At 31.7% G+C, this 122662-nt stretch overlaps 9 protein-coding genes and 1 long non-coding RNA gene across 10 annotated transcripts; 5 read left to right on the top strand and 5 right to left on the bottom strand.

The window, feature by feature from the left end:
* Nucleotides 1–5891: 5891 nt before the first annotated feature.
* On the top strand, nucleotides 5892–6805 carry CBF3 (CBF-like transcription factor). Its single transcript, XM_002267925.4, has one exon. It carries the CDS (start codon nucleotides 5965–5967, stop codon nucleotides 6682–6684), a length of 720 nt encoding a protein of 239 aa, XP_002267961.1. The 5' UTR covers nucleotides 5892–5964; the 3' UTR covers nucleotides 6685–6805.
* A 36435-nt stretch (nucleotides 6806–43240) lies between these two features.
* Nucleotides 43241–44345, top strand: LOC100248181 (dehydration-responsive element-binding protein 1F). Its single transcript, XM_002270601.5, has one exon. It carries the CDS (start codon nucleotides 43293–43295, stop codon nucleotides 44052–44054), a length of 762 nt encoding a protein of 253 aa, XP_002270637.1. The 5' UTR covers nucleotides 43241–43292; the 3' UTR covers nucleotides 44055–44345.
* A 17839-nt stretch (nucleotides 44346–62184) lies between these two features.
* LOC100260258 (uncharacterized) lies at nucleotides 62185–62993 on the top strand. Its single transcript, XM_002268108.4, has 2 exons — nucleotides 62185–62426; nucleotides 62605–62993. Exons 1-2 carry the CDS (start codon nucleotides 62308–62310, stop codon nucleotides 62801–62803), a joined length of 318 nt encoding a protein of 105 aa, XP_002268144.1. The 5' UTR covers nucleotides 62185–62307; the 3' UTR covers nucleotides 62804–62993.
* Nucleotides 62994–63546: 553 nt separating this feature from the next.
* On the top strand, nucleotides 63547–64962 carry LOC100854742 (uncharacterized). The gene is made up of 2 exons (XM_003632217.4): nucleotides 63547–64541; nucleotides 64638–64962. Exons 1-2 carry the CDS (start codon nucleotides 63812–63814, stop codon nucleotides 64736–64738), a joined length of 831 nt encoding a protein of 276 aa, XP_003632265.2. The 5' UTR covers nucleotides 63547–63811; the 3' UTR covers nucleotides 64739–64962.
* Nucleotides 64963–70077: 5115 nt separating this feature from the next.
* Nucleotides 70078–74467, bottom strand: LOC100255180 (uncharacterized). The gene has a single exon (XM_002268194.4). It carries the CDS (start codon nucleotides 70992–70994, stop codon nucleotides 70095–70097), a length of 900 nt encoding a protein of 299 aa, XP_002268230.1. The 5' UTR covers nucleotides 70995–74467; the 3' UTR covers nucleotides 70078–70094.
* Nucleotides 74468–74569: 102 nt separating this feature from the next.
* LOC100852551 (uncharacterized) lies at nucleotides 74570–79719 on the bottom strand. Its single transcript, XM_003632221.4, has 3 exons — nucleotides 79283–79719; nucleotides 79092–79195; nucleotides 74570–75041 (listed from the first exon to the last, which is right to left on the bottom strand). The coding sequence occupies exons 1-3, from the start codon at nucleotides 79432–79434 to the stop codon at nucleotides 75010–75012; spliced, it is 288 nt and encodes a 95-aa protein (XP_003632269.1). The 5' UTR covers nucleotides 79435–79719; the 3' UTR covers nucleotides 74570–75009.
* An 894-nt stretch (nucleotides 79720–80613) lies between these two features.
* Nucleotides 80614–85768, bottom strand: LOC100255054 (probable 2-carboxy-D-arabinitol-1-phosphatase). The gene is made up of 9 exons (XM_059737642.1): nucleotides 85314–85768; nucleotides 84797–84902; nucleotides 84415–84631; nucleotides 84200–84318; nucleotides 82562–82657; nucleotides 82048–82101; nucleotides 81866–81964; nucleotides 81634–81745; nucleotides 80614–81217 (listed from the first exon to the last, which is right to left on the bottom strand). Exons 1-9 carry the CDS (start codon nucleotides 85667–85669, stop codon nucleotides 80847–80849), a joined length of 1530 nt encoding a protein of 509 aa, XP_059593625.1. The 5' UTR covers nucleotides 85670–85768; the 3' UTR covers nucleotides 80614–80846.
* A 1127-nt stretch (nucleotides 85769–86895) lies between these two features.
* On the bottom strand, nucleotides 86896–93617 carry LOC100250021 (probable ribosome biogenesis protein RLP24). Its single transcript, XM_002268453.5, has 5 exons — nucleotides 93466–93617; nucleotides 91436–91548; nucleotides 87679–87792; nucleotides 87417–87553; nucleotides 86896–87320 (listed from the first exon to the last, which is right to left on the bottom strand). Exons 2-5 carry the CDS (start codon nucleotides 91514–91516, stop codon nucleotides 87146–87148), a joined length of 507 nt encoding a protein of 168 aa, XP_002268489.1. The 5' UTR covers nucleotides 91517–91548; nucleotides 93466–93617; the 3' UTR covers nucleotides 86896–87145.
* A 10875-nt stretch (nucleotides 93618–104492) lies between these two features.
* LOC100244893 (nucleobase-ascorbate transporter 12) lies at nucleotides 104493–119715 on the top strand. The gene is made up of 10 exons (XM_002268501.5): nucleotides 104493–105343; nucleotides 105464–105561; nucleotides 105670–105840; nucleotides 111812–111912; nucleotides 113184–113319; nucleotides 113486–113536; nucleotides 113660–113947; nucleotides 116815–117049; nucleotides 118393–118679; nucleotides 119156–119715. Exons 1-10 carry the CDS (start codon nucleotides 104788–104790, stop codon nucleotides 119375–119377), a joined length of 2145 nt encoding a protein of 714 aa, XP_002268537.2. The 5' UTR covers nucleotides 104493–104787; the 3' UTR covers nucleotides 119378–119715.
* On the bottom strand, nucleotides 119676–120773 carry LOC132253965 (uncharacterized). Its single transcript, XR_009465907.1, has 2 exons — nucleotides 120478–120773; nucleotides 119676–119987 (listed from the first exon to the last, which is right to left on the bottom strand). It is a non-coding gene; the product is annotated as an uncharacterized LOC132253965 (long non-coding RNA).
* Nucleotides 120774–122662: the final 1889 nt, after the last annotated feature.

The raw sequence follows: 122662 nt of genomic DNA, 5'->3' as shown, positions 1-122662 counted from the left end.
AAAAATTACATTATTTTTTATTTTTAAATTATAAATAAACAAAAATTATATTAACGATTCAAAGATTATTTTGGAAAATATTTTCTAAAAAAATATTAATTTAAATAAATAAAAATTATCTTTTATATTTATTTTTATAGTTTACATTTTAGAAGTAAATAATTTCATGATTAAAATACCATTTAAAATAAATATATTCACTATTTTAATTTTTTTTATACTAAAAAGTATTTTAAAGTTTTTTTTTACTATTATAAAATAAAAAGTTCATTTTTTTTTTTTTTAATCTTCTTCCTTCCTTATTTTAATAACTTTTTGAACATGACTTTTAGTAATAAGTTATATGAAATGCTACAAATTTGTTTATTAAGGATTTTTTATATGATTTGAATTGATTGAAAATTTATTAAAATAAGAAAAAAAAATAAAGAAAGTGGATGGATTGAGAGTTTTTATTTTAAGTACTCGATTAAAATGATGATGGATTGAGAGTTTTTATTTTAAGTACTCAATTAAAATGTTTTCATATGACCTAATTTTAGAAGTGGATTATATCAATACATAGTAGAGATTTATTTATTTATTTTTATATAAAAAGGGTTGAAAGGTATATTTACTTGTTTTAGATGAAAACAAATAACTAAAAATTATATAGATTATATTTGAGTTTGATTTTAAAATATTTTTCTAGTTTTTATTTTTTTTTATTTTTATTTTCTATATTGTCTCTTTTTGAAAATACGTTTAAGTTATGACAAATATGAAATTTGTGTCATTGTACAAGGGTATTACACTAATTGTACAAGGGAAATGTGCTAAATGTACAAGGGTGTATAAGGCTCCTAATAGATTTTGTACGATTTTTAAACAACTTGAATTTGATATTAAGACGATTATTGATAATTTTTTTTTCTTTTTTTTACCAAACTATTTCATTAAGACATTCCCTACAAAAATTAACACATAAGAAATAAAATTTTGAGTTATTTGAGTTATTGTACAAGGGTATTACACTAAGAGAAAAATAAGAGAAAAATATAAATGAAAGGGTAATATAAATTTAAAATAAAAAATTAAAATTAAACTAAAAGATAAATACAAAAAGATAAAAAATATTTGAATGAAAAATCCCAAAATTTTTATCATTGCTTTTAATAAGAGCAAAAAGATTCAATATCTTTAAAAATGAAAAATAAAAAAATATTATTGCTTTTTATTTGACATAAAATAGAAATATATATTGGAATAAAAAGGAAAAAAAAAGTTAGAAATGAGTAATATTTAATAGGGAATAGAAAAGGAAAAAAAACATAAAAAAAAAAAATTAAAATTCACACTCAGTGCATATAAGGGATAAGGGTATTTTAGGAATTAATGAAAGACAATATCCTTCATCTTAATTTTCATACTTTGTTTGGGTCTTGGGCTTAAATATGGGTGGTTGGAGGACAAAATGTTAATTTTTCAGTCCAATTGGGCCCAAAACACAATTCTCCCCAAATAGTTAAAGGTAGTATTTAGGATGGTTAAAACCAATATTTATATAATTAAAAGGTAATATCTTTGACCGACCAAAAAAATGTATAAAATATTAATTATTTTAGAACAATTACTAAAAAACATGTTTATTGTGAAATCGTCTTTCTAAGAAACCATTTTTTTGAAATTTATTTTTTTAGGTTGAAAATTGAAATGGTCTCTCCTAGTGCTTTTGTGAAGTTTTTTAGGTCAAAATTGATCATTTTTGTTTTTCTAATTCAAATTACAATAATTAATAATATAGGATTCATTTTGTTATGTTTTTTGAAATTTGTTTTTAAAAACTATTTTTTATTTTTTAACTTAAAAACAATTTTTAATAATAAGTTTGAGAAAACATAATTAAGAGAGTTTTATATATATATTAAAAAAAAATTATTTTTAGAGAATAATCATCCAATAATATTAAAAAATTTTAAAAATAATATTTTATTTTTAAAAAACAGAAAAACTGGTTTTAAATCGACCAAATAGATCAAGTCATATTTTCTAGAAATCACATTTTTTAAAAAGAAAAAAAAATCCGACAACCACCAACCTTTTTAATATCAAATAAGGAGAATTGTGTTTTGGGCCCAACTGGGCCCAAAAATTAACATTTGGTCCGTATAACTTCCATAATTGATGGAAAAGATATAAGATGTTAAAAGACCAATATATCCTTCAAATTTCTATATATTACCTTTTAAGGATATAAAATAGTGATGGACTAAAATATCCAATGACATTTCATATAAGTTTTTTTTTTTATCTTTATTGCACCACTATTCATGCAACCATAATAATTCTATTTTAACAATTTGGATTTTTCATTGTTTTTAATTTTTTTTATAAATAATTGAAAATCAACATTATTTTCTATTTTAAATTATAAATAAAGAAAAATTATGTTAAAAAACTATTTTAAAAATTACTTTCTAAAAAAATGATAATATGATTTATATTTTTTATATTTTCTTTTTGAAAAAACATTTAATTAAAAAATGAAAACTATTTTAAAAAATAAAAATTGAAAACCTTGTTTAGTACTATTTTTTATATGAAAATAATAAAAAGAATTAAATTTCATTCATTGATTATCCATTTTTATTTTTTTCCATTAATTATTTTAATAATAAAATATAAAAAATATAGTATGTTTACAATTAAACAAAGAAATTGATCAATTATGTGTTTTTTGTGGGACTATCTTTTACATGAAAAATAATTAAATAACTAAATTATATATATATATATATATATATATATATATATATATATATATATATTACTCTTTTTAATTTTATTTTCTTTATTTATTTTTTGTCTAATAGAAAATTTTAATATATCCATAATTAACAAAGTAATAAATCAATTATGCACATTTTAATTTATTAAAATAAATTACTTTCTAATTTAGATAAATAAAATGAAATAAGTAAATAAATTTGAGGTTATTTATATTTTTTAACATATCTTATATCAATATTTTTTATGGTTAAATAATTTTTTTTCTTTAATTCCAAAAATAAAATGAAATAAATAAATAAATTTGATATTTTCTAACTGATCTTATATTCATATTTCTTATGGTTAAACAAATTTTTTATTCTTTTTTTTATTTCCAAAAATAAAAGGAAATAAATAAACAAATTTGGCTTAAATAATAGTTTTTAAGTAATTTCTTTGTCCTATTTTTAATTACATTTTGCATTAAAAATAAAATAAGGTTTTATTTGTTTTAATTATTTTAAATGTCAAACTATTGGGAACATAGTTTACACACTCATGTGGATATAATTTATATATATGTATGAAATTTATACCATTATACATGGTTATTACATTAATTGTACAAGGGGTGTACAAAATTGTACATTTTGAACAAATTTTTTTTTTTGTCATCTAAGGATTATATGTTCTCCTACCACAAATTCTTTTATTTCATATACTTTATTTAACTCGCATATAACAATTCAAATACTTACCTTAATAATGATGTTTAGAGAAAAATGTTGTTTTTCCGTTTGATATCATTTTTTAAATTAAATCATTGGAAACATGGTTCACACATCATATGTGGCACATAATATATGTATATGGATGAAATTTGCACAATTGTACAAGGGTGTTATACTAACCGTACAAGGTAAATGTTCAATTGGATAAGACAAATGTTCTAACTATACAAGACAAATGTTCTAATTATACAAAGAGGTATACAAGACTATCATTTGTGAAAGATTTTAATCAATTTTGGACAACTTTTTTTTTTTTGTCTTGTCATCTAAAGATTGCACACTCTTAAGGTACACATTCATCTATTACACACTCATCTTATGCTCTTTATTTAACTCGTACATGATAATTCGAATACTTATCCCACTAATGATGTTTGAGAAAAAATTTTGTTTTTCCATCTTTCACTATTTTTTGAAACAAACCAATGAAAACATGGTTAACCTACCTATGGTTACAAATTGAGTAGGGGGTATATGAAATTTGAGTCATTGTACCAAGGTAATTACACTAAGTGTATATGACAAATATACTAATTATATAAGGGCGTACAAGACTATTATTTGTGAAGGATTTTAAATGATTTTGAAAAACTTGTTTGTTTATTTCCCCTAACCGAGGATAAATGACATTTCTTACACACATTGACTAAACATACATTCATCTCATGCACTTTATCTAACTTGTATATAGTCATTTGAATAGGTACCTCACTTATGATGATTGTAAAACAAAATTATACAATTTTTTTTTTCTTTTTTAAAACCAAAACAATGCAAACATGGTTAACTGACCTATTGTCAGATATTCATGAGATGATGTATGAAATTTGAGTTATTGTACAAAAATATTACACTAACTATACAAGACAAATTTACTAATTGTACAAGGGTGTACAAGACTACTTTTTGTTAAGGATTTCAAGTGATTTTGAAAAACTTTCCCATTTTTTTCCACTCAAAGATTTTTTTCCCCACTCAAATTCTCCCACTCAAGAATTGTTTAGAATTTCAGTTTTAAATTTCATCATCAAAATTTTGTAATTGCATATTTTGTTTTTGTAGTTTTAACAATATTCTTTCTTTCCACTATTTTTTTTTTTTTGTGAAATTTTATCCAAATGAATCTATATTTAAAATTATAATAATATTTATCAAAAATTTTACTAAGATTATCTTTAATTCTTTTAATATATTTATACTCATTTATTTAAAAAATGAAAAACTAATTTTTTTATAAACATGTTCTATTACCTTTTAAGTAAAAAATTAGATAAGTTTGAAAGTCAATAAAAAAAATTAAATACTACTTTCAATTATTTTTAGATAAAATTTTATATAATATATTTTATTTAAAATTTAATTTCTAAAGTTTAACTAAAAAATTGTTTCGACAATTTTCTTCTTGTGAATCAAAATACTTTGCATTAGTCTATCTAGATAAGAAAAATTATTAATATAAGATTAGAACTTTATATCTTAGTTATTTTTTTCAATAAATTTATCTTTTTAAAAATTTTAAAATAAAAACATTAAAAATTAAAAAGCTAAAAGGATATATGTATATAATAAAGTGAAGTGATAGTCAATTTTTAAATAATATAAATTTAAAATAAAAAATAAAAAATAAACTAAAAGATAAATACAAAAAGATAAGAAATATTTGGATGAAAAATCCAAATTTTTTTTATCATTGCTTATAATAAGAGCAAAAAGATTCAATATCTTTAAAAATAAAAAACAAAAAAACAAAAAAATAAATTATTTTTTATTTGACATAAAATAGAAATATAGATTGGAAGAAAAAGAAAAAAAAAAAGTTAGAAATGAGTAATACTTAATAGAGAATAGAAAAAGAAAAAAAAACATAAAAAAATTGAAATTCACTCACTTGTACCTATATAAGGGTTAAAGGTATTTTAAGGATTGATGAAAGATATTATCTATCATCTTAGTTTTCATACTTTATGTGGATCTTGAAGTTAAATATACATGATATAATAAGAAACAAATATTAATTTTTGGGGCCAAATCTCAATTCTCCTCCTTTTTAATAGCAAATAAAAAGAAGACAGATTTTCGAACAAGTCAGACCGTAATGAAATAATGTGAAGTGACGCCGTATTGTCTCATATATTAAATGTAAAATGGAGTCCCTTTCAAAACGTGGTTTCACATCCGCTCCTCGTTTCGCGTGCTAATAACGTCGTTGGTCACCTGGCCCTCCTCCGCCTCTCTTACGTGTCTGTTTCTCCTTTGACTAGTATTATTCGACCTTTCCTCATTCTTAAACCAGCGCCTCACCCTGACCGCTTCTCGATCTCATCATCCCTCCATATATCCTTACTATATATATATATATACTCTCTCAATCTCTTTCTACTTGCTAGCTAGCTTTGCTGCTGCTCTTTCTCAGTCGCTCCCTGTAATGGAATCGGAGCGTGATCAGTCTTCACCCTCATCCTCCTCTTCCTCTTCTCAAACCAAATGCTCAATTTCTTCGTCCCCTGTGCATAAGCGGAAAGCAGGGAGGAAGAAGTTTCGGGAGACTCGCCACCCGGTATACAGGGGCGTGCGCCAAAGAAATGGCAATAGATGGGTATGCGAAGTGCGGGATCCCAAAACCAAGTCCAGGATATGGCTTGGGACTTTTTCCACTCCCGAAATGGCGGCTAGGGCGCATGATGTGGCCGCCCTAGCATTCAGAGGCAATTTTGCTGCGCTCAATTTCCCCGACTCCGCGTCTCGCCTGCCGCGCGCCAAGTCATCTTCAGCTGGGGACATACAGGTGGCGGCCCTTGCGGCTGCCATGGCTTTTCGTCCTGCTGCGCCGTCTTCATCCTCTTCTTATATTTCACATGTCACTCCCTGTAGCGAGGAATTAGAAACTTCATGCAGTGAAGACTCGCCTCAGTTAGAGAGCCGAAAAAAGGTTGTGGGAGTTGCATTGGAGGATTCTGAGAGCTCAGAGGGCGCTCCATATGGTTCGAGCACGGTGTTCATGGATGAGGAGGCATTGTTTAATATGCCAGGTTTGATTAACAGCATGGCAGAAGGTTTGCTCCTTGCGCCGCCAACTATGCTTGGAGGATTCAGTTGGGATGATACAACTTCCTACACGGACTTGTCTTTGTGGAATGATGATTAATAATTTAATGCATCTATTCTCATGTTTTAATTTAAGTTTCTTTTGTTGCCAAATCAAACAGTACACTGCCTAGTGTTCACATTTTCACTGCTTCATCAATTTTATTTTTTATTTCCGTCACTTTCTGATGACAGCGGCAAGGATTTCCATTGTGGTTGTAACAAGTTGAATATAAAAATATGAACATCTAGATTAAGGGATTCCAAATGGATCGTGGATGTAGTGATATAAAAAAATGAGATATTTATAGGAAAATTCCAGGACAAATGATTGTTGGAAGGGAAATAGTTGCTATAAATCATTTTTTAATTAATTAGTTAAAAGGATGAAATAATCCCAAAATCGTTAATTTAATATTTTTCATGTTTTTATTGGAAAAATAATTTTTTTTATTATAAATATTTTTTATCATTTTAAATATTTACATGTAATTTTTTTAAAGAATTATTACTTTTATAACAAAAAAATGTGAAGATATTTTTATCAAAATAAGGTAAGAAATGATGAAGGGTTACATTTTCAAATTTGGGTTTTTTATGACCCCTTTAATAAAATAACCCATCATTTTTTATAGTTGGGTAACATCCAATTGAAACTTGGTCATTGGATCACATTGGGAGGAAATCTAGCTATTAAATTAACCTTGCTAATAGTTGGTGATTCTTTAGAAAAACCAATGATTTATTTCATTTTTTTTAGAATTAATCGGTTAAAAGAAATAAAGTAATCCCAAAATTGTAATTTAATCCATGTTTTACTTGAAAAGTAACATATATATATATATATATATAATATAAATCATGTCATTTATTATTTCAAGTATTTATGTGCAAGTTTTTTTAAAAAATAATATTTTTATAAGAAAATAATGATGATGTTTTTGTCAAAATGAAGCAAAAAAAATAATAAAGGGTTAAATTTCTAAAATTTGGTTTTGAATGACCCTTTTAATCAAATTACCCTCCTTTTTTTTTTATTGGATCAACCAACAACCTTTCTAGTTGATTTATAGGCAATTTTCCTAGAAAATCACCTCCTTGGAGTTTCTCCCCATTTTATCATGACAACATCCCCAATATGGCAAAATTTCACCAGCATTTTGCATTTGGCAATATTTTAATCTTAGGATTGTAGATGTTAAGTCTCTTCAATGTCGAATTATAATAATTAGCAACATTATTTTTCATCCTCATGTGAGCATCATTGACGACTAATTCATAATTTTCTCCCTCTCATGGATGGTAGCTATAATGATTTGTTTGAAATATTATTTTAAATATACTCTTAAATCAAATCTAATTCACCATTTGTTTGGAATATTATTTTAACTACACTCTTAAATCAAATCCCATCTATGGAGATATTCATATTCTGTTTTCATTTCCTTTAAGAATAGAAATCCTAAGGAATGCACATATGACTAGAGAAGAGCCAAATCAACCTCTTAAAATTAGTAGAGAGAGTGAGAAAGAAAAGAAAAAATACGAGTAAAACTAAGTTTGGCTATGGTATCAAAGGGCTACTTAATTTTTCTTATTGTACCAAATGTAGTTATTAATCACAAAACCTCACGGGTTTAAGTAGGGTTCATTATTTTATATCTTGTGTCTTATTACTTTGTACCGTATAAATGATTCATCATTTTATACAAAGGTCCTATTATTTTGTATATTGATCGTATTTCTTTACATATTGAACTCATTTGATCGTATAGTCATACGTATTTTTATCTCATTAACCAATTCTAAATGATCATCATACACATTACCGACCTAGATTACAAGTTTAGTTTAATATACTATATCCATACCTTAACCTTTGCCCACAAAATTAAACAATATACACTACAAGTGTGTATATATATATATATATATCGATCAGGTTTTGGACAACTGCATGTCCTTTTCTACCCGCAGCTGGGTCTCTGTCAGAATTTTGTAATATTGAAAGATGCAAGGCAGCAAGAGTCACATGGTGCTTAACGGAATTTTCTTCTACCTTTGTCTGTGTTCAAACTAGGCGTCATGCATGGCAAAAGGACGTACGTTATCTTCGCTACTGGTGTAGGAATATTATCAATATAGATCCTATATCAAATTAAAAAGTTTGACGGTCCTGTGTATTTACTTGGCCGTCATGCAAGTTGAGAAAGCGCGTTACGCTTGTGTAGTTCATAGTACGTACGTATGGAAGACTCTAAATCCCACCTTTCAATGCCAAGATTCCTCATCAACCCGTCGACATCTCTGTAGCTGTAGTCCACCAAAATGGGCAGTAATATTTCTTGCATTCAGATGTACAAACCTCGTATTCACTGGCTATCAATTAGTCAATAGAGAAACTGTAAACTGCCCCAAAGGTCAGCCTAGCTAGGTCACCTCACGGCCCATCTACAACAATAATTGTTTCCTTTAATTAATTTGTGCCTCATTCTCACTGTTGATCAAGTTATGATATAATAATCAAAATTCATGCAGTTACATTATATATAGGTGGGGTTGAGGTGCTCAAACAGCTGATAAATGAAAACCCTAGCTAGGCTGGTGTTTTTGGGGCGTTAACAGTTTCTCTATTGAATTATTGATGGCCATTATTGAATATGGGATGGTGGATAATGGGCCACATGTTTGCATATAATATCTAAGTTAGGTAAACCCAATGACTGAAATGTGTTGCACGAGTGGATCCTGGATATGGTCTAAACCTAGTCCGTTAGTTGAAGCTTCAACTGCCTCTTCACACTTCTTTGAGACTTTTTCGGTGGAGAGATTTTTATTTCGACATGCATGTAGCATAAATAGTTCATCACATCTATGATATATCCATGTCAATCTGCAACGCGTACAAAGGTCGTCCTTAGGATGGTCATCGCCCGTGGCCCTCGTTGTCGTCATCGGCAACTTTGAAGAATTATTTTGCTGGACGTGGGATAAAGAATAGCCATTCATTGCCGCTTTGAATGTGGATGAAGAAGATATTTAATCAACATAAATTTTTGTTCTAGATAGAACATTGATGATCATTGAATGTGTAAAATAATGTGGGATTTGATTCACACATGACGCTTATATGTCTGATTATGGTTAGAGAACTACTAAAGCACACGTCCTTTTCCTCCCGACAACTGATCATTGTATTACTTACGCACCCTTTCTATGGTCTGAGGGATTGCTTCAATAGTGGACCTGGGTATGTGAGTTACCACTCCTTCACTCATTTAAGATGAAAATGTCATCAATCCTGCTAGGAGTACTACTGTTCATCAAGCTCAAAATCTATTCATTTCAATAGAAAATTCTTTGGAAATTTCCTGAATGCATTATAGCTCATCTTAACATGTGGTGCATATTGCTCAACCGAGCGTATTATGATTTGATACGCTTCGTATTGTGATTGCTGGAACAGGTGAGGGATTAAACCCTTGGGCAGCCGTGGGATGCTTCACAAGAAGTTGCAGCTATATAAACCCTCTACTGTGAACAAATAGTGGCCGCCACAATAGCTCTCGCAAACTATGGTTGCATTTTCACCTCTACTCACAGTTGTAAGCTTTAATTCATTAATTGCACCCCCTACAATCACGCTCCGCTGCAGTGACTTTTGTCCGCGCCCATATCTTATAGTAATGCCGTTTCTTTCTTCTAGCTGCGGTCTTTGGCCCAGCTATAAAAAAGTGGGATAAAATCATAATATCAAACCAAAAAAGACCAAATGAAATAAGAGTTCGAATTGATTGATTAAGCCTAATAAAAAATAGAATACATAAAGTAGCTAAATGATGTTTAGAAGGAAAACTAATATTCATTCAGTACATTTCTTAGTTAATTAAAAGGGTTTTTAAAATGTTTAATGAGCATGTCATAGCTAGTTCTCAAATTTTCGTAATTTGAAACTTACAAAAGGTCAGAAAATTTTAAAATTGGGTTCCTGCCCTCCAATGATCACATGAAAAATTTCAAATGGCTAGTTTGTGAGCGATGGATCACATTTTATCCATATCAAATCTTGACAGTCCAAACATGTTGATATGAAACTCGCATGTGATTTTGATCGTCAACGCCCTCGCTATCATGATGGGCAACTTGGAATAATTATTTCGATGGACGTGGATAAAGAAGAGCCCTTCCTCCATTGCTGCTTTGAATGAAGGTGAAGAAGACATTTGATACGAGTTTCATATTGTTTCCACTAAACATTTTTTTTGAAAGTATTTTTAAAAAAATTATTTATCAAATATTCCTCCAAAAAACAATACAAATAATTTTTCATTATTTATAAGTCTTCGGATTTTTATAAGTATTTCCTAAATTTTGTCAAACATCAAACTAAAATTGTTTCCTAAAATTACTGAAAGGACTCTTAATTTTCATAAATTTTTTTCCTAAAAAGAAATATAAAGATTGAATGTTTTAAGAATTTTGAGTTATACATCACATTAATATGTCATTTTTTTTTAAAAAAAATAGAGAATTGTGTTTTGGGCCTAGCTAGGCCCAAAAATTAACATTTGATCCATATATAATATGCATATTTAAGCCCAAGACCCAAGACCTAAACAAAGTATGAAAATTAACATGAATGATATTGTTTTTCATTAATCCCTAAAATACCCTTAATCCTTACATAGGCACAAGTGAGTGTGAATTTCAATTTTTTTTATGTTTTTTTTCCCTTTTCTATTCCCTATCAAGTATTACTCATTTCTAACTTTTTTTTTTTCTTCCGATTTATATTTCTATTTTATGTCAAATAAAAAGCAATAATGTTTTTTTTGTTTTTCATTTTTAAAGATATTGAATCTTTTTGCTCTAATTATAAGCAATGATAAAAATTTAATCTTATTAATTTTCAAAGATGGTCCCACAAAAAACACATAATTGATCAATTTCTTTGTTTAATTGTAAACATACTATTTTTTTTTATTATTAAAATAACTAATGGAAAAAAAATAAAAATGGATAATCAATTAATGAAATTTAATTTTTTTTATTATTTTCATATAAAAAATAGTACTAAACAAGGTTTTCAATTTTTATTTTTAAAAATAGTTTTCATTTTTTAATTAAATGTTTTTTCAAAAATAAAATATAAAAAAATATAAATCATATAACCATTTTTTTAGAAAGTATTTTTTAAAATAGTTTTTGAACATAAATTTTTTTATTTATAATTTAAAATAGAAAATAATGTTGATTTTCAATTATTTATAAAAAAAAATTAAAAACAATGAAAAATCCAAATTGTTAAAATATAATTATTATGGTTGCATGAATAGTGGTGCAATAAAGACAAAAAAAGCTTATGTGAAAGGTCATTAGGTATTTTAGTCCATCACTATTTTATATCCTTAAAAAGTAATATATAAAAATTTGAATGATATATTAGTCTTTTAATATCTTATATCTTCCATCAATTATGGAAGTTATATGGATCAAATGTTAATTTTTGGGTCCAATTAGGCCCAAAACACAATTTTCTAAAAAAAAAACACATTTAAAGGAAGAGGTAAAAAAGAATGGTTGGAGCATACACGTCAACAAGTGATTGATTAAATTAATAAAAAAATTAATCAATAAATATAAGTTAAATTTCATCATATCGAATCTCGAACAATGAGATTTTCCAAATTTGATTTAAACTTGGGAAAATTTCAAATAGAAGAAACTATTTTTACAACTCAATTAGAAATATTTTATATAAGGTGAATAACAGGTTGAAAATTAAATTATTGGTAAGTGGAAATAATTTTTTTATGTAGTTGAAAAATCAAAGGTGTAGGATTTATTTTATGAAAGGCTAAAAAAATTAGAATTATATATGGTGCATTATAAGGTTGAAAATTTTGTATATAAATGTATTCAAAATTCTAACACTTTACCTTTTAATGTACTGAAAAATAACATTTTGTCCTCTAAAGGTGAATGGGCAACTTGTTGAATAAGATTGAAATCCAAAGAAAAACACGTATTGTTCAAATTCAAAGTTAGATCACTTTCCATCTACATGTAAAAATCATCAATAGTTATGTGAACATTTCTTTAAAAGAAAAAATTAAAACTAATGGTTGTCATATTTTAAAGATGCTTAGAAAATTCAACTTTAAGGTTTTTAATTTAAAATTGATTTTATTTAAGTTTAAACTAGTGTTTAAATAAGAGTACAAAAAAAAAAAAAAAAAATCATTTTCTAATATGTGGAAGGTTTGAAAATGATATTGAAGTATTGTTTTTTAACAAGTTTAAATTACAGGACATTAGATTTTGAATGTGAAAAAGACAAATTGTAATTCGTAAATTTTGATGGAGAATTAAATGACAACAATGAATTCAATTAAAATAAAAAGGGAAATGGGTTAATAAGCTTTCAACCAACTAACCACTTTTTGTATGGGGGAATAAAAGGCAGCTTGCAGGGTTTGTTAGTAGAAATTCTATCATTGAAATGTTTATAGGGGAATCTAGAACACATAATAGTTTTAACTCCACGGTTGATGACACTCAAAATTATTATCAAGAAGAATATTTTAATACACTAACACAAAATGACCTTCCTCCTCATAAGTTAGTCTTAAAGAAGAATTGTTTTATCACACTCTTATAGAATTTAGATCCATCAAATGGACTTTGCAATGGGACGAGAATGGTATGCAAAAGTTTTGAGTCAAATGAAATATATGTAGAAATTACAATATGACACTATGTTGGAAACAAGTGTTATTCCCAAGAATGCCTCTTTCACCAGCACAAAATGAAGGATACTCTTTTCATTTTAGACAATCCCAATTGTCAATTCAACTTAGTTTTGCAATGACTATAAACAAAGTACAAGACCAAATAATCTCATATGTTGGTGTATATTTACCACAAAATGTCTTCTTACATGGTCAATAATATGTTGCATTATCACATGGTACTTCAATGACAACAATATAAATCCTCATTAAAGAAAGCACTTTGAAATGTACCATTGTTTTACAAGTAATTTGCTCTTCCAATAAATGACCTTCATTTCTTGCAAGATCTCCCTATAATGTTAATACAATTGTATCATGACTGTAATAAACATGAATAAACCAATAATTGGATTATTAAGAGCAAAGATCACAACATATGCAGGTATGTATTACACATTAGTTAATTTTTTTTTAAAACATTTTTATTTATTGGCATCACGCCTCCTTCTGTTGAGCTATAAACTTGACTGTCCATACAACCACAAAGGGGTAGTTAATGTGCATTAAGAGCATGTGTAGGTACTTATTAGAGTCCTAAGCAACCCACGTAACAGTTATTGTCGTTACTAGTGGCTTGAGAGCCCCATTTCACTCTAATGACCTCTAGGTCATGGGTGAGAGTTTCCGCTGGTGTCATTCTTGAATCACTTCAGGTCGAGGGCTCTGATACCATAATGCACCCAAGATTACCACATATGCCTCCTTTTGCTAGGCTCTAAGCCTGACTGCCTATACAACCATAAAGGGGTAGCCAACGTGCGTTAAGAGCATGTGCAGGTACCTATCAAAGTCCTAGGCAACCCATGTAACATGTATTGTCGTCACCAGTGGGCGGATAACACCATTTTGCTCCAATGACCTCTAGGTCATGGGTTAGAGTGCTAATAAGACATTCTTGTGTTTGTTTGTACTCTTTTCTTATGTTTCCATTTTGTTGATAAAAGACATTTTCTAGGAACAAGTTATCTAGAAAAGTGTTTATGCTAAGTTTCTTTTGAAGGAAAGTAGTTTTTGGAACGGATGTCGATATGTGATTTGTTTTCTAGTTGTAGAATCTTCCATGGCAATGAGGCTTGCCTTTTGTACACATCTTTTTGTGCTCAAGATTGTGACTTCTAGGACATTAGGTGAAGATGACATGATAAACTACTTTTAGGTGGATTTGGGTTATAGAAATCACTTTCTATGAAAGTTTGTAGACTAAAAGCCATGTCCCTATAGGTTCCCAAAAATAAGTTGTATGAGATTTACAAAATCCTCTCAAATTACGGTAAAATTGGGCTCTCTACTTGTAAGCATGTCTTTATCTTATAGTTTATTTAATATTTAGTTTCTGCTTATGCTACATGTTCTCTTTAAAGTGTGTAAAATACTTGTAGTGGATATAACTTGACAAGGATTTGAGTGTGGGATATGTATGATGTGCCAACTGTTAATATATGTATCCAACTCTTAAAATATTTGCTGCCATTTTTCTCTTGGTGAGCATGTTTTCTTAGTTTTCCTAATTTCAAAATAATTTCCGGATTTCAATAAATTTTGTTGCTATTTTCTCTTCCGCTAGCATTTTTCACTTTTTTTTCTTGATTTTAAATAAATATTTAGTTTTTTATATTTTGAAATAAACATGAATATGAATTTTTATAACTCAAAAAAATAGAATTTATGGAATTAATTCATGCAAAATTAATTGGGCTTTAGTGGGGGCCCAACATCCATAATATTTTCTTTGAAAATAATTCAAGTGAGCTATATGATTGATATTGTTTGATTTTGATTGGTTTTGTGTGAGATATTTTACGCTTATTGTTATGCACTAACCTTGTCTCTTAGACAACACTCAGCTTGCAACTAAGGTACATTTTTAAATTTCTCTTGCTTAGTCATTCTTTTATTTTCATAATTCTCATTTCTTGGTATCCAATTATTAACTAATCAATTGTCATATTCACCTCACCTTGATTAGTAGCGACCTCATTACGGGCTTAGAGGGGTGTTACAACTCACCATCATACCTTCCCAATAAGTAACCTAGGGTTTTCTTTTCCAAATAAAGAGTCGCATAGGGTTTTCTTTCTTATTTTGTTTTCACTTTAAAAAATAAAACAAAAATAAGTGACAATTCCAAGTCTTTTCTAAAAATCAATTTTTCACAAATAAAAAAATGAGTTACGTCATCGAGTGAGGACACACGTGAAAAATGTGGGTCCACATTTTGTTTATTATTTTTTATGGATATTATTAATTATTAATTTATGTTGTTTTGGATCTTTAAAATTTTCTAAAAAATTATTATATTTTATATTTAATGAGGTTATTAATTTAGTACATTAACCCAAGTTGAGATCAAGAGATTTTATTCTTTAATCAAGATTATTAATTTATTGAGGTTTTACCGCACATGGTTCATTATAAGAAAATAAGAAACAATGATAATTAAGTTTCATCAATGATTAATTTTATCAATAATACTTCTTCAAGCGTAATTTTTTATTAATGTTTATAATGGTGATTTTAGAAATGTCTTTGAAATTTTTTTTATGAAAATAAAATTTATGTTTTATTGAAAATAATGCATTTCCTATTGTTATAAAAAAAAAAATTAATTCTACCCAAATAAAAATAAAAATAAAAATTTCTAATTGAATCATTTCCAAAAATTGATAAACAACAACATATTAAAGGTCTGCATGAATCTGGCGGAATTCATGAATCAACTTTTCCTTTTAACTAAAAATAAAAAACATATTTATTTTTAACAATACACTTTTCCATACATTAAATGTTTTCCCACAAAAGGAATTAAATATAGTCTGTAAGTTTGTTTTGAATGCATAGAAATTCACATGATTGTTGAGGAAAGCGTTATTCACGCTCTTTTTTTATTTTGTATGTGCATGAAAGCAATTGTTTTGGAACCACACCTGTATCCTCATCAGTTCCTATGTCCTCTACTTTGTGCTTATCTATACTTTTCCAACAAGCTACATAATTGGTTGTGTTGAGTTTAAAACTTTTTCCTTTTTATTTCATGGGCTTTTTTTTTTCTTCTTAAATTGAATTATGATTATGTTTATTATTATTAAATGAAAATTACATTAATAGAACATAAAGATATAATGAATCTTTTGGAAAAAAAAAATTATATATTTGTCATATTATTTTAAATTAATGTAAAAAGTTGCAATTTTTTTCTTAGATAATTTTTCAATTTTATTATTTTTAATATTTTTTTTAAAATAATAAAAATTTATTTTATTTCCTAGTTTTGGATTGAATTTATGTACACCATGTTTCTAGTTAGTTTGGTGGGTTGTTTCCATGTTTACAAAACATTGACTAGTCAAAGGCCTTTTTTGAGCAATTCAATTGTGTTTCCTTTTAGATCTTATTTTTGGAATATTATACTTTGTGTTATAAATATAGAGTATGCTAGTTTTTAAAAATGGTTTTTAAGTTAAAGAATAAAAAATAGTATTTTAATATTTTATAAAATAAGAGTGTTTAATAAATTGTTTTTAAAAATGAAAAATAAAAACTTGTTTGGATAACTCATATTTACAAATAATTTTCTTGTTTTAATTTTATAAAAACATTGTAAATTTATATAATATTAATTAAATTAAATTTAGTTCTCATTAAAAATAAAAATAGTTTTGTAATTATAAATAAATTAAAAAAATAAACAGCTTTTAGTAAAATATGTACAGTTATATTATAATGAGAGATCATAAATTATATATTTTTATGAAAAATACACTATTTTGATGTGTTAGAAACATAAGGATATTATCATCTTCGTAATTTTATTTTATTTTTGTTAAAAATGGAGAATAATAATTTAAAAATAATAAGTGTTAATAGTATTTTATTTAAAATCAATAATGCTTTAACATCTTCATAAAGTTTTTTTTTTTGTTAAAAATGAATAATAATAATTTAAAAATAAAAATTTGAATAATATTTTTTTAAAATAAATAACAATGAAGTTTAACCTTTGCAACATGGAAATGAACTAATTTTTTTATTACATGCATATAGTTAATATTCAATTATATGCATAATATTCTAAAATGTTTTGATTTAATATACAATTAATTGGATTTTTTTTTAATTCCAAATGATTCTTAAAAACTAAAATATTCTTTAAAGAATTAAAATTATTAATTACACCTCACTAAATTTATAATTTATTTACCTAATGAGAAAGTTAAAAAAATATAGTTGTGTTTAGGAAAAGAAGTTAAGTCATGACTTATAATATATTGATTTTGATTTTTTTTTTTAGTGATTAAATCTATTTTTTAATTTTAAATTATTTTAAAAAATTGTTAAACTCATTAATAAATTCAATAAAAAGTAGTACTTGAATTTGAAGTTCATCTTTCTAGTGAGAAAAGTTATAAAAATATTATTATGTGTAGAAAAGAAATAATATTAAAGTTATTATTAACCAATATTTATCCATAAATTTATGGTATTTATGGGCTTATTATTTGAGTATCAAATTATTTTTAAAAATTACTAGAATTAGTAATGAATTTAACATATTAATTTTAGTTTAATTTGAAGTTTATTTGCTTAATGAAAAAAATTGAAAATAATTATTTTATGTAGAGAAGAAACAATAGAGTTGTTCTACACCAATTTTTATTCATAAATTATAGTATTAATTAGATTACTATGTTGGAAATCTTAGATTACTTCATTCCCAAGCCTTGAATCTCGTAAGGTGCATGCATCTATCCCTAAACATCTCTAAATCTATCACAACAGAATAAAATGACAATAAAAATAATTATTAGCCATAAATCTAGAGATATAACATTCATACCTGGATGTGGATCTTTCCAAATAAATTTCATGCGATAAGAACGTGTCTAGATAGCCTGGAGTATTTCGTCAAATGACTCGAACCATGATCTTAGTACTCCAAAATGTGGGTTTTTGAAAGAGGGAAACCTAGGCTTTCTATCTCTAGAGGTAGAAGACGATTGTCTAAAGTCATGCAAACCCTAACACTAACCCCTAAGGACTATTATAGGGTTCTCTTACTAAGCTTAAGTGACTTGAGACCACATGAACTTAGATAACTTAATTTAGCCTAAAGTATGTCCTAATTGATTAATTAATTCAATAGAGTTGTCTAATTAATCAATTAGCCCAATGCAGAGACCTTATTCATTATCCACTATGCAATCTAGCATAATTACCAAAATGCCCTTATACACAAAAGTAAATGTAGAGTCAATCCAACTCTCATAAACCATGTCATCATTGGGACCATTAGGACCCATAGGAGTACTAGCTCCTTCAAAATCCAATTCTGAAGTTAATTCAACATCCTACTATAAAGGATCAACTGCACTCCAATACTCTATACAAATACAAATGAGACGAAGCTCGGATCTATGACCTATTATCCACTACATGCAAACTTCTCATGAACTGATGTCCATAAACTAACCAGGTAATGTTATCACTTATCAAGATTACCTCTTCAATCCTTAAGTTACATATCTTATTATATGATCAACTAACGTACTCTAATTCCAAGGAGCATATGCTAAATTCTACTCAAAGAATTGCTACTATCTCTATTGAGAATACTTATTACTGCGAACCTTCATCAATAGTGATACAATCCTTAGGGATATATGACCACTTTAGGATCTCACACATAGGTCAAAACTTCCTATTGATTTTGACACAAATTCAATATCCTCTCAAGATTGAAAGTCCATGCGGTATAGTAGCTTGGTGAATCATGACAATCAATAGTCTTACGTCAAAATTCACCATATTCTATCGAGAATGCATCACATACGCTAGTGCACTCACCATGAAAAACTCATCCCGATGACTAAAACAAGTCATCCCTTCAATTAGAATGTAGTGCACTATAATTATTGTCTTGTTTCATGGAAACATGTAATAATGTAACACTTACGTGGATTTCTTAGTCAAACATTATGCAACTTTATTTCTTGTTGAAATCCCTTTAAGGAATTAAAAATAGTGTGCTTGAAATCAATCTACCATAATTGGTGAAATCCATCACTATATCTTCAATAATGAGAATATGATGTGTATCTTCCTTTTCCTTAGATAAATTGGGCATTCTTTTTCCAGTCCTGTAGGCCACAAAAGAATCCATTGCCCTAGAGCTTACTTTTCCATTCATTAGCTTAAACTTTCCTTATTTGGTATTGTTCTTCTCATTCTTGGTAGAATAATTTGAAGAATCCTTGACTCTCATATAAACACTCTTATGATATTTAAGAATCGTCTTATCTATCTTAAAGAAATTTGAGAAGGTCTCTAAGATCATATAAACCTTGGTGTTCATAACAGTTATAAGGGTAGCATGTCTAGCTTATCTACCCTTATCACCAAAGATTTGTTGTGGACTAAATCAAATATCATAGACCATAGCAATAGACATGTGTTGCTATTGTAGCACATTTTCCAAAGACCTAAGTATGAGAATATCATAATAGTTAAGCTTATTTTAGGTAGGTCATGACTTATTATTAGGTACAGACCCTTTCATATTAATCTATTTGCCTTAAACTTGGAATGTTCCTTAAGCAAGATAAACATACCTATTAAGTTTAGCCCTCAAACTATGAAACAGGACCACGAGGATTCTACCACTTTATATTTAAGTTAAGTGTATAACCAGTATCTTTAACTTTAATGTTATTAAGTTAAGAGTTATATCTTTATGATGGACCACTCCTACTACTAACATATCTAGTCTTGTTCTTAAAAAAATCCACATTACTTAATTCCTTAGCCCAACCCACTATTTAGGGATGACCAAAAATCAAGATAAGCATTAAGCTGATGATGAAAGTTTATATCCTTAATTCCTTAGACCAAGCCATCTTTAGGATGGTGATGACTCAAATCAAGATGGACTTGATCTTGGAGGCTATAGGATTACTTAGAGTCCTTTCCAACTTAATCTTTTAAGTTAATTAAGAGCTTTAAAACTTTAGTAATTGCCTTAATGAATAAGTTATCTTGTATGAAAATTTTAAAAGATATTTGTTTCCTAAATTGAAAATCTAGTGTAATAGAAAAATATAACCTTGAAAAATTTAAATTTCTATGAGTGTATATTATCCAAAAAATACTTTAATAAGAAAATTACTCTCAAATTTTAAAACTTATTTTCATAAAATTCTCCATTTTTACACAATCCCAATTTAATATATATCTTATCTTATAAGTATTTTCAAATAAATTTATTTCTATCAAATTACTTAATTTCCTCAAACCTTTTTAGTAATGTCTTTTAAAATAAATTTTCTCCTACCAAAATTTCCAAAATAAATATTCTCCTAATTGGAAACTCTAGTGTAATATAAGGAAACTTTCAAAAAAATTTGAAAATTTGAGAGTACCTTATCGAATAAGGAAATATTTAATTCTCAAAGATTCTAAAAAATTATTGTAAAGAACCTTAAAATCATTAAAAATGATTTAAAATAAGAAACTTAGCTCTCACAATTCAAGATTCCTCATAAAATTTACTTATTTCTATATCTTTCCAATTTAATAAATAATCTTAGAATTGGAATTTTATTTTCATAATACTTTATTATACTAAAAAAAAATACTAAAACCATAACTTAATATCTTTAATGATAAATTATCTATCTTGAAAATTTCAAAAAAATATTTATTATTCTGATTGAAGATCATTGTAATAAGGAAATTTAAAAAAAAAATGAAAAATACAAAATCTAGAGTGCTCTTTATCCAAAAAGAAAATGTTTTATTCTACAAGAATTCTCATAAAATAATTTTTTTTTAAATATTTTAAAATACTTTAGAGTAATTTTTCAAAAGAAAACTTTACTCTCTTAATTTTATTTGCACAAAATTTATTTTTTAAATTTACACTATTCCAAATTCTAAAGAGTAATATCTCTTGGTATTCGATTTTCAATAAAAATTATTTTCATTAAAAATTACTAAAAATTCCATATATATATACAAAATATTGAAACGAGAATTAAAATAAATTTTCATGCCCTTAGGGATTCTATCACAAATTTTGTAACCAAATATTTGGAATAAAAGATTTCAAATTTTACCAAAGTAACCCTGTAACCATAAATTAGGGTTAGAAAGAATTAAAAAAAAAAGAAAAAAAAAACTTTAGAATTATAAAATCCCTAAGTTGCCACTGTTTGGAGATTTTTTCACTCTACCATTGTACATTAGAAGTGCTTGAGCGCTCGAGGAGCGCTTCAGCACTACAGGCTGCTCAAGCTAGTAATCTTAGTGCTTGAATGCTACTAATTGTAGTTTTGCACGTTTTTTCGAGTTTTGCTGAGCTCTCCACCCAAAACTCACAAGCATAAAAAATTCAAACGAAAATTAAAATAATTTTCCATGCACTTAGGAATCTTATCATTGATTTGGTAACCAAATATTTTGAATAAAAGATTTCAAAATTTACCAAAATACCATAAATTAGGGTTATAAAGAACAAAAAAAAACAAATTTATAATTTACAAAGTCCCTAAGCTACCACCATTTGGAGCTTTGTAACTTTTCCATAGTAGTGCTTGAGTTAACTAGAAGTGCTTAAGCACTTGATGATTGCTTAAGTGCTAATCTTCGTACTTAAATGCTACCTCTTCTAGTTTCAGACGTTTCTATGAGTTTTACCGCATTCTATACCCAAAACTCACATCTTTGGCACTTGGTTAATTTTTATTAAGATCTTGTTTTGATGTTGGTTATTGGGACCTTATATCTTTAGGCTTTGGAGTTTATACATCCAAGATACTAAGTGAAGCATAAGCCAAAAAAATAAAAACTTCAGCTTCATAGGGTGTACGTGTTACAAATCATACTTAGGTTTGATTATTCCAAAACCTAATTTTTTTTTTTTTCATATAAAAGATCTCAAAACCTTACGATCTTCCACTCGATGCTCTATCATCGATCCATAGAACTTGTTTAAAGTGGTTTCACACCTTGAGAGGAGAGAGATAAAGGCCAGAGCTCTCTCTTTGGAAGAATAAAATGAATGAATTAGTTAATCTTAAATCCTAAGGAGGTTTACATAGTCACTCTTATAGGCTTAAGTGACTTTGGCCCAACTTAGGCTTAAGTCACTTAATCTAGTTCATTGAGTTCTAATTAATTTTTTAGCTTAATCTAGAAAAAAACCCAAAATAATTATTAATCATTAATTCTTGTTCAACCTTTCACCTTTACGAAAAGGCCCTTATATATATAAGTGATTAATTCTCCATAAAACCTTAAAATAAATAACCATAAGTTCTTGTGCAATTTTTCACTTTTACCAAAATATCGATATGCATATATGTGATTTAAACTCCAATTTTCCTCAAACCTTTATGCTATTAAAAACTATGAGCTCAAGTGGGGACCATTGGGACCCATAAGAATATATTGGCTTCCTTAAAATTAAATTTTGAAGTTAACTTAATACTCCATTAAAAAGAGTCAATTACACTCTAGTACCCTATGAAATTACATTAAGGTGAAAATTAATTAAATCTAATTTAATCGATTTCTCAGCTTTGTGACCAACTATTTGAACTAGTGTTTATAATCTAACAAAGTAGAAGTTACTAGCCTCTCAAGATTACCCCTATCACTTTTTTAGTCTTAGATCCTCTTATTATGTGATTAATTGACATATTCCAGTCCATAAAGGGCATATGTCAATTCCCACTTAAGGAATTACAACAATGTTACAAATTTCATTATTGTAAATCCTTAGGATCACCAAATGGGATACACAATCCCAACCTTATAAGATATCATGATGTCTATATTGGAAATACTTATTATCACCTATCTTAATCAATAGCAACTCAATCTATTAGAAACAGATGACCACCTTAGGGTTTCATCCATAGGTCAAAGTCATTGACAACTTCAATACTATTTTCATATCTTCTTAAGGTTGAGAACTCATGTAACATAATAACTTGACGAAGTCATGACTACCTAATAACCAATGTCATAACTTACCATAAGTTCTATCTAATGTGTAACATATATACTAGTGCACTCAATATGGAAAACTCATCCCAATGATTAAGACAAATCATCCCTTTAACTAGTAAGTAGTGCATTATAACCTCAAATAGATTGTCTAAGTCTCTAAACTAACTATGTATCACTTATTAACTAGCAAGAAACTTATGACTTAGACTTCCATATAATTCTAATGTACCCAAGTCATATACAATGCAAGTGATACAAACTTGAATGCTCAATAAATCTCACTTTGTTAAATCATGTTACGTCTTAAGGGCTTTATCCTAACATTTTGACCAATAAAATATGTTCAACATTGTTGTCAACTAGAATTGATTCCTCAATTTGAAGTTGAAGTCAACAAACTTGTCAAAGGTAACTTCATATGGGAAGTAAAATACAAACTTGGGTATGGAACATTGTTCCTATAAAAAAAAAAAAGATTTAGTTGATTTCTTAACGAGCTATGTAATGACAAACTTTAGTTGATTTCTTAGATGATAATCCTATCACAATCGATTAAAAACTCTCTAAATATTTTCTTAATGAACAAGTGCTTTTGGTTGAAGCTCTATCCCGTGGCAAATGTTCTTCAATGGAGCATTTCATCGTGAGAGGCAATCGTTGGAACAGTATTTGTTACCCACAAAGGAGATATTCTCCCAAAGTCATTCACTTTCATAGAAAATTACTCAAACAATATGGCAAACTACCAATCTCTTATAATTAGGTTGAAGATAACTATTGATGCATAGAGAACGTTAATTAAATTGTTTGGTGATTCAAAATTGATCATAAATCAACTTCTTGGCCTTTATAACACAAAGAAACTTGAGTTAATCTCATACTTTTGCTATATAATTCACTTGTTAGGATGGTTTTTGGATATCACTAGTGAACATATTCTAAGAAAAGAAAACAAAAAGGTTGTTGGTTAAGAAAAATTTACATATACTCTTGCTTTGCCAAAACAAGCTAAAATCCTAATTTGTCAAATTTGGGTGATGTCTTCAACTTTTGAAGATAAAACTAACGAAGAAAGGATCAATCCTATATCTATCATTAAAATTGAAAAAGAAGACTAGTGACAACCACCACTTATTGAAGAATTGGAAAATGAAAAACTTTCATATTACTCATATCATAAAATTGACATACACGATGAGTTCCTCGATTTATTTACTACTATAATTAATATACTTTAAAAGTGATCATTCGATGGAAATTTTCTCTATTGCTTAGAAGAAAATGAAACAACTAAGGCTGTAGAGGAAATAAAATTACGAGTTTGTGATGCCTATTAATCAGGTCTAAAAGTGTACTTTCAAATGAAAAGAATAAGGTATTATTGACCAATAATGGTTGAAGACTCCATAAACTATGCAAAAAGATGTTAGGTTTATCAACTTTATGTAAACCTCATTCATTAACCACTAGAATCTTTTCATTCTTTCACTTTCCTTATATATGATTAATAAATTGAAAAGAAAGAGATTGGCATTTGTAATTACTTGGGCCATAACTTTAAAACTCATTCAATTTTATTAAAAAAAAAAAACAAGAAATAATACAAGTAAATTTTTATATAAATGAAATTTGGGAGAATTATGTTTTGGGCCCAACTGGATCCAAAAATTAACATTTGGTCCTTCAACCACCCATATTTAAGCCCAAGACTCAAACAAAGTATGAAAATTAAGATGAAGAATATTATATTTCATTAATTCCTAAAATACCCTTATCCCTTATATGCTGAGTGTGAATTTTAATTTTTTTTGTGTTTTTTTTCCTTTTCTATTCCCTATTAAATATTACACATTTCTAAATTTTTTTTTCCTTTTTATTCCAATATATATTTCTATTTTATGTCAAATAAAAAACAATAATATTTTTTTATTTTTCATTTTTAAAGATATTGAATCTTTTTGCTCTTATTAAAAGCAATGATAAAAATTTTAGGATTTTTCATCCAAATATTTTTTATCTTTTTGTATTTATATTTTAGTTTAATTTTCATTTTTTATTTTAAATTTATATTACCTTTTCATCTATATTTTTCTCTTATTTTTAATTATTTTTTATATTTTCTACATTAACCATATTTTAAAAAATTTTAAAATTAACTATTACTTCACTTTATTATATATATATATATATATATATATATATATCTTTTTAGCTTTCTAATTTTTAATGTTTTTATTTTAAAATTTTTAAAAAGATAAATTTGTTGAAAAAAAATAACTAAGATATGAAGTTCTAATATTATATTAATAATTTTTCTTATCTAGATAGACTGGTGCAAAGTATTTTGACTCACAACAAGAAAATTGTCAATACAATTTTTTAGTTAAACTTTAAAAATTAAGTTTCAAATAAAATATATTATATAAAATTTTATCTAAAAATTATTGAAAGTGGTATTTAATTTTTTTATTTATTGACTTTGAAACTTATCTAATTTTTTACTTGAAAGGTAATAGAACATGTTTACAAAAAAAAAAAAAAAAAATTAGTTTTTCATTTTTTAAATAAATGAGTATAAATATATTAAAAGAATTAAAGATAATCTTAGTAAAATTTTTGATAAATATGATTATAATTTTAAATATAGATTCATTTGGATAAAATTTCACAAAAAAAAAATATATATAGTGAAAAGAAATCATATTGCTAAAACTACAAAAACAAAATATGCAATTACAAATTTTTGATGATGAAATTTAAAAATAAAATTCGAAACAATTCTTGAGTGAGAGAATTTGAGTGGGGGAAAAATCTTTGAGTGGAAAAAAATAGGAAATTTTTTCAAAATCACTTGAAATCCTTAACAAAAAGTAGTCTTGTACACCCTTGTACAATTAGTAAATTTGTCTTGTACAGTTAGTATAATACCTTGTATAATAACTCAAATAACTCAAAATTTTATTTCTTATGTGTTAATTTTTGTAGGGAATGTCTTAATGAAATCGTTTGGTAAAAAAAAGAAAAAAAAACTATCAATAATCATCTTAATATCAAATTCAAGTTGTTTAAAAATCGTACAAAACCTATTAGTAGCCTTGTACACCCTTGTACGCTTAGCACATTTCCCTTATACAATTAGTATAATACCCTTGTAAAATGACATAAATTTCATATTTGTCATAACTTAAACGTATTTTCAAAAAGAGGCAATATAGAAAATAAAAATAAAAACTAGAAAAATATTTTAAAACCAAACTCAAATATAATCTATATAATTTTTAGTTACTTGTTTTCATCTAAAACAAGTAAATATACATTTCAACCCTTTTATATATATATATATATAAATCAATCTCTACTATGTATTGATATAATCCACTTCTAAAATTAGGTCCTATGAAAACATTTTAATTAAGTACTTAAAATAAAAACTCTCCATCCATCCTCATTTTAATCGAGTACTTAAAATAAAAACTCTCAATCCATCCCCTTTCTTTATTTTTCTTTTTCTTATTTTAATAAATTTTCAATTAATTCAAATCATTAAAAAAAATCATTAATAAACAAATTTGTAGCATTTCATATAACTTATTACTAAAAGTCATGTTCAAAAAGTTGTTAAAATAAGAAAGGAAGAAGATTAAAAAAAAAATTGAACTTTTTATTTTATAATAGTAAAAAAAAACTTTAAAATACTTTTTAGTATAAAAAAAATAAAATAGTGAATATATTTATTTTAAATGGTATTTTAATCATTAAATTATTTACTTCTAAAATGTAAACGATAAAAATAAATATAAAAGATAATTTTTATTTATTTAAATTAATATTTTTTTAAAAGTATTTTTTTTAAAAGTATTTTCTAAAATAGTCTTTGAATCATCAATATAATTTTTGTTTATTTATAATTTAAAAATAAAAAATAATGTAATTTTTCAATTATTTATAAAAGAGTTTTAAAAAAATGAAAAATCCAAAAATGGTTAAATAAGAAAGAAGAGTGGCAAGTAGTAGAATAAAGACAAAAATGAGTCAAGTGAGTATTTTTGTCAATTACTATTTCATATCATTGGACTTAAATATGGGTGGTTAGAGGATCAAATGTTAATTTTTGGGCCCAAAACACAATTCGCCCGTGAAATTTTGAATAGCTCCCATTTGTGGAGACAAATGAGAATTAGTTAATATAGTTAAGTTACATTTCATTAACCATATTCATAAAAAATTACTCTCCCTGACAAAAGAAAAAATAATATGTCATTATTATATAGACAAAAGGACAGTGGTGGTCCTAATGTCCTATTGCCTTGTGGAGGAGGAAACACCCCTCTCAATTGTCTTATGTTACATGTTCCATTGGTTGACTGGAAAAACAATTTTCTCCCACGTGAGAGACATCTCAATTGGCAATTTGTTTACTTCAAAGCCAACCCAAAGTCACTAAGTCGCGTGCATTCATGTGGCTGACATGCATGCATTTTAAAAATGTCACTATGTTCAAATCTGGTAGTAAGTAGAAAATGATATCTCCATGTCTTTTCAATTTTTTTTTCTTCCAAAGACAAGATACTTCTCAACTTGTGTTCATACATGCACCAATGCATTTTTCATATTTATCTTTTAAATTTTTAATTTAATTCAAACATGGGAGGTACTCAAAATTAATCGTAGTGAAAGAACTTGACTTGTTAATTTCCCTCTAATAATTTTTTATTCAAGTTTACACTTATGGCCATGCCAATTACATTAAAGAGAATTATTCCTTTTTCTTGAATTTTAGTGTTAATTTAAGTATTGAAATCAAGGGAGATTTAGATCTCATATCACTTGATTTTGAAGTAACCCATCCTCCATTGACAAAACTCAATCTTTTTCCTCCATGGATGAAAGTTCTATCCCTGCATGAAAGAAAATAGTGCAAGAAAGCTCTAGCTAAATTGTTCACATTATGTGAAATTGATATAATGATGTATTTAATTATTCTAAAGTTGAACATTAATTGATACAATAACATTAAAATTAATAATAGAGAAATAAAAAATAATAGCATAACGACATATTAAATGCATACTTTAGTTTTGTTTTTTTTTGGTGCAATAAATTTTTGTTAAAGAACATTTATGCAAACATTTTAGTAAAATATTTTTTAATGAATTAAGGAAATTTATACATTAAATAATATTAAATTAATAACATTCTTAGACATGGGAGGTAAATTAATAACTAATATTTTTATATTTATTTTATTTTATTTAAATAAATATTAATAATTATTTATCAAGTTTGAAGATTGTGAAGAAGATAAAGAATGTTGATGTATTAGTTTAATTTATCAATTTTGTTCCATTTATACAAAGAGTCCAATGTATCTTACTTTTAAAGGTTTTATTGGTGTCATTCAACTTTAGACAATTCTAGAATCGATTCTAACTCTACCTCCATAACTCCTTGCCAAAGATATGCATTCATATCGCTTACTATTTCATCTTAACTTGTAGGATTGATCTCATATTCCTTTGGAATTGTCTCAAATGACTCTCCCAAATATATGAATCAGTCTAGTTATATAGTAAATCTCCCACTGTGACAAGGAATCGATGTACTAGAAATAGCAATGGTTGGTACTTGAGCTATAATATTCTATGCTATTGTGGGAGGAGTATCATCTAGTTTTCTCCGATTGATCTTACTCCTAGACTTATTACTTATCATATAGTCATCTCATAGAAATCTGACATTTGTATTGGCAAACACCTTCTAGTCAAAACCTAACTATAAAAGTAACAACCCCTTATTTCGTTTGAGTAACCTATAGACCTTGATTTTAACTTATCTATCTTTTGTTTCAACATGTGTTTTGGATATCCCCATATGCGAACATGATGTAAACTAAGTTTATAACCTATCCACATCTCCAAAGGAGTTGAAGGTACCTGTTTAGATGGAACTAAATTAAGAAGATACCTTATAGTTTCTAAAGCATATCCCTAAAGGAGTGTTAAAAAGCTCATCATAGATCTTGCCATGTCCATTAGAGTTTGATTTACTTTTTTTGCCACTTCATTTTGCCTAATTAAGAGTTCTAAGGGCACTCAATTGGAATATAATCCCATGTTCCTTAAAGAAAGAATCAAACTCGTCTAACATCTACTTTCCATCTCAATCAAATCAAAGTGTATTGAGGTACTCACCTAATTGCCATATTGATTCCGTTTTAATTAAGTTCCTTGAATTTATCCAAGGCATAAGATTTCCTACACATCAGGTAAACATAACCATACGTAGAGTAATAATCGGTAAAGGTAATGGAATACTCATACCCTCCGTGTGCATGGATATTAAAGGGCTCATACACATCAATATGCACTAACTCTAAACATTCTTTAGGTCTAAACACTTTAGCAATAAAGGGACTCTTGGTCATTTTACCTTATACATAGGATTTTTAGACTGAAAGTTCTTTTGGAACCAATGAGTGTAATGTTTTAGACTTACCAGTTTTTAAATCCTATTTAGATTTATATGACCTAGGCTTAGATGTCATAAGTACATTTGATTAGTTCTAGGTACTTTCCTCTTTAGTGAGATATGACTATTTTCAACACAAGGCAAGATATAACTAGGAATAGTATGATAAAGATTGTCAACCAATGGGTCTAAGAAAATGAATGAATTATTCTTTTTAATAAAAATACTTTTATTGAAATAAACTAAATAAATGCATTTATTTGAACTAGAAATTCAAACAAGATTCTTTCTCGATTGAGGTACAAAAAGACAATCCTTTAGTTCTAAATAAAAATTATTTTCTAATACTAGGGTAACATCTCCCATGGCCTGCATAACTATTATCACATCAAAAGTTAGAGTTGGATATATATTCCTTTTATCCAACCTTCTCCTTATTTGAAATTCATGTAAAGAATTATAGATATGATCAGTGGCTTTAGAATCTATCCACCATGAGTTGGTGGAATCCACAACTAAAGATGACTTAGCAATAAGTGAATGAAACATACCTTCTTTTTTTCTTTAGTTAGTGAAGGCATTTCTTCTTCTAATGACCCTTTTTGCCATAAAGGAATCACTTGCCCTTTCATTTGTTCTTCCTTTCTCACCCTTGGACTTTCTTTATATGATGTTATCTAAATTGTTCTTCTTCCTTATGGTAGAAGAACTTAAAGAACCTATTACTACCATATGAACACCTCTTTGATCCTTGAGGATCCCATCAGGCATATGGAGCTCCTTTTAGGATGAAGCCCTTAAAAGTATGACATGGTACAATAATTTTTTATTAATAAATTTTCAGTTCACTTTTATTTATCTTTATTCCATACATTATAATTTGTAAGCATTTTAGCCCACACTCTTACATTGTATATGATTTGGGTGTATTAAGAGTTACACAAAACATTCAAGTCATGGATTCTTTGCAAGTAAATGATTTGTTCAAAACCAGTTCGCGAGGGCCTAGGCAACCTATTATAGATTGTAGTGCACTACCTCCTAATTAGATAAATGACTAGTCTTATACAATATAATGCAATTTAAGAGAGATCACAAAGATATGAATGAATATCACTCAATGTACCTTTAGTTCTATAGAGAATTATATTAAATTTAACTTTGAACAATTTCTTAATCAGACAATGGTAAAAAAAATCCAACTTTCCTATTTTTTATCCTTTAAGCAAAACTATCTGCTCAAAATTATTATCTCTCTCACTTATATATTTGTCTAAATTACATTTGCCATCATAGGAGTTTGAGGTTGAAATGGTAATTAGATCTATAACTATATTGTATTTCAATATATAAATATCATTAATTTTTCATCATCCCTTCACAATAAGAGCATCTTTTGGTATTTTCATAACTTTGCATTTAATTTTATATTTGTACCTATTTTAACATACATACCCAAGAAAATTCTTCTTCTTTTTTTCTTTTTCAACCCTAGACCATGTCATACTTGAATTCATGTCCTTGTAAGATCATTAGGCCTCTTAATTTGAACTATTTATATCCTGACAACCTTGTTTGTTCTCATAAGAATCTTCCCACCATCCATAGATTGTGAAGTATGAAGCCATCCTGCACTAGGAGACATGATAAGAGCACCTCGGAACAAATATGCATTTATCAATTTCGCTAGTAACAGTAAATGGAAGGATATATATAATATCTAAACATTCCTCTACAATTATTACAGAAGCATAGGAATTGGAAGCTTTCTATTTTTTCTTTTCTTTACACTTTGGATCATTCCACACATGGTGCCCTTATTGCAGTAGAAACACTTGTTCTTTGTCCTATGATTTAATTTATATTTAAATCGTTCTCTCCTATGATGAATTTTCTTTTATGTCTCACTCTCTAATAACTAAACCTTCACTTAAGTCCTTTTCTCTACTTTTAGATATCATTTTCTTTAAATCCTTTGAATTTAGGTTGTTACAACATCCTTTATGGAAAGAATGTCTCTACCATACTTATGGTATTCACAAAGCACCAATTAGAATTTGATATGGAACATGTCAAAACTATGATTTGGTCCTCATTGATTTTTACATCAATATTCCCCAATTCATAATAGTTCTATTGAATTTATCAAGATGGTTTTTAATGAATATACCTTTATTTATATGAAGAGTAAACAATTGTTTCTTTAAATATAAGCAAGCTGTAATAACCTTCATCATACCCAAGCTATTCAGCTTCAAGCAAAATTTGGCACCTCATTATCCAAACATAAAGAATAATATCATGCACTTCTTCTATAAGTTCATATTCTCTTCCATAGACATCATTGCTTGTAAAGCCTTCCTACCTTCTATTATAGTCTAGACAACCCTTGTTGAACTAATAGGGGATGCACTTAATGTTTTATAGACTAAAATAATTTCTTCCATCAAACTTCTAAACCTCAAACATGCAATTCTATATTTAAAATTAAAATGATATCAATTTATTGAGAGAATTGGCTCAATTACATCTAAAAGAATCGGCTTAGTCCTACATATTTTTCCAATAAAATTTTTTATTTGTATGTTGGTTGAAAAATTCAAATGCAAGAAAATGAACTTAGTCCTACATATCCTGGATTTGAGTATTTTTCCACGTTCAACAACCTTTTCAATAGTTCTTAGTCCAATCTTTGAACAGAAAATTGATCCAAAGAAACCAAGATAATAACAGTCTTCTAAAGAAGGAATTAGGGCGTTAAGGGTGGAAGAATTTTTTATTCTTAGAGTGAGATGGGGAGAAAATGTGATAAAGCTTCATTGACTTATGTAGATCAAGTATAAATACAAGATCTATGACATGGAAAATGAAGGAGTGAAATCAACCACTGTGTTGTTGACTTTCTTGATTTTCCAAAATCATTGAGATTATCTAAGCAATTTGCTCCATGATTGTGGGAGAGTAAACGATGGGCCATTACAAAGAGACTGGGTCCATGACTTTAGATTATTCAATGTCTTGAATCCATGCTTTGTAGGCAACCAAACGTGTTCCTTAACAATAGTGAATAATTATAGACTAAATTAAATTATTCAAAATTTTCATTAATTAATTTAGTATTTATCTCATTTTGTACTAAAGTTATTTTAAATTCACTTAATATATTTATATTTAATTACTTAAAATATTAAAATATATATATCAATAAAATCATTAATTTTATCGAAACATTTTTATTACATTTCGAATAAAAAAAATTCAATCATTCAAAAATTTTCAACAAGATTTTATATAAAATATTTTATTTCAAAGTCTCATTAAAAAAATATGTATATTTGACAATTTTATCTATTAGTTTATTTAAATTTATAGTTTTATCTTATCAAATTAATTTTTATTTTAAACTTTTTTTTATTACTTATTTTCCGATAACTTTATCTTTTTTTAAATAAGTATTTAAAAGTGAAATGCTCCATAATTTTTTCTGCAATTTTTTAAAATAAAAATTAATGTGATAAATATGAAAAACTTGAAATTAAAAGGATAATATCCCCATATTTTAATATAAAATTTTAATTGAGTATAGAAATTTATATAAAAAAAAAAAAGAAAATGATGATTCAAATTTATGAAGTTTAAATTTAACATATCTACCTAAAATTAATTAATATTTTATATATTTTTGGTTGAAAAGGTAATATCTTTGGGTTACCATTTTAACGACCCACAAAAATGTCAATACATCAATCAGACCGTCATTTGAATAAAAATAAGCTAGGTTTTTGAAAAGATAGAATTGGGTCAAAAATTTAAAATTTGAACAAATTTATTTAAATTAATTTTTTAAAAATTGTACAAACGCTCAAGCCTCCATCAAAACGCGTCAAGCGCTTTGGCCATCAAATCCAATTCCCTCATATCCATTAAATTCAATTCTCTCATGCTTAACAAATTGAAGATTCTGCAGGCAAGAACGTCAACTTTAAAATAGAAAAATGAATTAATTAGTGCCTTATAATTAATTTTAGAAATTAAAATATATTTTAAAAGGTTAAAATTTATTTTCAAGATATATAATATAGCTTAATATGAAAATTGCACAATCAGTTTTGTTGAAATAATATGTTGCTAATTTGAAGCTATTATGTTGTGGTTTACCATGTCTTTTTTTTCAAACTAGACACCTAGTTGGATTTGAATTTCTTATTCCACATGTCTAAGTACTCAACTAGCATGTCTAGGCACAATTCTCAACTTGGTCAATATGTGTGGCTACTAGAAATTCTCTTTAATTTGTAATTGAAATATATTTCTTTTACAAAAATGAATATTATATATAATATTTTTTAAGTATATATATTATAGAATAACGAAAACTAGTAGAAATACCTTTATAGGTATTTTAAGTTATAAGTAAAAAAAGTGAGAAGGAAATGAGTTTGTGAAAACTATATGTGATGAATAAAAATGTAAGAAAAAATGAGACACTTGGTGGAGTAAGAGGGAAAGAGTAAAAAACACCCGATGAAGTAAGAAGACATGATTCAAGGTGGAGATACAAAAAATGAGAAGATGTGAAATGTTTTAAAACTCAGTTGTATCTATTATTGTTCTTATAATATTCCCTATCAACAATAACCTTACTACTAGTTCAATTCATAATACAAAGTAATACTATAACTCAACTACTTTGATCAACAACGTATATTATTTCAACATTTCTCTCATTAATGTGGTGCTCCTAAAGACTCTAGAGATCCTTTAGATACTAGACACACAATTTGAGTTGGGAGGTCACTAGGTATGCTGGTTTGAATTACATGTATGAAAGAAAATTGAAACTTGACTAGGTAATCTCAATATTTCTAAATCTAGGCGGTAGGATTAAGAGGTTTAATGTGAATGAATGGTAAAAGTTTGGAAATATTGAAAAAAGGAAGTCGACTTGAGAGCTCACTAGATATGCTAGTTTGAATTACATGTATGAAAGAAAATTGAAACTTGACTAGGTAATCCTATATTTCTAAATCTAGGTGGTGGGATTAAGAGGTTTTAATGAGGATGAATAGTAAAAATTTGGAAATATTGAAAAAAAGGAAAATAAGTGGGAAAAGGATAAGGGAATGAAAAAATAGATGAATGACTCCATGTGATACTTGAAGAAAAGAGAATGGGGGAAGAGGAAGTGTGCAAGGAAAGAAAAAGAGAATAAGAAGAACGGTCGTGGATTTCTCTATGGATAAAACCCCTATTCTGAAGGGTAAAATATATTCAAATTTGTATAAAATTTTGAAAGGTGTTCAATTAGTTGAGGTAAATGCAGTTGTAGAGTTTGATTTTGAATCCAATGGTTGAATTCTTATATTTTTGTAGGATGGTTTGTCCTCACAATTTTTATTTTATTTTTTGAAAGGAAAATTAGTGATTGTTGTTCTCTTAAGATGGATAATCTACATATTGTATAATACCTAGAGCTCAGACTTTTTAATAACTTCATCCATCAATCTTGGGAGCATTTTATACTTAAATTGCATTTGAACTTAATTTTTTTCTTTTTTGTTACATCTTCTCTAAGCTAAATATATCCAGGACTTTCTTGAGCATGTTAACTTATCTGATTGTAAACCTATTGCTACCCCTCTAGCTAAGTCCTACTATGTCCAACTAATAAAGAACTCTTATCAAATGGAACTTCATATCAAAGTGCTCTTCAATACCATACCAATGTAACTTGCCCAGATATTATCTATCCAATCAGTAAACTAAGTGAATCTATGCATGCTCTAACAATTATCTCTCAACAAATTGTTGAAAGGGTTCTTTAGTACCTAAAGGTACTCTTCATTATGGCATATCATTTCAACCATCCTCTTCTCTCAATCTTGTAGCCTTTATTGATGTTGATTGGACAAGCTACTAATATGATTGTCAAAGTATGTTGTTAAACATAAGCTTGATTCTGGATTAAGCAATGAATCAAAGCATTGAGGTTTAGCCGATGCAATGGCTGAATTGACATAGATACTATATCTTCTTTGGGAATGATTTGTTTCTTTGATTCAGCTTCTTCTTCTTTATTTGTTCATTTGAGCACTCATATACTTGGTGTCATACCCTCGAAAATCACCCTAAAATTTTCGCCAGGTGCGCGGTGCTAAGGACCCTTCCTTCCCAGCCTCCTCAAAACGCACACAAACAATAGCAAACCAAAGGAAATAGGGACACAATGAGGTTACAGGAAATCCTTCCCAACTTGTATTAATCTCAACTATAAGATACAAAATTGCTTCCCTAAGTCAGAGAGCAATGCTTATATCCCAAGCATTCAGAGACTACTTTCCCTCTTTTCTCTCTCTCTCTCTCTCAAGGTTGCAGGAGTCTTATTTAAAAGACTTGCCCTGCAGTTTCTCCCCTGGTGGTTATGCAACCGCCCTGAACTGCTTGCACAACCACCCACCACCCAGATGGTGGCCTGTTGAGAAACCACCCACTTGCATCAGCATCAGCATCAGCAGTGCCTCAGCCCACTACCAGTCCATGCAGCTGACTGACTTGATCACTAGTTGTCCTAGCTAGTGCTCTAACTAGCTGCCATCTCCTCAAGCCTGCCTCATCAAGTTGTCGAAGAGCCCTCCCCTAACAAGCTGCCTCCTTCCCCGTAAGGTGCCTCTTGTGACCGGGTGTCCACCAACGCGTCTCTGATCAAGGCTCTTGGAACCAAGCAACATGCACCACTAGTTGACCAGGCTGCATCAGTGTGCCTCCCCCACACTGATGTGTGAGCCCAAGCCATGTCGAAGTGCCCATGGTCTGGGCCTGTTGCTCCCACTCGTCAGGTTCAGCTTCAACGAGCCATGGCATTGCGCCCATGGTTGTTCCCTCTTGGTGCACAGGGCATTGCGCCCCTGTGCTGTGCATAGGCGTCATGGTGTGAACCAACTGCTTGTCTGATGCCCCATCTGGCCATGACATTGCGCCCATGGTCTTCTTGGCTGGCTCGCTTGCACAAGGTTTAGGCGCCCTCGTGCCTGTGCGAGGAGGAGATAGGCCGCACCATGCCCCGTGCTGTTGCAGCCACGGGGTGCATGCCACACATGTCGTGGAGCCCATGTGTGCATGCTCAAGTGCCATCCGTGTCCTAGGCACGCCCAAGGCCGTGCCAGGGTGCCTTCTTGGTGTGGTCAAGGCTTACCCTTGGTGCTCATCCCCCTTGAGTCACCTACCCCCCCCCCCCCCCCATTAAAGAGCAATACGAACCGTTTTCAAAGTTTCTGGAGAAGACATCAATATGTCTGAAGAGACATAATGGAATATTTAAATAAATACAAAATAATTTAAATTCCTAAAATATCCCTCTGCACCACTCCATGGCCCAAGTGCATTCACGATGCGCGCACGGTGCGTGTCTGGCTTGCCCACGATGCGCATCTGACTCGTTCGTGGTGCGCGTCTGGCTCGCTCGCGGTGTGCGCGCGATGCACGCTTGGCTCGCTCGCGATGCGCGTCTGGCTTGCCCGCGGTGCGCGCGCGATGCATGCCTGACTCGCTCACGATCCCCACACTTAGCTCCTAGGGTTTGAACCACCAAACCTCCAGGCTTTCCTTGCTTTCCGCCTAGGCTCTCATGGGTGCAAGGCCTACCCATGAGGCCTATTTCTCCGGATCTGAATCAAGTGGCTAAGGGGCTGACACTTGGCTACTAACCCAATTCTTCACTCTCATACCACAAACATGTGGAGAAAGACTATAATTTTGTATGAGAACGAGTACAATAGTTTTTTTCCATAGTGTTTGAGCTTCTCTATATGTTATTTTCCCTCAATCAAGTTCGTCTTAGTGCTCATCTGCTAATCCATACCTAGAATCTGGAGAGTGAAATGATAAAATAATGGACAATTGCGTTTTGAATTCAGTTGGGCTCCAAAAATTAAGATTTGATCCATAAAAGTTTTATAATTGATGAGAATGATATAAAATATGAAGAGACCAATATACCCTTCAAAATTATTTTGAGTATTTTTCTACCACAATGTTTAACAAACTTTTTGTTCTTAATTTTTTTTTAATAATTATTCTAAAAATTTATTATTTTTAGAAAACTAATTTAAATATATATATATATATATATATTCTAAAAATATATCATTTTAAAAAAATAATTTTAACATATTTTTAGTTATTTTTTACGGACATAATTTTAAATACATATATTTTCCAAGATGTTTGATTTTAAAATAATAATAATGATAATAATAATTTATTTTTATTTTTTTTGGAAAATGGTGTATTTTTTTCCAAATCACTAAATTAAATTAAATTTTATTGAGGTTTAAAAAAAGAATAAAATTTAAATTAATGTTTTTTTACTCATTATTTTTTTTCATAATCAATAAAGGTCATTTTTGGAAAGATAAAAAATTCATATGTTTATTTTCAATTTTCACACTTTCTTTAGGTTTTGGGCTTAAATGGTAAACTTATATGGACCAAAACTTAATTTTTGAACCCAACTAGATTCAAAACACAATTGTCTCAAAAAATAAAGCTACTAGAGATTAGAGACCAACAATTAAATATTGTAATTCAACGCTTTATTTTTTATCATACACAACTAAAGTTTTCAAAAACCAATGAAATGCTTCTTTATCCAAACACAAAACTAGGTGAAAGTCACATTAGATTATGGAATTTTTGTCTCAAGATATGTCAGTGGCCTTCAAAATGCGTTCACCAGTTACATGTCGATCTAAATATAACATAGTGTGAGTCCTAAATTTTTATTTTATTTTATTTTATGTTACCAAAATTGGAATGTAATATATGGCATAAGAAACTTTGATGCCTTGTTTGGTCCTGAAAACTAATAAGAAAAATAATTTTACCATATTTGATTTCATAATTAAGAATATAAAAAAAATTAAATATGATTAAAATTAGTTAAAAAATTATATATTTTTAAATTATGTAACCTTTATATAAAAGAAGAGGTGATATATACAAATAATTTATTTTTAATTTTTAAATTCATTTTATTTTCATCATATTTCATGGAATTAAACATAAGTGGAGGTGTTGAAAGAGACCTTTGCCTTGGGTAACAAACAAACAAACAATCGGCAGCTTTATATCTTGTCATGTTTGGTATCATCACGCAGCCTCTGCCTTCTCCATCGTATCAATAGTATTCAAAGTCCCTTTCTTATCTTCAAATGAGCGTGATTGCATGAATTGTATGGTGTGAATTTAAACCAAAATCTTCTAGGTATGATGTTGCTTTCCACTGTAGATAGAGCAGCTCTCCCTTCAACTTGTGGTCAGAATTTGCAGCCTATGGCGTCCTAAACGCGCAGCATTCCTAAAATAACACAGAGAAAGAAGCAGTTATTCATATGAAAGCACTTCTTCTGGGATGATGCATTTAATCAAATGGAATGCCCTAATTTCCACTTTCCTTTACTTTTCTATAAACCCACATATGTAATAGTTCGTTGCACAGGTGTGGATGATGTCTCAATCTGCTTTAACACTAATAAGTGTGGCTTTGCAATACAAAAGATAATTCAAGAGAGAGAAAATGACTGTTTAATAATAGTCATACTATTCTTAATTATGATAATGTCAAGTACATCAATAATTGTAATTAAACATTAAAATTTGCAATAATTTAGCCCTTTTGTATTTAATTAGAATGAGATGGCGAGTTATTTTGTTTTTAAAAAAAAAATCCTAGTTACGTACACCACAATCCTTGGTAATAATTTCACTTGAAAATTAAATACTAGTCCCATCATGAAGTAATCTTTAAAAATTAGTTAGGATGTTACAATTTAAGCTTAAAGGAGATATTAGAGTCACGTGTTGATTTTAGTTGTTTGGATTAATTTACATGGGTAAATGTTCCATGTTTGCTTCATTGCATATTTGGTAATCTCTATTTATTTATTTAGGAAAATTATGTTTCAGATCCAATTTGGTCAAAAAAATTGGTCATAGTTCCTGTTCAAGACTCAATGAAAGTATGAAAATTGAGAAGAAAGAAATAGAACTTAAATGTTTCTCGAAATGTCCTTTGCTGGTTGTGAAAAAACAAAAGCATAAGGTCCAAGCTAAAATCATATTAGAAATTTAAAAATAAAAATAAAACTCTTCAAAATAAAAAGTGAAAAATGGTTTTTTTTTTTAATAAAAGTAGGGAAAAAATAGTTTTAGAATAAAATTGAAAAGCAAAATAATAATAATAATAGGGTTTTGGATTTAGTTAGGTCCAAAAATTAAAATTTGATCCACATAAGTTCACCATTTAAGCTCAAGACTTAAAGAAAGTGTGAAAATTGAGAAAAATAATATAAATTCTTTATCTTTTTAAAAATGACATTTATTGACTATGAAAAAAAAAGTAGTAGAAAAACACTTATTTAAATTTTATTCTTTTTGGGAACCTCCATAAAATTTAATTTAATTTAGTGATTTGGAAAAAAAAATACACCATTTTCCAAAAAAAATAAAAATAATTTATTATTATTATTATTATTTAAAAATCAAACATCTTGGAAAATATATATTTTAAAATTATGTATGTAAAAAATAACTAAAAATATGTCAAAATTATTATTTTTTTAAATGATATATTTTTAAAAAAAAATTAGTTTTCTTAAAATAATTAATTTTTAAAATAATTATTAAAAAAATTAAGATAAAAAAGTTTATCAAACATTGTGATAGAAAATACTTAAAATAATTTTATATTTTTCCATCAATTATGTAATTTTTATGGGTCAAATCTTAATTTTTAGGCCCAATTGGATCCAAAACATAATTGTCTCATAATAATAATAATAATAATAATAATAATAATAATAATAATAATAAAATTGAATTTCCCATTTTAATAAATTGAGTTTTTCTTTTAATAAATTATTTTTTAAAAATATTTTTTAAGAATTTGAAAGCACGTTCTTTTAATAAATTTGAAATTTTTTTCTCTCTTAATTTTTTATAAACTTAAGTCATTAAAGATTGAGTTGTCCAAGTCATTTCTAGTTCAGTTCATCCTAAACTCAATTCCATCTAAATATGAACCTTTCAAAATTTCCTAAACACACATAAAGAGAAATAGTTAATCAATGAACTTCCGACCATGTGTGTGTTGAGGAAGGGAGTGAATCACGAAATGATTGAAAGTACTTATTTTATGACTCATGAAAATAAATTAGCTAAGAAGGGGAAAGTTAAAGTGTCTCTTGATCAAGTTAATAAGAGTGGTGTCAAGTGTTTCTTTTGCAAGAATAAAGGTGTAAGGAATTTTGGATTACTTTGTTTGTTAACCTTGGATTTGATTAGGTGTATGCAATCTTCCTAAGGCTACTAAATCATAGCACATAGAAACATACAAAGCAACAAAAACCATAAGGATCTAGATTTGAAAGTTCAAATGTGTTTACCAAGATTTAGATGTTTTCAGATCGATCACTGTCAATAAAGAATATAACAAACATCACAAACGGTTTTGTAGATATAAGAGTCTTTTGCTCAATGACTCCTCCTTAAAGGTTGACAATGAGACTGTGGAGATTTCAAAAGGGTTGATGCTAAAGTTCTCTTTTTCTCTCTCTATTTATAAGTTTCTCATTAACTTAACTTACTTGAGTCCACTATAGGTTTAAGTTACTTAATTTAGTCCAAATAATTCTAGTTGATTAATTAGACCAATTGGATGTACTTGAACCCACCATAAACTTAGATCACTTAATTTAACTCAAAAAGGATCCTAATTGAGTAATTAGACCAATTGAGCCTTAATTAACTAATTAGCTCAATCCAAATAGATTGTTCACTAACTCTTGTACTTAATAAAATGTTTTTATGCATATATATATATATATAGAAGAAGAAGAAGAAAATCTTTCTTCCTTAATTTTCCTATCTCTGTGCATTTTTGTAAACTTCTTCTTTCTCCCTCTCTCTCTCTATCTCTTTCTTTCTTTGGTAAGTGGTTTTCATCCTTCCTTTTCTTTTTTTCTTTTTTTGTTTTTTGTAAAATTTTCCAAGAGAGGCTTTCACGCCACTTTCATCCTTTTTTTTTTTTTTCTTTTTTCCTTTATACTATTTATTATTATCATTATTATAATTATTTGTCAACTTTTCCATGTTAGTTTTTATACACCATCCCTAAACATATTTTAATTTCTCAATAAATATAATTCCTTAAAATAAATTCTCATTTCTCAATAAAATAAAACTTCTAATAATATACTAAAACATAGAGCTATATTTTTACTAATATAATTAATTTTTTAAAATCAAAATTATTAATTCTAATAATAGATAAAATTTATCTAACTCTCTAATAAATTCTTTACAATAAAGCCCACGTGAAATCAATTCAACTCACTTATTTAACCATTAAGATTATTTGAATTTTTCAATCCAAATTTTACACGTGTTTTAAATTTTTCCGATTTAAGATTTAAATAGCAACTTTACTAGAAAATGTTTCAATCACACTTCCCAGTTCCCACCGACCTAAAATACCATATGTTACACTGATAGAGCATCATATTTTTATTAATATGTCACATGTGCCTCCAAAAATGTGTCAAATCGGAGTGATGAAAGGATGGAAGTCACTAATAATTTGCAATATGAACATATGACCAAATTGACCCACTCTAAAGTCCAATATGCCGCCACTTGTCCCTCCAACAGCTTCCACAGATGGATAATGAAAGGAGCAATTTCAAACAAGAATCATTCTAATTTATTATTTTAATATAATGTTCAACATTCCATGCATGGAACATGATTACATATACATGTGATTTTTAAAAAAAAATATTATATAATATTGTTAAGCTGCGACAATACCATCTCTAAATTTGAGAATGCATCTCCCAAATTATGATCATAGAGTAAATATCAATTAATAGTCAAAGCTTCAAAGCTCCGTTCAGTAATTGATATAGAATCAATGGTGATGGAGATGACTTACCAACTGATGGCTGGGCGATCAAAATCAATAAGTGAAAAGTCCCACCTAAACACTAATTTTTAAATGAGATGATGAAAATCAAAACCCAACAAGTGGTCAGCCATCCATGGAGGCATGGAACTGTTGTTTCAAGGAAGCAGGGGAAATGACGCAATGATACCATGTCTAATTTCCAAGCGGTGATTAAGGTTGGACTCTGAATTTTTTTGTTTTTTTTTCCAAAAAAAAAAAAGCACGTGCATTTTACTTGAAATACTTGGTTCACATTACGCAAGCCCCACCCTCATTTCACGTGCACAAATACCTTATCCTATTCTCCGTGTCCAATTCGCGGACAATATTCTACCTTTCCTACCCTTAAAAACGTTCGTCCTTTCTCGTTCAGGTACTTCTCACTGTGTCTCTCTCTACTCAATGGACTTGGACCGTGAGTCTTCAGCTTCATCATCTTCACCAACATCCTCTCCTTCTCGGGCAAACCCTGTTTCTTCCGACTCTCGGTGCCCTTCAAGGTGCATTCCGCACAAACGGAAAACTGGAAGAAAGAAGTTCCGGAAGACGCGACACCCGATATACAGGGGCGTGCGCCAAAGAAATGAGAACAAATGGGTGAGTGAAGTGCGCGAGCCCAGTAAGAAGTCCAGGATATGGCTAGGCACCTTTCCTACTCCGGAAATGGCGGCTAGGGCGCATGATGCGGCTGCCCTAGCGCTCAGAGGCCACTTTGCTTCCCTCAATTTTCCCGATTCGGCTTGGCGCCTTCCACGCGCCAGGTCATCCTCCGCAGGAGACGTACAGTTCGCGGCGATTCAGGCCGCTAAGGCTTTTCAGCAACCTCCATCATCGTCATCTTCCACACCTTTTGTAATGGATAATATGTCAGCAGGGTCGAGGAAGATACTAGAAACTTCTTCTGTCGTAGACACACCTCAGTTAAAAAGCCAAAAGAAGGTTGTGGGAGTTTCATCGATGGATAGTAAGAGAAGGGAGAAAGCCGGAGATGGTTTCCGGACAGCGTTCGTGGATGAGGAGGCAATGTTTAATATGCCAGGTTTAATTGACAGCATGGCCGAGGGTCTGCTTCTTACTCCACCTGCTATGTGTGAAGGCTTCAGTTGGGACGATGCAGTTTCACACATTGACTTGTCTTTGTGGAATCATGATTTCCTGTCTTAACTCTTAAGTTTCTTCTCTTGACATTTCTGGTCAATCAAGTACAGCCCACTGCTGTCCACAATTTCACTCCCATACACACTTTTAGCTTGATCAATACCACTCATAGTTTCAAAGTAAAACTTGGATGGACTTCAGGTGAGGATTTCCATGGATATAATAGTTTTTATAAATTAAGAACATCTCTAGATTGTACATCAAACTAGCTTTTTTCTAAATGTATGGCTTTGCCACTCGAACCCATTCAAAGAATTTACACTTGGGGCCTTCATGGGTTCCACTAAATTTAAACTAGAATTCGGGATTTTGTGTTGGGCACTTCAAGTTGAGACTAAAGGGTTATGGTAGCAAGAATCATCAATTATTTGTTTTTGATACTCTTTATACTATATGGTCCTAATGAAATCAAATGCCCTTTAGAGGCCAGGATTGTTTTTCATTTCCTCTAAGAATCCCCATATTAAATCACAAAAGAAATTATATAAAAAGAAACCTAAACTAACTAGGAAAAATAAATTATAGTCATGACTAAATAAAACTTAAGGCTATTAAATTTTATCAAACACCACTTAAAATTTAGGAGAATCAAGACAAGTTCTAAAAGAAAAAAACTACATATGAAATAGTTTATTATTCCTTACTATAATGTTTTTTTCCTTTCAAATTAATCTTTTTCTTATTATTAATTATTTTACTCATTGATTTGTAATTTGATTCCAATAATAAATAACAAAATATTTATTATCCATTGTGTTTAATATATATTTTTTTTGTAAATAATAATCATTATTTTCATTTATAAATTTTGTTCTATTTTCAAAAATTATAATTAAAATATATTTATAACTTTTTGTAAAACACCTTGTTTCTATATTTTTTTTTTTAAAATAACATATATATTATTCTAATGGCATAATGTTGTATTTACTAGTTATATATGTTTGACAACCAAAGATCAGACAACAAAATGTTTTTTAAGAATATATTTTGATTATTTTCATTTATTTTTCAAATATTATTTTAAATAATAAGTATGTAAATATATAAAATGATTAAAATTAAAACATTATATATAAAAAATTATTTTTAAAATATATTTAAAAATATAAAAATAACTTTTAAAAACTACTCTAAAAACTATTTTTTCAGAATCATTTTTAAAAACAGTGTCAAAATATAGCTATATTTATTGTTTTGTAATTGTTAAATTCATGGAAAACAAGGCATGATTCTCCTATCCAGAAAACAATCGATTTCCTGATGGGTGACAACCCCAACTCATAGTCGCCAAAACTCTGAAAGCATTTTTGGGATTGCATCAGAATTTTCCAGCAAGGGCAAAGGGGACATAGGACTGGAATTTTCATTTTCTAATGCTGGCGCCGGAATTTCTGCACCCTTTGCATCTATGTTCAGACCATAGGTAGGAAAATGGATGCATGTCATCTTTGGCTGCCGTCTATAATGGGGAAACTGCTCAAAATATCAGCTAGACTTTTTAGATCAGAGTTTGAGCATCTATAACGGGGAAACGTACTGCTCAAAATATCTGCTAGAGTTTTTAAAATTAAATCAGAGTTTGAGCATGTATTCCCGATTTACAACAACACTAAGGTTATATTTGATTCTCGAAATTCCTGATCTTTATTTTATTATAAAAAAATATTAAAAATATGAACATAAAAAAAATGATATATTGATTTAAATTACTTTTTTTCTCATTTTTCTTCACACTTTCCCAGTCTTCTTTTCTCACTGTTCATTAAGTTATGATATAATAATGAAAATTTATGCATGAGTAACACAATAGGCCAATATATATATATATATATATATATATATATATATATATATATATATATATATATATATATATATATATATGTATATATTATATGTGGTAGATAATGTACCACAGATTGCCTTTGTTTGGCTCTTAGCTTACATGGGGCATTCTCATTAATTGAAATGTGTTCCACGAGTGAACCAATCAATGTGGCCTAAAAATGGTCCACCTTAGTTAGTACGCTTTAACCATCTCTTTCCTACCTAATTTGATGCATGTGAAGGTCTCATGTTTTCACCTGGTTGAATGTACAATGCGCATGTGACATCAAAGAATGAATGGCTGCTACATATATTTATTACATTTATCTATATAACCTCCAATCATCGGAAAAAGCATTTTTCTGCTTTTGTAAAAATTGAAAACTGTTTAAACTTCCCAGCTTTAAGCGCTTCCGGTGGAGCCAAAGTAGACCTGACCAAGTTGAGCCTAATGATGCATGGTTGAAAATTTTAAAGGCAAACAATTCTCTTCTTCCCAAAGTACTGATTTTGTCGAGGTAAAAGTAGCAGACAGCCAGTGCAATCAAAGTGGTTGCCACTTGTCCTGATGTGACTCAACAGCCAACGGAACACCCATCACCGGCCCCATTCTTACACTTTGCCCACATACCTCTTATCCTAGGAAGAGCTTTTAATTTTTGGGAAAATTATGTTTTGGGCCCAATTGGGTCCCAAAAATTAAGCTATGATCCATATATGTTTCATATTTAAGCCCAATACCCAATAAAAGAGTAGAAATTGAGAGTAAGAATATTATCTTTAAAAAATCCCTAAAATACCATTAACCATTAAGTTAAAAAACTAACAAATCACCTCACTTTTCTCATTCTCTCTTTGACTTTTTTATTCTTCTCTCACTTATTTAATAGTGGAACCAACTTGAATCATTTTTCTTTATCAAATATGAAAGATGGTTAAAAACTTTTAAATACCTCATCAAATATTATCCTTTTTTTCAAACTTATATAATATATAATAAATATTTTTAAAATATATTGAAAACTTACATAATATATAATAAATATTATTATTTATTTCAAACTTATATTATTTCTCATATATATTAAATAATTTTTAAACACCTCATAAAATATTAATATTATTTGTTTGTTCTAACTTGTAAATTAGATATCATCAAATATTATATTTTTTCAAATTTATAGAACATATAATAAATACTTTTTAAATACCTCATAAAATATTATTAATTTTTTTTTCTAACTTGCAAATTAAACACATGGTGTTTATTATTTTTCCGTAAATAATGTAAACACTCACATATATATATATATATATATATATTAATCGAGAAAACAATATTTCTAAGACTAATTTACTAACCTTCCAATAATTTTGAAAGTGTAAATAGGGCAATTGGCCAAATTAAGGTCTTCAAAATATTCAAAATTTCTCAATTCCAAAATTGCCTAATTGCTCTCCACACTAATCTTAAATATTTTTCAATAAAGATTTAAATATTTAAAACCATTAAAATAAATACTTTCTTATTAAAGCAATTTTTTCAAAGTAATAAGATAAAAATCATGAAATCTTCAAAACTATAATTACAACAAATATTTTTAACTTTAAAACTGATTTCATAATTTAAATTAATGATTTTAAAAAATAAAAATGTTATAAAAATAATTTTATTTTATTTTTAATGTCATTTAAATATGATTTTTTTAATCTCTATTGATAACAATGAAATTATATTTATAAAGATAAAATAGTAAAAATATATATTTCATTTAGTTTACTTATAATGAACAATTCAAACATGATTGATTTTAATTTTATTTCCTATGTGTTAATTTTTGTAGAAAATGTCTTAATGACATAGTTTGGTAAAAAAAAAAAAAAAACAAAACTATCAATAATCATCTTAATGTCAAATTCAAGTTGTTTAAAAATCGTACAAAATCTATTAGAAGTCTTATACACTCTTGTACACTCAACACATTTCTCTTGTACAGTTAGTGTAATATCCTTGTACAGTTAGTGTAATACCCTTGTACAATGACACAAATTTCATATTTCTCCTAATTTATATGTCCATATAGGTGTATTAATCATATTTTTAATGGTTTGGTTGAGAAAATGGTGGATGACTTAGGGTCAATTTTTTTTCCCCAAATATCATTATTGGGAAAAATATTGGAATTTTCATGTGAGAGTTAAATAAAGTGCATGACATAGGTGTACAATCATTGGGTGACAAGGAAAATAAAAAAGTAGTTTAGAATCAATTAAAATCATTCACAAAGGGTAATCTTGTACACCTTTGTACAATTAGTACATTTGCCTTGTACAGTTAGTGTAATACCCTTGTATAATGACACAAATTTTATATTCCTCCTAAGTTATGTGTCCACGTAGGAGTGTTTAACCATATTTCCAATTATTTAGTTGAGAAGATGGTAGATGATTTAAGGTCAAAATTTTTTTTCTCCAAATATTATTATTAGGAAAAATATTAGAATTTTCATGCGAGAATTAAATAAAGTGCATGACATATGTATACAATTCATGAGTGATAAACAAAATAAAGGAATGACTCATAATCGATTATAATATTTCACAAAGGGTAGTCTTGTACATCTTTGTACACTTAGTACATTTCCATTGTACAGTTAGTGTAATACAATTGTACAGTGGCGCAATAAATGAATAAATAAAATTTATTATTTTTTTATTTTCATATAAAAAAAATAGTACTAAACAAGGTTTTCAATTTTCATTTTAAAAAATAGTTTTCATTTTTTAATTAAAAATATTTTCAAAAAGAGACAATATAGAAAATAAAAATTATTTTTAAAAATAAAAAATAAAAACTAGAAAAATATTTTAAAACCAAACTCAAATATAATCTATACCATTTTTAACTACTTGTTTTCATCTAAAATAAGTAAATATACCTTTCAACTCTTTTATATAAGAAAAATTCAATCTCTACTATGTATTGATATAATCCACTTCTAAAGTTAGGTCATATGAAAACATTTTAATTGAGTACTTAAAATAAAAACTTTTTATCCATCCTCTTTCTTTCTTTTTCTTTTTCTTATTTTAATAAATTTTCAATTAATTCAAATCATTAAAAAAAAAGCCTTAATAAACAAATTTGTAACATTTCATATAACTTATTACTAAAAGTCATGTTCAAAAAGTTATTAATAAGGAAGAAAGAAGATTAAAAAAAATTAAACTTTTTATTTTATAATAGTAAAAAAAAACTTTAAAATACTTTTTAATATAAAAAAATTAAAATAGTGAATATATTTATTTTAAATAGTATTTTAATAATTAAATTATTTACTTCTAAAATGTAAAAGATAAAAATAAATGTAAAATATAATTTTTATTTATTTAAATTAATATTTTTTTAGAAAGTATTTTCCAAAATAGTCTTTGAATCATTAATATAATTTTTGTTTATTTATAATTTAAAAATAAAAAATAATGTTGATTCTTCAATTATTTATAAAAGAGTTTAAAAAAATAATGAAAAATCCAAAAATGGTTAAATAAGAAAGAATAGTGGCATATGAAGGGTGGTAGAATAAAGACAAAAATGAGTCAAGTGGGTATTTTTGTCTATTCCTATCTCATATCCTTGTAATCAATTATGGGTGTTTGAAGGACTCTTTATTAATTATCAAAGCCAAATGGGTCTAAAGCCTAATTCTCCCTTAATTTTTCTAGTTCTACGCAATAATTATTTTGATAAAACATTATAGATTAGAAGTATTTTATAAAATTATTATTAAATGTATTTTTATGTATATTTTTTATTCTTAAATTTTATTTTGTAAAAAATTATTAAAAAAATGAAATTATTACAATTTTTTATGATTATTTGATTCTTTATTCAAAAGTTATGATTGAAGAAGCACAAAAATATCTCAAATAAAAGTTTACTCAAAATTTGATTTGATATATTTAGGTTTACTAGAGTCTTGACTTGATTATGTCTTTGATCAATTTAGTTTAGTTTTAATCTGGCCTCGAGTTTTGAAGATTTGAGACTTAATTTAAGTCTTTTATGTAAATTTGGGCATTGGCTTTGGTTTGCTGGAGAGGAAAGTTGATCCTCCAATTTACCATTGGGAGAGTGTTGATAATCAAAATAGTAAATGTGATGTTATTAAAAGACTTCACAAAAACAAGGAATTTGAAGGATCATTGGTTTTAAATTTTTACACCAATCACCTATTCCCTCATTAGTCACCATTCATTTCCTTCTATTTGTTATACGGGATATTGAAGATATCTTTTTTAGATACAATTCACATATACTATTAATGAATTATTCCTTCACTTTTTTATTAACTTAGAACCTTTTTTTATCCATACATAATATTGGATGATACATTAGACTATCAAGTAACTTTTGTTTCAAGATAGGCTGATGTGTTTAGCCTATCTCTAAAATGTGCACATGGTACATGAGCTTTTTCCATCTCTGCATCAATCTAAGAGTAAACTATGTTATGAAAATATTGATTTTAATAGATATTTAATCATTCGATTTTACAAACATATTGGGATGTATTAGGAAATATCAATAGAAATTTTGACACAAATAGTGGTGAAATAAAAATTGATCAAAATTCAAGTAAATGTTCAAAAAAAACTTTAAGAAATGGTATAAGAAGTAATAACAAACATATTGAGATTGTTTTGTTGAAAAAAATGATGTATGTATGACATAATTTGACATATTCAATAATGATATCATGTGCACAAGTAAAAAAATTTGTTTTTGTAAGTGTACATTCATTATTATGGTACATTAAATGTTTGATTTCATTAAAAGTTAATAATTTGTACATATTACATTATAACGGTCCTTTAGTATCAAATGAAAACCAATATGGTTTAATGAAATTATTAGATGAAATAATCTCATTTTATTAGAGACAATATTGGTAACAACTCATGAAGTTTCGATAATACATTATAAATATGAACATGTCATGCATAGGGCCTACCATCTCTCCATCAATGGGGAACTTGAGGTTTTCCAATTTGCTTGTTTTAGATCTTTCTTGCATCTTACATGAACTGTGGTATAATATTTGTGTAGGAGGAGAATAGTTAAAGATGTCATAATTTTCATCAATTAAACTTTAAACCATTGCATAATTTTGAGGAAGTTGACCATATAATGATGATAAACATTAGCCTCATTTGACAAGTCACTAATTGAATTTCTATACTCATAAACTCAAAATTGGCTAAAAATGAGTCATCATTAAATGGTGTCATCCTTCATTCTATTCCTATATATGACTTTCCAATAACTCCAATGCTTGAACCAACCCATCTAGAGCCATGGTCTTCATATTGTGTACAATATGTGAAATTATCTTTACAATTGAATGAACTTAATGGATGTTAACTTTGTTGTTGTTGTCCAAAATCCCCTCCATCATTTTCATCATTAGTTCCCTTTACTCTTAAAGCATCAAAATTCACACTCCTCTCCTTGTAAAGTATCATAATCCACATTGGAAGTATCGACAGCACTAAGTCTATCACTTTATCCAACACTTATGGAGTTAACCAAAGGTTAAGAATTGAATGCCTACTAAAGTGAATCTCCTATGTCTTTGCTAAAACTCTCATTATGAACTTCCTTGGTCAACACTTTTTCAATATCAGCACCTAATTCTTGAGCATGTGAAACAATCCATGGATCGAGATTTTTGACATCATCATCTAAGTATAAAATCTAACCCATTGGAACTATTAATTCTTCTTTTTTTTCACCCGTCTCAGTCAAAAATGTTAACTAGATCAAGGTAGTCTTTTTTAGTAACTTTATTATTCTCCGTCTCTATATCTCATTACTTTAGTTTTATGTTATAATAACAAACAAGTAGTTGAAGTTTAGGATAAGTGAGACGATTTCGTTGTTTTAGATAAATTATAAAGCAAATGTACTCCAATTTCTCTCATAGACTAAATATGATGTAGTTTATGATAGAACCTTGATAATTAGCTTTCTCAATGTAGGTGTATGGTTTCCATACATGAACTATCATTCTACTACAACGAAATTCATAAGTGTATGAATCTACAATGATAATAATGAAATTAGTTTTTTATCCACAATCACAAATAGTACTCATTGGGAACTATTTGTGACCTCACAACGATTATCACTCAATTGTCGAATCCTCTATTTGCATCTTGAAAGAGTACAAGTTATGTATTCAACATTCAATATGTCTTGATGACTCCTTTAGTCTAGGCATGCATTGATTTGGTGGAGATCTCCAAGCTGAAAGCTAGGGTTTCCTCTCTATGCGCTAAAGGGAGAGGCAACAAGATTGAAGCCTTAACCCCTAAGAGGATATTTATAAGTTTCTTACTGAGCTTAAGTAACTTAAATTCACTATGGGCTTGGGTCACTTTAAGGATCTTGTACCATTTTTAATTCTCCTTTTCCCGAGGCCTTTCTTTTTCAGCATTTTTACTCCATTTCACATAACTTTTTATCATTATAGTGTTTTTTTTCCTTCATGCAGGCATGATGTAAATACAATGTACAATAGCATCATATTAAAAATATTATTTCTAGAATAAATTTTTACTTTTTAAATACACTCCAATAGTCTCAAAATTTAATACAAATATTTGTTTTCTTTGATTCTCATGAACAATTTGGAGCCACATAATGCCTACGAGGGCAAATACCCCTCTTGAAATTTGGAAAAAAAAATGTTAGCATATAGAAGATTTGTATAATAATTTTTTAAAAACAATTCTCAAAAAATAAGTAAAAACAATTGAAAACAACTAAAAGATATTTTTTTTAAACACCTTTTTTTCCTTTTATTTAAGAACAAAAAATAGAAAACAGTTTATAGTTATCAAACATATTTTCTAATTTTTTTGTTCTAAAAAACATAAAACTATTCTTGAAAATAATTGTCGAATAAACTTTTATTTTCTTGCATTGTTTTCATAGCACTTTATTTTTTTATTTTCTCTTTTCCTTTTTTTACTATTATTGTTATTGTTATTTACAGCTATATGATATTAATTCTTATACATTATCCTTAAACATATTTTGGTTTCTCAAAAATTAAAGTTATATATATATATATATATATATAATTTCTCATTTTTTAATAAAATTTAACTTCTAATAATTCTAAACCATATACCTCTATTTTTACCAACAAAATTAAAACAAAAATTATGAATCTTAATAATAGGTCAAATCTGACTAACTTCCTAAGAAATTCTCCTTACTAAGGGTGACATGACACCAATTCAATTCACTAATTTGTGTACTAAAGTTTTTCAAAATTTTCAAACTAAATTCGACACATTTTATTTAACCTTTTTGACTTTTCAACGGTCACATTTCAAGAAAATTTTTATGTGGCCTAAAATACTCAATATTATACAAAAGAAACTAAAATTAGGTTAAAAAGGAAAAAAAAAAAAAAAAGAAAAGAGAACATAAAAACACAGTACACTTCTTGAATAAAAAAATCCGACCAACCTATAAAATGAATTCTACTCATGAATAAATCAAGCCATCTTTCAAAATTTTCTTTTTAACATCTAGAAAAATAAATTTTACTCATCAAAATCAAATAGTATGCAAATTTCCAAACTTTGGATATTAAAAAACATAAAGATTAAATGTCTTTTGCTACACAAATTTCCTACTCATAACTATTAATTAGAATTTTCTAATTGGTGCCCGCGATAAGAGCCATTGTTAGTGCTGGAATTTTCCTCCATCTCTGCACCATACTCGAACTATAGCTGCATGTCAACTTGGAAACTGCATGGATGTATGTCATCTGTGGTGGTCGTATAAGATTTTCAATGTAAAATTCTAACAACATAGAGGTTCAGGGTTATGTGTGTTTAATTAATTCATGCCATGTATAGACATATGTAGGAAATCCGTATGTGAAGGGGGATACTGGCTAGCTAGCTAGCATTCCGGCCTTCACGTCACTCTTTGTATAGGCATATAAACTTCTTGTATTCAGACATAGACCTAACACTCAAACTCAATGGCAATGAATTAATCAGTAGACAAGCTTCCCATACCGTCAACTTGGTTTTTGATATCCCAGTTGAATCAGTCTACCCAATCGATCCCTAACACCATCGTTTTCGCCTTTTTGCCTTTTCGGTCTGTGCTTCGGTGTCACTGTCAATCATTTATTGTATTGATGAAACTGATGCAATTATAGAGTGGTCCAACTAGTCGGATTGATGTATCTATGGTAGATAATGGACCACATATTAAAATATGATATGGTTGGTATACTAATTCATTCAAATGTGATTCACGACTGATTTACGGATATGGCCTAAAGCTGGTCCACCCTCGTTCATTTCCTCCATCTATTCGCACTCGTTGCATATTTTTCAATCGACATCTTTCAGGTGGATGTCATGTTGTCACCTCTTCAAATGTACACCCGACATATGACATCAATAGTCAATGGACGCTACAGAACTTAGAAAAGGATGTTGGACACGAGGAATAAAAAGATAGCCTTTATTGTTGCCACTATCGTTTTTTCTTAATTAATTCGGCTTCACACACAGATCTTCAGAAGTCAGAAGATGTCAACTGCTCGATTCCCACTAAACTACTGTTCCAGAAACTGATTCAAATAGCGTTCAGTTTTCAAGACCAAGAACTTCGAGACATTTCATGGTCCTTTCTTCTACTTTGGTGTCGAGGAAAAGAATTGCAGGATGTTAGGTTATATCCAGGTTGAGCAAAAGTAGAGCTTGATTGGCAAAGTTTAGACTTAGACCACTTTACAACCTGTAAAACCACTGTGCTGTGGTCAAAGACTTGGGGTCCTAAAGCATGCACTTGCCGGTATACCACCAGTACTACGAGGTAGCTGTCTTGTTTCCCACACGAACTTGTCTGCATGTGACTCAGCACCATTAATTAAGGTGGAACTTAATTTACTAAAAGCATCTAGCAAAGAAAATTAGCCAGCTATAAAGGGGCCACCATATACAGAAGCTATAATTCCTACTAACAAAACCCTTTGTTTTCCTTGAAAGCGACCTGTGTACATACCATGCAACCGAATCAGGCTAAAATTATCCATGGAATGAATCGAGTTACTTTCACACCCCTTCAATAACCGGCTTTTACAAGTATCATACTTAAGAAACATGGCCGGATGGTAATTGGATTCAAGTTGGCTTCCTTGCTCTAAATCAAAGGAAGAAATAAGCTTGAGTGTGAAAGAAAGATGGAAGAGTCAAAATAAAGAGAAAGGATAATTCAAAACCAAATTAGAATGATGGCGTAATTGTTTATGTCAAACAAAAGCAAGATTAGTGTGAAAGGAATTCATACATAAAGTATAAGTCATGAGGTCTTCACCAATTAAGATTGACATCTCTATTTTATTTTAAGAATAATTATTTATTTTTAAATTTTGGTTTTATTGACTTATTTTGACGTCATCACTAGTTTAAAACAAAAATTAAAATAATAAATAAAGCCCTACGTAATTGAATTAGAACAACTTATTATTTTTGTTCCCAAAGTATTTTTTTTTTTTAAAAAACCCCAATTATTAAAATGCCACGTAATTCTTAAAAAAAAAATTAAATCTCAATTATTTATTATGAAAGAATGTTAAAAAATCAATTACTTTATTTCCAAAAATATTTTATTCCTAGATTATTTTCAGAAAAACCTCAGTTATTTATTTTAAAAAGTGCTAGAAATAACCATCTTTGCCCCAAATATTTTCAAAAAAAAAAAAAAAAAACTTATTGTAACCATTTTATGCTCAAATTATTTTCAGAATTAAAACAGAAACTTATGATAGTGACAATTTTATCCCTAAAACTATTCTCAGAAGAACATGAGTCATTTTTTTATCAATTTATTCTTCAAAATATGTCTAGAAAATGTTTAGAAAAATTCAGTTTATTAGCAAAATATGTTTAGAAAAAATTCTTAGACATTTATTATCAAAACATTTTCATATACTAAGATTAGATTCATGTATATATATAGTGCAATCCTAAAAATAGAGCAAACCAAAAATGATTTTATAACAGGCCCAAATCCAAGGTCCAAATTCAATCAAGCCCAAAAGAAATAAACTTAGGCCACAGGTCGAGTCCAAATGAAATAATGAAACAAATCTAAGCCCAAAGATATTAAAATTAGGCCCAAATTAAAGTTCAAGTTATATTAAAATAAAAGTGGACTGAAATTCCGAATTAAACATTAAATTATGAAAGTCCAAAGCCTAAAGAGTAAACAGGATCCAATTATAATATCGAAGCCCAAGATCTAAAATACCTAAAGTACTAAAAACAAGCCCAAATTCAAATTGAAAACAACCCAAAGCCTAAAGCCCAAATCCATAAATCAATTAAAACCAATAGGAAGGGAACAAATTAATTATTCTAACCCAAATCTATCACCAATTCATCCAAACTTAAAAAATAAATAAATAAATAAAACAAAACCATAGTCTAACAATCCAAGCCAAGGCTCTAATCTAAATCAATATCCAAAGATAGTATGCATCATAAGCCCAATATCATGCCCAAATCCAAATCAATTGTTAAATTGAAAATCAACTAGGCCCAAACCCAAAACCAACTTGAAATATATCCCAAGCCCTAATTAGTAATATGAAGCCTAAATCATAGCCCAAATCGAGCACATGCCCAAATTGAACCAAAGTCAAGCCTTAACCCATAACCAGAACCATTCAGCAAATCAAGAATTGGAAATGATATACCTTAAAAAAAAAAAAAAAAAATCCTAGAATGAAAGAAAGGGGTGGTAGTAAGGTGAATCAGTAGCCATGGTGATGATTGTAAGGCATGCAGAGTGGTGGTGATGAAAGCCCTGATGGACTGCAAGCAGCATGCAGTTGCCAGTAGGTGGAGAAGACAGTGGGAGAGAGATCATGCTTTGGCGATGGCATCACAGGGTGGTGAGATCATAATGTGGCATAGGCATGACGATATCGTGGAGCACAGAGTCACAACTATGGATCTAAAGGAAATAGGTGCAACAACTAATTCTGAGAATCCACAAAGAAATTGTCTTCTTTATAACTATTATGAAGAGAGAATTTAAAATAAATAGAGCAATTAAAAACTTTGGATAAGAAGCAAAAAATCTAATTGAATTGGACTAATTTTTTTAGTCATCAATTTGCACTAAATAGACAATCAAATTCTAACAAATTCCTAAATAAATCAACCACTAGCCCACTAATACTAACCATTAATACACATAAGAAGTATTTGACTCAATTTAAAATTGTAACTAACCAATAACATATCAGCATTAATTTCAACACTTCCCTTTAGGCTTTAACATTGAAAATTCATAACTCTTAACATATCCTTGAAATACTCAAACTAAACCAAAAATAGAGATTTCATAAATATATCTCCAAATTGTTCATTGGTGCTACAATATATCATCTTGATGGTTCCTTTGGCTACAAACTCTCTAATAAAATGATAACATATCTCTATGTGTCTTGTGCACCCATCAAACACAGTCCTTTATCATAGGAATTGTGGATTGATTATCACAATGGATAACTGCGGGCTTTTCTCGATGTTGTTTCATATTTTTTTAACATTCTTCTTTACTAAACACCCTGACAAGCTGAAGAAATTGTTGCAATATATTCTAACTTTTAAGAAGATAGTGCAGTTAATGGCTACTTCTTTGAACTCCTTGAAATGGCACCTAAACCAAAATTGAAATCATAGCCTATAGCATCTCTTCGATCTTCAATTGAACCTACCCAATCACTATTAAAAAAACCACATTGTTGAAGATTGTTAACATTAGTGTACCAAATACCATATATCTTTATACTCTCTTGGTTTCACCATAATGAAGTTTGCTTGGACTTCGCGTAAACATTGACAATAGACTTATTTCTTGTATAATATTTGGCCTACTATTGGTGATACAATAAGCTACCAATCAAACTTCAATATTCTTGAACATGTATCTTTTCTTCCTTATTGTTCAAGCAAAATTTCTTATTGGTGTTCATAGGAGTTTTCATTGGATTGCAATTTTTCAATTTGAACTTCTTAAGAAGATCATTTGCATACCTCTCTTAAGAAATAAAAATTCCAACATCACACTACTTTACTTCCAACCTAAAAAAATAACTCATCAGCTTGAGATCAATCATCTCAAATTCACTAAGCATCATTTTTTTAAATTCCTCCATTGAAACAATATTGTTATCAATATAAATCAACTCATCAACATAAAGGCAAATAATAAAAATCTCATCCATACCACTTGTCTTTATTGGGAACCCCAAATTATTTTGTTCCCTAGCTCCGAATCTCATAAGTTGTGTGCATTCTATTCTAAGCTTTTCTTGATCTAATATATTAATGGAAATATGGTATTCAAAAACCAATACATATATTAGATCTAGAGATTAAAAGAACCATACATGTGATCTAGATTGAATCTAATTCAAAGGAGATAACGTGGATTTGATAGAACTCATTGACCCAAAGGTTATCCACTCGATCTCTCTTCATGAATCCTAGTACAAGAGAAGAGTGAGTTTCTCTTCTTCTCTTACAGGTGGCTATGGTTTCTATCGATCTCTGTTTAGAAGATAATGATGAAAATGTAAAAAAAACCTAAACCCCTAAGGAGGTTTATATAAGGTTCCTTGTTGGTTTAAATGACTCGAGTCAATTGGGCTTGATTCACCTAATCTAGCCCACATGAGTCTTAATTAATTAATTAGCCCTAATGGGTTCCAATTAATTAATTTATCTAACCCATCAATCCAGAAAGACCATTCATAAGATCTAGTACAACCTTGCACTTTTACCAAAACGCCCTTATGCACACTTGTGAAATAAAAACTCAAATCCCTCAAATAAAACATACTATCATGAACTAAGAGCTCGAGTGGGAACCATTGGAACCCATAAAAAAATATTAGCTCCCTCATAGTCCAATTCTAAGTTAACTCAACATTCCACTAAAAAGAGTCAACTGCACTCCAATGTCCTTTGAAATTATAACAAGTTAAAGCTTGAGTTTATGATCTACCATTCATTGCACACAAACTCCCTATGAAATGGTATCCATAATCTAATAGGGTAATGTTATCAACCATCAAGATTTCTTCTTCAATCCTTAAGTTACAGATCCTCATATTATATTATCAACTGACATACTTTAGTTCATAAAAAGCATATGTTAATTTCCACTTAAGAAGTCGCTACGGTCACAATGTTCATGATCACATGTCTTTTGAATCAACATCTTCCTCTATTCTTTAGGCTTTGCTTAGTCTATCAATTTTCGACTACAAATACAAGATTTCCTCTTTAGTGAAAGCTTACCTGAAATTCTTCAATAATGTGCATGGTAGGAGGACTTCATGAATTCAATTTTAAATAAATACATTCTTGATGTTGTCCACTCAACTTCCATAGATGATTTGTTTATTGTTCATAGATTTTTGGATATCAAATTCAATCCTAGACTACTCAGAATCCCACACATATTAATAGATAATGTCACCATCCATGTCTTACTGAATTCTATTTCTTTCGAGTAATGTTACCATCACTCCCTACACATCACATGTTATGATGCTTCCATAGGTTGCCTCATGCACATCCCTGGTGATGCTTGTGTTCTTGTTTACCACAAAATTCTTCTGAATTACTTTGGAATTGACAAGTAAATGACTTGATTCATCAATGATATAATAAAGAAATTGGGGATATGATTTTAGGATCAACAATCTATTAGAAAAGTTTGAGAATGTAAATGAGTGTTATAAAAACAATTGGAATGTGCAATGTTTGGGGTTCAAGCACACTTAGAACCCATTTGATAGTAATTCTAAAAAGCATTTTTAACCTTTCTAACAATTGAAAATTTTTATTAAAGTATTAGAAATTTTAGAAACTTTTCCTAAAATCATTATCAAATACACTTTTAGTTTAATACCTCATGGTCATTCATATCGATCTCAGCTACCCTTTATACTTCTTTTTGCTCACTACCATACAAGCCTTCTTTGTCATCTCTGCATATGTTCGTCCCCTTTATACTGCCTATATATTTGTATCAATCTCACCTTGTTTTTAGAATATGTTCATCAACGTTATAAGACATCTTTGTCCTATCTTTACCCACTAAAAGGACAGACCATGCTCCTTAGCTCCTACACCATCCTCCTCAACACATCAACGACAAAAACAAAAAAAGAAAAAAAAAGAAAAGGGCAAAAAAGGAGGGAGAGGATCACCTTTTCTTAACCCACCGGATGTTTTAGCCCAACATTTTGACACACCCATTCACTGAAATACCAAAATAACTTCATATTTCACTATTGTCTACCATTTCAATCTCTTTTCTCTTCCAGCAATTAATCTTTACTTTGAACACTCCATTCCCATATAATCTAACTGCAATAGTTTTAAACACTAGCATTTTCAATTAATCGCAATATTTCTCTAGTTATAACTTAATACGATTTGATTAATTTAACTCCCCTAGTTCAGACAAAACAAACATTGGTAGATACATACATTAAACTACTTTTTCAACTTTAAAACAGGCATCCAGCCCTCCTGGCCATACTCATTTATTTCCCATTCTGAACCATTTTCATAAGCACTTTAAACCCACCCGGAACTTGATCAAAACTAATCCATCTAAAAGCACCACGACAAACAAAATCTCCATCATACTTATCCTCAGCATAATGAAATCAATGAATAAACCAGCCGTTGTGTTGAAAACTTGTTTTCTTTCGTGCCAAGATGTTTACACATGAGTGGCTAACATTAACCCATTGCGGGGCGGGGCGGGGCTTGTAGATTTACCTGTCGTCTTGCACATTGTCTTTAGTGTATCAAAATCAGATGATGCAGCAGCGGCAGCAGCAAAGACGGTAGCAGTGCACTGATTCAACTTTGAATGGACTGTGTGGTGCTCATGCTGTTCTCTTGATCATTTGATTCATTTCACAGTTTTACACACCCACTTCACTCTAGTTCTCTTCCGCACCCTTCCCTGCCTATTATTTTGTCGGTAGATCGCTGCTTTTGTGTGAAAATAATTTTTCAAACTAAAGTGTTGACCCTTAATTTGGTAACTCTGGTAAACTAGGGGGAAAAAATTAATTGTACTCATGCAGCTCTTTGGTTGCACCCTGTTGTTATGTAATCTCAAGTTTCACCTTACCTTCTTTGATTTTCTTTTTTTAATGAAAAATAATAATAATAATTAGAACATAGATCCAAATTATATTTCTTTGACCAACTGGGACGACAAAAATCCCATTTACTGGTATTTTATTCTTTTTGCCTGAGGTAAGTTTGACAATCACACTGTGCTTAACTCTTTTGTACTGTCATGCCACTGTACAAGTAAAATAGAAGTCAGTTAAAAGTTGAGGGAAATTCTCAAATGAAGAGGGGAAAGAAAGTCAGATATGAACAGTTTCTCCAACTTGCTTTTTCATTTCATTCAATGAAATTCCGCAGAAGAAAGGATAGTTTCACTGTTCATATGTAGACAAGGATTTCAGAGAAGGTGCTTAAGGTTAATAGCATAATTAATTAAACGAAAAATGTAAAGGGAGTAAATCAACTACTTGACGAAATTGAGATTAAAAAAAATGGTGATTGAGTGAAAGTGTGGGTGCAAGTCCAAAAGTTGAAACCATACATCACAATGTACAAACCAGAATTTGAGCCTAGGATGAATATCCATATGGCCTTGCAGCATAATAATTACAAGTTGCTTTTAGAGACAAACCCTAGCTCAGATTCCTTAAAGATAAGTGACGATATGTCATCCATGTATCAAACGACAATTATATACCTTGGAGCACATGGGGAAGGACAGGGCGAAAAATCCAGCAATAAGCATTGCATTTCAGGTTTCTGAAGGAAAAGGTACAGAGAGGAGGAAAAGTCCCTTCCATATTATTCCACACCCAGGAAAGAAAATGGTCGTTCATGTGATGATAGTGCGCTTGGAAATTGAAGTCACCCCCAAAAACCCAGACCCCAGAAGAGCGACACCAAGGACCCCATTCATGTGAAAAGGCTAAGGTTACGACAACGGCGCTGGACAGTTTTCCATAGAGCGGAGCGTCGAAAGCTCCTGATGGGTGGGTCTCCACCACACACATAGCCCTACTGTCACAAATATTTCGTGGCAGATGCTGTCCAATAAAGGAGAGACTTCTTATTGTTGATTGCCGCCATCACGAGCAACGAGATGGTCTTGGTATGACAGTGACCAGAAGTGACTGTGGAGGTTGACATGCAAATAATGTGTATATAGTTATGGCTTTGGTAGCTCATTTGCTTCATCAGGGCAGTGACCATGGGGGATTTCAAGCATTTGGTGGTAGCCAAGTTCAAGGAAGGAGTGGCGGTGGAAGAGATTGTGAAGGGGATGGAGAAGTTGGTTGCAGACATTGATGCTGTCAAGTCCTTTGAATGGTCAGTTTTGCCACACTCTTTATAATCCTGGAATTGCAAAAGTTTCTTTTCATGGATACTTCAGCAGATCTTCTGGCGTTGCTTATGCTATGTATCATGTATTTGAAAAATATCATTTGATATCTGAACAACATCTCTTTTGTGCGTGTGTACCAATTTAACATGAGTTTCATTGCAGGGGACAGGACCTTGAAAGCCAGGAGATGCTTAGACAAGGCTTCACCCATGCCTTCTTGATGACATTCAATAACCAGGGGGACTTCACTGCATTTCTGAGCCATCCCAATCATGTTGAGTTTTCTACTACCTTTTCAGCAGCCATTGAGAAGATTGTTCTGCTTGATTTCCCAGCAGTTCCTGTCAAGGCACCAAAATGATCAAGATTTTTAAACAATAAGAAGCTACCTCAGATCGTAGTAACTGTAATGTGTGCTTGTGTGTGCATCTTCTATGTGTTTGCCTGCATTATTTTCTTATGAAGGCAATTGGACAAGTTTCTACGGAAATATTGTCGTACTCTTATCTTTTATGTTTTTTGCAACCATCAACAAATCAGTCATTCTTCTATTATGGGTGTTCATAATATCACATAACCAGTCTAGTAACTCTTCCTGTGCTCAAAAATGATAGATATAGGTTTTGCCAAGTTTCACCTGATTTATGTAGTGAATGATCGAAGAAATATTGATTAGCTATAAACATAAGAGTCCCCATGTTATCCAGCCTGCTACTTCTCCAAATACAGCAAGTTTGCTGCTTCAAAAATGCAGAAACTTAGGCTGAAGATGCTGCTTCAAAGCTCTGCCAAAATGGGTAAATGTTGTAAATCTGACCAAATAGGATCAGAAATTTTACTCTTCGTCTCACCAGCAGAGTAGCGACATGCAGGCACATGCACAGCTGCAGGAGTTGGTGCGGTGGTTGCCAAGCATGTGAGCTGAAGGCCCACCAGTCGGTGAGAAATTAAAAACTAATAAAAAGTTGGAAAAATGGGGGAACACATACTGAAACAGCTTAGATTAAGGGAGGGACGGGAAAAGGTGGAATTCTTCTGAAAAGATAAAGAAAGGAAATGGTAGAGGATTTAAAAGTCCACATGAAATGTCAAATTAGAAAGGAAAGGATAAAAATAAAAAGAAAGAGAGAATGGCATTCGGAAAAGCAAATATTCTTTAATTTGTGTCCCAAAGAGCATAAAGAACCCACCCAAAGGATAAGAAGTCTAGACAGAAAGTAGCATTCATCATCAAAACAGATTGAAAGTAAATTCTCTCTGGTTTTTTCTTTATTCTTTAAACCTTTACCTCTTTTATCTTCTCTTGATCACCAAAAACAGCCCCCTTGGCGATTGTCTTCATCTTTGGAAGATCAAATCGACAAGAAGGATGGAAATGAAGTCATTTAAGAAATTCTGCCTTCTACCTCCCCTACTTCTTACACTCCATTTCTTCACTACTTCCACAGCAAAACCAACTCAGCCAAGTTTTTGTGGTAATATTAGAATTCAAACAGCTTTCTCTCTTCAAAATTCAATGGAATCATCCATGTTAAACCGTATGACTGTCTGCAAATCTCAGAAGTTATACTTTAGAACCACTCTTGGTCTTTTTCCAATCTCTTCCATTGACTACACAAGTAAAATACTAACTATATCCCATCCAGCTTCTTGCTCTTCTTCACTCCAATTCGTCTCTCCTTCACTTCTCTCAGCTGGTTTCCCCACTCCAACACCCAACTCACTTCTTCTCTTCAACTGCTCCGACCAAAGACACCCAATATCACTGTTTATCCGTAACTGCACTAAGCGCTTTCATGGTTGCAGAGTTTCTTCTCAAGTTCATGAAAAAGAACTTGGACTAGCTTCTTCATGTTTACTCATCGATGATCTTGAAAAATTAAACATGGGTTTTGAGCCAAAAGAGTTGAATTGCTCTCACTACAGTAGAGTCTATAGAGATTCTTCTGGTGATGATGATGGTGATGGAGGATTTGAGTTGGGGACAAGGATATCTTTTGAAGTTCCTGGCCATGTCCCAGATATCTGTAAAGAGTGTGAAAAGTCGAATGGCAATTGTGGGGTTGGTTTGAGGTGCATTTGCCACCCAAAAGAGTGTAGTAAGTGCTCTGATCATCTTGTAAGAATTTAAAGTAAGTTGTAATTTCTCTTTTGCAGTTGATGACTTGTGGTGATGTTAATGGTTTTTTCTGCAGAAGATAAGGTCCTCTCAATGGGTGGATCCAAGAGCCCTTTAGGTACTATCCTCTTCTCTTTGATTTCCTTTACCATGATGCTTTCCTTCATTGTCTCTTGATGAAAAGAAAGGGATTAGAACCATTGGAAAAAGGCATTTTCCTTTACCCTCTTTTCTTCTTTCATGGTTGTTGCACCAAACATTCAAGGGAACTTTTAGCTGGGTTGCTTGCTCCTACATCTCTCATCATCTATTCATTGCTGTTTAAAATCTACCTTGAGTTTGTATTTTGTGGAGATAGCTACTATTTTGGAACCTAATTGAGCTTCTTTCCTTTGACTGCACCAATTAGTGAGATGGCTGATGGGAAGGAAGGCACTAGTATAAAACGAGAAGAAACATGATAGAGCCCACACTTTAACAGAAAATATGGCCCTAGAAAGTGAGTGACACATGAGTACGTGGCTGAACATCTACCACTATGAATAACGTAGCAAAGAAAAGCCACCAGTCACATACTTCGGATCACAATTTTGTCACCGAATCTACTACTTTGAATTCCATAAGCTATGCACATCTAGCTCCAAACATGAAAAGGGTCCACTGTGAAAATAGAAGCCTATCCCATTAGTAATACCCTATAGCATAATTGCCATCTATTGCATAATAAATCATTCATTGATGTTATTCTGCAACTAAAAACTCTGAATGAACACATGGATATAATCCCCCAGGAATATGTTGACATAACAGCCCCTGAATTATTTAAACATAGTTTCTCAGTAAGGACCCTCATCTTCTGCCCATCCCCGACCACATTGACACCTTAAATTCAGGGAACCCCACTCTAGTCTCAGGAATACACATTCTTGGGATTTGTATGAAATCTAGGCATGAAGAAGACCCTAGTCATATAGCATTCAAGGACCAGAAGATAGAGGAAAAATCCGTCAATAAATGAATAACCCTGTGGTAGTCTAGGTTTTAACATGACCGAAGTATGCAAAAGCTTTCTTTCCCCCAAAAAGGAAAAAACAAATTGCAGTTTTTTTCAAAAAACAACAAAGGTCTTTCAAAAAATCACCCATAAAGATAAAGCTATTCAATGATCTCTTCAGAGACATCATTATATAATTGGAGCATTATAGAAAAGATTATTCCAAACCAAAAAAAAAAAAAGCAACTTGATTTTTTCCACAAGCTCATTGGCCATGGCAAACATTGTCATGTAGGTAAGTTTTACACTAGCCAACATGAGAATGAAACTATAAATACATTCTTAAAACAGATTATTATTTTTTAAAAACGAAAAAGAATGATTTTCAAAAACCATTTTTTAGTAATGATTTTAAAAAATATTTCTAAACATGCCCTTATTCTTTTTTTCATATAAATGTAATTAAGTAACACCGTATAAAAAGCCGTAATGTTATGGAAGAAGGGTCGTAAAAAATGAAATCCGGTTTCATTTTTACATTGTATCAATTCCTATATAAACTCATATTTTGTGAATGGGAGCAATTACAAAAAGATGTGGGCCTAAAGCTGATTCTGTAAAATTAATTATGATGATGGTAGTCAATTCCTCTAATAGCAACACCCTACTATGGTTACCTTAAAGCACCATGTAGACCCAATAGGCCTATTCAAATTTCCAGGAAACGTCCATATGTGCCCTACAATAATGCAATCACTTGAAAGTATTAGAATTCAAACAAATCTCTTACAGAAGAAAGATATGGCAGGTTGGAATGTCAAAAAGTTGGAAAAAGCAGACAATGAGAGTCATGATAGGATTGATACCCCACATCCAGTGCAACAGGCTGAACACGTCAGTAAGCTCACGGAATAATGCCAGATACCACAAGTTCAGGGAGGTCATCATAAAAAGACAGAAAATAAAACATACCACCAAAGTTCTTAGGAAAATGCTTAAGGTACTGTAGTGGTGTCTACCGAATAAAAGATCTTGACCATTGATATATATGGTTAGATTTAAGCTAATATCAAATGAGGATACAAGCAATATACGTACCTTTTTGGTGGATACCTGAAAAAATATATTTCTGTATTGTAACCAGACCCAAAAACCCTGCCAAAGATGATCTTTCCATTCCTCTCCTTACCATCAAAATAAAAACTCCCAAAAATTCATCGGTACTTGTATCCTTCACATTAAGACTCCCTGAACTCTGAAGCATCATCCTCTCCTAGAGCAGCGTCTTCCTTGTAGACACCCAAAGTTGCTTACAAATTGGTCTTGGACCTTTTAAGGAAATGGCCCATGTCTACCACACTCTTTCCAGCCCATGTTTAGGGAGTGCTATGCCCGAGAGCCTCTCCAGAAAAGAATGACAACCAAAGCTTATGACCGAGGATTCTTGCTCCTGAATTTTATTTGAACTCAGAGTAGCCTTCCCCTCACTCTGACCGCCTGAAGAAAAAGCAAAACAGCACAGCAGCAGGTACAATTACATGCAGGATCCTAAATGTATAATAAGCTACAACTTTGGGTGAAGGCTTGTTGAAATCAGAACCTGAGTCTCTGATTTGGGCTTCAAGAAGGATGCTGTGTTTACTTAGTGCTATGCAGTGAACTAGAAGAACACGCTTGATCAAGTCATGAGGATTGAGGACCATCTATCAAAATCTCCAGCTCCACCATAGGGTATCAGAGTCATCCCCCTCACAAATGATGGCACAACAAGCCAATCCATTTGCATTCTGGTTAACAGTGAGCTGGGGATTTCTCAGTTGGGCTAGATCATACCATCAGTTTCAGTTTCAGTTTCAAGGCAAGTAATGGCATGACAGCCCAATCCATTATCATTTTCTACATTCTTGCCAATTGTGCCATTTGATTCCTCTGCTGTGACTGAGAATCCCCTTACCCTGATGCAGGCAGCATCGGAAATCATGAATTAGTCCCAGGCATTTTTATAATGAGATTGAAAATGGTATAACATACGATGATAAATGACAATATTATATTTTCATCAAAGAAAACCATTTCAGCCAAAACTATAATTACTAACCACAATTTTACTATAGAAAAAGCCAAAATAAATCATGTTATGCAAGTGGACTGGGAGAATTTGGCTTTAGCCCACCTATTGTCTCTTACAAGCTTCCATTAGTCACGCAGGCCCATACTTGACATCTTGAGTTCGGTCCATACGCCTTAAAAGCAAAGTCGGAAAAAGTGTGTTCCATATGCACTACACTTGATCATTCAGACGCTACATTTTAATGATATAGTTCCGGTTACGGTACTATAAAACTTGAAAAGTGTTCTTTTTATCTTATTATTTTTACACGAGTTCTTGGGAAAACACTTTTTCTGCTCTGTTTGTGCATCAGCATGACTCATTCCATCACGCTGTCCTTTGCTGTTTGTAAACTTGAACCAAAAATCTCATCAATTTTGAATTGTTTTCAATTATTAAACGACTGGGATTTCATAAAATACAAACAATATTTTGACATTTTCTAAAACCCATGAAAGAAACTATCTCTTCTTCATCAAAAGTAACATCAAACGTAACCTTTCGAAATTTGATCCCCCCCTGAATGCCAAGAACAAACCCTTTGTCATTGTCAACCACAAACAGTTGAACAAAATGAACAACAAAGTGGAAGAAAAATTCTAAACTCCATTTTCAAAGGCTTGGTACAAGTAAAAGTCTTGGAGGGATTGCGAAACAAAGTGGGTAGACTTGAGGCCAACAGTCTTCATCTAACAAAAGTTTGTCTCTATACACATCTCCTAATGGTCGCCATCAAGATGGAAGAAAATGAAAGGTAAGAAAAAAAAAATGGAGGATCTTCCAACTTACTGTGCTAAAATAACGACACAAAAGGGAAAATGTGCCAGACAGTAAAGGAATTAGGCACTTGGGTCTGTCCTAATAAAACAAAGAAACACCCATGAAAGTAAATCCTCTGCATCAAACAAATGAAGATTCTATGACCTCATTCACCATTACATACCACCCCAATTATGATGCAAGAAAGTAAAGCAAGTCTCAATCTGATAAAGCTTTACCCACAAACAGTTTTGGTTCAAACATGAAGATGGGTTTTGTAACCACCACCTGTTCAACTTTCCTCAGCTGTTTGTTCCCCCCTAATACAGTTATCCAAGTACTATAAATGAAGTTAGTATCAGGGAGACTGGTCTTGAGAAAGAGACCAATGGTGCCTTCTGGTGCCGGTAAGAGTACCATTAAAAAAGCCAAATACAGTACCTGACCATCAAGCTTCAAGCCAAGTGACAAGTTTAACGCTCCACAAGTTGAACAGAGATTGTCTGTCCGGAACTTGGTGTTTCAGTGCTCTGGCAAATAAAACCAAAGCCAGCAAAGACAACGTGTTCTAGAGGTTGTGGACCACATAACCATTATACTGGGGCTGCTTCAACAGTAGCCAATGTGACTCCGGGTTGGATCCCGGATGGGGCCAATGAGAAAGACTTGAGAAGAAAAGAAGTATGGAATCTTACCACTTCACCATCAAACAATAGAGAGGACATGAGTACCCTCAATTCCCAAAAGAAAGAAACAGGAACTGGTAAGAGAGTTGAAATCTGATTACTAACATTCATCTGGGAAAACAAATTTTGCCTACTGTGATGACAAACTTGAAGCTTAACTGTTACAGTTATACAAGCTTTCCACATTCAAAAGAAAAAGTTGCAATACAAATTAAAGAAAAATTACGTTGGACATAAATTTTAGAAAGCAGCTTCCAGATTTGAGAACTACTTGTCACTTTTAGGCATAGTACTTTTTCCTGAATAAAAAAGATGCTTTTGTTTTTGAATTTTTAGTTCAAATTCCCATTTCTTTTCCTCAACTTGTATGGAGGATCCATGAATTTAATGATGTGATGTGAGAAATCACCAGTTACCCCAAATATATGTTTATTGCAGTGGGAAGATTTCTAACAAACACAAAAAGGAACAGAAACAAAATAAATAAATAAATAGATAAATGAGAGTTGTGAGGTCTAAATGCATTGATCATAATCAAGAGATTCTCCAACTTTATTGTGTCCCAAGGCTTAAAGCAATCCTCATTGAAATCTTTCAAAATCCATAAAAGCACATTTGGAAATCTCCATTGTCTGTCAAAATCCAGAAAAGCTCATATGGGCTTTTGTTCATCTTTTTGGGTGTTTTCAACCTTATAACCATCATCTTTATTCACATATTTGCAAGCACTCTAAAATCAGAGACCCCTTTATTTGGAAACTTTCAGTTCCATTCTGGGTCAAAGAGAAAGCAACCAGTGTTCTATTTATTGATCACATTTCTGCAAACTGGAAAGTCTCCACCCCCCATGTTATTTTTCTTTTATTTATGATTAAAAAAAATTAAGTGTTTCCTTTCAAGAAATAAGGGGAAAATTTTGAAAGATAGAATTGGAGGAGAGAGTGAGAAGGAATCCAAAAAACAAACATGAATAAGTCAGTTTCTTTATAAGCTCTTACAGGCATAGATCAACAAAGAGAATTCAAGTCTGTCCTGGTCTTTCTGCAACAACTTCTCCTCTAACCACAACCTGCTGTCCATCCCACTTCTCGTCCGAAACATGAATACGGCGTAACCGGATGCTGGATTGAAGAACCAGCCATGAACATCCCACATTAGATCAACCAGCAAGCCATCAACAAAAATTGTCTGGTTGCCCCGGAAATTCCACTGCAGCCTCTTTACCCGAATTACCACCTTCTTATCAATACTAACGGATAGAACTGGATGCTTTAGTCCTTCATTTTCTCCGCTACACTTGATCAGAATGTCATGCGCAGTCCCTGTATCGCAGAATTGGGCCTTGGTTGAATAAAGGGTGTTGCCAGAGCAATGCTCTCGCCGTGAAACTAGGGAGGCTTTGGCAACTGGGGTGCCACTTTTGAGCTTCCTGGTTGCAGCTTCTTCAGCGATGTCACCAAGGAGGAGGCCTATTTCTGAATCAACCACGACCAGGACATAGAAACCTTCAACAGGTTCAGGCCCAGTGTTATATTTGGCTATAGAGAGATCCCAGAAGACTTCAATCTTCAAATTATCAGATTCCAACAATTTGTTGCCCTTTTTCTTTCTAAATAAGCGAGAATTTGTGTTGAGTTTGAAAGCAGCAGATGGGTCATCCCCCAAGTTTATACTTAGGCCTTGACCCAGCTGGTTCTTGCACCAGGTGACTGAGATCAGGAGCTTTTTCTTAGTAGAGAGGTTGATTTTGTAGACACTGGTGACTGCATTTTGGATTGAAGGAATCAAGCTTGGAGAGAGGCAAGCATTGTTTGAATAGCTGGAACAAGAAGAATCTGATACATTTACTGAGTATTCGCCAAAACAAGAAGCTATGTCTCTCATTCTGGACAACAATCCAAGGAGAGAGATATGAGAATTTGCAGATGATAAAGGGAGAGAGAGAGAGAGCGAGAGAGAGATCTGAAGACCAGAGAATTGGGTGCTTCTCTTTAGGCCTCTGCTTAGAGGAAATGAAGAAATTGAATTAGGCAAGGCTCAAGATGGGCACTTTGAACTGCCTTTCCTCCTTCACATCTCTCTAAGGTAGAAATTCAGATGGAATTAAATGGAAGGAAGGCAATGAAATCCAGGTTCCTGGCAGGCCCATGTGTATTAAATATGGTTTCTCTCTCTACTTAAAACCTGCATCTTATAAGCAAACAATAGAATGGAAGACTGAAACAGAAAGCTCGAAGGTTTCTTTCTTTACTCTTTCTGCCAGTTCATCTGAGATATTAAAAGCTAAGAGAAGATAAAAACAAAATAATAATAATAATAATATTAAAACATATATAAAATGAAGTTGGACCTGGGCTGATTTTAGCAAATGGTTGTGACATGAGAGCATTGACCTTAGTTTATCAATCAAAAATTGTACCCATCAGAGGCAAAACCACTTCAAGGTCTTCTAATGGGTTGTATTTCTTAAGGAAATTTGTTGGTTAAATGACCCTTTCAACAAATCTGACTTCCTTATTTTTTCACACCTAAAATGACAGAATTCTTAAACTAGATTAATGAGCATGGTGAAATTCTTGCTTGATAACAGTCAACTAGAGAAATATGAGTGGATTTTTGGGGGATATGTGGATGAGAAGTACCTGCAGGGTGATTTTATGCAAAAGACTATCAAAATAAAATAGGCATATTGAGATGATTTTGATAGTGAATGTTGACCCCACAAATTAAAAACCCAATCTGTAGACACACCAACTGCTCCCAACACACCTATGATTAAAAGCAAGGAATAATGTGAGCTATAAACTTTCCTTTGTTTGCCCTTTTTTATCTCCTTTATATGTTAAATAATATCAAAAAAGATTGAAAAAAAAAAAAGGAAATAACAAAGAGGTTGACTATTAAATTCAGTAGTGATGTATTTGTTACATCCTGCAATATACAAATCATCATACGGTAACAGTTGGGAAGAAGGCACATTAAATTCAATGAAAACCTCCCCATGAGCCTTTTCAAGCTTTAGGTCAGTTGGGTCCCTCCTTTCTTTGCCCCACTGCAATAAACCATAAATGAATTATATACATAGCTATAGATACAGTAAATTAAAGGAGAGGAAAGTGAGAGCCAACAGTGGCATGGATTAAAGCTGCATGAAGAGGAGAGAGAAAGAAAAAAGAACTGGCTGGGATTTGAAGTCTATAAAGCTAAAAGGGAAGGATGAAAAGAAAGGAGAGAAAGAAAAGCTCTGTGACTCAGATGATGAAGGTGTTATGTTATCATTTAAAGTTAAATGTGCAGATACCCATAGATGTAATGAGAGAGAGAAGGGAAGTTTGAATGAGGAATGGATAGAGGGGGGTGGGGTGGAGAATCTGCCATAAAAGCATATAACAATTCAATAGGTATTCAATAGGAATTATTACCGGTGTTTGGGCATAAGTGCTTTTAGGGTATATGGACCCCAGAAGGTCGGGTCCAAGGGCATGTTCTTCCTTTATAATGGCCAAATAGATAGTACTGAATATGGTGAACAAATCTGGTTATGGGAGAAAAAAGGTGAAGGGTTATGATTGTCTCCAACTACGACTCTTGGATTCAGTCTCTTGATTCATGACCCACCAAAAATATTTGTTCCATGATCGAGCCCTCGTCAAGTTTACCAGCCTCCAGGTTAGGCATCCATCCATTGAACCCTGCTCACATTCCCATCACTGGGACCGTATTCTCACCACATTTCTGAATGAGTCCTGACTGATTGTATAGATTCCAATTAAATAATCCATGTACCATTAAGATTTTCCTACCATGATGTTATTCCAGTAATAGCTTTTGTGCACTGTTAGGTTGCAGAAAAAGATGGATTCCAAACTTCTCTTTTCCAGCATCAGGGTATTGGTTAAGTCCTCTGTTCAACTAGCACTAGTTGGCAAGTACCTAAACCAACAAGAAACGTGTAGGCAACAATCCAAAGGAAAAACGGAATCCCACAAAGGAAAATCCACTCTTTTGGCCTCACATAATACCTAGAAATTCCTACCAACCCACAAGAACTTGAAGCATCTTTTATTGACCAGAAAGAGAGTGCCCAGAAACGATTTTCCAGTCACAGATGTATTAGATTCCATGGAACACTTTTCACATGCCCAGAAAGTAAAATCATGAAAATGACCCACTTAGTTTACAACTTCAGAGAATGCCTATGAAGTGGAAGAGAACATCAGACAGCTCATGTACTACCCCTTAACCTGTCTGTAAGGCCTTCCAGGGTAAGAATCTATTCTTGGTTGGCAAGCAATAGTAGTATGACATCCATCACTGCAACCTGTGGTGATATCACCTCCATGACCTGGTAAAAAGAGTCATAGCCCACTGTTTCATAGATATAGATGGCAGTTGCTGCACACCAACCTATAAATTGCAGGCTGGAGAGAATAAAAGTGTATGATATAAACAAATGAAAAACTGACAGGAGAAGATGTGCATGTTGTGCTGACCTCAACAGATATATATATATCAAAGATCTATATAGCTTGTGGATTCTCTAATTCTCAGAGTATGGTAGTTTTAGAATTAGTCAACAAATATTGCTCTGGATGTATGGTTGTTAGGAAAGATAAACAATTTTCCAAGATGATCAAGAGGCACATAACTCTGCTGTGTTAAGAATCTATGATACTAAATGATTCAAGAAACTAACTAATCTTCATTATTCCAAGTCACATACATGCTAATTAGAAGTATTAATAAAAATTCCTAATTGCCCTTTAAGTTTAAACAATTTCTAGTATTTTAAGACATATCTAGCGTGCACTTTAAGACAACTCTGAGGATGACTTGTAAGCAATTCACTTGAAGATGGCGACAAAAATGTACTATGAAAATTAAAAATCATATCAAAAGGCATAACCAAGTAACCTCATTAAAGATTTGATCAGCTTGAAATATTGGTAAATGTAAAATCACAAGACATCTCATCCACTAATAACATGTGCAATCTCAGTTTTCTTCAAGCCAATCCGATTTAAAAAAGACAAAACTCCCTACATCACCATAAATGAATTACCCCTAAGTCAAAGATATTAAATTATACAGCAACTAGGACTTTTATAGCTTTGTTGCTTCTTGCAAGCTGTTAGCAGAAGCCATGAGATTATGAAAGTGACTCTTTAAATTCCCTTGAGTTTTCTGTCTATGCTCCTTCTTATGTCATCTCAGAGTTAGCTTGCACGTCTAGCATCAAATACCATATATCATACCATATAAACAACAGGAAATGTTGTCGTCCATGAGAATGCTTTCATAATACCATACATTGAAATGTCTGTGTCCTAACAAAAAAGTTATCAAAAAGGATGCACTGTTAATCATACATATTAAAAACCATGTGAAACAATTGCAAATAAAAGAAAGATGTATTTTGTTAGACATTATGTGTCAAGAAGCATGTGAAAATAGAAGGCTTTTTGGTAATTCTTGTTTCCTGAAAACCAAGTGAAAATTCACACATTTACACAATCTAATCTCATTCTACATTGTAATCATCACAATATCATATTTGGCCCATTACAGCCTCTCATGTTTAATTTTAGTTGTCAACCAGAAGCAAGGCCTCAACAAAGACTTGCTTTCACATGATATTCCTGGGGAACAAAGGGATGACATTATTTCATTCATATCAAAATTAAACAAATTCCTATTTAGAGGAGGAGAAATATTCAAGGTATACCATAAGCTTGACACTAAATTGCAGATGGGAAAACAAAATTGAGCAATACACCTTGAAGAGCTGAATTCTCATTTTTCATAAAGAACTAATCACAATTTAATAAAAGAGCCCTCTCGATCTGTTCACAGTGAAAGCACTAATGTGAAGGAGGAGCCCGTTGAGAGCACCCCACTGCTAGATGGGACTGAGATAGTTCGCAAATCTACCTGTAATCAAGTGAAAACCAAATTAACATCAGAATCTCATTTCTCCCAGTAACAACAATGAATTTCTTGAGGAGCATAAGATGCCTCCAAACATAAAGAAAGGATATAGCTAGTTTTTTTTTTTTTTTCCTGGTGAAGAAATGCTACTTTTTGTGGCATGTAGTTCTATTCCAGATGGCAAAAATAACTATAACCTAAAAGTTGTCCTGCCCAATACACCCAGAACTCTAGCTGTGTACCAATGGAAGTTGAAATGAAATTTGACAAAGTTAAGAGGAAAATCCCACCAATTAGGTTATGTTTTATCAACTTAATTTGAAAGAAAAATTACCCAGGCCCAACTTAAATCAATTCAATAATCATGGACACTGGATCTTATCAATGCTCATTGGAACAAATCTTAAGATGCAAAACCAGATATTTAATTTCTTGGAGGATAGACAGCAGTAGTACATGCCCGCAGCACCCTGTGAGGTCAGAATATAGTCCAGAGAAAAAAGGCCTGTTTGGCAAGGGAAAACTCTGACATACAAGAAGTATATATTAAGTACCCAAAGAACTCAACTCCACCATGTTGATGAAATCCATACAAGGTGAATTTCATCCCCATATAATCCCTAGACGAAGAGGACAAGGACTTTAGGACAAAATCTCTCAGCTCTGACAGCTACATCTTCTAAGAAAAGTTTACAGTTCTATTTCTTCTATATTCACCAAAATAAGCTCAGTGAGACAGTTTTCCACGCTTTTCCACTTCCACTTGCCTACAGATCCTATATGCATGGCAATGTCTCCTTAACTGGAAAAGGCAACATCCATGAAATATCTAATATGAAAAACAACAAAGTCCAGAAGATTCCAGCTCCTTAACTGGAAAAGGCAACACCTATGAAATATCAGATATGGTAAATAACAAGTCCAGGGGATTCTAGCCACCTTACTATGGATAAGGATGTTGTTAATCATTTCCTCCCATTGACTGCACAAACTACAATTTTTCTTTTTTTCTTGATAGGCAACTTACACAAACTACATCAAATAACCTAGATTCTCCTCCCTTTCATCAGCTGATCAATAGCAAGAATCATCTCCCTTTTATAGAATGGTTGTGCTCCAAGTTCTAGAGTGGGGTTGTGGCTGCTGTAGATTGCATCTTTTGTTTTCTCACATGCATACTTCCAATTTACTGTGTTTGCCACTTGGTCATCTCCTTTTAAGGATTTGCATTCAGAGGAGGGCACACAAGAATATCAAACCATTGAAGCATACCTAAACCCTATCCAATTTCATCTGGCTCAGACACCTAATTTCTTGACCACTTGGCCACTTGGCCACTTGGCCACTTGGCCACTTGGCCACCTCCATATACCAACTAACCTACAGACTTGCTGGTAAACAGATTTTAAAGAATGGACTCTTGTGCATGTTTTATATGGTTTTTGTCAATACTCAACTAATCCATTTTGGAAGATTAAGTCTCCATGGCTACCATGGATGTAGTACTGTGAATGCTATAGAAAAAAAAATGAAACAAGTTCATACCCACAAGACATTTAAAAAACTTATATAGAATTCAAAACACATATAGCCACTCCCTTTATGTCTGATCAATCACCAGCAATTAAGAGATCTAAGTGGATCCAATTTCCAGCTTCAGAACAATATTCCTAAATAACATTACCCTACTTTCTAGAAGCAAGCATTGTTGGATATTTCCAGGACACTGAATTGTTTAGGCAAGCATAATGGCATTTCCATGAATAAAATATCAGATGATTTATGTTGAAAAAATACCAATAACAGAATCTAAACTTTGAAATTGAGATTAGATATTGACACATTACCAGGACACTAGGAAAATAAAAACACAAAACTAAAAAATGATGAACCTTTTGAAGGTGATACAGCTTTAAGAATTTAATGAAAAAATATCAAAAGCTAACACTCATGATGATAGTGGATACTTAAAACCCAATTAATTAGTTAAGTTTGAGAATACAAAAACAGGAAGAAAAAAAAAAGTGAGAACTTTGAAAACTTTTCTTAAAAGTTTAGACGAATGGATAACACGAAGTTGAAGAAGCATGAAAATGCTAAAAGATTATATATTGGAAATCAATTAAAACTTCTGCAAGTGTTAGACAATTAAGAATATTAAGAAAATGGTAAAACAAGGGAGCTGAAAAGGTCATGAAAATTAAGTATAACACAGAAATTATACACTTGCAAAAACTTGAGAAAATGGTGGTAACAAAGAAGTCCCAAGACACTGCACTGTCTACTATCACTGCTAATGACTGAAAATACCGATATAACCACAACTAGAAGAGGATCATATGTTGAAAGTGGATGTCCCCCTCCTCCCTGGAAGGCAAGCACAGGCAAATTGGGTTGAATTCCCCCTCAGAAATCAAGGCAGGGCCTTTTGGGAATAAGTAGGAACCCTGTTTTAAACATAACTCTAACTCGCTACATGAATAGACATCTAGTAAGATAGAGATTCCTACTATTTGACGAGAACTTGAAGAAAATTAGACTTTGGGGCTCAGAGAACATCATAATTAAGGGATATTTCATGAATATGATGTAATTCAACCAACCATGAATGTCACATATAGCTATTAGAGATAGTCACATCATTAGGTAGAATAGTGTTTCATGCAGTGATTGCACATTTTCCTGGAATCATGCATCCTGCAGCCATGCCATCATACTCAGTTTTTTTCTCCGATAGAAAGCATTCCTTGTCATTGAAGGGGGGAAAAACAAATTAAAAAATGAAAAAATAGATCATAGCAATAACTGCCTGTTTAGTCAAATATAAGCTTGGATTCACCCTGTCCATCCAGCAAATACTTGAAGGCAAGAACAAAAAAATTTTAACAGAATGACCAGCATAAGAAAATCAGCCCCTGAAATTGAGAAATTCAACCCCCAAAACAGCAAAGAAAGAGACACAAACAGACAGAGTTGGACAAATCCACAAATATCAAATGATCGGATAGAAATGACCCATGAATGACTAAGAAAAAGAAAAAAAGGAAAACCTGAAAAGCAAGATAAATGGTATGGTGATTCAACTCTAAGAGAGTCTTTCCCCTCTTTATATTCCATAGCTTTGACAAAGGATGATTAGGTGATGGATGTTTTGGGATCAGCTGGGCAACAAAGGGTATAGGAACTCTCATTTTCAAGGAATCTGGATGATTGGGAGATGTAAAGAGATGGAGTCTTCCCCTTAAGGCTTCAAGGTAAGGCTGCGAGAAGGGCTAAGGAAGACAGACAGGTAAATTTTAGTCAAATCCTTCTATACTTTTCTGGGCAGGAAAGAGTGAAAGCATTCCTATGATGGCAATTTGGAACTCGATGGTCCCAACTAAAGTAGATTTTTTTTGCACGTGAAGCTTCTTGGGGAAAAATTTTGAATTTGGATCAGTTGCAAAGAAGAGGATGGTCTTTGGTGGACTGATGCTTTCTCTGTACGGAAGATGAAGAGACAATCCATCACATTCTTTTGCATTGTGCCTGAACTAGAGGCTCATGGAATTTGGTTTTCCTAGTTTGGGATTGCACTGGTAATGTCAAGTCTGGTAAGAGAAACCCTTTAAGGGTGGGCATTGTTCTTTTATGGATAACACTCATAGGAGAGTATGGAGGGTTATCCTAACGTGTGTGTTTTCGCCCTTCCAAAAGGAGAGGAACAGGAGATCTTTTGAAAACAAAAAAATGTCTGATCATGCACTAAAATTCAGATTTCTTCATAATCTTTTGTTAAGGGTTAGGATGTCTATAGATGGGGTTCCCTAACCAGGTTAGATTTTATAGATTGGTTAGGATATTCTTGAAGGAACGGTTGTTTTTATTGCCCTTTCTTTTGAGCTTTGTTTCTTGGCGCCCTTTCTATATGATGTACTTTGAAGCGCTGCTAATTTAATTATTTTGTTTGTCTATAAAAAAAAATCCTCAACTTACATTTACTCTATTTATTCATCTAATATCTATTGCATCCCTACCAATTAGCAAATGAATAGAGAGAGAAAAGGGGAGAACCTTGAATGGAAGTTGTGGGTTCGGCGGGGAGATTGGAGACAAGGCAAGCCGATGCGATTGCGCTGTGAACGGGAAGGAGAGAGCTCAATTGTCGTGGCAGCCACCTTACAAGAACCAAAAGGCTATGATGAGTTAAGATGATTAGAAAGATTCAGAATTGGTTAAAAAGAAAAAAAAGAAAGGAAGCAAACCTTGAAGAGGAGGAAGGGCGAGGTGAGGATACTGGAGTGTGACGAAGCATGAAATTGGGGGAAATGGAAGGGGACGAGGCAGTGGAGTTTCTACTGATTCTCCGTATGCTTCGCAGAAATGTGGATCTTCCACCACCGATTGACGCTGCCATCTCTCTCTTTTGCTCTTGCTCGCTTCCAAGCCCTAAAACCTCTGTAAAACCCTCCCTGAAGTCCTTTTGGGGGCCCAACAAAGCCTCCGTACGCCTTCAATGATTTACTGATTTAGCAGCCAATCCATTTTGTGGGTTCAAAGTATTTAGTAGTCTCCAGGCTCTCCTCATGACACTTGATTAGTTGCTACTTACTAATTAGAAATTTAGAAGTCATTGCAATGTGTCAAACATATGGTGCACTATCTTTGGGAGACAATTGATATAAATCTATCTTATCAAATATGTTTGAGATTCTTTAGTGAGACATTCATAACAAATCAAGATCATTTTGAAATTTACAAGAATTTTTTTTTTTTTTTCCTTTCATTAAGTTTTTCCCATAATTTTCTTTTCTAGCAAAGTTTTAACGAGGCATTTCCTTCCCGGTGTAGTGATCATCCAAAGGGAATGTTGCATATGTATTGTTAAGTGCATTCAAAGTAATGGTGGATGAACACCACTTTAACTCAATTTAAAGAGTTTTATTAAATGAAGACTACAGAATCTTCCTTACTTTCTTCAATCTAAGCCTTAAAAAAATGTTATTGAAAAACAAGGAAAAAGGTGAGGACTTGTTCGATATATGTTTTTTAGAATAGTTTTATGTTTTTCAAAACAAAAAATACAGAAAATACAGTTGATAATTAAAAACTGTTTTCTATTTTTTATTATCAAACGTGTTTTTTGTATTTTTATTCTTGATAATAAAAAATATAATATTTTCAAAGAATAAATTTTAATTATTTTTTATTGTTTTCACTTATTTTCTGAAAACTATTTTAAGAAATAATTATACAAACATATAAAATGATTAAAAATAAAACACTAGTTATAAAATTTAATTTAAAATATATTTAAAAATATTAAAAAACAATTAAGTTTTCAAATAAATTTTTGTTTTATAAAATTCAAAAAACAGTTTTCAAAAACTATTTTTAAAAATTATTTTTTAAAACAGTTACCGGACAAACCATAGACTTTGTGGGTAACTCTATGCATTTCTTTTCCTTCTTTCTCCACTTTCCTTTTTTAACTTCATATTTTATTTTCTAACACTTACATTTTATTATAAAATATCATTTCTAAAAGAGAACTCTCGCATGTACATGGCCCACAGATATTGACAAGAGACCATAATAAGAGGGAAAAAAAAAAGATTTGTATTTTTCCATTTAGGACGAACATTTCATTTCACAGCCCACTTGAAGATTCCTATTAATGGACGAAGAAGGTATATCTTCCGAACAGCTATATACATTGTTACAGTTTACAAACTTCTTACAGGTTTTTTTTTCTTTTTTTAATTTTGTAAGGAGAAAATAGCCATCTCCCCAATGGCAGTGTACTTTATGCAGTGGACCAGGTTGCAGCTAAAACTCTTCATCATCAGATGTTGATCTCGTGATGGGTATTGACCATCTTCCCAAATGGGCAGTGTAATTTATGCACCGGACCACGCCTTTACCGCCAGGCCCATCAGGGAAATCAAGGACACTGACGCTGCCTGCATCAAGATGAAATGACCCCATCCATTCCTTGGTCAGATTTAGACACCGCCCCATGAGTGCAATGTGAACTGCCGGATGGCCAACTACTACAACAACTTTTTGTTGCTCGGATTCATCAGAGAGTTCTTCCAATATAGATTCCCAGGTCTTCCCTGATTGATCCCACAATGCTGTCATTACTCCATCGTTGAATCCATTGATCCAACCAGGCTGATTTTGTGGGACCTTGGTGGCTTCCTGTGATGGAGAAATAATAGACACACTCAGGCAAACACTCAAGATAACAGAGTAGTTAGTTCAGCTAGCCCCATGAACTCATTTGTCATTGTAAATAGAGCAAAGTGGTAACAGGTATAGACACTTTCAAGATGCAATTCTCTAAAATCTAGCATGCAGGGTTCTAATCTTCCAGATGAACACAATTTTGGTCATTTTAAACTCAAGACTAGTCATGCCAAGAAAAAATTTAATTCATTTTCTTTTTGTTCATGCCCCATTTAGTTTCCAGAGAAACATGGAGAAAACTAATTGAAAATCATGACAATAATTATGTAAATTGTAATAAGATCCTAAGTTCTTTTATGTTGTATCTTTCCTCAGCAACTGAATAAGGCATGAGGAAAATCTCAAATATTTAATATTTAGATACTTGCCTGTTTTGATTGCCCAAGTATTTTTTCAAGATCAAGGTCCTGCATTTGCTTCATCTCAACATAGCGAGGCACACAATCAGCCCCCAAGCAATCTGCAGCTTCTTGCACCTATAAGCAAGTCAACCAGTTGGAATAAGTAGAGAGCTCTGCAGTGGAATTTGATACTCATTTCAACAGAAAGAATATGAATTGTTATATGATGATCAAGAACATTGAGGATGATCTTACTCTGGAGATGGTTGTGGCTGTCTCAACAGAGGCAATCTTAGGGCTGCTAATTATGCAGCTCACCTTCAAATCAAGAAGTAGCTCAGCAGTTTTTTGGGCCTGTTGTGTATGCGCACAAGAAAATCAGATCATATTCCTTTTTAACCAAACAATACAATATGCAAATGATATAGATGTTGTACCTGTATTAACCCAAGCATGTTCATTGGTTGGTCCCCTAAATTAGGAAAACTGACCTGTTGAACATTAACGATGATGTTTAAAGCACTGGGATTTGAAAAAATAAATAAACCAAAGGGCTGCAGAATAATTAAGGAGGCTGTCAAGCAGTTCAAATATGACTTTGTGAGAATTTCACTGTCTAGCAGGCATGTTGAACAGCTATTTTACTATATATGCTTGGCAGTTTTAAGGTAAATTAGGATTCCAGGAAAAATAAATAAAAATATTTGTATAAATCACCAGACCTGATAACACATGCATTCACACCCACATGCACATGCTTGGCATTTCCTTCTATAGGCATGTCTGTCAGATATGATGAGTCATACGAGTGTAAATAAGATTAACTGATCATTTCCAAAATTTCATACAACTATTCCATTGTTTATCAAGACTGCCTTAAGTCTTGGGCAGTTCCAAACTTCACTTGTACATACACTGGTAACTTTGGATGTTAAAAAACTTTGTCCATACCTCTGTATTAGCCTGTGATCCATGACAGACAAGTATGATACGCTTACTGGTTTTTCTGCCTGCAGAACTTCCACCAGCAACAGGTGAACTAGGGGTCTGCATCAATGGTTCAAAGCCAATTATATGACAACAAAATTACTCCACAAAATACACACAAGGAAAAAATGCAGAGCCACTTAAACAACTTAAAGACAATAAATGACATTCTTAATTACAAAGAAAAAATAACATGTTCTGGCGATTCACATGTTCAACTTATAGCTGGTACACTGATTGTGTTTAAACTGTAGAATATTTTAAATAAATCATTTGGTATATGAACATTTTAAATAAATGATTTGTTATACTCCAGAAAAATGATCTTCTTGGAAAATTGATCTCTAGCATGAGTCACCCAAATTATTATTTATTGGATTCTACTTGATGGTTAGAAAGATACAAAAACACACAAGATGAACTAGATCCTAATCCTTTCATTTTTTTTTATAGACTGATTGCAATAATAGACGTGAAGCTTATTTTTGTAAAACATGATTTAAGCAAGACACAATCGTGTGTCATAGATTTAAAGGTTCCTGATCTAGAGGCACCATTTTTAACTTGTTTCCTTGAAATATAAGTTTCTCATCTGGATAAAGCTCAATACAACGCCCAATGTATAGTGTTTAAGACTTAGATACTCTAAGACACACTACTGAAGCTTCCAATGATCAAATATTACATATCCCATAGACTTACAAGAAATTTCAAAATGTTTGAGGAAAAAATTGTATGCACTGAAAACTTAAAAGACCACCCACTCAAGACCAACTAACAGTTGATTTGGCCAATACAGTAGTCTGCCAATTAGCTTGGTTAAACTGCATGCTCTGAAATATCAACCTGGTTGGAATAAAATTAGGTGTTTAAAACCTTAATGAATCAATCTAATTTTCAAAGTAGAAACTTTAATAATGGTTCTGATATAAGGAACAATATGACCTTAGGTAAATCTGAATGATGAAAAAAGACTGACGTAATACAGCTCTTTTTGAACAATCAACAATATCAATTTAACAGACATATGTGATGTGGAAAAGAAAAAAACCTACCAATTAAGGGTGGAAAACATTTCAGATTTTTTCTCCTTTCTGTTTTGACGGTTGGAAATTGGACAAGGTTTTGTTTGAGTTGTTGTAAGTGTTTATGTGCAATTACATTCTCCATGCATTCTAAGCCAATAAGCCAGCTAAGAAAGAAAGGACCCTAAAGCGATTGCCAGGAATCACATTATCCCCAAATAAACACCCCACAAAAATAATGAAAATAAACCACAATTCAGCACAACTGTTTTGAGATGACTTCCATTCAATTGCTCTGGTCAAACTTGGACACAGTTTTTGGCACACAAGCAAAGAGAGACCCTGATGCAACTAAGGCATCAGAAATTCCAACTTTAAAACATAAAATAAAATAAAACAAAAAAGACAAACAAATAAATAAAGCAGACGTTGAATCATGTCATCCTTTTCTAGTTCATGCCCAGGAGAATTTATCCTAAAATCATTGACACGGCCCAGACATAAAGACAACCAAGCAACCAAGTAAAAATAGTGTAAAAATTTGCATATTAAATTTTCTATGCATTAAACCATATACCTGATTTAAACGATTAAGACAAATATATGGAGGCCCACCATCAGCTTGTGGAGTGAAATCCAGCACACTTGCACCGCAGTTGCTCTGGAGTAAAATCCTGAAATACTCTGTTCCTAGACCTAATCGCCAGAAAGAAAAGGGAAGAAAAAAACTACATTGAAAATGGCAATTTACATAATAAAGCACCAAGTTAACAATAAGATGGGAAACAGTACCAATTGCCGTTGCAACGAGAGCCTGATTAACGGCATTGTGAGCAACCACAAGAACAGACTTGCTTTCATGAGTGAGGATCTTAGTCCAGCAGCATCTAGCACGTGCCCACAACTCCCTCACTGGATAATGGTCATCAATATTGAAATTAGCAGCATCCATCTGCCATTGACGAAAAGCCGCACCAAATTTTGCTTTTCCCTCATGCTTTAAGAGGCCCTGAAGCCAATCAATAGTATCACAACCATTGGTCTAAGATATTATTTCCATCTATTTGTCTATTTAACATTGAAGCATATTAAAAAATAAAAATAAAAAGAGAGAAAGAAGAAGAGAAAATTGGCTTCCTATAAAACAAACACAACAGTAAGAAACCAAACTAACTTGAAATGAATAAAGATCGATTTCCCGCAGGTCAGAGTTTGTAATGATCCCCTCCTTGCGGGTACCCCATATAATTTCAGCTGTTCTCTTCGATCTAGTCAGGGGGCTGAAGCAAAAAAAAAAAACAAAAACAAAAACATTGCTGCTCTAGTTAAGAGACTAAGAATCTAAAAAAGGCCAACAACTGAGCTGCACTTGAGAAGCCATCAGGGATTAAATTTCATTGACAAAGAAAATATCTACTATCTATGGCATGTGTTTTGAACCTCCAAACGCAAATTCAGAGAAATTAAAATTAGATAAGCATTCCAAATTCCATCAAGAAAATTCAAATAAAATTAGAGACATAGACAGCCGGAAGCAACTTTTGACCTAACTACTCTTTTCAAGTTTTAAATAACAATTCCGAAATAGAATTTCAGAGAAACAGAACAAAAGGCGGGTTTAATTGGAACTTGTAGATTACTTTTCTTAATTTCAGAAAAGGAAATATTAGAAAATGGAAAGAAAAATAAACCTGGAGAAACACACGTCGAAGGCATCGTCAACGAGCATCTGGCGAGAGGTCTCGGCCTGAGCCTCACCTTTCTGAGTGAGGACAGAGAAATTGGAGCTCCCTTGGATCCTACCTTCCTCATTCCACGTGCTCTGCCCGTGCCTCACCAGCACCACCCTCTTCGCAACCTTGATTGGAGGGAAGGGAGTGGAGGCGTAGAGCTGCGAGCTCAGTCCTCCCTGTTCCTTGGATTCCGGCGTAGACTCGTGGATCTCTTGGAGGCTCGAAGAAGATCGGACTGTGATGGAGCTAGGGTGGGGTCTGGTGTATGTGGAGAAGCATCTGTGGAGAAGAAGATGGGGTGCTGCGCAAAACATTTGGGAGTGTTTTTTTTTTTTTTTTGTCTTCTCGTTGTTTTCGCGCTAAAATCAGGTTGGGGGTTTTTGTGTGGTGACCGTTGCTTCCGCTATCGTCTACCTGCTGTGCATGCTATTTCTGTTTCCAAAACGGAAGGGAAAATTTAAAGGCATAGTTAATTATTATGATTTTGAACTTGTTTTACTTGAAATATTTTAGTTTATTTTTTACAAAATAAATTTTTCTTATTTTATTTTAGCACAAATCTTTTTGGTTCTTCAAAAGAAATAGTTTGAGAAGGTTCAATAGTTCAAAATGAATTTCTAGATTTACGGATTTATCAACATCAAATTCTTATTGGCAATTATGTATGATAAAAAAATAATTATAAAAAGCCTTTTTCTTTTTTATATTCTCTTTCTATGGATGTCCATAATTAATTGTACTGTATTTCTATACATAGTATGTATATTGTGAAGAAGATTATTTGACTTTACCTCTTTTTTGTTATTCAATCTAAATTGGAGTGGTGTGACAGTTTTAAAATATAATTGTACAAATATGAAAAATCATATTATAATAAAAGTTATTTTGAAACAAATATTTATAAAATATAAAAAAAAATTGAAAATATTTTAGATTTTCAAACAAATTTTTACTTTAAAAAAACATTATTGTATATACCAAATTATCATATATATACTTCTTTAACAAAATAATCTTAATATATTTATTATTTCTTATATCACTTTTTAGAGTTTTTACTAACATTTTTATGAGTTTTGATCATTTTTCACCCCATGGATATTTGTTCAAAATTTCACTAATGCTTTCTGATATATTCTAATATATTTATAAAATCGAATAACCAATGTATTAGTCCAAATTTATATTTTCATCCTTGCAGTATAATTTACTTCTACATTGACATATAGATGGAGAAAGCCCGTGTGCCATTTGCACATTTTAAAGGTAGATTATAGGTATCAACCCATCCTGAAACAAAAGTTACCATATAATCTAATGTGTCATTTAGTTTTATATATGGATAAAGAAGCATATTTTTTATAGGTTCTAAGTTTATAAAAACGTGAAGGAATAATTTATCAATAGTACATGTTTATTGCCTACAGAAAAGACATCTCTGAGACTTTTGAATATAGGGTTCATCACGTCTACTATTTTGATTATCATCACTCTCCCAACAATACTCTGGAGGATCTACTCTCCTATCCGACAAGCCAAATTCAATTGCTACACGAGATTTGATTCAATATAATTTAAAATTACAATTCATGTTCAAACCACAGTTTTCCAATATTCCACAAACAGAAGAAATCAGTAGCTATCTCATCATCAACTATGAAAAGAAAACAAGATCATGAGCTTTTGTAGACACCAATAACACTATTCCAGTTCCTCCCATTACGATCTTGGAGCTCCAAAACCATCCAAACACAAAAATATAAACGCAACAAAATTGCCCAGTAGTGAAATCACTCTTCCATGGCATGATTTTCCTCCGATTGTTGTTGGGAAACCTTGACTTTGATCTTGGGCAAGGTGAGAGATGGCTCTTGCTGAAGCACAGCAGGAGCTTTGACCATGTGGATGCTCTGCTCCAACTCTTTTGCTGCTTCCCTTTGCTCCTTGGCCTTCTTGCCCTTCATTCTGCCGAAAAAATTCAATGAATGTTACTAGGATTTAAGGATACATACTACCTCATGATGCTTTCTGAAATAGACGACAAGGAGGAGAAAGAAAAACCTGAGTGCATGGTGTCTGGCCTCTCTATCAACTCTGACTTTATCGATCTTCTTAATAGCCTTCAGAGTATTCTCAGCAACATTCCTATCATATCTCTCTGGCCTATTTCGCTTTCTCTCAAACTCAAAGGTTGAATCCTTTAAAAAGGAATAAGACAGACCCAGAAAAAACATGAACTCGCATTAGTTTTTCTTGACTATAATTACAGGAATATAAATGGGACTGTTTCAGGAAAAGGTTAATTGAAGATTAGTTTGTGTACCTGAGTCATGTCTTTGCCGTGCAACCGCCGATAGGCCTTGGTCCATTTTACTTTACGAGGATTCCGCTTCATCTTGAAGTTCTTGTGGCATTTGGATCGACAGAACCGAAAAATCTGCAGATTGATTACCATCAGGAACTTGAGCTATGAGCAATAAAGAAACGATTGCAAGCAGTGATTAATGCATTCCTAACTTGATTTGATAACATGGGAGAGCAGAGCAATACTCCAATACCAGCTAATCTAATTCAATAGATATTAGGAACCTAAAATTTTTTTTTTTAAAAAAAACACACATTATAGATATTTTACAGTAACATAAGAAACAAAATGATTGTAAATTGATACTGTGGTGCATCCCTGTTGCTTAAATAAAGACCCTACCCGACTGACCCAACTAGAACTCGGATCATTTTAGCTTGGTCCTTTTTAATTACAATCCAAATGGAGATGGCAAGAACTTCCAACAAAATGATTCGGCTCAATCACCAACAAAGATGTCTTTACATCATGAATATTTATGCGGTACAAGGTACTTGATATTAGGCACTTATGGTACCATTTACCAAACTTTTAAAGAAAGGGAATCTGAATGAGAAGGATAGGGAATGGAAGAAATTAGAATCACGATCCGGAATTTTACTGATGTGTTTACAAAACTATTACGAAAGGAAATAAGAATGAAATTGATTCTTTTTAAGTGTTTACTAGCTGTGAAGGAAATGTATGATTTTACTATAATGTCCTTATATAAAAAAATTTCCGCTTTGTGATTTTAGAGAAAAGGACACTTTAAATGGATGTAAAAAGGAATAGAACTCATTTCTTAAACTTACTATGTTTTTCTTAAATGATTTTGTGTGATTAAATGGACTTTAGATAAATAAAAAATTAAAAAAAAAATAAAAACTTCTCTACTTGTTTTATAACTACTATCAAAATTAAAGATATTTAATTTATTTTTCTTTTTTATTGATAAAAAATTATTCAAGTCACAAAAAAATTATTAAAATATTTATAAAGTTCATCTTGCATTGAAAAATTTAAAACTTAGTGAACCTGATTAGTCCAGAAAATACTATATTTATTTCATCAAATCAACTTCAAAGGGAAGAAATTGCTTATTAAAACAAATTTATGCCAATAAATATTATCCTATCAAGAAAAAGTCAAAAAATTATGAGAAATGACTCGATAATCTTGATACTTTTAGAAAAATTTTCTAATTACTTTTTACTGTGGAACTCTTTTAAAATTTTAAGATATTCAATTTCTTTGTCTCTTTTTTTAAATATCTTAAATTAATAAAAATTATTGGAAGCAAAAAAAATTGCTCATTCCCCTAGCTATTTTAATTTTTAATTTTTTGAAAGGTTTAATAAAAATATCATAAAGGTATCATTTTTTATTGAAAATTATTTGATAGTTTAAGAAGCATTTTTTTTTATTGAAATATGTCTTTTTTTATAGGTCAAATTTTGACCCCATTGGGACTTGAACCTGAAACCTCCCACGATCCCTCCCCATCCCTATTACCAATTGAGCAAGGCCTCAAGGGCAATATGATATGTAATATTTTACAATTAATTAAACTGCATAATTTAGGATAAGCATAATTCAAAGAATATATGTACACATTTTTTTTTGATAGATATAATTCAAATAATATATGTACACATTAATTGATACAAGATAAAACAATAGGCTAAGGGCAAAAAAGGGCAACATTTAGCCCAATATTCATTTCCTAAAGAAAATGAATAAGTTTAGGGTTGAGATGAAGCAAATCCATCTCCCTCCTAAATTGGGTTAGACTGTATATTGAGGATGGTTCTTTATCGTTGTTAGACTTTGTGGATTGGGTAGGTCTTGGTAGGGCACAGTAGCAGGTTTTTGTGTCTTCACGCCTTCTTTTATTCTTTGTATAAGCATGTATACTTTCTTTGTTTTAATACAATTCTTATTTACCTATAAAAAAAAAATGAAGCAAATCCATTCTCCATTTTGGAGAAATGAGTTTTCTTAAAAGTAGGACCTACACTGAGGTTGATTCCAAGCAAGTTTCAAGGTATCATCGAGTTCAATATCCAATACCATCTTAAACAAAGACTCAGCCACGAATCAATTAAACTCAGTGGATTCGGTCGAGATTTCGAGTTGACTTGGGCAAATCATCTTAATTGCCAAAAAAATCTTGGGTTCAACTCAAAAATCAAGTTTTTCCTTTCCTTCCAAATCATAGCAAAAGAACACAATACAACAGTCAAAACTGAGAAATCTCTAAAAATCAGTGATTCTCTTTAAAAGGAAAAGTTTTTCATAATCCATGATTGAAGACCCATGATGAAAAAGACAACACCAATGAAGCTTTGAAAAAATTTTCACTTCCCATGACTGTTTTGCGGTGTATAAAAAGAGGAGATTGAGGGCCTTTCATCGCCAACCTTGCAATAAATGTACTACAGTGCCTTCTTGTCAACAGTGTCATTGTGGTGACAAGTGAGAAATATCAGGTCCCTTGTCCTCCATTGACGACAATCCTAAGTGTTGGTCTTTTATCTCTCTCCACTTCGTTGTGTGCTACAAAGGAAGCCGGTTTGAGAATTGGGGACTTGATTACAAGGGAGTAATCTCTCTCTCTCTTTGTGGTGTGGGTTAGAGAATTGGGGACTTGATTACAAGGGAGTAATGTATTCTCTTATTGTTTTAAATGCTAATATATGTGATATGAATTGTATGGTAATAATGTGTTATTTTATTGTTTTAAATATTAATGTGATATAAATTGTAACTTTTCAGTTTTTTGTATTTGAGTTTTATAATTAAACAGTTGGGTTTATTTTCAATTTCAATATTAAAAATTCTCGAAACAATTCTACTTTTCATAACATTTTATTTTATTAATTTTTTAAACTTATTTAATTGTTTTTTTCTTTGACAATTTTTATAATTTTTAAAATTTTTATTCATCTTATTTCACATATCGTCCAATATCAAATCAAGATATTGAGACCAATATCCCTCAAGACCCTCTAAGTCAATGACTGCAACCATGACTTTGAACCATGTTTCCAAGCGTAAACGCTTAGGCTATATTTGGTTCTTGGAAAATTTGAGGGGAAATGCGTGAGAAAGAAAATAAAGAAGCACAGTAAAAGCAAAAAAAAAAGTAAAGGAAAATAAAAAATAGATATAAAGTCAATAAATTATTTTTATAGACTACTTCAAACTCATTTCACTTATTTTAACTCTTCCATACAAATATTAAATAGTTTTAAAATACATAAGTTTATAACTAATTTTAATTACATTTAATTTTGTTTTGTATTTTCCATAGCAAAACCAAATATGAGAAAATAATTTTCCTTAGCACTTTTTTCCCTTAATACTTTCTTAGAATCAAACAGTATTAGAATCGCAGGAAAGGGAATGACTCCCTTTCCTCTTATTCCTCAAGAATGAAGTAAACATGCCATTAAAATAGGATTTAGGATGCAAGGATTCCTTGAGTCAGATTTGAGTTGGGATGCATTATGGACCAGTTGTAGACTTATGTTAAAATTGTTACCAAGCTAATTGTATGGACTCTCACTTCAGTTCAACTCCAGTCTCTGCTGTCTAACATGAACTGTGAACCCTAGATAAGAAACTTTTAATAGTACCAACACACAACATTTAGATAATAGTACACTAGTCTATGGCAATAAAATAGATCTTAGTACTCATGGAGAAACTAGAAAAGAAAGAGACAATTTACCTTTGCATCATTCCGAACAAACTGAATACCATGCCCTGGATATACGGTAGAGGAACAGAACCAGCATTTCTCCAATCTCATTATGCTTCTGTCTTAGAAGGAACCCCTATTTTCTGCCAATAAAGAAAAATTACATCATTCAGAAGGATAGCCAAAAAACAAAGTAAGAACACAGTTACCATAAAAATGTCCAAAGACAAGTATATTTCTTTAATCAACATTAATATCTAAATGTTTTTCCTAGTGTAAACAAAAATGCCCCAACCACAATTGCTACTCGAATCCAGTTAGCCAAATAAATTCAGGCATCATCAGTTGTAATAGAATTTCATCAGCAGTAACATTATGTTATCCATGTTCACCTAAACAAGATGTTTAATCCATATATGCATCAAAAAAGACACCACCCCTCAATGTACCCGGTAGACTTCATGCTTCTACTGCTTAAAAATTAACAAGATCATTTTAAGAGTACCTGCATGCAATGTGAAAGAGAACAAAAACAGACCAGTGCTTAACCAGTTTTTGTACTACTATAATTACATGACTGTTCACTATGCCAAAGAATACGCAGTTCATTAGAATATCCATGCTTTCTTCAAGCACTGCTGGACATCTTGCCACCCTCCAGCCTTTACATCTTCCTAAAGGCTTCCAAAAATTACTCATATCCCTCCCTTAGCTTCTACCTCTGATAGGTCTACTTCTTTTATTCTAGATGACGGTCATTAATGCACTATTATGAAAAGAAAAACCACTATACTGCCCAAATCCTTCACTTGTCCATTGAACATTATGTCCAAAATCTATTTTTGGCTGCTTATTTTAATTGACTCAATTCCTTCCTGTGACATTTTCTATACACTTTTTTGGGAACTCCCAATATTTCAACATGAGAAGATGATCAAAGGAGGGTGTGAACAAAATGAACTCTTATCATCTTGACTATGATCCAAGATGTGCTTTTGCAAGTCTCCATTCCAATGTCTCTGCAGAGCAATGACAATGGGATGGCACTATTGTCAGGACCATCCCTCTCAGCAATCCGTTGATTTGCTGGATCCAACAACAACAATTACATTCTCTGTTTTCAGTGCCAAGCATGCAAACTCAGCAATATCAGAAAGTTTACTTCTATCTAGGACGTAATTGTAAATCAAGTCCAAATGACTTTATTCCAGTATTTTGGGATCCAGGAAAAGATAAAGGTATGTTTAATTATTTTCAACCCATTACATCTGTTTTTTTTTTATGGGTAAAAAACACCGAAAACCTCTGCTTAATTTGTTTGTCTCTAAATCATTTCATGAAAAGAAATTTCTCTTGGCAGTTCTACTTATACTTCACATCCTGCCAATGCTCCTAACAATGTTAAAATTGAACTTGAAATATATTATGCTTCCCACAATAATATTCATCAAACTTCATGCTTTTGATAAAACATAATCAAATGGCTTCCCAGGCATAAAAAGCAACCTAAGATAATAGTTCCTGAAGCTGCTATGATTGACACTAAAATTGCCAATGATTTATAGGAAGACATTTGGAAAAACACAATAATGAAAGCCCTTACTAATTTTCTGCATTAAAGCAAAACCCATATCTTTTCTTCCCTAATTAATAAAAACACTAACAAGAACCTCTTTAAACCCCAATTTTCTTCTGTAGTAGTTGGTGAAGTTCTTCAAAACCAACAGAACGACCAACCGTAAAGGCATTCCTAATAATGGGCACGAGTAATCCTCACGAACACCATATATATACATATAGCTAACAGCAGATTTGACTAGTCAATTATAAAACCCAAAACAGATGGGATAAGAAAACATATGTATGAAGATTTTCATCCTATTCTGTAAAGAACCCACAAAGGGATGGAGTCACAGAATCATTGTAGTCATCAAAATATATGAATTTTTTTTCTGAAAGCAACAATACCCAAATCAATATTTGCTTTTCCCATATAAAAATCAAAGAAAATCTAATTAGAACATATAACTGCCACGAAAATCATAAACCCTGAGAGTTACCTGGCTTCCTCGATGCCTTCCCTATGCGGTGAATGGTGGCCAAAAGGGTTTAGCAGAGACAGCGTCTTAGACTCTTTTGAGTCTTGCTGCAGAACCAGGGCTACAACTGCTGGGCCGGGCCGGTTTGCATTTAAAGAAGCCCAATCAACCTCTAGCCACATTTTCCTTACACGTTTCCTTTATATCGTCTTTCCTCGTACTTTTTCTTTCTATTTTCTTTACCTGTATTTTCCCTTTCCTAAGAACCAAACATTAGCATTAGAAAATAATGATATTCTTATATTCGAAAGAAATATTTAAAAAATAAAACTTAAAAATAGGTACCGATTACTGGAGTAGCAGAGCTGAGTCTTTAATTGTGAGGCTGCTCTCACACCCACCCAAGGACTCTAAGGGTCATGTCTGCCATAACTCCCAGTATAGAAAAGCATCTCATATTCATAGTGGAAATCTCAAATTTGGTGATTGTTCATTAACAAAGATATATCAAATATTGTTAAGATATGTTTGGTTCTGAAAAATATTAATAAAAAAAAAAAAAAGTGTTAAAAAAATGATTTTTTTTTATTTTTATATCTGATTTCATTATAAAAAAACATAAAAATAAAAAAATTAAATATAATTAAAATTTATATATATTTAAAATATTTAATCTTATTATAATAAAGTAAAATAAGTAAAGTGAGTTTGAAAAAAATATACAAAAATAATTTATTTAATTTAACTTTTTTTTCATTCTATTTTTTTTTATTTTCTTTTTTTTATATTTTCCCTTAAATTTTTCAGACAGCTTAAAACTATTTTGTGCCTTTTCATTTTTGCTTTCAAAACAAAATCCGAGTGCAAGTCCAAATCAGCGGGCCCTGGAGTGGAGGAGGAGATGGAGAAAGGCAAAGGTCTAATAAGAAACACCGGTGAATCTCAGAAAATGTGTTTGAAAGTTGAGACACTTATTTATTCCACACACCGTCCCAGACTTTTTTTTATTATTGAAATGTTCATCGAAAATCTAATTTTAAAAATCTAAGCTCTTGTTTGGTTGCTCTAAAAATAGTTTTTAAGAATAGTTTGTTTTTTTTGTGTTTTTAGAAAAAAAAAAAAATTGTGTTTAGGAATTGAATTCTGAAAAATAGTTTTTGTTTAAAAAAAAACATGTTTAATTGAATTAATAAAAAAAATTAAAATAAGTGAAATAAAAAAAAATGATTGAAAGTTACTTTTTCATTAATAAAGTGTTTTTTTTCAATAATTTGTTATTATAAATATATAAATAATTTTCATATCTACAATTTATTTAAATTTAAAAAAATGATTTTATTTTGAAATTTTTATATTAATTATAATTTTCTTAAACAAATGATGATTTTGTTATCATATGTAAATATATTAATTTAAATAATTTAAGGAGGAAGAAATGGTTTATAGGTGAGGATCTGGTGGTTGGGTGAAGCTCACATTTGAAATACAAAAAAATAATTAAAAAAAATAATCTATTATTTAAACAATAAAAAAATAATATAAACATCTTTTTTGTTCTAAAAAATATAAAAAGTGATTTTTGACAACACAAAAAACGTAAAAAATAAAAATATATCCCCTCCCTAAATAAGTTTTTTTTTATGTTTTTTGTTTTTAAGAATAAAAAATATAAAAACAGGAAAAAAAAAAAGCCCTAAATATTTCTTCTTTTTTTATATTATTTTGATAAAAATAACTTCTTTAAAAAGTAACCCTTTCATGCATAAAAATGGGTTACTCCATGCCTCACTTGGGCCAACACTCTCACCCACACCCTCGACCTCTCACATCAGGTCGAGATTTGAGTTTGGTTATTATGATTTCTTAGTACCAAGGCCTTGTAATTTGTGCCCAACACAACCCAGTAGCCCTCCTTAGTCCTATCTTTATTGGCCTGGAATCAACATCAACATCTCCAACAAGGCAACAACTGTTATGGGCATTGGATTGGGGAAGGACGTTGTCACTTTCAGTCTCAGTCAGGGCTTCAAACGGCTACTTATTGTTTGTGTGTGAATGGGTGGGGCTGGGCACTGGGGCTGCCTTGCTACTGAAGCTAGGAAACGGGGGCCAGTTGCTTTCCAAATTGGGGTCGGGTGGCAGCTAGCAACCTTCTACTTTTTTGGTTTAATCTAGTTTAATCATTTGCTTTTGTGTGGCGGTGTGGCCATCATATCATGCCTTTTTGTCTGTTGTCCACCTCTTCCTTGGACTCCAAGTCCTAAGACTCCATTTTTTTTTTCTCTCTCTTTCCTTTTATCGGCCAAAGATATTCAAATGAGATAGTACTTTTTAAATATCCTCATCTCTTGTGTTATTTAACTTAATTAGGTTGATTCTAAAATAAAGTTTGTCCCATTTTATAAAAAAAGAAAAACTCATTATCATATTTGCTTATTAAGATACATACCAAACACTATATAAGACTTTCGACTAGAAAATTGACTTTTAATACTTTAAATTATGATAACTTTTCAAAATTCCCCTCAACTTTTCATGTTTATTGAACTTCTTCAAATATCTAAATAATAAATTTTAAAAAAATCACCTAAAAAGTTACCAATGAAGCTTTCATTGTTTAAATCAAATGATAGATAAAAATAATGAAAGAAAACCATTAGTTTGAGTAATAGTTGATAAGTTTATCTTAATGATTTGTGATATGATTGAAGATAACTAAAAATCACGGTCTTTATCAAAAGAGTTACTTCTAGCAAAGCAGTTAGAAGTTCAATGATTTGCTCATTTGAATCTTCATTGCAACTATTTATAATAAAATTTTAATCATAGTTTAGTTAATTTTGATTGGATTATCATGATGGAGTTTCCTCCGATTATTGTCAAAAGGTAATTGCTTATCATGTACATCTATAACGAGGATATGTTCAAAATTAATACTTTGTAAGGTTGATTTATACATTGTCTTTGCATATCAAGGTATTTTAGAGATTGCTTGGTTAGCTTTGAAGAGTTAGACTCATTTTTCTGATAACTTATTAGAATAACTCAATATCATTAGTCAATTGTATTTTCCTAATTTATCATACTAATATACCACATGCAACAAGCCTATTGTAATTAGGCATTTCAAAGGTGTCTAATGCATAAAAGGACTATGCATGAATATTTTGAAAAGTGCAAGCACCCAATGCCTATAATAATGGGGAAACTTATGTTTTGGAGCTGCTATTTGGGAATTATATGGTTTTCGGAACCCGACAATGGGGAATACGGGAATCAACTTTTAATATTAAAAGGATTATCGTTTTTGTACACTCTGAGCCAACTCCATCTTCTGTACCCAAATTGCCCATCCGTTTTTTTAGCTCAACATCCTTAGCATCATCCCAACCTCCATGTCACTACACAATCTGAATGTTTTCTTATCTCATTTGGAGATTTTCTCTCATCTCTCTTCATTGTTAACAACCCAAAATTTCTCTTATTTCAGTTCAGAAACCCAAATTCAAAACTCCAAGGTGGTGTCAAAATGCACCTTTTAGCGTGCCTCTAGCTGATATGCCTTAGCTGGGCACTTGTCCTGAGCCTTAGCCTCTCGTCTAGGAGCCATGAGAGTCCAAGAGAATCCGAGAAAAATGAAATGGAGCTTGAGTGGAGAGAGTAGGTACCCAAAAACCAAAACCCTAACCTCCAAATGCATCATAAACTCGCAAATTCGTGTCCAAGATAGCACTATCAGCAAGAAATAACACCAAACATCTCTCATAGACCACTGAATTGGCGAAGCCCTTGAAGAACCAAAATAAATGATGCAAAAAATGAAGCCCAAGATACTTTTACAGTATTGGGTCCCGACAAACCGATCGATCGATCCTCGAACAGGTCGTGCGACCAGGAAAAAAAGTCTACTGAAAGAAAGAGATTATTTGTTCATCTTTGGTATTTTGGTGACTATACCTTATGTATTGCCTTAATAGCCCTTAAGTACAACCTTAATCTACCTTAGGTACAACCTTAACTAACCTTGGGTACTATCTATTTGAAGTCTCGAAACTTCATTTGTGAATATCACTTACTTTATTTGTGACCCTTAGAGCATGTCATTATGTGATTAATTAGTATGGTTAATTGGTTCACCTTTAGTTTTTTGGTGACTATACCTTAGGTACTACCTTAGTTAAACTTGACATGTTATATTTTGAATTTTTTAATTAACAATCACTATTATTATCCTAAAATGTGGTATATATGTATGAATTATATACATTTTGCACTATATTTTGCAATAGTAATTCATAATAGCAATTATGGCAACTACAATGTTAGCTATTAACCCCATTTGCTCAAATTTGATCTCCTTCAACCTGAGTTATGCTTTAGAGATTCATGGAACTGAGCTGATAAAGTTAATCTGTCACTACAAGAAACTTCAACAGCTATGGGTACTAACTTTTAACCTAACTATTATCTTTAAAAATCAATGCTCTTTCTTTATTGAGATATATGACAAGATCCTATGATTTATGTAGATATTGGATTGCGCTAGAGACAAGGGACTAGGAGGTTATGTCTACTTATGTGGACTTTGAAGAAGCAACATGGCCCACCCAAATTTTTATTGTTATCAAGTAGTTGTACTTTGTTTAGGTGAATTGATTATTATATTTTTAGTTAATGCAGATTTAGGGTTTTGTTGTTTAATTTACCAAAGACCTCTTGTTTGTAATTCTCATATCATATATAGATCTTGGTTAAGATTTGCTTATTTCATCGGCAACAACAATATCAGTTACCAATAGAATGAATCTTGTGTAACCTGTAGCATCATTTTTGTGTAACCTTATAAATAATACTTTTGAGACCAAGAAAAATTATTATCTTAATAGGGTTATTGATTTATCGATAAATGAATATTTATTAATTTATAAAAAGTATTATATTTTTATTTTATAATATTTATACATGTATGACTTATAAATAAGGTATTTTAATTACAATAAAAAAATAGATACCTCAGAGATAGGTAGACTCATGAATGGACCCTCTATCCTCTTGTTTTCCATTTAATTTTTCATGTCAGTCATAAAATAATAAGATGGTTAAATATTCTTTATTTTTTCAATCCAATTGTTATTTTGATTTTGGAAAAAAATATCTTTATCAATATTAATTTGACCAGAAGGAAAACAAATTTACCCAAGCATAGCATTGCAACTAAAATATAAAAATAATAATTAAAATAAAAAACCTCATATGGTTTGAAGCATCTTGTTTTGGTAGTTACCCATTATTAAAACCCATGAAGTCTGGGTAGTAGATGAAAGAACTAAATCTTGCAGTAGAAATGATATTGATCACTCAAATGATTCACATACATTAATAAATGCGGGTTGGTGTAAGAAACAATAGTTGTTTCATCGTGGACACAATTTCTATTATTTGTCCTTCTATGTTTTCATGATTTAGCCACAAATGTCCTTTTCTCTTTGCTCCCCGATTTCAGTTTCAGCTTATTCAAATGTCTAGGAGCGGGTTGGTCTCCTTTTTAGTTTTAGACATAAAACCAATCGATCGGTTACCCCTACCCGATCGATGTCCGATCGAGAGATGCAAAGCATCTTATCTCTCCTCCAGTAGCATTTTATTCTCGATCGAGGTTCAATCAAGTATTGATCGAGGTTCGGTCAAGTACTGGTCAAGAGATGGAACAAACATTCTCTCTAAAGCTTTACACAAGTAGTACCTAAGGTCAGTTAAGGTTGTACCTAAGGTAGATTAAGGTCATACCTAAGGTAGATTAAGGTTGTACCTAATTAAGGTAGTACCTAAGGTACAATCACCAAAATATTAAAGGTGAACCAACTGACCACACTAATTAATCACAAAATGGCATGCTCTAAGGGTTACAAATGAAGTAAGTAATATCTACAATTGAAGTTCCTAGCCTTCACATAGGTAGTACACATGTTTAACTAAAGTAGTACCTAAGATCGGTTAAGGTAGTACCTAAGGTACAATCACCAAAATATCAAAGGTGAACCAACTAATCACACTAATTAATCACAAAATGACATGTTCTAAGGGTCACAAATGAAGTAAGTAATATCCACAAATAAAGTTCTGAGACTTCACACGGGTAGTACCCAAGTTTAACTAAGGTAGTACCTAAGATCAGTTAAGATAGTACTTAAGGTAGATTAAAGTCGTACCTAAGGATTGTTAAGGTAGTACCTAAAGTATAGTCACCAAAATACCAAATGTGAACTTTTTCTTCTAGTAGACTTTTCTTCTCAATCGCTCAACCAGTTCAAGGATCGGTTGACTGGTTTGTCGGGACCCAGTATTTTAAGAGTCTCTCGCGCTTCATTTTTTGCACCGTTTCCTTTGGTTCTTCAAGGGCTTCGCCGATTTAGTGGTCTGGAAGGGATGTTTGGTGTTATTTTTGCTGATAGAGATATCTTGGACATAGATTTGTGAGTCTATGATGCATTTGGAGGTTAGGGTTTCGGTTTTTGGGTGTCTACTCTCTCCACCCGAGCTCCATTTCGTTTTTCCAGGATTCTCTTGAACTCTCATGGCTCCTAGACGAGATTTAGCTGCAGCTAAGGCTCAAGGCAAGTGTCCAGCTGAGGCATCTCAGCTAGAGGCATGACGAAATGCTCGTTTTGACACCGCCTTGGAGTTTTGGATTTAAGTTTCTGAACTGAAATGAAAGAAATTTTGGGTTGTTGGCAAGGAAGAAAAATGATAGAAAACTTCCAAATGGGAGAAGAAAAGATTCAGATCGGGTGGTGACATGGAGGTTGGGATGATGCTGAGGATGTTGAACTAGAGAAACGGAAGAGCAATTTGGGTACAAAAGATGGAGTCGACTCAGAGTGCACAAAAGCGATAATACTTTTCATATTAAAAGTTGATTATCATATTTCTCATTGTTGTGTTCCGAAAATGATATAATTCCCAAATATCAGCTCCAAAGCACAAATTCCCCATAATAATATCTAAAAAGTATAAATTTGATTTCCAAACATGAAACACTTACAAACTATAGGTGTGTAAGGGTCATCCCACAATCCTCAAATAATATATCTTCAATATCTCATTTAAATTTTCTATTAACTTTTTTTTGGTTAACCTACCCAATACTTTAATTTTCTTCACCAAATATTAGAAATATTTTTTTTAATTAATAGTTTTAAAATTTTCATTATGTACATATAATTTTACTTGAAATACAACATTAGACATGTTATTAAAATGTTATTGACACGCTATTGGATTTCAAGTCATGTTGACCATGTAAAATATATTTTGTCATGGCAAATTATTGAAATGAGGTGGAACAATTTGGTACAAAGGAAATCACATGGATGAAATGGAATCATGCTCCTTGTCAACATAAGCATCACACCAACATGGCAACACCACATCGATGCCAAAGCGTCCATATTAGAAAAGTAAATAATTCCATAATGTCCAAAATCTAGGTCCATGGTCCAAGGGCACGACACCATGAAAGGTCCCTTTGGAAATTGGAACAATATTTTATTACTTAAATCTTATTCAACTTGGAAACCAATTGTCTAGAGTAAGGTTAAATTTATATTTAAGAAGAAATTTTAGGATTTGTTTGATAACTATTTTTAAAAATATATATTTTAAATTATTATTTGATTTTTATAAAATAGAAGTCTACTTGAAAATCTAAAATATTTTAAACTTATTTTTAATATATTTTAAAAATAATTTTTATATCTAATATTTTATTTTTAATTATGTTATATATTTATATAATTATTTCTTAAAATAGTCATAAAAAAATAAATGAAAATAATATAAAATAATCAAAAGGTATTTATTAAAAAATTTATATTTTTTATTAAAGTAAAACTGTTTTAAAAAACGGTTCCAACGTGCCCTTACGCTATTCAATCATATCGGAGTTGAATCTAATGATTCTAATCCCAACAAAAAACACAAGTGTTGTTGAATCGAAAGAGATGAAAGGAAGGGGAATTACAGATGGCAATAAGATATTGGTGAAAGAAAGGGCAGAATGCAAGAGGGAATTGGCCATGTGACATCACGTGATTTGGCCTCGTAACAAATGGAAGCATGATTGTGTTGTAGACAGCAGAGAAGAGTACCGTAAGGTCACAAGTGTCTTTTGAGGCATTTGTGGACTCTTCTGGGACACGTGTCTTCTTTTTTTTGGTTGAGATAGCCTCAGTGGGATGACAGATAGTAGCCCTGATTTTTTATTCTAAAATGCAACATGGAGGTGAGAGGTGATGTGGCCGTGTAAGCCTGCCAGCTGTAACCATCACATGTGTACACATCTGTTTCCCACTTCGAAATTATTTCACACCTCAGATATTTCTTACGTCCCGTTTGGCCTGAAAATTACGTTCAGCTTAGTTGACGGGGTATATTCACATGAAATAACACAAATGCCTAAAACGAATGAACTTAAATTAGAAAATAATAATATCTTTAATAAATATTTATATTAAAAAATAATGATTTTAAAAATATTTAAAACATTGACGTAACAAAATTTTTTATTATCTTGAATTTTAAAATTATTATTTTTAAATTGAAAAATCTATACTTTTTATATATAATTAAAAAAAGAAAATAAAATTTAGACAAAGAATTATCTATTTATTTAAATGCTTTAAAAATTATATATATATATATATATATATATATAATATGAAAAAGTTAAAAGTAAAATGAAATGTATATTTTATTTTATTTTCACTTCTCTAGTCCCTATTTTATTATATTTCTTATTTTTATTACGGATGTTTAACATTAAAAACAGAAAAATGATGTTTTTATAAAATATTTTTTATTATTATCTTTTTCTTAATACTATTTTAAGAAATTTAAAAATAAAATATTAAATATAGAAATTATTTTTAAAATATTAAAAACATTTTAAGCTTTTAAACAAATTTTTTATTTACAATATTAAAAAAACAAATTTTAAAATATTATTTTTAAAAAATAATTATTTTTAAATGGTTATTTAGTCTTAAAACCTATTTTTTGAAAGGAGTTATCAAAGAGGGTATTAACGACTCAGTGGGCAACGCATCTTTTCCTCTCTCTTTCGTTCTCTATTTTAATTTTTTAATTTTCTTCTTTTTATAATCTCCTCGGTCAAACTCCTTTATTTATCACAATTCACGAGGTGTCATTATGGTAGCCATAATTGGCAATTTTTAATTATTTATTTACTTGGAAAATGATGTTTAAATATAGGCTTTATATAATGATTTTTTTTTCTTTATATCTTTCATTCCCATTAATAAAAAAAATTTAATATTCCGTTTTTTCATCCATTCTTCCTTTTTTTTTTGTTTGTAAAATTTTATTTCTGAATAGGAAGAAGAAGGATAAGGGAAAAATAAAATGCAAGTTTAATTTCAAAAAATATTTTCTTCCTTTTTTCTTATTGGTCAAAATTTTTAACCATCTTCAGAAATTGTTTTATATTTTTCTTCAAATTTCCAAACTTCTTTCTTTTATATATATATATATATATAAAATAATGAAAGAAAAAGTAAAAATAAAAAATATTTCAAAAAATAAATTGAATAGACAGACCATATGAAGGATTTTCAATTACTTAATTTGATTAATATTATTATCTTTTTATTATTATTTTTTATAACTTTGGATGTCGGGGTCTTACATGCACATCGACTGATCCCATTAGGCCTTGAAATTAACGACTAGGTAAACCTCCCATGGTTTTTATGAGACTCGATATTATTACATTTTTATATTATATGATAGAACTTCAATCCAATAAATTTAATCATTTGTCATATACGTGGCTAAAGTGCAACAATGCAACTTGACCACTTGACCTTATTTAGTTAACACCATGACCTTTTCTTACGTGTGACAACATTTTAATTGAAGTAATTTATTTGTTAATTGCCATATAAATGGCCAAAGTGTGACCAATATTAATTGGTCACTTCTCCCTATGCCACAAGAGTAAGGTTACATAATATAATTAACTTCACGTTGGATAAAGATATTTGATTAGAGCACAAAGTCAACTAAGACAACTCTTACATCGTCCAAATCAATTCATTAGTCTAATAAAAATTGATGTTGATTCGAACATCTTTTTCTTTCCTTGTAACGAGCAAACATCTAATTAATCTTCTCTTAGAATGGACAAACATCTAATTAAATCCTAAACAATAAAGGAAAAACACTAATCAATCGAATGTAATATTATAAGTTACCGTTATTAACTAGCCAAAAATGACAAAAATAAATAAAACGTCATCTAATCGATAGGAGATTTGATTGAGAATTATTTTAGATTTGAGTCTCCATATGATATTTTTCTTTTGAAGTAAGGTAAAAATAGAGGATGCGGTGTAGGAATGAGAGTTTTCCCAAGAATGCTTAGATGTCTGCATATCCACTTACCTTAAAGTCTAAAGAATATTCTTCGCCGTCACATCACCGGAGGTTGCGTATGCAAGGTTTCAAATTTGTATGCCTCCCTGCATGTGCCTCTTGCCTGTGAGTGGTTGATGAGTGCCATCGTCCCACTATCAGCGCTTCCCTCTGCCAATTACAACTCTAAACTTGTGATTGGAAACTGTTTTTGTGAGAACTTGTTTTCAAAACAAGTTTGAAATATTTGAAGTGTTTTTTTATATGATTGATTTTGAAAACATTACATTAAGGAACAATGTTTGGTTGTTATAAGGGGGAAGAAAGGGGATGGAGTGAGGTCATGGGACATGATTTTGATGGTTGGAATAGTTTATTGATTTGGGTTGCGGTTGTTGCTCAAAATTCAAAGAGTGTGTCCAACAAGATAAGGGAAAAAGGTAAAATATGTTTATTTATTTGTATCAAGGCAAAAATTATAAACCTGGAAGAAAATAAATATGGTATTTAATTTAGTTTAAAAAAATAAAAAAGGGGAAAACGGGGTAATTAAAATAGAAATAATGGGGGCCCAGAAAGTTGAATCAAAGCCCAACCATTTTCAATCTTCCATTACATCATCCGATTACCAAGCAAGAGAAATAAACGCGGTTTCGCCTCTCCAGTCTTCAAGTCTCCACGCTCTGTCTCTCACTTTGCACTCATCACTCGCCAGACATCACCGCTAGTAGACTTGCAGTCACTCTACAAACTCTCTCTCTCTTTCTCTCTCTAGCCCTAGGTTTCCGCTTCCAGGACTCAGCACTCCATCGATTGTGGTTCGTTCAGAAATTTAGAAACCCTAGTCAGAGATCAGATCTACAAGCATTTCTTCGTTTCTTCGCTAGCGATGCATCTATAGTGGGAACCCAAATGGCGAACTCCGACCCCACCAAGCGGCCACGTCCTGGTCCATGGCCGCCGGCGCCAGACTCCACCGCAATGCCGCCGCCCTCCTGGGCCAAGAAAACTGGCTTCCGTCCCAAGTTCTCCGGCGAGACCAATGCAAGTGACTCCGGTCAGATTGTCGTCCCACCCAAGCCTAAAGAGCCTGATTCCAATGTGGATCTTGAATTGGGCCGGGTTAGGCCGCCTCCTGCGGCTCCTGCGGCTCCGGCGGCTCCAGCGGCTCCAGCGGTTCCAGCGGCTCCAGTGGCTAATGGCCTGCCGGAGGGAGAGAAGGTTCCGGTGCCGTCAGAGAAGACTCAGACGGTGAAAAAGAGGCGGAACTCAGATGGCGCTCCGGTGCCTAAGAGTTCGGCACTGGGTCCAAACGGGCAGGCTCCGGCGGCACCGGCCGAGCCGCAGCCTCGAAGACCGGCTCGAAGTGATGAAGCGGTCGATGTACTGCCACAAACAGTTGACGATGATGGGTTTGTGGCTCGGCACTCGCATATGAAGTATGAACTTAGGGATACACCTGGTTTAGGTGAGTTTCATGTAGTTATGCTTGATTATTTGATGTTTTTAGAGTAAGCAGAACTCTAATTTAGCATTAATTTGTCTATAATTTGAAATGGTTTACTGATACTTAGACAAAATGTTTCAGTTCCAATTGGTTTATATGGGTTCCAGCATTATGTTTCGATATTGGGTTCCTTGATTCTAATTCCACTAGTCATAGTTCCGGCAATGGGTGGTGATCATGTAAGTATTTCTAATATATTTCTTCTGACTGATTGTACTTCATATTTGTTTAGATTGAATGCTGTAAGTTGTAGATTTGCTTGATCTAATTGAAGATAGTGGGTGTAGGAGGATACTGCGATGGTGGTCTCCACTGTGCTCTTTGTGTCAGGAGTGACAACTCTCTTGCATACATCATTTGGCACGAGGTTGCCCTTGATACAGGGTCCTTCTTTTGTTTATTTGGCTCCAGCTCTTGCGATAATCAACTCTCCTGAGTTCCAAGGATTGAATGGAAATGTATGTTTCTAGTGATATATGTATTTATGTGGCTACATTCATGAGATAGTGTATTGTCCTTTTGCTGGTTGGTTACTATGTGATCCTATCCATTCCTTGAGTTATATGGCAAAAATGTAGTATTGTTATATCATGCAATATGGACTTTTAGCATTTGTTTCTATCTGGTGGACTGATATGAGATATGCCATTTGATAATATAAATTCATATATTTGTCTAGTTGTATCATGTACAATTTAGTGTACTTCAATGATATCTAGAGGCATGCTGCCTGCTATTGGCCTTTAATATCATGGACAGCAGTTTCTTGTTTGCCTCTTATTGTCTGGAAGGAATTCTGAAAAACTATGAGTTAAATGTGGCCATTTGTTTAATGATGCTGATCGATCGCCTAATTTGAAGTCTTACTAGTTCTGTTCTTCTAAAGATAAAAAATGGATTCTACCAGTGCCATTGGTAATTGTCAAGAATGATCATAAAGAGGAAAATATATTCCCTCTCTCCCTCTCCCTCCCTCTCCCTCTCTCTCTCTCTCTCTCTATCATATTGTGTGACTCTATAACATGATTATATATGAATTATTCTCTCCCTTTTGGTTCTATCTCCTTTTGGCATTCATTAGTCCTCTAGGTCATGGTTAAATGCTTAAAGTACAACTGCACTTAGGGAATCCTCATCGCTTCCTAGACTCTTCATTTGTCACTTCTCCAGTTAGAGCATAGGTACCAATCCTTCTTGATTCTTTGTAGCAATTGACCTTTACACAATGCATTAATAAAGAAAATGTCCTCTTATTGGTCTGTTAATTTAATATACTGGCTAGGCACTTATCTATCAAAAAATATACTGGTTAGGTACTTTTTTTTATATCTCATGAGCAATAAAATCAAATGTTTATGGGGCAAGGGGCAATAAGAAAACTATATATCCTCTTGTTTGTCTTTTAATTTAATATACTGGTTGAGTACTTTTTTTCATATCTCATAAGCAATAAAATAAAATGCTTATAGGACAAGGGCCAATAGGAAAACTTAGTTGGGAAAGAAAGATCCAATATATAGATTGGAACTCTAATCTGATAAGTTGCCACATGTATAAACATTTGAAAAGTAAAAAGAAAAACATTCAATGGATCAGACTTCTTTAGGAGAGCTAATGAGGCATTTAGAAGTTCATTTACTTATTAGGTTCAACACCAATAACAAATGTAATATTTGTTTGTTTGTTTTACTAATAGTTATATGGTATTTTGGAGGTAAACCTCATATGTCTTCATTTGGAACCCAAAAAAAAAAAAAAAAGAAAAAGAAGAAAGAAAAATGCAAAAAAATATTACCTAGTTCAGATTTAAACTTAAGCTTGGGATGCATAGAAAGTCTTGACATATTTGATTTCAATGCTTGTCAATTTTGTTTTGTGCTTAGTGTTTTTGGCCATTTCATTTGAATAAAATCTGTCAGTGCTGGACCTTTATGGTGTTCCATTTTGGGTTCAATCATCAATGTTACGAAAAAAGAATCACATTCTGGCTGTTTTTGTTGGTTCTGTTTTTTTTTTGGTTGATCTTATATTTCAAATATGTTTTATTAGGTGGGTCATGGATGCTACAAAATCTGGGGTGGAGCCATTGTTTTAGAATCATACCTGAAACTGCCATCAAATTTAACTAGGAACCCAAACTTGGAAATCTGATGTCAGCTCTCCTTCCTCCAGTTTCTGGGATTTGTTTAAGCTACCTTGTGGAGATGAGGAATCCCCTAACTTTATCCTTATACGTAATTGCCCTATGCCATATTGCAGCTAGTCTACAAATTTATTCGTCCCATTCTTCTAAGATACAGCTCTTTGCTTTGAAATTTGAAGAAGAAGATGAAGAAGCAAATTCCCTCTCCAATCTGTCCAAAAAAAAAGAGGAAAGAAATGAAAAGAAAAAATGAAAAAAAAAAAAACTAAAAAATTCCATGCACCCTCCACTTTTTCTGTGATATTGGAAAACTGAAATTTATCTCCTTTTTCCTCAAAGTAAGCGTGTTGGATACTCTGATTGGATCCTTGGAATCTCCCAAATATGAAATATGAATGATCCAAATCAGCTGAGGCTCACGCTGAATTTTTTTTAAACATATTATTGATACATTTCCTTCTGAGAAAGACAGCTAAAATCACGTTATGTTATTTAAATATTGAATGTTGGAATAGAAAATACGTAAGAATGAACAAATTATATGTCAAGAGCAATATTATTGTTCTCTGTTGACACCTTGGTTTGAGTTTTAGTAGGCTCAACTTAAGAGAAGCAAATAACTATCAACTTAAGAAAAGCAAAGCAAGAAAAAAAAAAAAAACCTTAAGAGAAGCAAAGAGCACCTCACACAGCCTTAAGGGATGATGCTTCTGACATGCCACCTGAGTCCTAAAAAACTATCAACCCAATATAAGCTATCATCCCAAAATATAGATGGATCGAGCCTACATATTTAGGCTGTAGCCTAGATCAGCTTCATGCCACCTTGAGAGCTTGATTTTAGAGGATTCTATAGTAAAGTTTTTAGTGCTTGTCAATGGGACCCTCTTTGGTTTTTTTAGCTCTCGAGGGGGTTGAGATAAGGGGAACCTCTTTCTACTTATTTGTTTTGGCTATGGAGGTGTTGAGTTGCCTTTTGGTGGGGGCTAGGGAGGGGAGCTACTTGTCGGGCTTTAGGGTGAGGGGGAGGGGGTGGAGGTGTCTCATCTTTTGTTTGTAGATGATATTTTGTTTTTCTGTGATGATTCTCAAGATCTAAGGTTCACTTAAGTTGGTTGCTCATGTGGTTTGAAGCAATTTTAGGGCTTAAAATGATAACCTTGAGAAAAGTGAATTGATCCCAATTAAGGAGGATTGTAGATGTATAAGATTTCATGATGGAGTTGGTAAGGTGGGGGAGATTCCATTGACTTACTTAGCTTTGCCATCAGGTGCCCCTTTTATATCAATTAGGTATGAGATGTAGTGGAGGAGAGGTTTTGTGGACGTGGAAAAGACAAGCTATTTCTAAAGGGGGAAGTCTTAGGTTGATTAGAAGTACGCTGTGTAGCCTTCCAACCCATTGCATGTCCTTGTTTGTAATTCCTAGAAAGATTTGACTGATAGTAGAGAAGATTCAAAGGGACTTTTTTTGGATGGGGGAGACATTGGAGAAAAGCCTCATTTAGTAAGATGGTTGGTTGTTTTCTTGGATAGAAGGAAGGAGGGATTCAACATTAGTAAGTCTCTCTCTTCCAAATTAGACTCTCATTGTTAAGTGAAGTTGGAGATATGTTTCTGAAGGGGAACTTTTTTTGGAAGTAGGTTATAGAGAGGAAGTGTGAGAAGTTGATATTCTTGTCAAGTGAGAGATGGTTATAATGTTGGAGTATGGAAAGCTATAAGGAAGGGATGGAATCTTTTATTTAATAGTGTCTCCTTTGAAGTAGGTAATGGTGGGAGAGTCAAGGTTTGGAAGAACAGATAATGTAGCAAGGAGCCTTTTTGCTTCCCCTCCTTGTATGCAATGGCTTTGTCTAAGGAGCTTTGGTGATAGGTTGATGGGAGGATCAATGCTTCTCTAGGCACTTAACAATTGGGAACTGGACATTGTCGAGACTTTTTTCTCTTGATTTCTGGTGAAGTCAATTAGGAGACAAGAGAACAACAGGGTGATCTGGAAGGATGCTAAGAAAGGTGTGTTTTCTAGTTACATTTTTCTATTCGGTTTTGGAACTAGTGAGGTCAATCCCCTTTCCGATGGACATCATTTGGAATACATGGATCCCACCCAAAGTGAGCTTTTTTGCTTGAAAAGCTAATTAGGGAAAATTTTTGACATCATATCAGCCCTAGAAAAGAGGATAGCAACTGGAAAATAGATGTTTTCTATGTAAACTTGAGGGAGACTCTATTAATCATATTCTAATTCACTATATCAAGATAAGGATTCTATGGCATATGTTGTTCTCCTTATTCGGTGTAGTTTGGGGGATCCCCTCTTCGGTTAAAGAAATTTTGTTAAGTTGGCATTACTCCTTTATAGGAAGGGAAAGAAGGTAGATGTGGAGAGCTGCTTCTCTTGGCATTTTTTGACAATTTGGCAGGAATGAAATTGAAGAGCATTTGAAAACGAGGAAAAAATTGACCAAAAGTTCTAACTTTCATTCCTTTTGCAGTCTTTTAGCTTGGATTAGCATGTGCATAAGAAGAGGCTTGATGCCTTCGATTGATTTTGTAGATTGGGTGGGCTCTCCTTGAGAGTGAGGGTGGTTTTTTGTGGCTTTGCTTTCGGGGCCTTCTTTTGTTTAGGTGCCTTGTGTACTCCTGTGTACTTTTTTTTTATATTACACTATACATACCTTTCTCTGCCTATTAGAAAAAAAAAAGGAAATTTGCTTACTCTCATCTTTGGCTTTTCTTTGGTTGTCGGTCATCTTAGATATTTCACTTACTGATTTTGCTGTAGTCAAGAGCAGCTGAAGATTATCAGCACTAAATGTTTCAATATGGTGGTTTGTCAGAAAATGGATTTCTTATTCTTTCAAATTTCAATAGTTCCATGTGGTACTTGAACAACATAAGTTTGGTAGAGTAGCTGTTTGCAACTGGAAATGGACTCTTATTGTGTGGTGGCATGGTGGGAAATGGTTTTGCCTGTGGGCCCCACTGTTTTTAATTTTTTTTTTAAACCTATATGCCTCCTTCACTGAAAATATTGTAATTTGAAAGATACACACTTGATATAATTTGTAGAGACTTGGTTGAGCCTTTGGAATATGTTATCAAAATTTATGTGCTCTTTGATATTGCATTTTTGCTACTCTATCTAGAAATTTAGGTATGTGCCTCAGCAATTGAATGTGATAGTGGTCTCAGTTGCACATGATTTCAATGGGAGGGGAAGTTAAACGTTTCTTAATATCTTTGTTATTGTGAGGAAGGATGAGGATGATGGTTAAGTCTGATGTCAACTCATGATGAAGATTTTAATTGTCCCTTTTTACTCACTGCTTCATCCCTCCAAGTGAACCTCCTTTCATAAAATGAAGTGTTTGATATTTTTTGGGGGGGACATCTCAACACCATCCTTAAATTGGTTGAGTCTTCTACACGTGTCTGTTGCTTCTTTGCATTTTTTGTTGCTTGAGTGTAACACTATTTCCTGAATATGCAACGCATGTTAATAAAAAAAGCAACCATTTTACCTAAAGCATTATGCAATGGCAGACAATAATTGGACTATAACTAATTTTTAGGTTTTTAGCTGTTAAATGGTTTGAAAGGATTAAGGTTTAAAACAAATGGCTTGCTGAAGTTTAACAGAAGATTTTGTTGGACTTATGAACAAAACAGAAACTTAGAAGGTCTTTCAGGTATAAAAAATGCTGGATTAGTTTAAAATGTAATTGCATGAAGATAGAAGAATCAAACAGGACAAAAAAATGGTAGGCCAGAGGAGGATACTTGTTGGAATCTTACCTTTCTTTTTGATGTTGGATTGGTTCCTCATCCATTAGGAGTATGGTTTAAATGGACTTGTACCATTGGATAAGTATGAAATTGTAACACAGTCAAGCAAGTTTGGGAAGAATACTTTTTACATGACAACTTTCTAATAATTTTTATGGTAAATTATATAAAAAAAGCTGTTAATTTTGTACTTTGTTATGTTTGCCTTTTTTGTTTTTTTCTTTGTTTTTTTCCTCTTTTGGTTGGAATTGAGGTTTCTTCTTTTTGGCAAGGAAGTGAATGTGATGGACGAGTGCGTCCAAAGTTTATTATTTTTGCTTTTCCTAATTCCTCTTTCCCCCCTCTCTCAAAAAAATAAATAAATAAAAAAATGCTATCCCCAATATAATTATCTAATGTATTAATAGGCAAAGATAGCTTTAATTTTTGGTGAAGTTGTTTATTATTGTGTTTTAATAGTTAATGAGATTTACAATACATCATTTGAATTTCAGAATTTCAAGCATATTATGAAGGAGCTACAGGGAGCAGTAATCATAGCTTCAGCTTTTCAAACAATATTGGGATATAGTGGACTGATGTCAGTACTCTTAAGGTATGGATTTCTGCGTCTTCAGTGATGTCCATGGTTGATTATTTATCATGTTATCATCAAATGCTTGTGATTCCATTGTCCAAGTGAAGGTTTAAAGACTAGAAAGCTTAAGTAGATTGGATGGGAAATTAACTTGCTTTAGTGCTTTATTACTGAAAAGTTGACTTTTAAAAATAAATACATACATACATACATACATGTACATATATATATATATATATATATATATATATATATTGTTGTAAGTTGTTTGCCGGTCTTTCCCATTAAAAAGTTGAAATATTCATACTCTTCATTTGAATAATTCAACCATATAAAAAAATTATACGAATTTTATTATTCCTTGGAATTGTGGTTCAAAACTTAGTAAGTCATGAGGTGCATCAATCTCGGTATCTAGGATTGGTATCAGGTGATACTCATAATATATTAGTTAAAAAACTCTAAAGGACTAATGGAAATTTTAGATAAAATAATATAAGTAGATGATCCTATCAAAAAAATAATATTAGTAGATGAACTTAAAAAATTGACATCACATTTAACATGATCTAAATAATTATAAAAGCTTCTTAGCATTAGTTTATGAATAATGTTACGAACTATGAAAATTTAAACACCACCATATTCCATATTCATTTTTAACACAAAGTGCTAATATTTAATAATGGAATATCTTCAAAATAAAAAATAAAAATGATAAAAGGTTGTTGGTGAAAATAATTATTTTGAAAATGAATCAATCTTTTTGTGTTGTATTTTTGAGTTGTATTGTGAGATTGGCAAGTGATTCATAATTGAATTGAAACTGTGTTATTGTTAAACCAAATGATACCAACTCAGGTATCAGACTTGTCGAGACCATGACCAAGATGAATATGACACCGCTGGTATGTATCGGTATCGGCTGATACTTTGAACCATGCTTGGAATGCTTTTGGTGACATTGTATAATTTAAATTTGTATCCTTGTTTATTTTTGGTCTTGGTTTGATTTCCCCCCACCCCCTGCGAGTAACATCTACCTTTTGAAGATTTGGGTGCTCCATTTCTGTTTTGGAATCCTTCATTGGTTGTCATAGTTGTGCATGCAGCAGACAAATGATGCTACACAGGAGTAAATATAAAAAGTATTGTTCTCAGAGTCAATTTAGAATATCTTAGCCGTCCATGGCCTTCAGTTGATTCTCTTTCATTTTATTGCACCAAGTGATATGCTTATGGTGCATATACCCATCATCTCATCTTCTGTTCATTTGCATCCTTTTCAGGTTGATTAATCCTGTGGTTGTGTCCCCAACTATTGCTGCTGTTGGACTTTCCTTTTATAGTTATGGTTTTCCACAAGTTGGTACTTGTCTTGAGATTGGTGCAGTGCAGATCTTATTGGTTATAATTTTTTCTCTTGTAAGCTCAAGCTTCCTCAGATTCAGTTTTCAATTTTTTGTTTTTCTTTCTTCTGTTATGTCATCATAGTTTATTTGTTATCACTGCTGAAAAGCTGCAATATTTCATATTTCTGTATGATTGTAACATAAAGTTTCTAATACATCCATCTCCATATTGCCTGCAGTACCTTCGCAAGATATCAGTTATGGGTCATCGTGTATTTCTAATTTATGCGGTATGTTTATTGTTTACAAATCCACATTTTATCATTGTGTCATTGTTGTTGATTTTTGAGCATATATCTTGTTATGCCAACTGTACCTTCTTTGAGTATAATTTGCCTATATTTTGGTGTCAGGTTCCTTTGGGTCTGGCAATCACGTGGGCCACTGCTTTCCTTCTGACTGAGGCAGGAGTTTATAACTACAAAGGTTGTGATGTAAATGTACCAGCCTCTAATATGATATCCGAGCACTGCAGAAAGCATGTTTCCAGGATGAAGCACTGTCGAGTTGACACTTCCCATGCTTTAAAATCTTCTCCGTGGTTTAGGTTTCCTTATCCATTACAATGGGGTACACCTGTCTTCCACTGGAAAATGGCCATTGTCATGTGTGTGGTTTCTGTAATCTCATCAGTGGACTCAGTAAGTTTGCTTCCATTTGTTATATTTAATCTCTTGAATGTTCATATCTTATTTGATTTACTGAAATGAGTTACAAATTATTAGATATTTGAAAGGTTGTAGGGTTTCTAAATTTCTATGGAGTGTAAGAACACTATATCATGTCTGTAGTGATGGAATAAGAGCTGAGGATTTCTCTGACACAGACATACACATGTAAAAGGAACTGAAGGATTTGTCTGGTTATCTGAAGTAGAAGTGATCTTATTATTTGACGGTTATTGTGCTTTTAATCAATTTACAGGTAAGAAACAGAAGGGAAAAAATATAAGATTGAAGAAGACTGGAGGAGGGAAAAATATGGAAGTTTAGAGGAACAAAGAACAGTCACTCGTGAGAAATGTTCTCTTGTATGAAGAATCTGAGAGACTCTAGTATCAAATGCTCTTACACTCTTAAAAGACTTTGTAGTCCTTGTTAAAAATGCTAGTGTAAATAGATACAATTCCTAGCCTATTAATTATTCTAGCATTCATCCTACACAACATCTCAGTGAGAGATCCTATCTATATTGACCTGTATACAAACTCAAACCTGGATTAAATCAATTTGAAACAAAAGCTTTTTTTCATTAGAAAATTAGTCATTTATAATATTCATAAAATTCTTAATTACCCCTAATGATCTCTAAGTTCTAATAAGTTTCTGGCTATCTAGATTAGTTAAAAAAATCACAAATAATATCTTTTCCTGAAGTTCCCCTAGAAGTGGCATGAAATTCATGATGAAATTCCCTTAGGACTTCCTTTCGGGGCCTCTTACAAGTCAGAAGCAGTTTGGGATGGAGTTGAGGAGTGGTTTCGCAAAAGATTCTCTTTATGGAAGAGACGGTATATTTCTAAAAGGGGAACAGATTATGCTAATCTGTAGTACTCTTTCTAGCTTACCAATTTACTTCATGTTTTTGTTCACCGTCCCAAGACCAATCAGAATGAGATTAGAGAAAATTCAAAGGACTTTCTTTGGGGAGGAGGAGCCTTAGAGAACAAGCCTCACTTAGTGAAGTGGTCATCCATTTGTAGGGCAAAGGAGAAAAGTGGGCTAGGTGTTTGTTTGCTCTCTTTGATGAATAAAGCTCTTCTTTGCAAATGGTGTCCATGTGGAAGTTTTGAGCAAATTTCTTGGAAACAGCAACCCAACTAGATGTACACACTTCAAGTAACAGTCACTTAAACATTCACAGTAAAAGCAGCTTGCTTCAGAAGACAAACAATTTCCTTTTGATTCTCATTGGATCTCTTTTACTGATTTTTAACACTAGCAACCTTTTCACTTCTAGTATTGTAACCTTAGTTTCCCATATTAGTATTCTTCTTCTCTTCTGAAACCAATTCTCTGTGAATGATGTTAAGTTTCTCCTTCCAGTTTTGCTTGGGTTATATTCTGTTCTTTTTTTCTTATATCTCTTCTTATGTGGCATCCTTCTTTTAATTACTTTAAAATCCTTACATATTTGATGTTTCTTCTGGTTGTTTCACTTTTGAAGGTCACTAGCTGTTTGTATGTTTTTTGAATTTTTGGTATTATAAGACCATATACATTTTCAGATTTTAAAATGGCATCTTTTGTCCCATTCCTTTCCTCAAAACTCATATCTCCTATATGCTTATCTTTTACTACCTTTACTTATGTGGCAGTTTAAACCCCTTCAATTAACCTTTTCAAATTAACACTGATTCTTTGGACTAATTCAATCAATCCTTTTTAGAATTCTCTAATGTTTCCATCTTGTCCTACTGGGCCAAAAATGAACTCACTTGTTGCTCATATCTTTTCAATGTTTATAACTTACTTCCTATAAATGTTTATTGGTAATTGTTCCTACCATCATGCTGAAAATTTTAATTAGCCCACCATTGCATCAGATTTAAATGGGTTTGACTTATATAACTGGTTGTTAATTTTTAACCTTTGAAGTTTAAGTGCCTTACGTGCACCATGGCTTGACTTACGTGCACCATGGCATGACCAGTTGCTTTCTATACACCCTTCATTCTTCTTGTTTTTTAAATTTTGTTCTGTGCATCAATGTGTGTATTAATGTTTCTTTTCACATGTTCAATCTTCTCCCATCATCACCCCCCCACCCCCCAGCCCCCCCAGGACGCACAATCCCATCTGCTTAGTTTCTTGGACAGATGCTATGCTGACTCTCTTTGTGGTATTGTATCTACCAACTTCATCGTCTCATCTCCACTTTTCTAAATTGTGAGTCATACTAGACCAACTTGTCCACTCTCATCCATGTTCTGGAAGCCATTGCCTACTAATTGCATTAGGACATTGACCTAGCAGTTTGCTTATCACGGACTCATTTGCCATATGAATGTGCCAAGTGCTTTGTTTTTTTTTTTTTTCCCTATAAAAGGACATTATTCTTAATTTTTTTTTTTATAGACATAATTGATTTTTTTTTTTGGATGGGCATTGACAGACATAAGTGTTAAAAAATTAGTAACTGTATGGCATTCTTTGGTATTTGCATATTGATTGTTTTTCTGCTGGGAGATCTATCAACAAGTGTGCAGCGTAAAGACTCCATTTCTTGAAACAAGTGAATTGAATGAGTTTGATGTTAATATTTCATGCAGTAGGTGTAAGAAATGTTGACTTTTTTCTTCAGATTTAATAGAACTATCATTTTCCTTTTAATCTTTTTTAGTTGCATTTTTTGCTGTATGAAGCTTTGTGATCGACTTATTAAGCAATCTTGTACAATTAATCAAATTCCCATTTGTTCTTATCAAATAGATAGTCAAGGAAAAAAAAATCCCTTCCTGATTGTTTCTTTTTCCATTTTTCTTTCTTTCTTTCTTTTTTTACCTTAGGTGGGCTCCTATCATGCATCATCGTTACTGGTGGCATCCAGGCCTCCAACCCCAGGTGTTCTTAGTCGTGGCATTGGTCTTGAAGGTATTTCTAGTGTCTTGGCTGGTCTCTGGGGTACAGGAACTGGGTCCACGACTCTAACTGAAAATGTGCACACTATTGCTGTGACTAAAATGGGAAGCCGCAGGGCAGTTGAGTTTGGTGCATGCGTTTTGATAGCGCTATCCCTTGTAGGTAAGTGTTTATAAAGCACCTATTTTCATATTCTATTGATGAGCATATAAAATATTAAATATAGAAATATTTTGGCTTTTTTTTGTTCATGAAGGGCAGGTTTTATTTTCTTTCTGTTCACCTGGGCATATGAATTATGATTTTGTATGCATAGGCCTAGTAATTTCCATGAATGATGTATTTTTTTGGTGAAGTTCTTGAAGAACTTTCCAAGAAAGAATTGTTTTGCAACCTGGATAGAGCCCATATCAAACACATCTTTTGAAATTACTGCTCTAAAATTCTTGAAATTGCCAGTCCCACAAGGCTGCAGTTCTTGGGACTGCATTTTATTGCCAGTGAAATGAACCTTCAGTATTACTTTGTTTTCTTTTCTTTTTAATTGAAAAAATTGCAGACAAAATGTCTAGGATGATTGTCCATTTGTGAGGAATCCTTAGTAGGAATAAATAGTCAGCATATGATGATAAGGACTTTCCTTTTCTGGAAATACACATTTTAATTGCTCTTAAAAAATTGATGTAAGGTTCACTGAGAAGATTTCAAGCCAAATTATATGGTGTAATAGCCTCTGGTTTGCCAAGAAGGTCTCAATCTGAACTATAATGGCAATGCTAAGTCATTCTTCCTTCATTTTGGCTCCAATAACACCCACATTCAAATAACATAATGTAAGGTTTTATATGAAAGTTACGAAAATATAAACAAACTTGTCAGACACTCAACAGCTAGTCAACCATTTATGATTAATAAGGTGGTTGTTAAAGGCACACCTTTGGCACACCTAGGCCCAAGGTGCAGTTACTCCCCAGCTGTGCCACCTCATTTGCCAAGGATTGCCTTGTTGAAGAGGTGTACCTTGTCTATCTCTCTTTCTCTCTCTTATTCACTCTCTCTTCTTTCTTCAAGTTCATGGCAAAGCAGTGTCATTTTGACTATTATTTTTCATTTTTAACTGAATATATTTGATGAGATGACTGTATGACAAATACATTCCACTTTCAGTTGGTTAGATGTTACTGTTGATATAACCTACAGTACCTACCAACATCCAGTCTTAGATTGATGCCAAAAATATGCAATCAAGTATTGTTTCACTCAGGTGGGGTGGACATCTAAAACCAGTATAGGTGCTAGGTAAATTGGGAAACAACAAAAATAGAAAAGAATCAACATATATTCTATAGGATTTTTAGCATGATGACATGAAATTGGACACTTTGATGCATACCATCTTAGTATGCCTTTCATTGACTTCATAAAGGTATGGAGGTCTCTACTTCTCTGCTATCCTTTAATTTATTGCCCTTCAAGGCCTAATCTCATTTCAATCATGTTCACAGGTAAAGTTGGAGGGTTTATTGCTTCAATTCCTGAAGTCATGGTTGCTGCTCTCCTGTGCTTCATGTGGGCAATGCTTGCAGCATTGGGGTTGTCAAATTTACGTTACAGTGAGGCCGGAAGCTCCAGGAATATTATCATAGTTGGCCTGTCTTTGTTTTTCTCCCTTTCAATCCCAGCCTACTTTCAGCAATATGGCATCTCTCCAAATTCCAATTTGTCGGTTCCAAGTTACTTTCAACCATACATTGTGGCTTCTCATGGACCTTTTCGCAGCAACTATGGAGGGGTAAACATCTCCTTGACCCTTCAATAATCAATAACTTGTCTTGGTTGCTTAATTTCATGCTATTTATCAAATGAGAACCAAAAATGATGTGACCAAACTAAAAGTTCTTATAAAGAATTTTTTTTAGTCAGCTTAGGTCGTTTTCTTTTGCTGCATTATTTCTAGATAGACTTTTGGGGATTTTATTTGATAATTATTACCTTATATATATATATATATACATATGGCTAGTAGATGGCTAGATTTGTGGAGCTGCCTGGGAAAAAATGGTTTAACAATAGATGGTTTTCGTTTGGCACTTCATATCTTTGAGCTACAAACAATTTAATTTTGGCCCTCTCCATTTTTACCAAAGTGCCACTCTAGCGGATCCCATGGTCCAACCGCTACAGGAGACTTGTATTTTTTTTCTGTGCAGGCAAGATAAGTTCTGCTAATGAAAATTCAAAATTTACTTTATTCTGTTTGCTTTGCAGGTAAACTATGTTATGAACACATTATTGTCATTTCACATGGTAATTGCATTCCTGGTAGCTGTGATCCTAGATAACACAGTGCCTGGCAGTCGGCAAGAACGTGGGGTTTATGTATGGTCTGAACCAGAGGCTGCAAGGAGGGAGCCAGCTGTTGCTAAAGATTACGAGTTGCCCTTCAGAGTTGGGCGAGTGTTCAGATGGGTGAAATGGGTTGGGCTTTGATAGACAGGGATTTTAGTAGGTATGATGGGCATCATGACATTGTGAGGACCATGGGACAGCTTTCTCCTGGGTGGGGAGATTGTCTTTTTTGTTGTGATCCAATATATATATATATATGTATTAAGTCCCAGGGGCTCAAATGGTAAAATAGGAGTTTGAAAAACTTGTGTTTCTTCTTACACAGGATGGGACGTTTTGGGACTAGATTTTACAGGGGATGAGTTATTTGTGTACATTGGGGGATCCGGGAGGGGATCTGCTTTGTGTTGTAATTTTAAATTATAAACAGTGTATCTAGTTTTGAGTTATTAAAAATGTCCAGCTGGATTTTTTTTTTACTTGCATTCTTTTTTTCCAAATACGTTGATTTTTATAGCCTTTTTTTTTTCTCCCTTAAAAAAAGGTTCATAATCCATTCATCATATTGACAGTTTCTTCACAGAAGTTGTCTGGGCCGGAATCCTGCCTAGTCCTGCTCTGTTGCATGTTGTTCATCTATTTCTCCCTTTGGTAAGCCAGAAAAATTGTTGCCTTTCCTGGGAAACAAACTGTTCGAAAATTTAAACCTTCTCTTTTGGGTGGGTTTATGAGCTTGATATCTGAAAATCACCTGGGAAGGGATATATGACAAATCAACCAGCCACTCTTCCTCATAAACATATATTATTTACACTATTCAACTTCCAAGTTGCGATTCTTTATTCACATCCATCATGCGAGTTGGACTTTCAGATACATTTATTTGTTTTATTTTCGTTTGTCAAAAACCACCCAACAAAACAAAATAACATTGAAGACATGACCTCAAGTCAAAACCCAAGAGAGCGTTTCCTTCCTCTCTTATTAGCCGTAGAATATGAGATGACATGCATGATGATTACCATCTACTTGTGAAGGTTTGAGACGTTAAGAAACAGAGTGTTTAAATTTTCATCATTAAGACAAAATGATGATTAAAAAATAAATGATTTTAGCCTTAAAACAAGCTGGTAGAGAAACAAATAATTTAATTCTTAATGCTATTAAATATTATTTAGACTTCAATTAAATTAAATTGAAGTGCATTTAGATTGAAGACAAAAATAAAAAATAAAAGCCACCTTGATAACATGTTCATGAGCAAGCTTCCATCATGGCAACACCATTTTGTTGGTTGGGTAAAGGGAGGTGCGGCACCTCCACCATCTCCTTCCTCCTCCTCCTTTCTCCATTCTAATAATCACAATTTGATATAAACATATAACGAGGAAAAGTCAATTCCCATCAACCAATGTCCCCATAATTATTGACCACCTCCATTCTGGCATCCTCTCCCTCCCTCCAAAGAGTCAGATATGCCAGCGGCCCTGCGGTAGGTGTGCCAACCTTGTGTCTTACCACCACTGCCTCTACTCAATCTGCCACTCTCTCTCTCTCTCTCTCTCTCTCTCAACTAACCATATTTGAATTGTCTAATCAAAACATGAATGTTTGTTTTTTTTGTGCATCTCCTAAAAAATTTATAAAATTTATATTAAATTTCAAAATAAGGTGATAGCTAACAGGCTCATGCTACACATGCTTGCTACTTGCTGCCTCCTCACTTAACAATCAAACAAATGACTTTATAACACAAATGATAGCCACACCAACCACACCCTCTCTCAACACCGTCACAAATCCATTTTCTGCAAAATGAAACGATGGTGTTTATTTTTTTACTTAATTCTAAATAGAACCTTAATACTTAATAATGCTAAATATTAGATTGTTTCTTTTTATAGTATTTTATTTTTATTAAGTATTAAAAAGTAAAAAAAAACCAATATATTATTTTTTATATTTAGAAAAAGCTACATATATTTTTTTTATTTAATAAAAAATTTATAATAAATTATGAAAATTTAGAAAAATAAACTACCTAAAATTTGAAAATAAATTGCTTCAACAAAAAATAAAAAAAACAAACATCACACCTAAGACTTTGTAATCCAAATGACATTAACACCAACCACACCCTCTCTCAACACCATCACAAACCCATTTCCTAATTAATACTATCTTCCAAATGGAGCATCACTAACACTAATTCATACCACCCTCGCTCTCCTCATTTTGCGTTCCTTTTGGTTTGGCTAGTTTGGATTCCCATGTGGACTCATCTCCCGGAATCCCTCCCATTTCCTAAGGTGTAGATGCCCTCCACGCTTATCTAATTCCCATAAAGGTTTTGTAGTTAATGGCTAACATTAAAAGGTTAAATGAACTCTGCCATATTATTTGGATTGCAGGGTTCCCAACCCACCCCATCCCCATGATCAGCCACACGTCTTTAATCTCCTCTTAATACAAGACCACAAGATCATGAATAGTATATATGTTGCACATGCCAGAGATTCTCGGAGGGATTTGTTAGATATTCATGGAGCAATTGGAAATTGGGATTTCAGTAGTGTTATTATAATAAGTAGAGGTAGTCAAGTAGACCACCCATAATCTCCCTTCACTTAATTATGGGCATGAAAATAGGGGTATGCGTACGGCACATGGCATCCTCTCATTATTGGTGGCGGCCACACCCTCATCTCTCATGAATCTAGCTGTTGTAGCTTTGTGGTTATATAGCCCTTTTTGAGCCAACTATAACTGAATCCAGACAAGAAAGCTAACTGAAATCAGATTTCTTCGCGTTTTTCCTTTTTGCTATTTTTGAAGTGCACCCACTAAACTTGATTACTTAGAATTATGTTTACCACGAAAAGGAGTTGAGAAATCACATGAAATTATGTGTCAATTCTAAGAGTTTTTTTATAGTGATTTTAAGAAGTGTTTTTAATCTTTATAATAATTAAAAATTTTTATCATTCAAATATTAAAAGTATTAAAAATATTTTTTACAATCACTATCAATTGTACTTTAAAAATATTTAATTCAAATAATTTTTAATTAGTAATATGCCATTAAAGAGGAAAATTCCAACAAAATCTCATAAGATTGAACTCACCCTTGTCAATTCAAATCATCCGTCTCTAAATTCTAAATCATCCTTCATAATAATAACAATTTCAACTCATTCACTTCAAATAATTCTTAAAATAGACGTTAATTAACTCCCATAGTTGTATTACACACGTGGCACATTATCTGAGTTGTCTATATATACAAAAATGGTAGGTTAAGGCCCGCCACAAATTTAAAAATCTTTTTGAAGTTAGGATTATAATTCAACAATCACACGTCACATATATATTTTTTTCAAAGATACATGTTAAAATCAGAAAAATATCACAGCAGGCCACGTCATG

This window comes from Vitis vinifera, chromosome 6 (assembly GCF_030704535.1).
Source record: "Vitis vinifera cultivar Pinot Noir 40024 chromosome 6, ASM3070453v1".
Classification (NCBI taxonomy): Eukaryota; Viridiplantae; Streptophyta; class Magnoliopsida; order Vitales; family Vitaceae; genus Vitis; species Vitis vinifera.
This window is presented reverse-complemented; position numbering and strand designations above follow the sequence as displayed.

What these genes read in the sequence shown, in the direction of transcription:
- CBF3 (XM_002267925.4), top strand. Translation starts at nt 5,965, where the DNA reads ATGGAATCGGAGCGTGATCAGTCTTCACCCTCATCCTCCTCTTCCTCT.
- LOC100248181 (XM_002270601.5), top strand. Translation starts at nt 43,293, where the DNA reads ATGGACTTGGACCGTGAGTCTTCAGCTTCATCATCTTCACCAACATCC.
- LOC100260258 (XM_002268108.4), top strand. Translation starts at nt 62,308, where the DNA reads ATGGGGGATTTCAAGCATTTGGTGGTAGCCAAGTTCAAGGAAGGAGTG. An exon ending in GCTGTCAAGTCCTTTGAATG is followed by an intron (nt 62,427 to 62,604) that starts GTCAGTTTTGCC and finishes GTTTCATTGCAG; the next exon opens with GGGACAGGACCTTGAAAGCC.
- LOC100854742 (XM_003632217.4), top strand. Translation starts at nt 63,812, where the DNA reads ATGGAAATGAAGTCATTTAAGAAATTCTGCCTTCTACCTCCCCTACTT. An exon ending in TTGCCACCCAAAAGAGTGTA is followed by an intron (nt 64,542 to 64,637) that starts GTAAGTGCTCTG and finishes TTTTTTCTGCAG; the next exon opens with AAGATAAGGTCCTCTCAATG.
- LOC100255180 (XM_002268194.4), bottom strand. Translation starts at nt 70,994, where the DNA reads ATGAGAGACATAGCTTCTTGTTTTGGCGAATACTCAGTAAATGTATCA.
- LOC100852551 (XM_003632221.4), bottom strand. Translation starts at nt 79,434, where the DNA reads ATGGCAGCGTCAATCGGTGGTGGAAGATCCACATTTCTGCGAAGCATA. An exon ending in CGCCCTTCCTCCTCTTCAAG is followed by an intron (nt 79,196 to 79,282) that starts GTTTGCTTCCTT and finishes GGTTCTTGTAAG; the next exon opens with GTGGCTGCCACGACAATTGA. An exon ending in ACCCACAACTTCCATTCAAG is followed by an intron (nt 75,042 to 79,091) that starts GTTCTCCCCTTT and finishes ACTTGATTACAG; the next exon opens with GTAGATTTGCGAACTATCTC.
- LOC100255054 (XM_059737642.1), bottom strand. Translation starts at nt 85,669, where the DNA reads ATGTTTTGCGCAGCACCCCATCTTCTTCTCCACAGATGCTTCTCCACA. An exon ending in TTCGACGTGTGTTTCTCCAG is followed by an intron (nt 84,903 to 85,313) that starts GTTTATTTTTCT and finishes TTTTTGCTTCAG; the next exon opens with CCCCCTGACTAGATCGAAGA. An exon ending in TCTCGTTGCAACGGCAATTG is followed by an intron (nt 84,319 to 84,414) that starts GTACTGTTTCCC and finishes TCTGGCGATTAG; the next exon opens with GTCTAGGAACAGAGTATTTC.
- LOC100250021 (XM_002268453.5), bottom strand. Translation starts at nt 91,516, where the DNA reads ATGAGATTGGAGAAATGCTGGTTCTGTTCCTCTACCGTATATCCAGGG. An exon ending in TTGTTCGGAATGATGCAAAG is followed by an intron (nt 87,793 to 91,435) that starts GTAAATTGTCTC and finishes ATCAATCTGCAG; the next exon opens with ATTTTTCGGTTCTGTCGATC. An exon ending in ACGGCAAAGACATGACTCAG is followed by an intron (nt 87,554 to 87,678) that starts GTACACAAACTA and finishes TCCTTTTTAAAG; the next exon opens with GATTCAACCTTTGAGTTTGA.
- LOC100244893 (XM_002268501.5), top strand. Translation starts at nt 104,788, where the DNA reads ATGGCGAACTCCGACCCCACCAAGCGGCCACGTCCTGGTCCATGGCCG. An exon ending in TCCAAGGATTGAATGGAAAT is followed by an intron (nt 105,841 to 111,811) that starts GTATGTTTCTAG and finishes TTTGAATTTCAG; the next exon opens with AATTTCAAGCATATTATGAA. An exon ending in TTCGCAGCAACTATGGAGGG is followed by an intron (nt 118,680 to 119,155) that starts GTAAACATCTCC and finishes TTTGCTTTGCAG; the next exon opens with GTAAACTATGTTATGAACAC.